Source organism: Euphorbia lathyris, chromosome 6 (genome assembly GCF_963576675.1).
Source record: "Euphorbia lathyris chromosome 6, ddEupLath1.1, whole genome shotgun sequence".
NCBI classification, from domain to species: Eukaryota; Viridiplantae; Streptophyta; class Magnoliopsida; order Malpighiales; family Euphorbiaceae; genus Euphorbia; species Euphorbia lathyris.
Genome location: NC_088915.1, coordinates 36,710,468 through 36,854,646, shown reverse-complemented (window position 1 = coordinate 36,854,646; position 144,179 = coordinate 36,710,468). Strand labels below are relative to the sequence as shown.

At 35.9% G+C, this 144,179-nt stretch overlaps 8 protein-coding genes and 1 non-coding gene across 12 annotated transcripts; 3 read left to right on the top strand and 6 right to left on the bottom strand.

Moving 5' to 3' along the window:
* Positions 1-1,404: 1,404 nt before the first annotated feature.
* On the bottom strand, positions 1,405-2,985 carry LOC136231859 (uncharacterized). Its single transcript, XM_066020832.1, has one exon. It carries the CDS (start codon positions 2,766-2,768, stop codon positions 1,686-1,688), a length of 1,083 nt encoding a protein of 360 aa, XP_065876904.1. The 5' UTR covers positions 2,769-2,985; the 3' UTR covers positions 1,405-1,685.
* Positions 2,986-47,943: 44,958 nt separating this feature from the next.
* LOC136234049 (uncharacterized) lies at positions 47,944-56,601 on the bottom strand. 2 transcript variants are annotated; one of them, XM_066023806.1, is made up of 4 exons: positions 56,205-56,601; positions 55,970-56,114; positions 53,086-53,186; positions 47,944-51,223 (listed from the first exon to the last, which is right to left on the bottom strand). In XM_066023806.1, exon 4 carries the CDS (start codon positions 50,771-50,773, stop codon positions 47,945-47,947), a length of 2,829 nt encoding a protein of 942 aa, XP_065879878.1. In that variant the 5' UTR covers positions 50,774-51,223; positions 53,086-53,186; positions 55,970-56,114; positions 56,205-56,601; the 3' UTR covers position 47,944. The 2 variants fall into 2 exon arrangements, 1 of the variants encoding a protein (XP_065879878.1); XR_010691027.1 differs by lacking the exon at positions 47,944-51,223 and adding an exon at positions 51,231-52,707 and having other exon boundaries at positions 56,205-56,600.
* Positions 50,586-50,692, top strand: LOC136234367 (small nucleolar RNA R71). Its single transcript, XR_010691253.1, has one exon. It is a non-coding gene; the product is annotated as a small nucleolar RNA R71 (small nucleolar RNA).
* Positions 56,602-70,112: 13,511 nt separating the features above from the next.
* LOC136233361 (sodium-dependent phosphate transport protein 1, chloroplastic) lies at positions 70,113-74,716 on the top strand. The gene is made up of 10 exons (XM_066022993.1): positions 70,113-70,582; positions 70,907-71,014; positions 71,184-71,339; positions 71,591-71,806; positions 71,936-72,145; positions 72,879-73,016; positions 73,184-73,285; positions 73,577-73,642; positions 73,887-73,971; positions 74,297-74,716. The coding sequence occupies exons 1-10, from the start codon at positions 70,175-70,177 to the stop codon at positions 74,392-74,394; spliced, it is 1,587 nt and encodes a 528-aa protein (XP_065879065.1). The 5' UTR covers positions 70,113-70,174; the 3' UTR covers positions 74,395-74,716.
* Positions 74,717-75,238: 522 nt separating this feature from the next.
* Positions 75,239-77,090, bottom strand: LOC136233362 (cytochrome P450 86A1). Its single transcript, XM_066022994.1, has one exon. The coding sequence runs from the start codon at positions 77,054-77,056 to the stop codon at positions 75,521-75,523; it is 1,536 nt and encodes a 511-aa protein (XP_065879066.1). The 5' UTR covers positions 77,057-77,090; the 3' UTR covers positions 75,239-75,520.
* A 16,058-nt stretch (positions 77,091-93,148) lies between these two features.
* On the bottom strand, positions 93,149-94,048 carry LOC136232176 (josephin-like protein). Its single transcript, XM_066021215.1, has 2 exons — positions 93,866-94,048; positions 93,149-93,772 (listed from the first exon to the last, which is right to left on the bottom strand). The coding sequence occupies exons 1-2, from the start codon at positions 93,953-93,955 to the stop codon at positions 93,290-93,292; spliced, it is 573 nt and encodes a 190-aa protein (XP_065877287.1). The 5' UTR covers positions 93,956-94,048; the 3' UTR covers positions 93,149-93,289.
* Positions 94,049-105,330: 11,282 nt separating this feature from the next.
* Positions 105,331-109,599, top strand: LOC136233326 (large ribosomal subunit protein uL4c). Its single transcript, XM_066022961.1, has 2 exons — positions 105,331-106,284; positions 109,361-109,599. The coding sequence occupies exons 1-2, from the start codon at positions 105,483-105,485 to the stop codon at positions 109,399-109,401; spliced, it is 843 nt and encodes a 280-aa protein (XP_065879033.1). The 5' UTR covers positions 105,331-105,482; the 3' UTR covers positions 109,402-109,599.
* Positions 109,600-116,861: 7,262 nt separating this feature from the next.
* LOC136232356 (phosphomethylpyrimidine synthase, chloroplastic) lies at positions 116,862-121,542 on the bottom strand. Of its 3 annotated transcripts, XR_010690471.1 has the most exons (6): positions 121,097-121,541; positions 120,880-121,007; positions 119,548-120,374; positions 118,079-118,755; positions 117,545-117,647; positions 116,862-117,376 (listed from the first exon to the last, which is right to left on the bottom strand). XR_010690471.1 is itself a non-coding variant. In XM_066021461.1 (5 exons), the coding sequence occupies exons 1-5, from the start codon at positions 121,408-121,410 to the stop codon at positions 117,638-117,640; spliced, it is 1,956 nt and encodes a 651-aa protein (XP_065877533.1). In that variant the 5' UTR covers positions 121,411-121,541; the 3' UTR covers positions 117,408-117,637. The 3 variants fall into 3 exon arrangements, 2 of the variants coding, with proteins under 2 accessions (XP_065877533.1, XP_065877534.1); XM_066021461.1 differs by lacking the exon at positions 116,862-117,376 and having other exon boundaries at positions 117,408-117,647; XM_066021462.1 differs by lacking the exons at positions 116,862-117,376; positions 117,545-117,647 and having other exon boundaries at positions 118,075-118,755; positions 121,097-121,542.
* Positions 121,543-127,532: 5,990 nt separating this feature from the next.
* Positions 127,533-134,335, bottom strand: LOC136232355 (ATP-dependent zinc metalloprotease FTSH 9, chloroplastic). The gene is made up of 13 exons (XM_066021460.1): positions 133,205-134,335; positions 132,460-132,525; positions 132,243-132,377; positions 132,062-132,127; positions 131,602-131,787; positions 131,418-131,504; positions 131,215-131,328; positions 130,988-131,112; positions 130,793-130,901; positions 129,985-130,110; positions 129,152-129,472; positions 128,951-129,074; positions 127,533-128,036 (listed from the first exon to the last, which is right to left on the bottom strand). The coding sequence occupies exons 1-13, from the start codon at positions 134,084-134,086 to the stop codon at positions 127,912-127,914; spliced, it is 2,466 nt and encodes an 821-aa protein (XP_065877532.1). The 5' UTR covers positions 134,087-134,335; the 3' UTR covers positions 127,533-127,911.
* Positions 134,336-144,179: the final 9,844 nt, after the last annotated feature.

The following is a 144,179-nucleotide window of genomic DNA, read 5'->3' as shown; positions in this document are numbered from 1 at the left end:
TTAATACTAAATCACTATCTTATCATTTTTTATTGGATTGATTATAAAAAATAGGGAAAAGTATAAATAAAACATCTAAGGCTTCATCGTTTTCAAATAAAGTAAAAAGAATGCATGTGTTTTAAAAAGTTAATAAAACGATAGAATTTGATTATCGATGGTAGTCTTTTGATGACGTGATAAGTTAACTTTGATAATTATGTAACAAGTTACTTTGGTGACTTTATTGATTGACACAATAAAATATTGGGTTAATTCCAAATCTTTGTCTATTTAAAAGCCCATTTACATATTATGACTAGTTGCCTCATTCACTTGATTTGGACCAAAATACTCTCACTTTCTTCATAACTATAACATCACCATCTCCAACCTTACACACTATGGCATTCGTCGTTAGGCCATTCCCAGGATCCGTGTTCGATTATGACCATCTTTGTGTTTTCCCCTTGAAAGCTCAAGCCGCCGGAACAATCAGACTGGTAGGTAACAACCACGCTCATCTCGAAACAGAATCTGACAATGCTTGTGAGATCTTGGTTACCGCCGGAAGCGGAGGCTAAGAGGGAATGGACCATGAATTGTGGAGTTGTGAGATTGTTAGAGAGGAGTAATGCGGATTTGATTATTTGAAGTGAAGTTGGATTTTGAGGGAGAAGATACACAGACATCTGGATTTTTGGGGGAGAAGATATACATGCATCTGTATTTTGGAGGATTTTGGGGCAGAAGATACACAAGCTAATTCGATTTGTGATTGTGAAAAAGGTTAATTACAAATCTAGGCCTATATGTCGAAATCTCTTCTTGTTTCTTTTTGTTTTTTTCTACTACCTTCTGATCATGCTGTATATTTTAGGGATGGCAATGGCTACTGTACCCACGGGTACCCAACACTACTGATTCTAACGGGACTATCCATACCTTATATAAAAGGGTATGAAGCGGATATAGGAATACTCCTAGGATATTCGGTACCCGTTATAACTCTTTTATCTATTAAAAAAATATTATCTTTTTAGATGTAAGATATAAGATTTGAACTCAACATTTTGTTCTTCAACCATTAAGTGATACCAATAAACTATTTTAATGGATGATTTATTAAATTTGTAATATTTTTTGTTTTATTTATTGATTTTTAATGGGTAATAGTATCCATGGATACCCATGAATTAAATGGGATGAGTATGTGATGTGAAAGGTATATTCGTTAGGATAATGAGACGGATACGGATAATTAAAAGTTAAACATGTAAGGGTTAGAGTTTAGAATTGACACTATCCGCGGGTACCCTAACCGTTGTCATCTCTACTTATTTTGTAAATTGATAGAAATTGAGTTGAAGTCGGCATTCCAGAATTGATGTGAAAAGGGAAAAATAAAAGGAGTGAGGAAACATAAGATGAAAATAGTTTATTTAATTACAAATTGGAACAAAAAGAAAAGCTAAAAAGCAGTAGTTATAACAAATTGATTGCAAATGGGATCCTTCCCACCCCCACCCCCACATTACATTAATTTAGTACCGGGCTGCGATTAATTTGGGGTCAGAGATCATGTGAAAAATTAAAAATAAAAACACAATCACTATCACTATCAATCACACTTGACAAAATCATCATCATAGAAAAATAAATATATAAATAAAAGATTCACATGATGAAGAAGAAGAAGATGAAGATCAGACATTATACACAATGACAAAGCAAGGAAGCACAGCCCTTGGATTAAACACAACAAGCTCTTCTTCATCCAATCTACTGTGGATCCCACTCCCTCCATTTCTCCCTACTAATGAATCATATCCTCCTCCTCCATCTTCCTTCATCATTTCGCATCCCACCCGACCCGCCACCACTCTGCACACTAGCATAGCTCTTTTCACGTTCATAAACTTGAACTCCTCCTCTATATCCGCCGGTATTGCCACGTGTGCTCTGTAACTACTCGACAGCGTACTAATCCCGTCCATCTTCCCGGAGAATCCCGACTTTATTATCCCGCATACACTGCAATATTGCTCATTACAAATGCCCGACTTCCCCTTTTCTCCCAAATCACACATGAATGTAGAGCAGTAGAATCTCAACAGTTCATTTCCGTCGGCAATGCATCTCTCGTCTCTTCTTCGAACGCCGCCGTTTCTTGCTGCTTTCCCTTTCACTATCTCTCTGTATTCTTCGAATCTTGATACTATTTTGGGGCTGTTGTGGATCTTTAAAATCCGATTGATTTCCGGATTCTTCTCTTTACATGACCAACCTGTTTTGAATATTATGTACACGATATTCTTCCCGGAATCGCCATCGGAAAGCTCCGATACGGCGTGTTTGATTGCTTGGTGCTGTTCTAGAAGCTGAGACTTCTGAAAGATTTCTCCACAGACAGTGCAGGGGAATATATCGTTGCGTAAAGGAAATAATTGATCATTTGCGGCAATATTTGATTGAGGAATTATATCGAACGATTGATCTTCATGCGGAACCATTGTTACAATCGATTGCTGAGATGTTCGTGCGGAGGTTAGAGTTGGAAGTGGAGAGTGTGAATCGGCGGAGAAGATGCGTTTGAGATATGAGAAAGAGGAAGAGAGAGCTTTACGAGTTTGTTTCAAGCGAGATTGCGAAGAAGATAAAGAAGAAATGGAAGAATTAGGAGATAGAGAGACTTTGCGCTTTTTGGAATTGAAAGTGAAGCAACCGAGATAGAGAAAGAGGATGAAGATAGAGAGGAACTTACTGAAGACTGAAGCTATTTCTGCCATTGATGTTCAGGAACAGAGATTCAGCTCTGAGGCATTACTAGAGAGAGAAGGAATGAAGAAACAAAGAAAAGAATGTAAAAGAAAGAGATAGAAGAATAAAGCTTAAGAGTAGGTGGAACGCAACTTCATACTCCAAACTTTAGCATATTTCTTTGTACTACTTATATAATAATATCATTTCAATATCGGTTACGTTTTAGAAAAATAAATATGGCTAAGGTTTAAATTATATTGAAATAATGTATTATGAAAAGACAAAATGTTAAAAAATTCATTTTATCCTTTCAAAAGAAGATTCATTTTTTTTTTTTAATATTTAATATAATATAAATTGTAATTATGATAAAGGAATAAAGTTTTAATACTAATGTTTATGTTTGTTTTGATGGTATTGGATGATAATATTACAATAAGATTACAAACTTACCATTTAATAGTTACATTTTAGAAAATAGGATTACAATTATTTATTATGAAAAGAAAACACATATGATAAACTTATGGTTTTGTAACCGCTGAAATTACCATTTAAAATCATTCCAAAAATACTTTGCATTTAAATATGAGTGTTATATCCTACATTTTTATAGAAAAACCATTAACCATAAATGCATAATTTTTTCTTTTTATGGACAGAATGCGTTACTCGGTAAGCAATATCTTTTGAAAGAAGAGTCATCATTTAAATGCATAGAAATTGGGAACATTAAAGTTATGAAAGTGTAGTACAGTAAAACCTCTATAAATGCATATCGTTGGGACCGGAAAAAAATATTCATTAAGCGAGATTATTTATTTATCAATAAATTAATAAATTATTTATTTATCGATAAATTAATAAATTATTCATTTATCGATAAATTAATAAATTATTCATTTATCGATAAATATTCATTAGATATGTAATTATCTTGTTTAGGAAATATATTATTTGATTGATTTGTAATTATCACATTAGTATAATTACAAATCAATCAACTAATTATAGGCATAATTATAGGTACAATTATAGGTCTTGTTTTTTTTGTAAACTTTTGGGTATTTATATTGATCAACATATATATTTTGTATGTAATTTAATAATTATTACTTTATATTTTCATTGGGCCCTTAAGGATTTCAATATTTTTTATTACTTAATGCATTTAGCGATGTTATTACTGTACCAGAAGAATTTATTATATAATCGAGGTTATTACTTTATTGAATATTCATTTATCGAGGTTTAACTGTAGAAAGAATACAATGATAATAAAATACTGTATCATTCCACTCAATCAATTTTAATTTCATCTCTCTCCAAAACATTTCATATCATCATAATATGAATGTTTTTTTTTCCGAGAAAATAATATCATAATATCAATATGTATTCATGTTACTTCAGTAAAAAAAATGTATTCATGTTACTTCTGAAATTTATTTATGGGTTCTTCACTTTTAACATTTCAATTAAATTATTATAAATATTAAGTTCCCAATATATTACTCAATATAATCAAGTATAAAAGAAATTATGGATATGTTTGATTCAATGTTTATCAGTGGTTGAATCCTGTAAGTCCACTTGTAAATCTACAACTAAACGAAAACAAGGTTAAATGAGATTGTTGTCCATCGAACTCCATCTGATCCCTAAGTCAGTTTTGAGGATGAACATAACAGTAAATTAAAGCTAAAATGTAAACTTAATAAATGAATGAAATAATATATCTTGAGCTGTGCTTACTCTATATTGTGATCGAGCTGTAGAAGACGGTTGTAAATTTAGGAGCGGGACGTGCTACATGTCACCTGTTGATAGATTAATATGCACTGGTATACCGGGATCTCACTAAGCCCACTAGGTCCATGATTTACAAGATTGGATGTGATTTGCTGTAACAGGTGGATCCTTGATGGAGTCTTTTGAGAGTTCCCGAGCCAAGGCCTTCATGACGGGGTTGTATTGATTAGCTTTGTTGTGGTGACACCACATGCTCTGTTTCCTAGGCAACTGTCCGAGTTTAGTAAATGCCATATCGAGAATTTATATTCGCCTAATATTAGATGCCCCTTCAGATCTAGTTTATAGTTTTTTAGGATAAAGTATAGGATTCGAGAAGCGTTGTGCTTGCTGGTTCCTAATAAGTTGAATAATGGGAATTGATTTTTGTATTTTTTGAGATTTTTGAGAAACGATGGACTGATAAGGAGGTTATGCAGAATCCTAACGGTTGATTTTCCCGTTGCTTGGTCTACTCTTAAATGGAGCTGTTAGAGCGCATTTTTCCTATGCTTTAGGCATCTTTCAAGTTGATGGTGGTTCGTCTCTGCTTGCCATATGTTGCAGTTTCACATTCTTTTATGGGGCGTGCTAGGAGCAGTTAATGCTCTTTGATCATTACTAGTTAATAATGACGATGCTCGTCATTCCGCTTGTTTCATGAACTTTATGAAAGGAGGAAGATGTTTGGTGAGTTTCTTTCACTCCTAGTTTATCTACTATGCTTTCTTGCTGCTTCTTGTCCTTCTTCTTTCTGGTGATTCCGTTTTAATCGTAAGTAATTTTGATCTTTCTTTGCCTTTTCAATTCTCATTTTCTGGTTATGGCTTCTAAGAAACAGAACCCTAAGAACCCCTCTAAGGTTGATAAATCTGCTGGAAAGAAGGTGGCTGATCAAGGGAAGAAAAATTATCCTCGAGCTGAGGAGCAACAACCTTCCACACTAACTGTAGAAAGATTGCAGTAATTTCTTGATGATCATCCTCATTTATGAAGGATGGATATGCATCTTCCATCCCTTTCTTATCGGGTGAACACCGACCGCTGTGGTTTATTTGGTATTTATACCCAACTTGTTAAGTTAGGGCTACAATTTCCTCTTATGAGCAATATTGTGGAGATTTTAAGGGAATTTTCACTTTGTCCTTCCTAGATTTCCCCTAATTCTTAGATGGAGCTTCTGGCCTTTGCAAAGATTGTCCATTATATGAGCATTGAATTGAATGGGGCCATCTTATGCCATCTCTAGAAGCCCAAACTTAGGACCACAAATGAACTTATAATCTAGGATATGTATAAAGAGCTGGCCACTTTCTTGTCCAAGAAGAAAGATATCTTTAAAGGCTTCGAGATGAGCTGGTTTTTGGTTCGTCCCAATAAGGTGTTGGGGTTTGGTGTCTTATAGACAATTGTTGTAGGATATAGACTATTTGTAAATGAATCGTTCGTTATCATTTGTTTGATAAGATATATTTTATCAGAAATAATTAAGTTAAATAAAATAAATCTCAAGTTTATTTAAGTAATCATAAAGTGTTCATAAAAGCATGATGTGAGATTATACTTTATAATAAATCAATAAACTTAAAACAACCCCAAGTCAAGTAATATATTCAAAGAATTAACATAATGTTGTTGAGACTTGCATGTAATAATGTCTCTGTTGTGAATAGAGAGTTGATCTCACAAGCTTTAGATATGGAGATATCTAGGCAATTATATGGATCTAGTGAATGAGTTCATTAGGATTGGGGAACCGAATTGAGATAACATGATGGATGAATTTATCTAAATGTCACATGAATCTAAAATGTGAAATCAGTTCATACCTATTGTAGGTCCCGTGTGATTAGTTCCAAGGGGGGGGGGGTTAGGAACTAATGTAACTTTTTCGCTAATTAATCTTGCTGACTTGATAATTTTGGTGAGTTTATTAACTCAGCTTTGGCCAGCTTGGCCGATCTTAGTGTAAGACAGTTTTAGTCAGATGTTGACTAAGACTGTTTCACTTGTGAGTTGGGAATTGACACGTTAGTGGTCAGCTTCCAACTCAGCACTCTAATTTACTCAGTGTCAGCTTTAAACAGTTTATATGATGAGTAAATATAACAAGCAACACATGCACATATATATATTTTAAGAGAGTTATAAATTACTCAGTATCACTTATCCTGGTTCGGCCTCTCCGCCTACGTCTAGTCCCCAGACTTCTCCGGGCTTTCAGAATCCAATACTGAGCTTTTTAAAGGTAGAGCACAAACTGGTTACAAGGCAGTTGAATATGCAAGAGTACCTTCCTCTATTCGTCTACTCAACTCCTACTAAGTGCTACAACCCAGCACCTAGATTTCTCTACCACTGAGTATTTACAACCAAACGCTCAGCACAACACTCTCAATTTACGATTGATACAATTTGCTCTTTTTCAGATAAAGAACACTTTAGATGATTACAAAACAATCAATCTAGCATTTACACAGGGATAGAAAGTTGGTGTAAGATTTCTTTCTTGTTTTTGAGTGCTTTGAACTTGTATTTTTCTCTCTAGTATATTCTCTTATTCGGCAATGATCCAAGAGGATTGCTTGTCCTTTTATAGTTGTATTTTGAGGATCAAATGATTTGAATTTGATTTTTCCGTTGAATCTAAAACGGCTCTTTTGGGGGACAACCTTCTGGTCAGCTTCAGATGTGCAGGCCAATCTTGTTTTCTTATTTCTTCAGATGCCAGGCTTGTCTTCTTCCTACATGCTTTATCTTCTTGCGGCAGCTTGTCTTATAGCAACGAACAGTTGACCCATGCATCTCGGAATTTGGCTTTTGCGTAATTCTAAGGCTTCAATTATTGGTGCAGACAGTTGTCGGATTTGTCTTTTAGCTAACGGAACATTCATGATGTCCTGAAGATCACTCAGCTTCACTTCGCTAGTCATTGTCTTTGATTGTCACCAATTCTCATACTGAGTTCTTTTTCACTCAGCTTCCATGGTCAGCTTTGTTCTGCAAGATCTAGTTCTGAATCAGACTTTTTTTATGCTGAGTTCCGTTCCACTCAGCTTCTTTAACCAGCTTCATTCTTAAGCTGTTGTTTTGAAGATGACTTATCTTCTCTCGTGCTGAGTTGCTCTTCACTCAGCTTGTGTTGTGTTCTCATGCTGACTTTGTCCTGTCTTAATCTTTATTTCCTTTTGCATTTATGTTTATACTCAATATTGAACAAACGGATTAGTACAATTAAATCAAAGCACTTAAATTTAATTGTCTCTTAATCATGGATTAAACTTAAATGATTTTGTCAAATCAAAATCTTGTGGAAAGGTGTTTCAAACAAACTCCCCCATTTTGATGTTGGCAAAATATTTAATTTATGGAACTCATTATTGAAATTCCCCATGATTGAATTGCATTTTTATTCTTCTGAAATTACTCCCCCGTAAAGGTTGCATATATTGTCTTATCTTAACTCTAAACCTTCTAAGATTTAATTAAGTAATAAGGGAAGACATGTTTATACTGACTTAGTTCAATCCTAGATTTTCTAAGAGCTAATTTAGATGAACCTAGGTCAATTTTCAGAAGAGTTCAATGTTTACTCAGTTTGATACATGAATAGTTTTGGTATCAGAGTTTATGTGTGGATGTATCAGATTTAATGTGTACTGAGTATATTTTGAATTTGTTTGTTCAATTTTAGACAGATCAGCATATAGTATAATAGTAAGCATCACTTATCAACAAAACAGTATGAATGAAAAGATGCTTAAGTTGATATAAATGGTCAGCACAAAGTACACAAGTCAACCTTAAAGCTAAAGGCTAATCTATTTTCTATTGACTTGAGCTACCCCTTTGCCTTTGTCTTTCCTCTTTTGCTGACTGCTTGAAGTTTCTCCTGCCTTTGGCTGAGTTCCATCAGCTTGTTCTTTCTCCCCCGTTTTGTCACCATCAGGCGGAGGAGGGATGAAGGTTTCATTGAGAGCAGCACGAGTCAACTTGACTGAATATGCCTTGAGACGTTTTGTGCTTTCAAATAACCATCAAGTATTGGGACTCCATCATCTAGAACTGAACCGGGGACTCGAACAGATGCACTGATCATGCTGAGGATGTATTCCTGTGATTTAGTTAGCCATGATATTGCGTCTGTTAGGTGGGCATAAGATTGATGATACATTCGAAGTACAGCCTTGTCGTAAATGTCATGCTGAGCATTTGTGTGACGCACATGACGAAATAAGCTTTGAGTAGTTTGTAGGATAGTATTGGTTTTGACCAGGTCAGTTTCCATTTCTCTTTACTCAGGTTTAGAAGACGGACAACTTCGCTAATTTCATCCATCGAACATTGGGAAGATGAGGAGAGAAGTTCACGAGTGCCAGTCAGCTCAGATGACAACTTGGTAAAATAATGACTTAACTCAGCAGAGGTAGTATAGCCCATGTTGACTGTAGGTAGAGCGTTGATTTGTCCTTGAAGTGAATTCATATGATTCACCATCATCAATATTAGTTCAGTCAGGTTGACAAAGGATTCTTGCTTGGGTTGCTGTGTTTGGACCGAGGTTATGACACTTACTAAATCTTTGAGATTCTTGATCTCATTGAGAAGCTGAGTGACATACGAAAATTCTTGTGATTCAGCATTTGCGGACCCGGCAGCATCGGCATGAGAAGTGTTTAAATCCCGGAGAAGATTTTGAGCTGAGTCAATGATGCGACGTCCAGACTCAGTTGCATAAAGATAGGCAAATTGTGCCTCAGGATTTAGATCAGTGGCCGGGATTCTAGCAGCACCTGATTGAGGAGGGGTTTGGTGCTGTCCTTGAGTGGAAGTGCCAGTATGGTCAGCAACTGGACTTTGATTTTGATTAGCAGCAGGAACTAACTGCTCAATGTTCTGCGAAATGTGATGGGAAGGAGATGGATCCACAGATATATTTACCTGCTCAACATGGACTTAAGTTGGTGCAGGAAGAGGCACCTCAGGTTGAGCAGGATTTTCCTTAGCTTGCTTGTCTCATTGAGCAGCTAGGACTTCGAGCTCTTGCTCGGCTTGGTTTGGATTTTCTGGAGTATTGGCGTGTTGCTCAGTATGAGTAACAGAGGCGTGTTTTTCCAGTGTAGAGGGCTCAGGATGCGTTGAGAAGAACTTAAATTGAGTATCCGTGAGGTCAGTGATTTGATCCCTCATAGGCGAATCATCCAGACGGTCAATGACTGGAGATTTGTAGGCTTTCTTCTTAAGCCTTTTCAAATTTTTGGTTTTTGGAGGAGAAGGGTCAGCAGGAATGGAATCAAGAGATGACTCTACCTCAAGGTCAGTATTGAGGCCTTCCATCACCATTTCTTGCTCTGTGAGCTCAGCATCAACTGTCTTACTCTGTACAACTGGACTTTCAAATTGTTCAATATTCCCTATTTGTTCTTCCTCAGCATGAGCTTTTTGATGTTGCTCAACATCCTCATCATTATCATGCTGGCCTTCATTGTTGCTTAGTTCTTCTGCTTATTGATCAGCAGGAATTTGCTCAAGGTCAATCTCTTGGCTTCTGATGAAGTGGGAATCATCAGGAACTGCAAAGCCAAGAGGGACAACATCAACTAGACTCAGATCAGAAGTTCTATTCTTCTTCTTCAGAGGGGTTTCCTCACTTTCCAGTTCATCAGGCTCATATTGCCTCTTTCTTTTCTCCGCTAACTTACCCTGCTCAGCATCAACTTTCTTTCCCTTAGAGACAACCCAGATTTTCTTCGGAACAACATCAACATCTTTTGAGCTGGTTTGGATTGCTTTGCGTTTCTTTTCTCGCTTGGTTTGGTCAGCAGACTCGGCTATAGCGATGTTCTCTTCCTGAGGTCGCTCATTATCAACTTCCTCCTGAGCTTCCTCGATGACCCCTTTTCCCTTCTTGGACTTGATAGGTTGGTCATATACTAACCCAAACAGCAAGGCAGCTGTGATTTCGGTTCCCACAGTTTCTGTTTCATTAATCAAGTCGATTTGATGATCTTCTAGGATTCTGGTTATAAGGGAACCCAGCCTGAGCTTGATAGTACTTCGTTGGAGTGATCCTAGCAGAAATACGGGCATATTGAGGGGGCTGTAGGTCAGCATGTGCCAAATGAAGCACTGCTCGAAATTTGAGGCTGATGATGTTGAGTTGATTTTTGGGAAGATGAAGTTCGTGAGGAGATAGTGAGCCATCTTTTGGTTTTGACCCATGCATGTACTGGGTATTTCTCCTTTGTGATTCGCTGGTTTACAGAACGTAGCAGTGTGGTCAAGCTTTTCTTTGGTAGTCCTGAATTCCGTTCCGGTGTTTGGCAAATTTAGTAAGGTTGCGAGATAGGATGGGGTAATTGTTAGCTTCTTACTTTTAACGTGGGTTACCAGATGGTCAGCATCATTTCCATCAACACAGAGGTTGGAGTAAAATTCCCGTACTAACCTAGGGTAGGTTCTACCAGCAAGGGAAAAGAGTCCAACCCACTCATTTTTCTCAATCCATTCATAAAACGGTTGCTCATCTGTTATGAAGCTCGGAGAGAACCATCGACATCTAAGAACCTCATGAATCTTTACGCTCGGGTACACTTTAACGAAGAATTTTTCATTTGACTGCTTGTCCTTCTTCTTCTCCTTTGAGGAGGTTGTGAGGTCATTTTTAGGGTTCTTGTTTGGAATTAGGTCATGCTGACCTTGTTGAGGAGGAGACTTAGGGTTTTCGTCGGTGTGGTCATCGTTGTAACCACACCCGGAAGGATTTTGGGATTTTATCATGATTACGAATTCTTTGAGAGGATTTTGGGATTCAGAGAGAGAGAGGGATTTGAATGCCAAGGATTTCGAATGTAAAGAGTGATAAGTGGGGATACTTCCACTTTTTATAGAGGTGCGAATTGATCTTATTCGTTGAACTAGCCGTTTTACCTCGAGATGATCAACCGACAGAGATTCTGGCATTTATGACACGTTCGGTGCATGGGGTTTCTGACTATTGCTTACGTTATCCTAGGTGGCTATTTAATACGTGTGCTAGCATTTAATGTTTTAAATGGGTTTTACTCAGCATTGAGAATATCAAACGTTTGAGATTCTGAGTAGTCAGTTTTACGTAGGATAGTTGTTTGTGAGCTTAGTAACTTAGCTTAGGATAATCACTCAGCATGTATGTCTACTCAGCAATGGGTGATTTCATGTCATTTTTAACTTAGCATACAACAGTTACTAATTTATCACAAATCACTCAGCATGGTAATCACTCAACATTCAATTTAGCACATAGAATTATTGAAGAGGATTAGACATACCGATAGCTTCCCTTAATATGTTAAATTGCTCACGAGCCAAGGGCTTCGTAAAGATATCCGCAAGCTGTTCATTTGTTGATACGTAGGTCAGCTTGATCTCACCCTTGAGTACATGATCTCTGATGAAGTGATGCCTTATGCTGACATGCTTCATCCTGCTATGTTGGATTGGATTCTTAGATAAGTCAATGGCACTCTTGTTGTCACATTTGACCTCTATTGTTTCTGTTTTGACACCATAATCCTCAAGCTATTGTTTAATCCATAGGACTTGGGTCACACAGCTTCTAGCAGCAATGTACTCAGCTTCAGTTGTAGACAAGGCCACTGATGACAGCTTCTTACTAAACCACGAAACCAGACAGCTTCCTAGGAAATGACATCCTCCTGAAGTGCTTTTTCGTTCTAGCTTATCTCGCCCATAGTCAGCATCAGTATATCCAATCAGTGTGAAGTCACTTGTATTTGGATACCATGAACCTGCATTAACTGAGCTCTGCAAATATCTGAAAATTCTTTTTACAGCTATTAAGTGAGATTCCCTGGGGTCAGCTTGATATCTTGGGCAATAACATACTGAGTACTGAATATCAGGTCTACTGGCAGTAAGATAAAGTAGAGAGCCTATCATACCTCGATATAATTTGCTATCAACAGACTTACCTTTTTCGTCAGCACAAAGGACAGTGTCAGTACCCATTGGGGTTGATATGGGTTTACATTCTTCCATATCAAACTTCTTTAGCATTTCTTTGGCGTACTTAGACTGACTAATGAAGATGCCATTCTTACCTTGCTTGATTTGAAGTCCAAGGAAGAAGTTGAGTTCGCCCATCATAGACATTTCGAACTCAGTTTGCATTTGTTTACTGAACTCTTTGCACATAGAATCGTCAGTAGCACCAAAAATTATGTCATCTACGTAAGTTTGTGCAAGTAGGGTATTTTTACCCTTTTTCTTAATGAACAAGGTTGTGTCAGCTTTGCCTCTGACATAATTCCTGGTCAGCAGGAAGTTGGTCAACCTCTCATACCAAGCTCTTGGGAGCTTGCTTTAGCCCATATAGGGCCTTTTTGAGTTTATAAACGTGGTTTGGAAATTTTGGATCTTCAAACCTTGGAGGCTGACTAACATATACCTCTTCGTTTATAAGGCCATTAAGAAATGCACTCTTAACATCCATTTGATATAGTTTGAAGTTCATAAAACTAGCATAGGCACACAGTATACGTATAGCTTCTAACCTAGCAACGGGTGCAAAGGTTTCACCATAGTCAATGTCCTCTTACTGACTATAGCCTTGGGTTACAAGTCGGGCTTTATTTCTAACAACGTTGCCTTGCTCATCTAGTTTATTTCTAAAGACCCACTTGCTTCCTATAGTCTTTTGATTCCTAGGTTTAGGTACTAAATCCCATACCTCATTTCTTGTGAATTGATCAAGCTCTTCTTGCATATCGTTGATCCAATATTCATCGTGCTCAGCATCAGCGAAATTCTTTGGCTCATGCATTGAGACGAAAGCAACATTGCTGAGATACTTCCTAAGCTGATCTCTTGTCATCAGCTTGTTGTCAACAACATCAAGAATGGACTTCTCCGAATGTCCTCTTGGAATTTTTATTTCTTTGGGCAATGTTGAGTTGTTTGGAACAGGTGTTTCTACAATCTCTGCAGGAATAGATTGGTCAGCAAAGGTTATTTCAATTTCTTGCTTACCTTTGGTCAGCCCTTGTATTGATGACTCAGAGGCTCCATTTTGATCAGCGGAAGCTGATCTTGGTTCATCTTTATTGAGCTGAGTTGACTTTCCTGTAGGGTCAGCTTCATCGAACTCAATATGGAAAGACTCTTCTACAACCTGAGTTAGTTTATTATATACCCTATATGCTTTGATGTTAGTTGAGTACCCTAAAAAGATCGCTTCGTCAGCTTTGGCATCAAATTTTGCAAGATTATCTTTTGTGTTGAGTATAAAACATTTACACCGAAAGGCACAAAAGTAGCCAATATTGGGCTTTCGTCCTTTCCAAAGTTCATATGGGGTTTTCTTAAGAATAGGTCTAACTAAAGCCCTATTGAGAATGTAGCATGCTGTGTGGACAACTTCACCCCAGAAATACTTTGGAAGCATATTTTCACTCAGCATTGTCCTAACTATTTTGACAATTGTTCTGTTCTTCCTTTCAACAACCCCATTCTGTTGAGGTGTTCTAGGAGCAGAGAAATTGTAGTCAATACCACTAGCTTCACAGAATTCATCAAACTGTTGGCTTTGAATTCTCCACCATTGTCACTTCTAATATGAGCTACTTTTAGGTCTTTGTCATTTTCAAGTTTCTTAATCAATGTTGTGAACATCTCAAATGTTTCATCCTTGCTACTCAGCAAGATGATCCAAGTGTACCGAGAGAAATCGTCTACAATGACTAAGGAAATTTTCTTACCTCCCAAGCTGAGTGGCTGGACAGGTCCGAAAAGATCCAAGTGTAGTAATTCCAATGGTCTCTTGGTTGAGACAATATTTTTACTTTGAAATGACTTCTTAGTTTGTTTGCCTTGCTGACAGGCATTACACAATTGATCTTTTTCAAATTTAAGTTTGGGCAATCCCTCAACTAGTTGCTTTCTAGCTAATTTGGCAAGAAGGTCCATGCTTACATGACCAAGTCTTCTATGCCATAGCTAGGAGTTATCCTCTTTAGACACTAAGCATATATTTTTGGAAAACTGTTTTTCTAAACTCAGCATGTATACATTGTCTACACGAGGGGCAGTTAAAATCAATTCGTTTGTTTTTCCCTCAAGTATTTGACACTGAGTATCATCAAATACAACCTTTCTGCCGCTCTTGCAAAGCTGAGCTACACTCAGCAGATTGTATTTGAGACCTTTAACTAAGGAGACTGACTCAATAGTAGGGTTACCTCTGATAGTACCTGAGCCGACTATCTTACCCTTCTTATTGTCTCCAAAGCTTACACTTCCACCTTATTTAAACTCCACTGTGATGAACTGAGTTTCATCACCAATAATGTGCCTCGAGCATGCGCTGTCTATATACCACAGTTTTGATTTCTCCACGCATCTCAGGCTCACCTGCATTTTAGACTATTCATCTTTAGGTACCCAATTCTTTTTGGGTCCTCGTTTGTTAGCATAAACAGGTGCAAAGTCATACTTTAATTTGTGACGACATACTTTTATAGTGTGGCCACTTTTACCACAGAAGTCACAGTGAATTTCCCTTTGAGGGTGATGTTGAGTGTGGTCAGCATTATTGTGCTGAGCATGCCAACATACCTTAGTGGTATGTCCTTTCTTTCCGCAGAAGTCACATTAGACAATCCGCTTATTGTACCAACATACTTCTCTCGTGTGCCCCTTTTTCCCGCAACAGTCACACTACGTGAACTGTTTATGCTGACTAGTACTTGAGTACTTAGCATGGGATTTATTTTTATTTGGACCTCTTATTTAGCTCTGTAGGGTAGTGACATCCTTTTTCAGTTTCTTTGAATCTGATTGGACCTCCGAGACAAACTTATGCATAAGTTCTATGTTACTGTGCAAAGTTGAGTTGTCTTGGAGAAGATATCGGAGGTCACTCAGCTTGACCTCTTCAATCTCATCACACCGCCTGCTGAGTGCCTTTACTTTCTTATTGCACTTTTTAGTTAGCGCATATAAATCACTCAAGGTGTTTATCATCTCATTTCTAAGTAAAATTAAGGATGTTACCTCATTATTGTGTTCCTCCTGGCCAGTTTCATCAGAGAGGTCAGCTTGCTCAGAATAAGTGCGGTCAGCATCATCGACCATGAAGCACATATTTGCTGTTTCATTTGCATCAGCTTCTGATGAGGTTGACTCATCACTATCACTCCATGTGGCCACCATAGCCTTTCTGCTGCCCTTCTTGTCTTTCTTCAGCATGGGACAGCTTGACTTGATGTGCCCAGTTTGGTGGCACTCGAAGCATGTGACAGGCTTTGAGCTGTCCTTCTTGTATTTGTTGTCGTTGGGCTCAACTTTGTATTTGTCATTTCTTTTGAATGACCTTTTGCTGTTCTTATCATTCTTCCTGAACAGCTTCTTCATTTTCCTGGTGAACATTGCCATTTCCTCATCATCAGATGAGTCAGCTTCGGTGGAGTCAGCTTTCATGACAAGTGATTTTTGTTTCTTGTCCTCTGACTTCTCTTTTTCTTCAAAGTTTTTCATTGATATCTCATGAGTCAGCAACAATCCGATCAGCTCATCGTACTTATACGTAGTCAGGTCTTGAGCTTCCTCCACTGCAGTCTTTTTGGCCTGTCAGCTTTTGGGAAGACTTCTCAAGATCTTCTTCACTTGTTCTTCCTCAGTGAAGTTCTTTCCAAGTCTTTTCAGCTCATTTATTATGTTGGTAAATCTAGCGTTCATTCCCGAGATGTCCTCATTATCATTCATCTCGAACAACTTGTATAATCTCATATGCTGATTTACTTTTGATTCCTTGACCTTGCTTGTGCCTTCGTAGGTTACTTCAAGCTTTTTCCAAATCTCCTGTGCTGACTCGCAACCTGAAATCTTATTGTATTCTGCAGCATCTAAAGCACAATGAAGCATATTGATAGCCGAAGCATTGTTTTGAAGTTTCCTAAGGTCATCTTCTGACCACTCAGTTTCACTCTTAACAACTTTCTCATTGTTAACAGTTTTATATGGCACGTAAGGGCCTTGAACAATTGCAAGCCATGCACTCATGTTTGTGGCTTGAATAAAGTTTTTCATCCTATTCTTCTAGAATGTATAATTTGAACCAAAGAATAGCGGAGGCCGACTAATTGATAATCCCTCAGGGAGTATCTGTGTTGTTTGGTTCCTGGGAAGGAAACGAGTGCTGTTCTCAGCCATTTATCGGGATCAGCTCAAGATAGTTATATCTTTGAGTAGTGAGCTTAGGCTCTGATACCACTTGTAGGTCCCGTGTGATTAGTTCCAAGGGGGGGGGGTTAGGAACTAATGTAATTTTTTCGCTAATTAATCTTGCTGACTTGATAATTTTGGTGAGTTTATTAACTCAGCTTTGGTCAGCTTGGCCGATCTTAGTGTAAGAAAGTTTTAGTCAGATGTTGACTAAGACTGTTTCACTTGTGTCACACCCGACCCTAAACGGCATCGGGTATGAAAAGAAAATAGGTTAACGATCTACGAATTCGGCTCCTCAATCTTTAACTCGTTCAAATCTTAATTTAATTTTCTAATAGATAAAAATTCATTTGGACTACCTAAAGTTTTATTTATTTATTTGGCTTGGACTCGATAATTCTATCAAGCTTCCTACGTATCCCGAACGTCTTTTAATCTTTAACTCGGGAATCAAAGCCACGTAGTTCTACCTATTTTAGGTAGTTCTCTTAATTTACTCAGACGTTTTAACTTATTCACACGTTGATTGACACGATAATAACTTAAATGTATATTTCACTTTGTTATAATCTTTATATATATAAATCATTTTATCAAAACGAATCAAATCGAATAACGTTTTATCAAAACGAATCAAATCGAACAACGTTTTATCAAAACGAATCAAATCGAACAACGTTTTATCAAAATGAATCAAATCGAACAACGTTTTATCAAAACGAATCAAATCGAACAACGTTTTATCAAACGAATCAAATTGAACAACGTTTTATCAAAACGAATCGTACTCAAATCAACTCGTAATCAAATAAACATTTTATCAAACAAACTCGTAATCAAATAAATTGCTTTAACAAACCAACTCGTAATCAACCAAACGTAAAACATTATAATTCAAATCATCAAGCATTTCCAAAACGTAATATAAAATTTATGTGTCCATCCTCGAATTCCACCCGTGTAGCTTATCATAACATCACTCATATCAATAATCGAGATATCTCATTCATATCTCGCCTTGCCTAACGTTAGGACTACCAGCCGTGCACTCTGGCCATACCGTCCTTAGGTATGGTCTTACAAATACAACTCCTACCTCCGGGCAATCCTAGATGGACAAAACCATTTTTCTATCTTTCGAAATATCGCAACATAAAAATCATATTTGATTTCAATCCAAATCTCATAAATAATAACAATAACTGTAATAGCCTTCTCAATCCAAAAGCAAATAGCATAAAATAGTCAAATTCATTTTCCAACCCAATATTCAAAATACCACGATAATAAATAATTATTCAAATAATCAAAATACAGAGTATTCAATTATTTCAAATAAACGAAATCCAAAGTATATAAACAATTTAATTAAAGTATTCAAAATAACTCAAATATTATATAAATAATTTTAAACTAAACACTTTTATCTAACTATTTACGTTTGTTACCGAAATTGTAACGTGTAACGCTAAGTATCGTTATTTTACACCGAATATACTGTTAGACTCATTATATCGTCATAAGTCTATTCGTACTAATTTTTATATTCAAATTTTGGTACAAATTTTATATTCGACTTTATACCGACTCTATTTGGTAAATATCAGTCTTAGTCCTTCTATTTTCAACGTATTTTAATTCAAACTATTAAAGTTGCTTAAAAGATTTTAATGATAGAATTTAAAATAATCAAAACATTTTTATCGGATTATTTTCGATTATCACCGAAATAGTATTGTGTAACTCAAACCAGTATAGTTATTTTAGACCGACGTAGTTAATTTGGACCGATTATACTTTCAAACTCGTCACACGGCTAAAAGTCTTGATACGGAATTTCACTTTGATAAATCTAAAGGATAACTAATCTAAAATTTATATTTTTATTAGTAATTGTTAGACGCTAATCATTAATCGTAAATCTATTAAAATTTGACGAAACTATCAAAACCAAACTTACTTAAAATCATACTTATAATATTTAAAAATAATTTAGGTTCAAAATACAGTTACCGAAATGTCGACGTCAGTCACTGAAAATTAATCGTGTGATCCGCTGACAGTTGATCCAAAACGTTATCGTCGATCACCAAAAAGTTAATCGGTGGGATCTGTTGACGGCTGATAGTTCATGTTGCTGTCAGAAGCTCGATAATAACAGTTTCGTATCCCATTTCTTTGTAATTTGGTTAAATTGAACATGTGAATTTCTAATATCCATAACCCAAAACAAAGTAATTTTACAATTAAACTATATATAAAAACACTCAAAATACATTTTTTTTTATTTTTATTCTAAAAAGAAACCATCTCTTTCTCTCCTTCATAACATATTTATATATATATCTAACCCTTTTATATAATATATATATATATGAAATCAATTTCATAAAATTCATTTTAATATTAAGAAAAGCATACCTTATAGAAATTCACTTTCTATTTAACATTTCAAAACTTCCTACACAAACTCCTTTTTCTTTTTATCCTTTTCTTTTCAAAATTCCCCCAACAATTCCCTTCACATATATATATATATATAGTTTACATGAATTAAGGAAGAATGGACATGTGTATTCCAATTTATTTTAAGGGATGATAAGTGTAATCTAATTCCTTAATATTAAGACATGTTATAGGACACTTGTCCTTACAATATATATGTTAAATTAATAATTATATGGCACATGCCATTTTAGTTTTTTAATAATAATAATAATAATAATAATAATAATAATAATACAAAGTTTAAACCGTATATATATAAAGTGTGATTGGAAAGTATAGATTTTGGTCCTTTGAGTTTATAATTTTTTATAAAACTTACTCAAAACTTTGAATTTACACTTAAGAACATTAAATTAAACCCAATAATATATTTATAATACCCAATTAATTAATATTCTATATATTATAATCTATATTGAAACTTTTGGACACGGACGTTACAACTTGTGAGTTGGGAATTGACACGTTAGTGGTCAGCTTCCAACTCAGCACTCTAATTTACTCAGTGTCAGCTTTAAACAGTTTATATGCTGAGTAAATATAACAAGCAACACATGCATATATATATATATATATATATATATATATATATATATATATATATATATATATTTTTAAGAGAGTTAGAAATTACTCAGTATCACTTATCCTGGTTCGGCCTCTCCGCCTACGTCTAGTCCCCAGACTTCTCCGGGCTTTCAGAATCCAATACTGAGCTCTTTAAAGGTAGAGCACCAACTAGTTACAAGGCAGTTGAATATGCAAGAGTACCTTCCTCTATTCGTCTACTCAACTCCTACTAAGTGCTACAACCCAGCACCTAGATTTCTCTACCACTGAGTATTTACAACCAAACACTCAACACAATACTATCAATTTACGATTGATAAAATTTGCTCTTTTTTAGATAAAGAACACTTTAGATGATTACAAAATAATCAATCTAGCATTTACACAGGGATAGAAAGTTGATGTAAGATTTCTTTCTTGTTTTTGAGTGCTTTGAACTTGTATTTTTCTCTCTAGTATATTCTCTTATTCGGCAATGATCCAAGAGGATTGCTTGTCCTTTTATAGTTGTATTTTGAGGATCAAATGATTTGAATTTGATTTGTCCGTTGAATCCAAAACGGCTCTTTTGGGGGACAACCTTCTGGTCAGCTTCAGATGTGCAGGCCAATCTTGTTTTCTGATTTCTTCAGATGTCAGGCTTGTCTTCTTCCTACAGGCTTTGTCTTCTTGCGGCAATTTGTCTTATAGCAACGAACAGTTGACCCATGCATCTCGGAATTTGGCTTTTGCGTAATTCCAAGGCTTCAATTATTGGTGCAGACAGTTGTCAGATTTGTCTTTTAGCTAACGGAACATTCATGCTGTCCTGAAGATCACTCAGCTTCACTTCGCTAGTCATTGTCTTTGATTGTCACCAATTCTCATACTGAGTTCTTTTTCACTCAGCTTCTATGGTCAGCTTCGTTCTGCAAGATCTAGTTCTGAAGCAGACTTCTTTTATGCTGAGTTCCGTTCCACTCAGCTTCTTTGATCAGCTCCATTCTTAAGCTGTTGTTTTGAAGATGACTTATCTTCTCTCGTGCTGAGTTTCTCTTCACTCAACTTGTGTTGTGTTCTCATGCTGACTTTGTCCTGTCTTAATCTTTATTTCCTTTTGCATTTGTGTTTATACTCAATATTGAACAAACGGATTAGTACAATTAAATTAAAGCACTTAAATTTAATTGTCTCTTAATCATGGATTAAACTTAAATGATTTTTTCAAATCAAAATCTTGTGGAAAGGTGTTTCAACACCTATGATAAAGACCCATCATTTTCATTAGTAAATTTGATGATTATTACAGTTATGGAAGAGTGAGATCCAACATTTTCATTAGTAAGTCAAATAATTAATACATCCTTATTCCAGCAGCTGCTACCGTAAGAGTAAATCTGATGATTATTACAGTTTCGATCAGGAAAAGCTAGATTAAGGAACACCAAAACCCTAATACATCGAGGAAGAGAACAAATAGAACTTACCATTTCTATGTTTAGAAACAGAGATTTGCATGGAAAAAGCTTCCATGGATTTAATCAAAGAGATGGATGGGAGACCTAAACCCTGAACCATTGAGCTGAAGAAACCTAATTTACCCTATAACATGTGGCTTATATATGAGCTGAAATGTTAATTAAAACGTTTGAGCGCGTTAAATTTGGAAGAGCTAAAGGTTAGCCGCGAAACTCATTTTCATTTATCTTTCTTTTAGACAACAAAGGCAGTTATATATAACTCGTGTCATCTGATGATTAAATACCTTTTCGCTCAAAATCGCGTTTTCTTTAAACGACAAACGCATGTTATCGTAACGTCACGTGTGATTTGTACTTAAGCTTTCACATAACATAAATTTAATATAATGTTACGAAAAACATTCAGACGACACGAAAATAAATATCTGTCATATAACTTGTGTCATGTGAAAGAGAAAATAACGTAGTGTTATGGGAAGTGCTGGCGGTAACGAGGATAAAATGGAGGAAAGCCCAAATATTTTGGGGGAAGAGATGGTGGTAACCTAAAATTTTTGGGAAAAATTATTTTAAGTGATTGATGAGCATAAAATGTTTTATTAATACTAAAATAAAATTATATAATGAGAATAATCAAGGATGAAATTAGTAAATTAATAAAAAATAGGTTTTAATGAGAACAAAATAAAACAAAATAAAATAAATAAATTGTTTTATTAGTATTAGGCCATCTCTAATGGGGTTAATGAAAAACTCAAATTAACCCCCAACCCAAAAATAATACCATTGAGAACCTCAACCGATTGGTCTCAACTAAGTTGTATAAAGAGTGCAAAGGCTGCAAAAGGTACCTTTCGTAATTTTAAATTTTTTTATTAAAAAGCAATAGAATATATTATTAAATTTAATTATAGGTCTTACATGATTGAGTGGTTGTAGTATAATCCATTGGAGGTGATAGTTTAATAGAATGCAAGTTTTTTTTTTGTTACAATGGAGGGGCTAACCTCGGGGAAACGCTAAAAACAAACCGACCCTTAAAGACGTCATTTTGGGAAGCCCGGAACCACAAAAATCATAAAAAAGAATGTCCTGGATGCATGCAGGAGGCGCATCACACTCGTGAAGACCTAAACTCAAACTCCCTTCATAGTTTACCATCCAATAAGCTGCCTTGTTCCCTTCCCGTAGGATATGAAGGGGCCGCACCTCCCAATTTCTGCCATATAGATCACGACACACCATAATAAGCCAAGAAAAACGATGACCTTGAACCACCTCGTGACTAACAAGCCGAATTACTACCAAATAGTTCATTTCGGATACTACCTTACGGTATTGCCTAGCCCATGCGTACTTGATGCCAAAATACAAACCTCATATTTCTGCAGTGCAAAAACCAAGATTCACTGCCACATCTCCTAAACCACTAACTGTGCTCATCACATAGGATCCTTCCGCATTCCCCTTGCTTGCACGATCACTATTAAATTTAATTCATCTTGCATTGGGGAAACCCACCTAAACCAATACCTCCTTATTAAAATATATAAATTAAAATTATTGAAATTATGTTTTTTATTGAAAATATTTTGTTACTTTTTGTCTGAGTAAAAGTTATTTTTCTTTGTACATGAAGGCCTTAAATTTGCGAATGATATTGGCGATTAGCATAAGGCAAACCTGATGGTAAAATTGGATGGGAAAGCAAGGCATAGCATAGTGGAATCAAGCAAAATCCAGAGACTATTTTCTAATGGACAGGACGGTGACAAGCCAAACCCTAAATCCATAATAATAATATGAACAACAACAGCCTTTAAGTTGAAGTGTAAAGCAATGTAAGCCACGTTCATGTGAAGCAAAGGGTCATTAATTTGTGAACGTAAGAGATTGTAACCAATCCAATCCATAGAGGGTTTCGTAGGTTGAAGAAGGCTGCGCACTGGTTATAGGGTTATTCATCAGAGGATCCAATTTTTAACATCATATTAATCCATCATTCTATGTACGTGCAATATTAATATTAATACTTCTCGCTACAAGAATCCGATGCTCTTTCTTCACCACACGTGACCATGACATGTTCCTTCTTTTTCTCTACTTATATTTAATATTTATACACATTGAATCAATTTCCAAATCTAACTAACTAATTCTACTATATTCTATAGTTAACGACAAAACTCATATATATGCATCCTACAAGGTCCATACTCAATCCTCATAAAAATTAAGACTTACTTACTGCTGTTGCCTGCCCACAATATATATATATATATATATATATATGTCTTGAAGCATGATTTTCTTCTTTTAATATATAACCAAACTTATGTGTATTCTTTTATCTTTTAATCTTCACCACTTACTCGTCTCACTTTCTTTCAAATTGACCACTATATCTACCTATACTAATTTTATGTTTATCAATGCCATCATCTTAAACATTCTTCTTACATGATCTAAACATCTAATCAATCCATGTTAAGGATTGCTATGGTATCAAATAAGGAAATGGGTTAAGGAAGTAAGCTCAACACCATTATTTCATATATCCGCTCAGCCCACTGAGGTTCAAAGGGATTTTCCAGAAATAACAAAGAGAAAAACAACTCAAACTCTAAAACACACACTAAAATCACTTATTGCGGGAATGTATCTTCCGAACCAATCAAAAGCTGACATGTGTGTCCAAGCACAAATTTAAACGTCTATAAATAGCGCTAAGATCAACAAGGCATGTATACAATTCTAAATACTAGAACACTATTACATTCCTACTAAATCACGTATTCTTCATACTAATTTAGGCATCGGAGAGGGTTCACCGGTCACCGTCCCCCTGTCTGACTGTTTTCTCTCTTTCAGGTCACTTGAAGTATCAACTAAGTACATTAAAGGATATTCAAAAATCATTTGGTGCGGTGATCGTGGATCGAAATTTGTTACAGAACTATGTTCACTTGTTTATTGTTCATCCCACGATGGAACCTGTTCTTCAACATGTGACTCCATACGTTATTCAACCTATTGTTCATTCACCAGTTCCGATCAGTAAGAGGAAGGAAGATATTCTAAGTTCTTCAGCTGCACCTCTGATAGGGGTCAAAAAACCCTATCGTTAGGTACAGTTTTAGGACGGTTTAGTTTAGTTTTCCTTCAGTAAGCGAGCAATTCTCGCATTTATATGCATGTGTGTGTGTTAATTAGATTTTGTATATGTTTTATTTACCATTGTAGTTTAAGTTCGTTTTCTAATCATTTTTTGGACAAATATTGTCAAACTAGCACGTATGTTAGCTTTCAATTATTTATTATTGCCAAAAACTTGTTGAGCGATTTCCGCATGCACGGTATACGCTTGTAGTAATAAAAGATATCGATCCCACATGGAACGTTTTTTAACAAAAACTTATTTTGAATTGGTTAAATATACTTTTAAGATTTATAATATGGAAAATCGTTAAATCGGATTTGGTTTTGAAATTGCTCGAATGAGAATTAGAATAGAGAATAACAAATGTTAGAAAATACTTCTGATTTAGGAATGAATTTACAAAACAGGATTGTTTAGTTTTTAGAAAAGTAAACAAATGTATTCGTTTGCATTAAGCAAAGAAAATAACTTTAAACTTTGTATAAATTATAACGATGAAATAAATGACGGAACCTCTAATTTTTAGGCTTTGAACTGTAGTCAATCCTCCTACGGTCGGGTTAGATCGCTACCTTAACCAAATTAAAACTCTTTCGAGATAATAATTTGTCTAAGTGTTCAACAAAGTTTCCTTGTAAAGATTTTGAATTAAACTACATTTTAATGAAAACACCGGCAATCCACTTCGGATCCTTTGCCAAAGTGTTGCATGAAAATCTATCGAATAGAACAGACTTTATTAGATGAAATATAAATTGATACAAGTTTACAGAGAACAAGGAGCATGAAAACATTCGACGGCGTGCAAGTGAACGGGTTGTCAATCCTTTCCTTGGGTTTCGTTAGAGTTTGTCAGACTCAGGGGCGGATTCTCTACTCAATCTTCTCGCTGAATCTTCGGAATAGAGACTGGTCTATCTACTACCAAAATGTAAACTAATATGAACAAATCTAAACGCTACTGTGTTTGTTATTATTGAATAAACAATGTGTGTACATCATATTGCTTTTCACAGAAATGAAATCTAAATTCTGAATCACTTGACTCAGAATTTCTGCATAAATTCTATACTAATCTCTTTCTTCTATATCTTTCCAACTCTTCATCAACTCTTTATTTATAGATGTTGAAGAGTCGTGGTTGAAGTGTCGTGTCCGTTGTGACGGATCATATCCGTTGTGAAGGGACGTCTTTATCCACCCGAACGAACGCGTTTCTTTGAATTAAACATGTGTTCATTGTACTTGGAGGAATTTCTACACTTTCCGAGAATATTTAATTCTCGGCCGAGAATGGGGGAGCATTTATTTGGTCTTCGAACGAAGGGAATGAGCTCTTGAAAAACGCGTGTCGCGACCGAGAATTTGAGATTCTCGGTCGCGGCTTTTGTAAATTCTCTACCGAGAATCTTGTTTCCTCAACCGAGAATGTGACATTTTCTTCTGTTTCTGACTTCGTCTTTGTCCTTGTTTAGGTGTAATTGATCTTCGTTATTTTTGACTCTTTTTGTAGGGTTTTTATTCTGTTTTTAAGCTCTTTTCGTTCCTATTTGGATTTTACCAAATATTTAGGTACCTTGCAAGAAAGAAACATATTCGAACGTAAAAGTATTCTAAACAGGTACAAATAGCACAAATTCGTAGCAATATTGATGTAATTATTGATGATATATTAGGTATATTTTGGGCTTAACAAATCTCCACACTTAATCTTTTGCTAGTCCCGAGCAAAATTTCACTGAATTTATTCTTTAACTAATCTCGTTATGAAATAAAACATATATCTTTGTATTACCTTTTAAATTAGTTAAGTGATAGGGGTAAAAAACCCTTATCCTTGGGTACGGTTTTAGGACGGGTTTTAGTGTTATTTAGTTAATAAGCGAGCAATTCTCGCATTTAAATGCTTTTGTGTGAGTTAGTTAGAAATTGGAAATGTTTTATTTACTTTTCGCTGTTTAGGCTCGTTTTGTGATCAATTTAGGCAAATACGGCCAAAATGGCATGCATATAATAATTCTGTTATCTTTTGAAGCTAATTGATCCGTCAAAAGTCGCACCAAACGAAGCGTTTGCTCAAAATGAGCGATTGGCGGGTCAAATTAGCCTTTGGACTAATGTTATCTGGAGTTTTTTGTGCATGCGCAGGGATAAATTCAGGCGAAAAGCGCATTGTTGGCGTTTGGCAACCGAGCGGAGGCGTTTTGGGCAAGACGGCTCGACGAACTGGCCTATTTTAGGCCAGCTCGCCGAGCTGGCTATGTCAGCTCGTCGAACAGGCCCTCAGGGGCCTGCTCTTCGTAGGCCAGCTCACCGAGCAGCGCCTGCTCGCCGAGCAGCTCGCCCTGCTCGGCGAGCAGACCTGCGGGAATTGGTCAAAAAGTCCAATTCCGCCCCCACGATGCCACGATGGACCCCACGACTTCCTACATCAATAAGGACCTGAAATAGGTCAAGAAAAGGGCCCGAGCCGCGTCTATAACTAGGATTTTTCCAATGTAAAATAGGCATCTTTCATTATTTGTAAATTACTTTAGCTTTCCCCTTGAATTTCCTCTCCATCTCCTCCATCTTCTTCGACATCCATTGAAGCTCCTTCAAAGATGTTCTCGAGGAATATTCAAGGTCCGTCCTTAAGACCTAGGAAGCCGATTGCAGAGTAGACAGGTTCCTTGAAAGGGATTTTCGTATCTCCTTTTACTTTTCCTTGTTTTTACTCTTTGATACAGTCTATGAATCCTAGGCTAATTGTATCCTGTGACATTGTTCTTCATCTTTAATAATATTTTAGCTCTTGTTTTGTTCTATGATTGTTTGTTTAATCTTTGTCTTACGCTTTATTCAATTGGTTTAACTCATTCAAAAGCCCCAAAATCGAGTAGGCACATATTGTGAGCTGAATCTGACCTAGTCAGAGCCTAGGAGATTGACGACCTCTTAGTTGATTAAGCCCAAATTGCTGAGCCTTAGACCTAGTTCCGGCCTTACAAGGGAATCACGCACTAGGAACTTCAGGAGGGTAAGTAGTTTTAATCGCCTTGAATACAAGTGACTTAGATTAGGTTTTTAATCAATAGACCTAATAACCTAACCTTATTATTATCGTTCATACCATGTTCCTTCGGGTAATTGCATTAGTGAAAGATCAATTAGGAGTAGTTTAACTTAATTAGGCGTAGAATAACTTAGTTAGAACTAGATAACTTAGCTAGGAGTAGCGTAATTCAACCTAGGAGTAGATTAACTTAATCAAAACCAATTCAAACCCCACAAAGCCTAGATAACACCTGAAACCAAGTAACTCGATACTTGCAGAAATAAATCCTATGGACGATAACCTGGACTAACCAGAAATTTATTACTTGATAACGACGGGGTACACTTATCCCTTAGTGAGTCTTCTTCACCGAAGGCGTATCAATTTTTTGGCGCCGTTGCCGGGGATTTATTTCTTCTGCAATATCGAACCAAAGGTTGATTTGTTAGTTTAGGCTTTCATTGTGAATATCTTTGTTTATATCATTCATACTTGCCTATAGCTTATACTTGTATTTATACTTGTCAATAATAACTATACTTGTTTATACTTATACTTGTTCATATCATTGTCTATATATATACTTGTTTATAATCATGATACTTGTTTATACGTATCTATATCGTTTATACTTGTTTATATATACTTGTTTATAATAGTCATGCTTGTTTATACTTACGCTTGTTTATATTCGTTTATACGAACGTGTATTTATACTTGTCAACTTCATCTATACGTGTCTATATGTGCTTGTTTATACCGTTTTTATACTTGTATACTCTTTTACCTATATTTGTCTATATTCTGATACATACTTATTTATCGTTACTAGTTTGTACCATGTACGTCAATCTATATTTGTCAATATAAACCAATACTTGTACAAAACCATGTAACCTTGTATGATGTGTATAATTTTCTTTCCGCTTTCATTTATTTCTTGTATTTATTCCTTCTCATCGTATGCCTACAAGATCAGCAAGAATACCGTGTGTCCCTCTTAACCCTGAACTTGAACGTACTCTTCGCAGGAGCAAACAGATCGGAAAGCTGAAGCAAGACGAGATCATCGAGCCTATCAAGATGACTGACAATGAACGGAACAATGAGTGGAACACTGAGAACACCGGGCCAGAAACTGACACTCGTCTGATGAGTGAGATCCTGGCACCGCACCGACACTAGCATTTGTCCGGCATTGCCGCTCCGAATATTTCGGCCAATACATACGAAATCAAGTCCGGTATAATTCACTTGATTCAACAGACCGGACTGTTTGGAGGGGAAGCACACGAGAGCCTGAATGATCATCTGGATCGCTTCCTAATGTGCGTAGACACTGCAAGGACAAATGGGGTTCCTCAAGATGCTGCTAGGCTGAAGTTGTTCCCATTTTCTCTGACTGGGCAAGCTTTGGAATGGCTGAGAACACTGGAGCCCAGATCAATCACGACTTGGGCAGGATTGGAGAAGGAATTCTTGTCCTACTACTTTCCTCCCTCGAAGACAGCAATGCTCAGGGGTGAGATCACATCCTTCCACCAACCCGAGCACGAAGCGCTCCACACATCTTGGACCCGATTCAGGAAAATGCTGCGCATGTGCCCTCATCATGACATACCCAAGCATCAATTGGTGAGCGTCTTCTATCACAGATTGACACCCACCAACAGGGCTATTGTAGACTCCGCAGCGGGTGGAGATTTGTTTAGGAAGACAGCAACAGAGACATATGACATGATTAATGAGCTGGCCAGAAAGAGTGTGCAGTGGCAAGAACAGAAGCTCGCTGGCCCCACAAGGCAGCGGGTATTTGCTGTGGAAGAACAAGAACAAAATCCGAGTGTTGCGGATATAAGTAGGAAGATGGACGTCCTGTTGGCTAAATTCAGCCAACCTCCCACCTGTGTGCACTGTGGCGGCAACCACCATGGAAAGGAATGTCAGGCAGGTAGCCCTTTCGCTGGAGACGGGGTGGAGATGGTCAATTATGTTGGGGGACAGTCGAGGTACAACCAGAACTATAACAACTACAACCCCAACTCCTACAACAACAACAACAACTATAGGAGGCCTCAACACCCGAACCTATCTTACGGGAATTCAAATCAGAATGTGCTTCGACCCCCTAGCGGTTTTTTTCAGGAGGATAGAGATCAGGGGCTTGGCATGCCCCCATATCAACAGCAGAATCAAGGGCCAATGCAACCTCCTAAGGAATCTGACGAGGTGGTTACTCTTTTGAAGGAGATCTCGACTAGGCTTGCCAACAATGAAGCTTTCTGCAAGGATTTGAGCAATCAGGTAGCTCAGATCAATAGGGACAGACAAGAAAGGCCACAGGGTTCTCTCCCAAGCACAACGGAGAAGAATCCAAAGATCCTGAGAAAGGATTGAGTAAGGGGGAGAAATTGAGTTCTCCTCGGTTTAATTTCAAGCTTGAACAATTGTTTCTGCATTTTTTTCCCTTCTTTTTGTTTTGATTAAGTTTGATTGTTAATCTTTGATTTCATATTTTATATATATTGTCAAGCTTTGCACCCCATACTCTCTCTAAAAAAAATGTAAGATGTAAAATAAGAAATAAAAAGATAAAGATAGGGGGATGACTCATCATCCCATTCCTTATCTTCTTCTTTCTTTCCTTTTTTCTTTTTATTCACTTCTTCTTTCTTTCTTTTCTTCTCTTTTTCCTTTTCACAAAACCTAAACCCCAAATCCTCCATACTAACCCAAATTCAACAACTAAGGTATGTATTCTTACCTATTTTTGATTTCCAACATGTTTCTAGGTTTAGATTTTAGTTTAGGGTGTTAATTTTTAGGATTTGGGACAAAACCTAAGTTTTGGGTTTTTATCTTTTTTCTTAAATAACCTTTTACTTGCTTTTAATTCTTGATATTCTTGCAATTTATAGTTACATTATGATCAATATGTGATTTGGGTATGATTTTTGTTCTTAATTTGTGAAAATTTGGAGAAATTGCTCAATTTGGGGAAAAATCTCCATTTTAGCTCAAAGTTCAACTATTTAGTTTATAGTTGACAACTTACCAATAGAGTTCTATATCACATTCTTAACACATTTTAGTCATTGGGCATCTCTAATTTTGCACAAATTTAAGAATTATGGGTGAAATTACTTAGGGACTGAAAGCTTACGATTTTGGTCCCTAAGTTTCTAAACTATGGTTTTACCTATTCATTGGTGATTTGGAGGTTTATGTTTATGTTTGTGAAAAGATTCTAACTAGTCCGTTTGGTCTATCTCTCAGGCACCATGGGAAGGAAAGGCAAGGCCAAGATCACGGTTGACAATGAAGCCGACTCTAACATCGAATTTAGTGACGCTCTGCAAGCTAAGTATAACCCACCTTTTGGGCTAGTCGATGAAAGATAGGGGTTATATCGTTGGTTTTCTAGGCAAGAACTTGCTACTCTAATCATTATTGACCAGAAATATCTAGCATCTATAGGTCTGGAAAAGGATTTCAATGAAATCCTAAAATTCCACGGTTGGCATAGACTAACCACAAAAAGGACCCTAGTGTATTACAATTTCACTGTAGAATTTCTGACCACCTTGAAAAAGGAGTTGCCTGCGGGATGTGGTAAGCATTCTTTCAGACTGAACGGTGTACCCTATCGTCTTAGTGACACTACGTTAGCAGCCTTGATTGGAGTCTATAACCATCCAGAGGAAGTCTCGGGTTTTGAGGAACCCATGACAAAAGATAAAGCCTGGAAGCAATTAACAGGCTTATCAGAATTTGAATCCCGCACTGCTAGCCCAATCTCCCTTAGAGACCCAGTGCTAAACCTTGTACACAAGTTTGTGGCTCACAACTTGTTAGGGAAAAATGAGAGCAATAAAATCTCACAGACGGAATTGCTCATACCGTGGTGTGTGGCCAACAAAAAACCCGTTGATAGTATCAAAGCCATCTTTGAAGGCTTTTCAAGCCAGACAAGTAAAAAACGCGGGTCCGTTGGCCTTGGACATTTGGTTACCAACTTCCTTGATAGCCAATTCAAAGATTTGGACATTCGGGAAGATGGTTTTCACCCCACCTTGCTTAACGCCACATTTCTAAGAAAATCTACTTTCCATTCAGTTTTGAACAGGAACCCATCTGGAGGAGCAAGCTCAAGTGGAAGGGCAAGGAAACGGGCAAGAAACCCACCACAACAAGGAGAAGGAGAGCACAACGAACATGAGGAAGAAGAGGCTGCAGCAGCAGATGACCAAACGGAACACCAAGCGCCGGGGACGGAGGCCCAGTTCCAAGCCATCAACACCATGATGGCAGAAATGCGAGATCTTAACCTACGGACCTTTAACATTGTTCAACAGATGGACCAACGGTTCACTAACTTTGAGCAGAATATGGACCGAAGGCTTTCGGGTCTTGAATACGTAGCGGCAGACTACTGCGAACGCTACAACATGCCTTGGCCATACCCCCCGGCCGATCAGTAAGTTGTCTTCTCCACCCTAACTCTTTACACTTGCTCTTTATGATTTGTGATGCAATGTTGGAACTTATTGCATATTTTTAGTGTGAGGAGGAGGGGTAGACAAACTTACAAAAATTGTATAATTTTTAAAATTTTTGTTGCGTCGTGTCTAGTTTAGTTTTGCGTTTTTTGGGTTTTATTTATGTTTTTCATGTTTAGGACCTAAAACCGTGAACCTCCTTCGAATCTAAACTTCGTTATTTATCTTTGAGGGCAGAGAACCGAATCTAAGATTGCATGACAACTAGTTTAGGTGTAGGACACAATCCTTGTATCTGTAAAAGCATGAGCTAAAGTTTGCATTTAGACCCTACTTTTGAAGAAATATCAAAATCATTACTTAGGTAGATAACTTAAGAATTGAAGGCATGTGATGTTAAACTTGAGTTTGGGGAGAACTGGTAAACACAAAATTAAAACCCAAAGAATTGTGAGTTGAATTTGAGCCTAAGAGCGAACATCAAAAAGCTCTTTTTCTTGACATTTTTGTGTGAATGCTTTGACTTATGGAAGATTACAGATTTTGCACCTAATACTGTGTTGAACCTACATGCAATGATTTGAGATGATAAACGATGAAATCAGCCTCATTAGAATTAACCCTTTTTCTTTACCTTATTTTCTCTTTTTCATCCACTCTAGGAAGCCCCTTTGAGCCTATATTTTTGTAGTTTATAGATTTTTCTTTCGTTCTAACCTATTTTTGCAAGCCACCACTTGGTTTGCTACTTAACCCAAAGTTTTTGCAAAGCTCAAATTGAGCCTTTGTTTTCTTCTAGTGCTTTTTCTTTGTTTATGGCATTATAGTAGCAAGCCAAATGGCTAAGAAGTGAATGAGCATCACTATCCAAAGAAAAAAAAAAGAGAAAAATAGAAAAACAGAAAAAAGAAAAGAAAAGAAAAGAGACGAACTAAAAGGGGAGAACTTCATTCCCCAGTTCTTTAAATCAAAACGTCTCAAGAAAACATCCCAAAAAGAGAATAATGGATGAATAAAAAGCTCAATCACTTCATATTTGCTAAAGCCATTTGAACTTTGTTTTTCTAGCGCTAGAACTATTAACCCTTGTTGTACCTTTAACCCTCTAACCACATTACAACCCCAATTCGAGGCTGTTTTTGATATCATCGGAGTCATATAGCATAGTAGAGGAACTCGGATGAACGTGCAAAATCAACGTAATCCTAAGCAAGAACATAAGCCGAGAGTAAACACTTTAGCCACCAAAATTGTGTGAAATGAGTGAACTACCTATGGTGAGGTGTTTTACTTGGCGATCCCCTCAAGCTCGTTTAATTGAACATGTGTCCTTTTGCTTAAAACATATGACCTATGATAATTGAAATGCGGCTTTTGGATATCGTGTTTCTACTTTGTATTTTCGAATGCATGTGATTACAGATGCTCGAAATTATGTCAAACACCTAGTCAAACCGGGAGGTCTTCTAGCTTGTTTGTGATTACGGGTTTAGTTTTTTAGTTTACTTGGGGACAAGTAAAGTTTTAAGTGCGAGAAGGTTTGATAGGGGTCAAAAACCCCTATCTTTGGGTACGGTTTTAGGACGGGTTTTAGTGTTATTTAGTTAATAAGCGAGCAATTCTCGCATTTAAATTCTTTTGTGTGACTTAGTTAGAAATTGGAAATGTTTTATTTACTTTTCGCTGTTTAGGCTCGTTTTGTGATCAATTTAGGCAAATACGACCAAAATGGCATGCATATAATAATTCCGTTATCTTTTGAAGCTAATTGATCCGTCAAAAGTCACACCAAACGAAGCGTTTGCTCAAAATAAGCGATTGGCGGGTCAAATTAGCCTTTGGACTAATGTTATCTGGAGTTTTTTGTGCATGCGCAGGGATAAATTCGGGCGAAAAGTGCATTGTTAGCGTTTGGCAACCAAGCAGAGGCGTTTCGGGCAAGACGGCTCGACGAACTGGCCTATTTTAGGCCAGCTCGCCGAGCTGGCTATGTCAGCTCGCCGAACAGCCCCTCAGGGGCCTGCTCGGGCGAGCTGGCCTTCGTAGGCCAGCTCGTCGAGCAGGCCATGCCTGCTCGTCGAGCAGGCCCCTGGAAGCCTGCTCGCCGAGCAGGCTGCGCCTGCTCGCGACGAGCAGCTCGCCCTGCTCGGCGAGCAGACCTGCGGGAATTGGTCAAAAAGACCAATTCCGCCCCCACGATGCCACGATGGACCCCACGACTTCCTACATCAATAAGGACACGAAATAGGTCAAGAAAAGGGCCCGAGCCGCGTCTATAAATAGGATTTTTCCAATGTAAATTAGGCATCTTTCATTATTTGTAAATTACTTTAGCTTTCCCCTTGAATTTCCTCTCCATCTCCTCCATCTTCTTCGACATCCATTGAAGCTCCTTCAAAGCTGTTCTCGAGGAATATTCAAGGTCCGTCCTTAAGACCTAGGAAGCCGATTGCAGAGTAGACAGGTTCCTTGAAAGGGATTTTCGTATCTCCTTTTACTTTTCCTTGTTTTTACTCTTTGATACAGTCTATGAATCCTAGGCTAATTGTATCCTGTGACATTGTTCTTCATCTTTAATAATATTTTAGCTCTTGTTTTGTTCTATGATTGTTTGTTTAATCTTTGTCTTACACTTTATTCAATTGGTTTAACTCATTCAAAAGCCCCAAAATCGAGTAGGCACATATTGTGAGCTGAATCTGACCTAGTCAGAGCCTAGGAGATTGACGACCTCTTAGTTGATTAAGCCCAAATTGCTGAGCCTTAGACCTAGTTCCGGCCTTACAAGGGAATCACGCACTAGGAACTTCAGGAGGGTAAGTAGTGTTAATCGCCTTGAATACAAGTGACTTAGATTAGGTTTTTAATCAATAGACCTAATAACCTAACCTCATTATTATCGTTCATACCATGTTCCTTCGGGTAATTGCATTAGTGAAAGATCAATTAGGAGTAGTTTAACTTAATTAGGAGTAGTTTAACTTAATTAGGCGTAGAATAACTTAGTTAGAACTAGATAACTTAGCTAGGAGTATCGTAATTCAACCTAGGAGTAGATTAACTTAATCAAAACCAATTCAAACCCCACAAAGCCTAGATAACACCTGAAACCAAGTAACTCGATACTTGCAGAAATAAATCCTGTGGACGATAACCTGGACTTAACCAGAAATTTATTACTTGATAACGACGGGGTACACTTATCCCTTAGTGAGTCTTCTTCACCGAAGGCGCATCATTAAGCCGAAAAAAAGACTAGCTTCGCATGGCAAAGTTATACGCAAAATAACAAACTAACTTAGTATAAATACGATATATCATTTGTCTTGTATTTTCAATTTTGAATTGAAGTATTCGGGACGATATAAGCACGCATGTTATTGAGTCTTTCGTCTCAAGACATTTCAAAGCACAAAATTTCCTTTCCCAAACCTAAACTAATATATGAAATATATTAAATGAATAAGTACTTAGGTTAATCTTATTTGCTTAGTTACGCCCGAGATAAGGGTGGTCTTGATCATAACCTTATACGTATTTTTACTTTGTGTTCGCTTAAGAGGTACCGACCATGCCATGGGTGGACGCAATCGTTACTTTAAACTTAAACACGCTTAATTTTTGTCTTTTTTTTAACGTTCCTTCCATACCTCGATTGTGATAAGGGTGGTCGCAACCGTGGCCAAAAGTAAATGGTACTTAATTTTCTTCCCTTTCATACCTCGATTGTGATAAGGTTAGTCTCAATCGTGGCCAAAAGTTAAGAATTCAACTAATTGATTAATTAATATAAAATTTTGAATTGTAAATTGGGAAAAAGAAAGATAGCACATTCATCCTATATTGACTTAAAATTCAACATGTATTATGGCTAAAGTTTCCTTAAAAACTTCAATTGGTGTTAATGTAAGACGAAATCAAACCGAGCTAAAATTGTTAGTTCAATTTAATGTCTATAAACCTAATTGAAAATTTAAAATAAGATTTATTGTATCATGAATTTCATGATATAAAATAGAGATTGAAATAAAGAATTTTTTACTTTAATACATTTACTCGAGACAATTTTTATACTTAAAATCGTGTCGAAGGTTTGTGAAAAATTTGTGAAAAATAATGTTGCCCGTATAGAAATATTATTTCTAACGATAATGATCACCTAAAAATAATCATAAGTTAAGATATTTTTAATCATATGAAATGTAAAGTTATGAAAAATAATGTGAAATAAAATGTGTTGCAATATATGTTGCATTTAGTATAAAAATTATTCGTTGCATTTAGTATTTCTGCTAAAAACTAAAATGATATATGTATATCTCCTCACACACTTAAATTGGACCATGTCCTCATTGGTGCAAAAATCGATATATCATAAAAAAAATAAGCACGTAATAAAACATACGAAATAAAGATAGAATTTTAGCAAATAAAAAGCATTCAACATAAAATTAAAAATTGTACGAAACATAATAAATAAAATTGAAGCTCCTCCACCCATAGTGCCACGAAGATGGGCAATACGGGAAGCATATGATATAAAAACAGGAGGAACCAAAGTAAGCAATAAGTGAGCCCGCTCAAGTGCCGAAATGTCCAAAATTGGAACATACCCATGGTAGGTGGACATGTCATAATCGGCCAATTCACCCCGTGCTCCCAAAAAAATAGCCGTGATAAAATTACCGAGAGGGACTTGAATTGTGGAAGCCCTCGAAGCACGAAATAAATTGTCAAATAGCATTCTGATGCTATCAACCCTCAAACCCTTAAACAGACTATCCAAAACAAACAAATCCCGAACTTGAATCTTAGAGAGGAAAAACTCAAATATTTGTGAAAGAAGAACACACAATTGTCCTTAATCAACTTGCTTGAAGTGGTTTTGGAGTTAAAATAGTCTTGATCCGAAAGAGTTTGCCAAATAGAGTCATTATCAAAATCCTTAGGCTTGTCATAAAAATCAGCAGTAGGGAAACCAAACATATTTCTCATAGCCTCATAATCAATTAATGGTGTAAGTCACACCATTATTCCTAAAAAAATTGATGTCTTCTTCTTGTTCATGGTCAAAGTGACCAAAAACTCCACCACGTATTCATGAATACGGGGAAAATGCATAGAAACGAACTCTTGCCAACCCAAAGCCTCAATAAAAGCATCAATTCTAGTAGAGAAGTTCAATGCTCTTACCGAATCGAAGTCAAGGAAGTGCATATCCATAAACTCTCGCTTAGAATTGGAAAAGCGAAGAAATCGAGCGGCTTCCTCCTCCGTTTCGATATCGAAATAGGCTCCGCAACGAATACGAAGGTGATTAGCTTCCGTAACCGGAGGCTTTTGACCAACAGTCTTTCGTCTAGGCATGGTAATGGTGTTGGCTAGGGTTGTGTAAAGAAGAAGAAGAAGAAGTGAAGAAAAGAGAGAAAAGCAAAGGATGAAGATGAAGTGAGAGATGCAAAATGAGGTAATGAATTGAGAGGAGAGAAGAGATGGTAAAGAATAATTGGGGAAGAGGGAAAGTGATTTATGGGGAAGAGGTTAGGGTAGGTGATTGGGTAAATTTTGAGGTGATGTGAGGTTTATGTAAGGAGTATGTTTATATAGGGTGAAATAGGGAGATGTAGAGGTAGAATAGGAATAGGAATAGGCTTGAAATAGGTCAAAAATCTGGAATATTGCTGCCTACAGGTCGCGTGTCGCGACCGAGAATGCGGATCCGCGATCGCGGCACGCGAATTTCAGAGAACAAATCGCTCTGAATTCGACCTGTTTTCGCTAGACTTACCGAGAATTTTAAATTCTCGGTAGAGAATTGGTCAAAAGTGGCTGTTTAGGTGCCTTTTGACTTGGTTTGTGCAATTTAATTGGTTAATTGTGTCCTGAACTTAATATAAACTGTACCTGTACTTAAAACTAGAATAAATAACATTAATTGCTAGGAAAACCAAAGGTTTATCCTTATAAATTGGAATTAGGGGGAAATAAATGGTATATGAAGAATTAATGAAACATTAATGCACATTTATGCATACAAGTTAAAAGAATCATATTAAGTGCATATTAAGTTCATATTAATACATATTAAATGCATGAATTGAATCAATTGAATAAAAGCTTAATGTATTGAACACAATGAATTAAGTTTATGAAGTGGGATTATGTGTTGATTAAGAAACCATACTAGTTTATTCTAAGCATTTTTTGTATCGTCATTTAACCAAGAATAACTAGAATTTGTCAACATTTAATGGATTTAGTATAGATTTATCCATGAGAAAATGGAACAAATATATGTAACTATTAGAAAAGCAATAAATGAACTAAGATGAATAGAAAATTTGGTTTATTAATTTAACACATATATACAAAACATAAAGATAAACAATTGAATTACAACAAAATAAGAAAATATGTACAAAAAAAAATTGAAAAACCTAAACTATTCTATATATTCATCCCTATCAAGCGGGATTTCTGTGGCCCTATAGTGGTCAATTTTCAACTGCACGAAAGCTTGACGTTCCGGTGCAAAAAGAAAATGTGGGCCTACACGAAAGACACGTTTCACGAGTCCTTCAAACTCTAAAAACTCATAGTCTATCGTCGGGAAGAATTCATCATCACTCTAAGGAACATCAATGGTACCCTTGGTACTGAGAATTATTCCACAGATTATATTTCCGAACCCAATCTTTTTATCCTTGGATCGAGAAGCGGCGACAAGACCCTCCATCAGAATTTTTGAAGAATCAACTGTATTTCCTTGGAATATATCTCCAAGAACATATAAATCAGTGTCATGGACCACACTACTAAATGTGCAACCGAACAAACTGTGACACAAAAATTTGTGTAAATACAGCATGGAGTTGGATTGAAAGGAATGATTGTAGGCGAATCTAGGATTGAAACGCCAAAAACCAGTAAGCATTCTCCATATGTCTGTGGATGTCATGTCTTTGCCAGGATGACGTTTGATTGTATCCCTCGGGGGAAAACCAAACCAGGCCTGCAACTCTGGATAGCCAAAAGTAAAGATTTCGCCATCTCGACGAAAACTAAGACGGACCCGTCGTTTATTAACAAAACGAACAGTACAGAAAAATTCCAAAATCCAATCGCCAATGATTGGAAATCGCATGTTGGTGAATTTTGTCCACCCTAAGCGTTCCAAATAGCGACTCATGTCATCGCTTATTATTGAGCGATTTCTGCAAGTGCACGGTATACGCTTGTAGTAATAAAAGATATCGATCCCACAGGGAATGTTTTTTTAACAAAACTTATTTACAATCGGTTAATTTACTTTAAGGTTTATAATATGGGAAAATCGTTTAATCGGTTTTGGTTTTGAAATTGCTAGAATGAGAATTAGATTAGAATGTGAAGACGTTAGAAAGTTTCTGATTAAAAATGAATTTGCAAAACAGGAACGTTTTAGTACTTTAGAAAAGTAAACAAGTATATTTGTTTGCATTAAGCAAAGAAAACAACTTTAAACTTTGTACGAATTATAAAGATGAAATAAATGACGGAACCTCTAATTAATTGGCTTTGAACGCGACAAAACCCTTATCCGGGATAATTGCCCTTAACCAAATTAAAACTCTACCGAGATAATAATTTGCCTAAGTGTTCAACAAAGTTTTCTTGTAAAGATTTTGGATTAAATTCGTTTTAATGAAAACACCAGCAATCACTTTAGTGGATTGGTTACCATAAGTGCTGCATAAAGATCTATCGAATAGAACGGACTTTATTAGATGAAATATAAATTGATACAAGTTTACATAGAACATGGAGCATTGAATTCTTCGACAGCGTGCAAGTGAACGGGTTGTCAATCCTTTCCTTGGGTTTCGTTAGAGTTTGTCAGGCTCAGGGGCGAATCCTCTACTCAATCTTCTCGCTGAATCTTCGTAATAGAGACTGGGTCGGTCCACTACCAAAATGTAAACTAAACTGGAACAATGTCTAAACGCTACTGAATTTGTTATTGTTTTGTAAACAATGTGTGTACATCATATTGCTTTTGAACAGAATCGAAATCTAACTTCTGAATCACTTGATTCGGAATTTCTGCATAAATTCTACACTAATCTCTTTCTTCTACGCATATATCATTCTATATCATTATTATCTTCAACTCTCCATCAACTCTTTATTTATAGATATTGAAGTGTCGTGACCATTGTGAAGGATCGTGTCCGCTGCGAAAGGACGTCTTTATCCACCCGAACGATCGCGTTTCGTCGAAAACGAAAGTGTGTAATTAGGCTTCTAAAATCTCCTGCTCGTACCGAGAATTATTAAATTCTCTACCGAGAATGGGGGAGCATCAATTGTACTTCGGACGAAGGGAAAAATGGCTGAAGGACGCGTGTCGCGACCGTGAATAGGGGGAGCCGCGGTCGCGACACGAAGCTTTTTCGGTTTTTCAGCTTTCGTTCGTATCCTCGATTTAGCGTTATTAATTCCTGTCGTCTTCGACTCCTTTTGTAGGGCTTTTCTTCTGTTTTTGAGCTCTTTTTACTCCTATTTGGATTTTACCAAATATTTATGTACCTTGCACGAAAGAAACATATTCGAGAGTAAAAGCTTTCTAAACAGTTATAAACAGCATTAATTCGTAGCAATATTGATGTAACTATCGATGATATTTTAGGTATATTTTGGGCTTAACAAATCTCCACACTTAATCTTTTGCTAGTCCCGAGCAAAATTTCACTGAATTTATTCTCTAACTAATCTCGTTATGAAAATAAAACGTATATCTCTGTATTACCTTTTAATTTAGTTAAGCCGAAAAGACTAACTTCGCATGGTAAATTTATACGCAAAATATCAAACTAACTTAGTATAAATACGATATATCATTCGTCTTTTATTTCCAATTTTGAATTGAAGTATTCGGGACAATATAAGCACTCATGTTATTGAGTTTTTCATCTCAAGGCATTTCAAAGCACAAAATTTTCTTTCCCAAACCTAAACTAATATATAAGATATATTAAAATGAATAAGTACTTGATTTTAATTTGCTTGGTTACGCCCGAAATAAGGGTGGTTTCAACCGTAACCTTATACGTATTTTATTGCTTTGTGTTTGCTTAAGAGGTACTGACCATGCCATGGGTGGACGCAATCGTTACTTTAAACTTATACACGCTTAATTTTTATTTTTTTAAACGTTCCTTCCATACCTCGATTGTGATAAGGGTGGTCGCAACCGTGGCCAAAAGTAAACGGTACTTAATTTTCTTCCCTTTCATACCTCGATTGTGATAAGGGTGGTCTCAATCGTGGCCAAAAGTTAAGAATTCAACTAATTGATTAATTAACATGAATTATAAAATTATAACTTGGGAAAAAGAAAAATAGCACATTCATCCTATATTGATTTAAAATTCAACATGTATTATGGCTAAAGTTTCCTTAAAAACTTCAATTAGTTTTAATGTAAGACGAAATCAAACCGAGCTAAAATTGTTAGTTCAATTTAAATGCCTATAAACCTAATTGAAAACTTAAAATAAGATTTATTCTATCATGAATTACATGATATAAAATAGAGATTGAATAAAGAATTTTTTACTTAAATACATTCACTCGAGACAATTTTACTTAAAAATCGTATCGGAGATTTGTGAAAAGTTTGAAAAATATTACCCGTATACGTATAGAAATATTCTTTCTAACGATAATAATAATAACCTAAACAAATAATAACCTAGTGTTGTAAAATAAAATGTGTTGCATTTGTATAAAATTATTCGTTGCATTTATTTGTTTTGTAAAATAATATTTTCGTAGCATTTATTCGTATATATGGAAATGATATATGTATATCTCCTCCCATACTTAAATTGGACCATGTCCTCATTGGTGCAAAAATGGAGAAAAAATTAAAAATAAATACGAAATAAGGCATACGAAACAAAGATTGAAATTGTAGGAAATGAAACATTCAACATAAAATTAAAAATAGAAAATGTACCAAACATATGAAAATTAAAATTGTACCAAATATAACAAGATAAAAATAAAATAAAGGAAAACAACTTAAGCATGAGGTGGTGAATCGGGAGGTGTAGGTGACGTCTCCACATTGCGGCGTCGGAAAAAGGAAAGCATCCGATGCCGAGTCGAACGATGTTCACGCCTCAAAAGGTTGAGGTTGTCATTCATCACCATATTGTTTTCAACCAAATCATCAATTCTCAAATTCATTTGACGATTGTTGGAATTGATTTGGTCCAAAATCCTCCGCAAATCTACCGGATCATCCTCCGCTTGAGGTGCTTGGGGTTGTGGTTGAGCCGGTGGTTCATCCTCCTCGCCTTCCGCCTCTCCGCCGCCTTCGGTACCTACAAATTGAGAACTTGAAGCGCCACCACCCATAGTGCCACGAAGATGGGCAATTCGGGTAGCATATGAAATAAAGACGGGAGGTCCTTGGGGAAGCAACAAATGAGCTCGCTCAAGAGCCGAGATGTCCAAAAGCGGTACATACCCACGGTAGGTGGACATGTCATAGTCGGCCAATTCACCCCGAGCTCCCAACACATTACCGGTGATAAAATTACAAAGAGGGATCTGAATTGTACTAGCCCTCGAAGCACGGAACAAATTATCAAACATTATGCCAATGCTATCAATCCTCAAACCTTTAAGCAAACTATCCAAAACATACAAATCCCGAACCTGAACCTTAGAACTCTCAACACGACCAAACAAGGAGAAACTCAAATACTTATGAAAGAAGAACACACAATTGTCCTTAATCAACTTGCTTGAAGTGTTTTTGGAATTAAAATAATCTTGGTCCGAAAGAGTTTGCCAAACCGCATCATTATCAAAATCTTTAGGCTTATCATAAAAATCAGAAGTAGGGAAACCAAACATATTTCCCATTGCTTCATAGTTAATGGTGTAAGGTATACCATTATTCCTAAAAGAAATTGAAGTTTTCTTCTTGTTCATGGACAAAGTGACCAAAAATTTCACCACATATTCATTAATACGCGGGAACCGCATATTAACGAATTCTTGCCAACCCAAAGCTTCAATAAAGGCATCAATTCGAGTAGAGAAATTTAATGCTCTTACCGAATGGAAGTCTAAGAAGTGCATATCCACAAATTGGCGGTCGGCTTGAGAAAAATGTTTGAAACGAGCGGCTTCTTCCTCCGAATAGATGTCAAAATAAGCTCCACATTGAACCTGAAGGCGATTAGCTTCCATAACGGCGGGCTTGTTACCAACACGCTTAGTCCTAACCATGGTGATGGTGTTTAGTGTTTTTAGGGTTTGAGAAGAAGAAGAAGAAGTAAAAGAAATTGAGAGAGAAAGTAAAGCTTGAAGATGAGTTTGGGGGTTTGAATTGGAAGTGATTGAAATAGAAAAGAGGATAGAAATTGGAGTGAATAAATTGGGAAGAGTAAAAGTAGGTTTTTGGGGAAGAGTTTAGAGTAAGAAGGGATTGGGTAAAAATAGAGGTGATGTGAGGTTTGTGTAAGAGGTAGGTTTATATAGTGTTGTATAGGTAGGTGAATAGGTAGAATAGGAATAGGAATAGGCAAAATTTAGAGTTAAAATCGGATTGAAAAGGGCAAAAGATATGCGTGTCGCGACCGCGAATGGCAAAGCCGCGGCCGCGACACGCGAATTTCAGGCAATATTCGCCCTGAAATCTTGCCAAAGTTGCTGCTCATACCGAGAATTAATAAATTCTCGGTAGAGAATTGGTAAAAATGGCCTATTTTGGTGCCTTTTGACATGGTTTGTGCAATTTTGTTGAGGAAATGGTTCCTGAACTTAATATGAAGGGTTCCTGCACTTAAAACTCAAATAAATGTCATTAATTCCAAGGAAAACCAAAGGTTTTACCTTAATAAATTGAATTAAAGTATAATAAATTGATTTATGAGTAATTAATGAAACTTAAATGTTCATTTATGCATATAAGTTAAGAGAGCCATATTAAATGCATAATAAGTGCATGGTAATACATATTTAATACATGAATTGATTTAATTAAATGATAACTTAATTCATTAAAAATAAATTGAGTTATAAACAAAATTAAATGTGAATATACGTGTGGAAAAATAGAAAACCATATTTGTTCAAGTGAAACCTTTTTATCTTAATTTGAATATGAAAAATTAGAAAGTACCCATATGAAATATGCTAAGTATAGATAATGGATCAAATGGATAAAAATTAAGAATTGAACTAAATAAGATTTTTATTATTGTAACATATGTACAAATAATGAAAACAAACCAATAATTAAAACAAAACAAAACATATACAAAAATAAAAATGAAAAACAAAAACTATTCTACATATTCATCTCTATCTAACGGGATATTTCTGGCCTTAATACGATCAATTTGAAACTGCACGAAAGTTTCACGTTCTGGTGCAGACAAAAATTGAGGCCCTGCTCGAAAGACACGTTTCACAAGTCCTTCGTGCTCGAGAAATTCATAGTCAATTGTCGGGAAGAATTCATCATCACCCCAGGGAACATCAATAGTACCCTTTGAACCGAGAATTATTCCACAGATTATATTGCCGAACCCAATCTTCTTATCTTTGGATCGAGAAGCGGCGACAAGACCTTCCATCAGAATTTTGGAAGAATCCACTGCATTGCCCTGGAATATATCTCCAAGAACATACAAATCTGTGTCACGGACCACACTACTGAATGTGCGCCCGAACAAACTGTGACACAGAAATTTGTGTAAATACAGCATGGAGTTGGAGCGAAAAGAGTGATTATAGGCGAGTTTTGAATTGAATCGCCAGAATCCAGTGAGCATTCTCCAAATGTCCGAGGATGTCATGTCTCGTCCAGGATGACGTTTGATTGTATCCCTCGGGGGAAAACCAAACCAAGCATGCAACTCAGGATAGCCGAAAGTGAAGATTTCGCCTTCTCGACGAAAACTGAGACGTACTCGTCGTTTATTAGTGAAACGCACGGTACAGAAGAATTCGAGTATCCAGTCGCCTATTATTGGAAATCGCATTTGGGCGAATTTTGTCCACCCTAGGCGCTCCATATAGCGGCTCATGTCATCAATAATTCCAAGTTGGTTGTTAAGGAATTCATCCATATACAACATTCCGGTGAAGAATTTGTAACGAAGATTCCAATAACGCCTACCTTCATCGTGATTGAAGATAGGAAAAGGCGCCCCATATCGCTTGGATAAGTCTGGGCGTTTGTTGATTGAGGCAGCATTGTGCCTAGGTGATTTGTATTTGGTAGGCATGGTGCAAAGTTAGTGTTACTTTAGCAAAGAACGGTGTTTGCGAAGAAAATCAGAGTTCTGACAAAGATGAAAAGAATTGTAACAGAACCTGAATCCTCTAAGATTAATTTATAAGAGTTTAAGATGAAAAGAGGTATCGTTTTAATTATGAAAAGGTATAAATTGCACCTTTCGGGAATGAAGAAACTTAATGTTTCAATTGCCAAGAGGTTCGTCGAAAGGGTGAGAGTGTTTCAGACCTGATAGTGCAGGAAACACGCGTGTCGCGACCGCGAATGGCAAAGCCACGGTCGCGACATGCTGATTTCCTTGCGGAAATCAGGCATCAAAGCTACCTTCTGATTCACGGTAGAGAATTTAAAAATTCTCGGTATGAACAGAGAAATCCGAACCTGTTTGTGACATTCTTAAATAAAGGGATTCTCGGCAGGGAATTCTAAATTCACGGCAGAGAATTGCCTGAAACTTCAAATTCATCTTAATTTCCTAAAAATTAAATCTAAAATCATGAAATAAAAATATTTTATGCATTTAAATCATAACATAAAGTCATCTAATCATAAAATGGCATTTTGGAAGAAAAAAAAAATAAAATAAAATAAAATAAACAAAATCATAAAAACAATAAAATAAAATAAACTGTGTAAAATAAACTGAATAATTCATACGTCAGATAATCTTGTTACGAATTCAATTCCTAGTTGGGAAATATTTTCGTAATAGATTTTACATCGATTACCATTAACTTTGAATCGAACTCCGGTAGGACCTTCCAGTTCTAAAGAACCGTAATCGAATGTTTTGACGACTAAATATGGTCCTAACCATCTGGACTTAAGTTTTCCTGGAAATAAATGAAGTCGTGAATTAAATAACAGCACTTTATCCCCAACATTAAAGTGTTTGACTTTAATTTTGGAATCATGCCATTTTTTCACTTTTTCTTTATAAATCTTTGCATTTTCGTAAGATAGATGACGTAACTCATCTAACTCATTCAAATGGAGCAAACGTTTCTTACCTGCTTGTCGTAAATCAAAATTTAGTTCTCTAATAGCCCAATAGGCTTTATGTTCTAATTCGACTGGCAAATGACATGCCTTACCATACACTAAACGGTACGGAGTCATTCCTATTGGCGTTTTAAATGCAGTACGGTATGCCCATAGCGCATTATTGAGTTTGGAAGACCAATCTTTTCTAGAAGATGAAACCGTTTTCTCGAGAATCCATTTGAGTTCTCTGTTTGATATCTCCGCCTGACCATTTGACTGAGGATGGTACGGTGTTGATACGCGGTGGCGTACTCCATATTTTTTCATAAGTGTTTCAAAACTCTTGTTTATAAAATGAGTACCGCCATCACTAACGATAACTCTTGGACAACCAAATCTACAAAATATATCGTCAAGAAAATTAACGACAACTTTAGAATCATTCGTCGGGGTTGCAATTGCCTCAACCCACTTTGAAACATAATCAACGGCGACTAATATGTAAGTTTTACCACTAGAATGGGGAAAAGGTCCCATGAAATCTATTCCCCACATATCGAAGATTTCAACTTCTAATATGGTTGTGAGGGGCATCTCATCTTTCCTTCTTAGATTTCCTGTTCTTTGGCACTTATCACAACGAGTAATAAATGAACGAACGTCCTTAAACATCGTAGGTCAAAAGAAACCGCTTTCAAATATTCTAGCAGCTGTCTTGTTAACCCCATTATGTCCTCCATAAGAGCTAGAATGGCATTCCGACATTATGGATTCGTATTCATTTTCACCAACGCATCTCCTAATTATCCCGTCACCACAAGTCTTGAACAAAAAGGGATCTTCCCAAAAATATTGTTTAATATCGAAGAAAAATTTCTTCTTTTGTTGGAAATCTAATCCTTCCGGAACAATATTGGCTGCAAGATAATTAGCAATATCTGCATACCAAGGTGACATGGCACTTTTTATTTGATAGAGGTTTTCATCAGGGAAATCATCCCGTATACCGGTAGTTTCACCTATAGGACCGTTTTCATCTTCAAGTCTCGATAGATGATCGGCGACAAGGTTTTCAACTCCCTTTTTGTCTTTAATTTCTATATCAAATTCTTGCAACAATAAAACCCATCTAATTAGACGTGGTTTTGCATCCTTTTTAGCAAATAAATATCTTAATACTGCATGATCAGTATAAATAATAACTTTTGAACCTAATAAATATGACCTAAACTTATCACATGCAAAAACTACGGCTAACATTTCTTTTTCTGTTGTGATGTAGTTTAATTGTGCACCAGACAGTGTGTGACTTGCATAATAAATGACATGAAGTTTCTTATCTTTCCTTTGACCTAAAGCACATCCGACAGCTAAGTCACTTGCATCACACATAATTTCAAATGGTAGATCCCAATCGGGTTTAGCAATAATAGGTGCACTGACTAAAGCTGTTTTCAATGTTTCGAACGCTTTAACGCATTCTTCATTAAAATCAAAGGTTGAATCTTTCATGAGTAAATTAGTAAGTGGTTTGGAAATTACAGAAAAATTCTTAATAAATCTTCTGTAAAAACCAGCATGTCCTAAGAATGATCTTACTCCCTTAACAGTAGTTGGAGGGGGTAATTTCTCTATTACTGAGGTTTTTGCTCTATCTACTTCTAATCATTTTTCAGATATTTTGTGACCTAAAACAATTCCTTCGTCAACCATGAAATGACATTTTTCCCAATTTAATACCAAATTTGTTTCTTCACACCTAGACAAAACTTTATCCAAGTTTTCTAGGCACGAATCAAAAGAATCTCCATAAACTGAAAAATCGTCCATAAAAACTTCCATGATATCTTTAATGAAATCATTAAAAATTGCAGTCATACAACGTTGAAATGTTGCAGGTGCGTTACACAGACCAAAGGGCATTCTTCTATATGCAAATGTTCCGTAAGGACATGTGAAGGTTGTTTTATCTTGGTCATCCGGGTAAATGTATATTTGAAAGAATCCGGAGTAACCATCTAGAAAATAATAGAAAGCATGACCAACTATCCTTTCGATCATTTGATCAATGAAAGGAAGAAGAAAATGATCTTTCCTAGTTGCTTTATTTAGATTTCTATAATCTATACAAACTCTCCAACCAGTGGTGGTTCGCGTAGGTATTAATTCACCTTCTTCATTCCTTACAACTGTTATGCCTCCCTTTTTAGCTACACAATGGATTGGACTAACCCATTCACTATCCGAAATAGGATAAATGATTCCATTGTCAAGAAGTTTAGTAATCTCATTTTTTACTACTTCTTTCATGTTCGGATTTAGGCGTCTTTGCCTATCCGCTTTAGGTGGCTTATCTTCTTCTAAGTGAATTCTGTGCATTACGATGCTCGGATTAATACCTTTTAAGTCTGAAATTTGCCAACCCATACTTCCTATCCTATTTCTAACAACTTCTTTCAATTTCTCTTCTTGGACTTGTGTTAATTTGTTAGAGATAATAATAGGTAGAGAATCGCCTTCGCCTAAGAAAGCGTACCTCAAATGACTTGGTAATTCTTTAAGTTCTAATTTAGGTGGAACTACAATTGAAGGCGGAACTGGTCCATCTTCTCGAATCAAACGTTCTGGGTCCTTATCTTCTAGTTCCTCACTCATTATAGGTTCTATTATTTCTTCTTTTTTAACAATGTCATTTACACATTCTTCAATTAAATCAAGTTTCATACAAGCGAAATCCTCCATAGGATATTTCATCACTTGATTCATATCAAACTCAATCTTATCATCACCTATTCGTAAAACTACTTTCCCTTCCGACACATCAACTAGAGCACGTCCCGTGTTCATGAACGGTCTACCAAAGATTAGCGGACAGTTTACGTCATAAGCAAAATCTAAAATAACGAAATCGGTAGGAAAAATAAATTTGTCAACTTTAACTAAAATATCTTCAATTATACCGTATGGTCTTTTAGTGGTTTGATCCGCTAATTGCAAAACCATATTGGTACGTTTGATGTCTTCTTCTAAGCCTAACTTATTAAAAATAGATAATGGCATCAAGTTAATGCTTGCTCCTAAATCACAAAGACAACTTGGGAATTCTATATCTCCCAATTTACACGGAATGGTAAAACATCCGGGATCCTTGAGTTTTGTGGGCAAATTACTTGACACAATTGAACTACAATCTTCAGTTAGTGAAATGGATGAAATTCCTTCCCAACTGATTTTCTTTGAAATTAAATCTTTGAGGAATTTTCCATAATTGGGAATTTGCGTAATTGCATCCATAAATGTTAAATTAATATGCAAATTCTTAAGTTTGTCTAAAAATGTTAAAAGTTGTTTGTCATAGTCCTTGTTGCGGACTTTGTGTGGAAAAGGTGGTTTGGGTACAAAAGTTTTTGTACTAGAGTCAATCGGTGCATCTTTTTTTTTTAATATATCTTCTTTGGGCTTCGGTAAATCAGTTCCAGGTAAGGTCGAATTTTCGGGCATTTCCGGGCCTAAGTAGTTTTTCCCTGAACGAAGAGTGATAGCCTTAACATGCTCTTTCGGATTTTCTTCCGTATGGCTTGGAAGACTTCCCTCTTTGCGGGATGGAATTGATTTAGCGAGTTGTCCAATTTGAATCTCCAAATTATGGATGCTGGATGATTGGTTTTTAATAAGCTGATCGAATTTATTCTCGATCCGTATAAAACCATCGTCGTGATTACTTATTTTTCCGCTCATCGCATCAATGAATTTGTCGATTTTAGAAGATAAAGTGCTAATCGAATCTCTTGATTGATTTTGATAATTAGTAGTGCGATTTTGATTAGCATTAACATTATTATTGTCTCTCCAGTTAAAGTTAGGATGATTTCTCCATCCAGGATTATATGTATTGGAATACGGGTTATTAGTTTGGTTTTGTCCTTGGACAAAATTTACCTGTTCAATCTCACTCATACCTTCGTAATCCACATCCGTTTGGATTGGTTGACCATTAGGATCACACAGTGCCATAAACCTATCAATTTTGTGCGACAAGGCAGAAAATTGGGCTTGCAACATCGCTACTGGATCAAGATTCACTATACCTTTAACTGATGATGTAGTTGAGGATGATGGTTTCGCTGATGGTATGTGTCCACGTTCTGCGGGCCACATACTGCTGTTGATTGCCATTTCCTCTAAAAGTTCTCTTGCTTGGGCAGATGTTTTCTTCATGAATAACCCTCCAGACATAGCGTCCAATGAACCTCTAGTTATAGGATTTAGTCCATTATAAAATGTTTGCATTAAAAGTCCAACGGGCAATTGGTGGTGTGGGCATAAACGTTGAAGTTCTTTAAAATGTTCCCAAGCCTCATAAAGAGTTTCATTATCATTTTGAGAAAAAGATGTTAACTCTTTAATGACTCTTGCGGTTTTTGCTAAAGGAAAATTTTTTGATAAAAATGCTTGGGCTAATTGCTCCCAAGTCTCAATTGATGCGGCTGGCATAGAAGTTAACCACTCTTTGGCTCGATCCTTCAAAGTAAAAGGAAAAAGGCGAAGTTTGATTGCTTCTGCAGTTACATCAGTAATTTTAAAAGTGTCACAAATTTCTTTGTCAAATGGGTATTAGGATTTTCGTTAGGTAACCCGTAAAACGTTACATTATTTTGCAACATATTAAGCAACGCAGGCTTAATTTCAAAATGATGTGCATTAATTTGGGGTCTAACTATACTGTTTGTTACACCGGCCACTCCTGGCCTAGCGTAATCCATAAGTGTGGCCATAACTTCTGGCTCGGTAATTTTAGTTTTTATTGGGGTTTGGTTTTTCTTTTTCTTTTCTTTCTTGTTCTTTTTAAGAGTTCTTTCAATTTCTGGGTCAATAGGATCTGGTGACGTGCCCGAACTTCGAGAACTGCGCATGAACTTGAAATTTCGCACGAACCGAAACTACCTAAAAAACAGAATTTGAAAAATAAATATGTTAGTAATTAAAAATAAATAAAATGTAAAAGTTTGAATAAGTATGAATAAACCTAGATTCGTAATAAAACACGAAAAATTTAAAATTTTGTCAAAAATTTTGGCACTCCCCGGCAACGGCGCCAAAAACTTGTTGAGCGATTTCCGCAAGTGCACGGTATACGCTTGTAGTAATAAAAGATATCGATCCCACAGGGAATGTTTTTTTAACAAAACTTATTTACAATCGGTTAATTTACTTTAAGGTTTATAATATGGGAAAATCGTTTAATCGGTTTTGGTTTTGAAATTGCTAGAATGAGAATTAGATTAGAATGTGAAGACGTTAGAAAGTTTCTGATTAAAAATGAATTTGCAAAACAGGAACGTTTTAGTACTTTAGAAAAGTAAACAAGTATATTTGTTTGCATTAAGCAAAGAAAACAACTTTAAACTTTGTACGAATTATAAAGATGAAATAAATGACGGAACCTCTAATTAATTGGCTTTGAACGCGACAAAACCCTTATCCGAGATAATTGCCCTTAACCAAATTAAAACTCTACCGAGATAATAATTTGCCTAAGTGTTCAACAAAGTTTTCTTGTAAAGATTTTGGATTAAATTCGTTTTAATGAAAACACCAGCAATCACTTTAGTGGATTGGTTACCATAAGTGCTGCATAAAGATCTATCGAATAGAACGGACTTTATTAGATGAAATATAAATTGATACAAGTTTACATAGAACATGGAGCATTGAATTCTTCGACAGCGTGCAAGTGAACGGGTTGTCAATCCTTTCCTTGGGTTTCGTTAGAGTTTGTCAGGCTCAGGGGCGAATCCTCTACTCAATCTTCTCGCTGAATCTTCGTAATAGAGACTGGGTCGGTCCACTACCAAAATGTAAACTAAACTGGAACAATGTCTAAACGCTACTGAATTTGTTATTGTTTTGTAAACAATGTGTGTACATCATATTGCTTTTGAACAGAATCGAAATCTAACTTCTGAATCACTTGATTCGGAATTTCTGCATAAATTCTACACTAATCTCTTTCTTCTACGCATATATCATTCTATATCATTATTATCTTCAACTCTCCATCAACTCTTTATTTATAGATGTTGAAGAGTCTTGATTGAAGTGTCGTGTCCGTTGTGAAGGATCGTGTCCGCTACGAAAGGACGTCTTTATCCACCCGAACGATCGCGTTTCGTCGAAAACGAAAGTGTGTAATTAGGCTTCTAAAATCTCCTGCTCATACCGAGAATGGGGGAGCATCAATTGTACTTCGGACGAAGGGAAAAATGGCTGAAGGACGCGTGTCGCGACCGTGAATAGGGGGAGCCGCGGTCGCGGCACGAAGCTTTTTCGGTTTTTCAGCTTTCGTTCGTATCCTCAGCGTTATGAATTCCTGTCGTCTTCGACTCCTTTTGTAGGGCTTTTCTTCTGTTTTTGAGATCTTTTTACTCCTATTTGGATTTTACCAAATATTTATGTACTTTGCACGAAAGAAACATATTCGAGAGTAAACGCTTTCTAAACAGTTATAAACAGCATAAATTCGTAGCAATATTGATGTAATTATCGATGATATTTTAGGTATATTTTGGGCTTAACACTTATACCAAGTTGATCATTCAAGAAGTCATCCATATATAACATTCCGACGAAGAATGTATAACGAAGCCTCCAGTAGTGCCTTCCTTCATCATGATTGAAGATAGGAAATGGCGCCCCGTATCGTTTGGATAAGTCTGGACGTTTGTTGCTTGAAGCAGCATTTTTCTTTGAGGTTTTGTGTCTAGTAGGCATGGTAAAGAACTAAAGAAACAAGGTAAGTAACTTACTCTGAGTAGTGCAATCGGTTAGATATGTGCTGTTCGTTAACTGTCTTCGAAGCAGCACTCTTTCCTACTGCTTTTTCTATATCCCCACTGATACGAATATCCTGCAACCAAACCCATGATAAACCAACTCATTCAGAATAATACTATTAAAAATGAAGGGAGAAAAATAAACAGACAACACCAGTTTCAACCTCAGTATCTGTGTCGAAATCCAGCTCTGCATTTCCATCATTACTAAGCTATAAATTATAGATAATAACTTTTGTGCCATGCGATCCAACATCATTAAACTTAAATCAAATTATGTTTTAAGAACATTAGGTGATTAACAAAACAAGAAAAACATACTAAATGCAAATAATAGAAGATTTCTCATCTATGGACACACATGATGTCCCATTTTTATTTTCCTTTTTTTTCCCCTTATTTTTGTGCATGAATTGAACTAAAAAAGGTCTCCATATGGTTTTCCTATGAATGTCTGTGGAAAAGCCTAGAGATTATATACCAACTTTGTTTAGCATAAGGATTAGAATGGACACAATGACTAGGATTAGGACATTGTGATCTCCAAGGCACCTTAAGGTTTCAAGGCAATCAAGATCCACAAATTTTGTCCGTTCACAAAACTAAACCAAATAGGATTATAGACATACCCTATATCACATCAACTTAAGCATATGAAAAGTTCCTTTTTATTAAACCACCACTTAAGATAAATTACAGGGGATAAGTAAATGTAAATGAAGAGTAGAATTCAAAAGAAAGAAAGCTGAAAACAATTATATAACAAAGGTTAATTAACTAGTATTAAACTCGTGTTGTTAATTAGCCAATAGTAACTTAACTACAAACTAAAGCACCAAAAATTTCAGCAAAATATTAATTTGGAACTTGAATGGAATACAACAAACTCTCAAATTATTCAAAAGGTTTAGTAATTCTGACAAACTTGAACCTAGAAAGAGATTAGGATGAGACTGCCACACCTTTTTGTTTTATATAGCTTTAAGCTACCATAGTATTTGGTAGTAAATTCAAGTTAACTCTGGCATTTCAAAAAGAAGAAAGCTAACTCTAGGCTGGAGCCTTACAAAGACCTTTCCAATGGCCTTAAAAGGAAGCAGGAACTCAGGGGGGAATGTAACTGATGTTTGACTTACTAATACAAGAACAATACAAGCACAATAACTAGGAGAAATATATTATATTATGGATTTACTTACCCCAGGAGAGGAGTACCTGATTGCCCCATCTCTTATTAATCTATGATATTTCCTCTTTACCATTAGTTTTGGTTTTATAGGTAACTACACTAGACCTTGGTGTAAGCCTAGCTAGGGTATAGTGATGGTTCCGGAGCTAGACGTTAGGGTCTAAGCCCTATAGTCACCCTCTGGTTCTTCTTCTGGTGTAAGAGGTTACATTAGTGATGGTTTTGGTCTAAGCCAAATAGTCTAGTTCTAGTGTAAGACGTTAGTTTTGGTTACAGAGCATTACATTAGTGTAAGGCCTATAAGTACATGTCTGGACTAGGGTATAGTTCTTCTCGTAAAATCAATCCTTAGTCTAAGATGATTTTTAAGGGCACGCTTACACTCTTACCCTGCTCGTTGGCTTCTATTGCTCTCGGGATATTCATCTCTTCCAAAGCCACATCCTTTCGGCTACCAATAGATTCCTTCATCTATTGCTTAATGCTTCATGTTAGAGTTCAAGCCTTAACATTAAAACTTTAAGAACTATTCTGCATGAAAGCCTATTACCATTTAGTTAGTGTAACTAGTAGCATGTTAGAGAAATTCTTTCCCTATGCCTAATTAGCAACCAAAGCTTCGTTTCAACAAAGTAAAGTCAACTAAGATATCTGAATAACACTACAAAAAAAACAGGGGAATCATGAGACATAACTAAACCATCTAGTTGTCCTATGTTTTGTGTCCAATGTATCATACAAGCCTTTAGTTTTCTCTAAGTGTATATTTGTAATAATAACTATCGGGTCACTTGATAATTATCTTGGACAACAGTTACAATGTATGGTCACTTAATAACTGCTCTGCACAGCACTTACAAGTAGCAGTTCTAGGCCCTTATCTACTATATATTCTGAATTAAATAAAGAAAAAAGAAAAGCAATTATTTCCAGAAAAGTAGTCTAAAGAGATTATAAGGTTCTCTTTAAATGAGCCCTCAACTTCAACATATTGAACTCTCTCTAACGAACACTTAATTCAAGAGACATGTTCTCTCCAAACAAGCCCTTAAAATAACCAGAAAATCATTCCCTTACCATAACTAGATCCTAAGACAATAACAACCAGGGTTCAAATCCTAACACTTCATTTATTAATGGAAATTCAACACATTGTAAGATAGACATGTATTGAACATGCTTCAAGCACATGGGGTATTCGTGTGTGAGGGATGTCAGATGTAATAATTAATAGCTAATTTTGACCCTTACCTAACAATAAGCGTAACATAAGACCAAAGTTCCAAAGAGTTTTAGGAAGAGACCAATGATGCAGCGCTGCATAATCAGGACAGAACGTACAGCATGCAGTTACATGTTCTCTATTCTTCTTTTTTTAATAATATCATATCAACAAAATATGTCTTCACAAAGAAAAGTTGTAAATTAATCAATTATTGGTGTCACAGAATCTAATAACTACATGGTGAACAAGTAACTCCCCTCCAATTAACATAAATGATGCAGAGATCCTCCTAGTTGTAAAACTTGCGTCCAAGAGTATATTTCAATTACAGGATAAAATTGCCAATTTTTTCAATGTGAAGTTGAGACCACACACACCATCAGAAACAAAACAAGATTCAGAAAATTAAGACTTGAAAAAGCAATATTGTCAGGGGTAATTACCTCAAATCATAAGTCAACCTATGACAGATTATGCTCTACAACAAAGAGCTTCTGTTAGAGACATATTATGCTTTACAATAAGGTCATCTCCATGGATGAACCACATTCTCTCCCCATCTCTGCCTTCTTCCTCTGCTACTTCCACCTATAGAGCGTTATAAGTTAATTTGTCGTTATTTATGCACCACAAAACATCACTGGTGAAAACAGAAAATGAAAGAATCTATTTCCTTACCCCCAAAAGGACTCCCACCAAAGAAGGATTCAAAAATAACAAATGGGTTATGGTCGCCGCTCCCTCCGCCCATTCCTTCTTGAAGTGAATCTTCTCCGTATTGATCATAAATCTTACGTTTCTCAGGATCGGTCAACACCTCATAAGCCTGGGATAGCTCTTTGAACTGCTATCTACTACAAGGCCAAAACCTAATGAGAGAGAAGCAATTGGATGAATTTCTGTGACCGAGTTTGAAAAGTCCAATGAAGACGTCGATTGGCATTCAGAAGAAGAAAGTGAAGATAACCTAGAATCGGGAAAGTGAAGATAACGTCGATTGGATCAATTTTAGGTTTTGCGAAAATTTGGGGGAATGGATGGCGCCTCTACAAAATATTTTAGTCTAAAATTTGGGGGGAACCCATGGCGCCTTCCCGAAATATTTTAGTAAAAAAATTGGATTCTAAATTTTTGGGGAATAATATAATATAATATAATATGTTTATATTTTATTTTAATATTTATGATATTATTTATCCTTACTATAACTATTGATAATATGTTTCAATGAAAATATTCCACATTCTCATTAGATTTTTCTTATTTAGTGAGGATATTTCTAAAAAAATATCTAAAAACTGAAATTATTGATTATTAACACTTAATGATATTATTTCTTCTCATTATATTCATTTTTCAATGAGAATTTTCTTATTATCATTATTTTCTACTCATTATTATTTGTTTTTCTTGTAGTGTAAGTAGCTTCGACAGAAGGACACCTATGAGCTGCTGACATCTCAATGGAAGCCTGTCCATTATATACAATAAAACCTACCTAATCACCTTTGGAAAAAACATTATGATCAATAACAATGTAAAAACCCCACAAACAGATTACTCAAATAAAAATCCATTTCAATAACAAATGAGATAGCTAACCATGTAGAAACTAATTGAGCAAGCTATGTACTATAATAATATTTTTTCCATATGAATTAGTCTATTGGGTACTCGTTTACCATAATAGTACTCAAAATTGAGAATTAGTTTGAGAGACGGGCAAACAGCAGACTACAGCTATCCGAGACAAACAGTCAAATGTAACCAAGTAATCACATCTCAGCCACCAGTATTTTCTGAATCATTCTTATCCATGTCTTCATAAAATTTCCAATGTATCCATCAGAACCATGTACCCTGCATCGTGGACCTGTTCATTTTTAATTAACCAATGAATCTCTCATTCGATATCCATTCACATAAAAATGAAAATGAATATACACAATAAATAAAGTACCTTCTAGCTATAAGATTCACAAATAATCCATTTTAAACGGATGAGGACTCCTTGTGAATAAATGAAACACCGGCACTCCCCAGGATCCCACAAACTGACCGATCTAAAACTAATATTTTATTGATTCGACTAAATTTGCAAGTAAACCAAAGTAGCAAAAACTAAACTCACGTCTTCTTCCTGAAATCAACTTTTTGTAAGTGCCTTATTAAGAATTGCACTCTACTCACCTTCTTCCTTTCAATGCAACCTTGCTGTTTGAGATCACATAGTTGAAAGGCAGCTGCGGTATCATTTCAAATCTCAATTCAACCATTCTAGAGCTTTGATAAAATGTAGCATATCTAAAATCATCGACGAATAAACTGTGTGAAGTGAGAAATCTTACCAGAGAAAGTAGATCGGAGTTAGAGTGAATTTCTATTTTCTACTAAATATATTGTACCCTAGCGAAAGTAGGAGGGAAAAGAATGGAAATCTTCATTAACGGGAAACTTGAGCAAAGCCTGCTATCAGAAGACTGTTGAAGCTTGTGTTACAAAGACAAACTCAATTACCTGTGTTACAAGCCCAATCCAAAAGCAATGATTAGAGACATACCCAATTTTCTTTCATTGTTGGGGATGAGAAATTTGAAAAACAAAATTGGAGGAAATTACAAATGAAAGAGTTTCTCATGCTGTCAACACTAAATGAATTGAATTAAAAAAAAAAATTGTCGATGGTGGAAAAAGACAATGTAGGTTGAGTGGAGAGGGAAGTTGGCATAGTGAGGGTGGAGTGGAGAGACGATGAGCATGAGCAGTTATGCAAACGGTTTATAAAGAAGTAAAAAAAAAAGTTAAAAACTGCAGTTTTAACTCAAGATATCCGTGTTTGCGTTCATTTGACACATCAGCAAATAAACACTCTAGAAGTGACAAGTTTCAAATTTGACTATTGATTTAGTATATAGAATAGATAGGGGAGAGAGATATGTATGAGAGAAAGATGGGATGATGTGGTGTCAGTTGGAAATTGGATAAGACGTAAGATTTTAAAAATGAAATATAAAATGAATGAATGGATCGATGAAAATTTAGACTGTCTTGCTAACAGAAGCAACCCTAAGGTACCTGTTTATTAACTTTTAAACCACGTGGATTATCTTAACAAATCAACTAAGCAACAAGGTTTATTTTAGACTTTTCTCCTTTTTTATTTAATTTTTTTTGTATCGTAGAATATATATTGTTTATATTTTTTTCCTTTTTATTTTAATTCCGGTTTTGATTATCATTATCAATAGACTGTCAAATATATTTGATGTTCATCTTTTCTCCTTTTTATTTTAATTCCAGTATAGCTCAATTGGTACATCTTTAAAATTAGAGGTGAAAAGTTGTGGATTCTAAACTTATCCTTGATAAAAAAAAATAGTTTTTTTTTAATAAACAAAACTTATATTACATATCCAATATATAGTAATTTATAACAAGTAGTATAACCATCTTATAAAAAAAAATATAACCATAAAAAAGTATATATGTATATATATATTATTATTATTACTACTAGTGGTGAGCTAATAATTTAGTGATATAAATGGCAGACCAGCAATATTATTGTAAACAAAAATTAAGTTTAACATATATAGCGTAGGTTTTTTTTTTTTTTTTGAAAAGAATATAGCGCAGGTTTTTTTTTTTTTTTTTGAAAAGAATATAATGTAGGTTTTTTTTTTTTTTGAAAAGAATATAATGTAGGTTTTATGACAATATTATTTTGTGATAGTGGTTACATTATCTTATAAATTAAATCCTCGTAAAAATGTTTATTAAGCATGAATTGGTAAAAAATGATAGAGAAATTAAACATAAACAGAGAATGGATGAAAAAATAATGAAAGAAGTGATAAATCTTAAAAAATGGCATCCTCTAAGGGGCTTGGATTAATCGAAGCATATTGAAGAAGTTGATCATCTTTCTCCACAACTTGCGCAATAATTATTAAATGTTATGTCTTCAGAATCAATTATGGAGCATTGAGCTATCCAAATGGGTTTACCCCATCCAAAATCTGAATTCTCATACAGACCAAGATTACACCAACTGGTAAATGACATATATTCCTGGGCTTTAGATAGTTCAGTTTCAATCACTTTGACCTCTCTAAACAGCTTCAAAGCCCCTATTTTCTTCACAAATTCACTGTCTACTTTCCTTATTGCACTCCTTATCTTGTACACTAAGCTACTTAAATGCCTTTCCTTTTCACTCAATGCTGCACCCACAATCCATATGAAGTTCCCCACCGATGATTCTGGGAAAGCCGGTGTAGCTTTCCGCCTCATATTAATCGTATGAATTATTGAAATCGGAGCATTGTAAGCGCTCATTACACTTTTACTTATAAGGGCCGAAACAACCTCCACTCGTGAAGGCTTTTCCACACTACTCGATGCAGAATTTGCCTTAAGTTTATCGATGTCCGACCCCTTGAACATGAGCCTTCGTGCAGCGACCTTTCCTTTCTTAAAAAAGGGACTCCACAAAACCGAAAACATTGCCTCTTTCGGGAAGGAATCGTGCTGTGGAAACACAGACGGGGACTCAAGATTGGGGCTGCTGGGGATCTCTTTATCCTCGGCCCACGCTTTGATGAAGGAAGCTAATGCAGTTGCATCAAGGACCATGTGGGAAACAGAAAGGCCGAGGGCTATGCCTCCGCAAGCAAATGTTGTTTCTTGAATCATTACCACAAATGCTCCGGTAGTAGTATTTTCTTGGATGTCCGGGACCGGGACTAGTTTACCCAGAAGTTTGAGATCGGGTTGGGTGAGATATTGAGAAAGAGGAATGTTGGATTTGGCCTCAGTGTAATGTGCACCTTCGTCATTACAATCAATGGAAAGACAGTCTTTGATCTTTCCTGCAAGAGGGTAGAAATTGGATAGTGTTTTGGATAAGGAATGTTTTAGAAGATGTGATCTTTGGGAGATGAGATGATTGTTGGGATAGAAAAGAGCACTGGAGGCATGAATTGATCCAATAGAGATATTTTGAATTTTTTAAGATGGGAAGGTGTTGATGAACAAGGTTTAATGCATTCTTTTGATATTATTTTGACCTCCATCTTCTCTCTTTTTTATGTTTGCTTCATTCAACATTTCATCAATATATATAGATAGATCAATGCTAATGACGGCTTAACCAAATTTTCTACTATAAATGTGTAAATTTATTTTTAAGGTATTCAATTTTATCCCCGACTAACATAACATAAAATTAGAAGAGAGTGATTAGATAATTACTCGACTGCCACATCGGATCTTCTAAATAAGTTTTTCTAAATTGAAACAATTTTAACAATTTATTTATAACTGTTTTAATAATAACACAGTAAACATTTTAGTTTGTGTTTTTGTGTATCTAGAAAGTTAAATAAATACATTTTAGTATGCTATTTATAAATATGTTAATAATAAAATAAATATTCTAAATGTAATTGATTTTTGAAATATATGATTTGACAATTATTTAATGAATCAAATAACATTAAATCATCTTATTTAAATTTTCTATTAACAAAAGGAAAATTTGATTTTGTTTCAAAAAGTTTGGGGTGAAATTTTATGATTAAGTAACTTAGGATAGGGAAGTCAATTCCAACAAAAAAAATGTCAACAAAGGAGGGTTATTTGGATATATAGTTATCAAATACGAAAAGCTTGTAAAATTAAATTATAATAATGCAAATGAAGAGAGGATCTATAAAATAAAATACACAAATTATGACTACCTCACCACAGGTATCAAATTCAAGTTTTGCTACAAAATCTATAATGTATATTGCTAAGTCTGCCCATAATTTTACTGAAACCAATTTTTATTTCTACAACAGAATCTTCTGTTTACATGGTAAACAAAACAAACAAAAAAAAAAATTCAAAAACTGAATTTTTTTTAGGCTTAATAGATACTCAATCCTCTAAACTTGTAACTTTTTTTCACCTGCCCCCCTCAATTTAGGGGACAACCTCTCAACCCCCTCAACTTTCCAAAAACATCACATACAATCTCTTACACCCTTATGTTCGGTCAAAATATTGACCTGTATAGAAAACGCGCTTGACTGTTGACCACACCAATGTCACGTGTCATTTTTTTTATTAAATTTTTTCAAGTGTTTATTGTATGCGAGGTGTTGTCGCTGTTTGTCGTCGCATCCTTATTGAGGTGCTGAGGTTGGCGGTAGTGGTCGTCGAGGTGAAATCACTTAGAAAAATTTAATAAAAAAGTGACACATGGCATTGGCTACATGGGTCAATATTTTGACCGATTATAGGGGTATAAGGGGCTGTATGTGATGTTTTTTGAGAGTTGAGAGGGTTGAGAGGTTGTCCCCTAAGTTGAAGGGGCAGATGAAAAAAAGTTAAAAGTTTAAGGGGCTGGGTGCCTATGCCTTTTTTTTTCATGAGTATGCTGCGTTTTTTTTTAAATCTTATCTATTAACTTAATTTTTCACATTAATTGCTTAATAAAGTAAAATTAAGGGATAATGTACCAAAATAGGCTTAAGGTTTTTGGGGAAGTATCAATTTAGGCTCAACGTCCAAAATAGCACTAATATAGGCTTAACGTTTACAACATAATATCGATTAAGGCTTAACGTTTACAATATAGCATCAGTTTAGGCCTCACGTACAAAATAACACCAATATAAGGTTAACGTTTACAAAATAATACGAATTTAAGCTTAACGTTTACAAAATATATACAATTTAAGCTAAATGTCATAATTAAATTAATCATATTATATTCTTTTTCTATTATCTTTATATGTTATTTTTTTATTTAGTTCTATATTCTTATTTATTGTAATACAATTAATTAGTATTCTTACTCATTAAGATCTTATATTTGTTTTTCATCAATGATTCAATGACTACTAAATTTCACTGCTCATGTAATCAGGGGCGGAGCCAGGATTCAATAGTCGGAGGGGCTAAATTGTATGCAAGAAAAAAAAACAAATACATTAAAAAAAATCGAAATAACAAATTCTTCATAAATTGCTAATAAATAGTTCTCGTTACCTATAGTTAAAAAAAATTAACGTTTCTTGACCTTCAACTGACTCGAAGAAGATAAGTAATGCTAAGAAGATGGCAATTTATTCCTTCGAAATTTCATAGCTTGAAAATTGCGCACAATCGTTTCATTCTCAATACCAACAAAAATCCTTTTTTCAACATAACACATCATACAATCTTTGAGAAAGTCATCACCCATTTTGTTGCGCAAATCCGTCTTAATAAGTTTCATTGCAGAGAAAGATCTTTCAACAGAAGCTATTGCAACTGGTAAGATCAAAATCAACTCAATAAGCCGGTATGTGAAGGGAAAAAGAGAGTGATACTTTAGCTCAACCATCTTCTTTGCAAGTACTCCAACATCGTTCATACCAGAGAATATTTCATTCGATCCCATTTCATAAATGAACAGTTTAAGTTCATCTTTGAGCTGAGATAGATCACAATAGGAAAAATCTGCTGAATATAACTCAGCAAGCCGAAGCACTCATTGAAGATCAAAATTCTCAAATGAATTCGTAGGATCAAGACAGGACATGCACACAAGTAGTTCTGTATTCGATTCAGAAAAGCGACTATCGAATTCAATAATAAGTCGAGCAATAACCTTGCATTGAGTAAAAATAGAAAAGTCAACAAAATATTTAATAATAGCTATAAGTTATAACGTTATATGTAAAAAGAACAAGAAAAACATAGTACCTCGACAGAAATCTCCTTGTTAAAATGATGAAAATAAGTCCTTGGTCCACCATCAAGTATCCTTCTAGCCCGGTCATTCATAATATCATCCATATTTGGCACTTCAATGTCGTTGGCTACACAAAAATCACTGACTTCTTTGCATAACTGATCCCACCCATTCATCAAGTAGTCTTTCAAATTGTCCTTTGTCATTTGGATCATTCGTAAAGCATTAGCAATATTTTGGTTCTTCATTTGTAGACATTTTGACAAAATATTTGTCATTCCGAGTATGTCTTTCATCATATGAGCAATGAAGGCAATATCATAACTATACATTCTGTTAAGCAAACCACACACACTGTTTCTAATCTTACGATCAGTGGAATCAACATTTAAAACCTCAAGCACTTGTTTAACTGAACTCCACATAGTAATGAAACGTGAAACAGTAGTATAGTGAGAACCCCATCGTGTATCACCTGGTCGAGCTAAACTCGTTTCTTGATTTTTGCCTTTTCCTGAAAGTAAGTTCTCCACTTTCCAAGGACTGCACTACTTTCTCATGTTGAAGTTGACTGAGAATTTCTCTTCTTTTACATGAAGAACCAACAGCATTCACAATGAAAGATAGATAGCTAAAAAAATCACCCACCATTCGGTTAACATCTGCAATAGCAACTACCACTAATTGTAGCTGGTGAGCAAAACAATGAGTATAGTGTGCGTGTTTATTTTCACTTAAAATGAGTGTTTTTAGCCCACTAAGCTCGCCTCTCATATTCGAAGCTCCATCATAACCTTGACCTCTAAGACTAGAGAGAGATAATCCGTTCAGTGCAAAGAAATTATCAACTTCTTTTTTCAAAGATTGTGCACAAGTGTCTTCAACATGTACTAGCCCAAGAAATCGTTCAAGAACTTCTCCACTTTCATTCACAAATCTTGCAACCAAAGACATTTGCTCTTTCACAGAACAATCACGAGACTCATCAACCAACAAAGAAAACAACTTTCCATTAAGCTCTTTTAAAATAACTTTGCGTGTTTCATCTGCACAAGCTTTAATAACTTGTTTCTGAATTTGGTGGCAAGTCATTTGATTATTTCTCGGAGCATTCAAGTTCATAACCTTATTCGCTTCTTCATTTTCATTGCAAAGAAATGTCAAAAGTCCAAGAAAGTGGCCCCGTTCTAATGACTCTTCTGATTCATCATGTCCGCGAAAAGGTAAGCCTTCCATTAAAAGCCATCGGACACATTTCACAACTGTTGTTACTCGAGTGTGATAAGCAACCTCATTTGTGTCCTTTGATTTCGATAACAAGTAGTCAACATTTAGCCTTTCCTTTTGAAATCCAAAAACTCGGTCTGTAGCATAATGATGTGGACTATTAATACCTCCTACATGATCCTTAAAGTTTTCTAAAGCCTTTTTCCAATTTCTAAACCCAATTTCTGTAAAAGCTTTATCACCAGACCTATTTCCTCTAGCAAACAGATAACAATAGAAACAAAATGCCGCATCTTTAGATACATTATACTCTAACCATGGATAGGAATCAAACCACTTAACTTGAAAACTTCTGTGAATTCCAGAAATAAGGGTTCGAGGAAATACATGACCATTTGGCTGTCAAGGACCTTTTAACAAATAACGCCTCCGTAATTCATCTTGAATTGCATTATCACACATAACAATCAGCTTTCTTTCCCCCGGATCACCGACTATATCATCGGATTCCACACATTGTCTCTTTTCACTAGGATTAGGGTCATTTGATGAAGATTCAACATTTTGAACCTTATCAACCGATTTATAAAATTTGTGCATTATATCCCTAATATATATCAACAAAATCATCAAAGCAAAATCACAAAATCAATAAAATGACAAAATCATCAAAGCATTATATCCCTAAATTTGTGCATTATATCCCTAATATACATAATCAGTAAAATTATCAACGCAAAATAACTTAATTAAACATAAAATCATTTAATTAAACACAACATCACTTAATTAAACACAAAATCACTAATTTAGATAATTTAAATTAAAAAACCCTAATTATGAAAAAGGGATTTAAATTGCAAAACTAACCTTAGATAATCTTTGTTTGAATCTTTGTAATTGTATCCGTAATTTCCAATGATCTTTGTTCTATTTTGTTGCTCAATCAAAGAAAAAGAGAAAGGAAAGAAAGAAAAGAAAAGAAAAGAAAAGGGGAGAAAAGAAAGAAAGGAAAGAAAGAAAGAAAGAAAGAAGCAGAGTCGTGCGAAGTGGAGTGAGCAGCGGCTGCTGTCTCCTTTTCTAATTTTTTTTGTTTCACTTAAGTCCAAAACGACGTCGTTTTGGACTTAAATGAAACGACGTCGTTTCATTTAAGTCCAAAACGACGTCGTTTTGGACTTAAGTGAAACAAAAAAAAAATAGAATTGCAAAGAAGAAGAGGGACGCAGTCCCTCTTCTTCCTCGTCTGCCATGGCCGGAGAGTCAGCGGCCATGGCAGTTTCACTAATTACCAGGGGTGCAAACCACCCCTGGTGGCGGTTTCCGGGGGTCGGAGGGTCGGGAGACCCTCCCTTACTCCCCTGGATCCGCCCCTGCATGTAATATATGCAAACTAAAAGTAATTGAATATCGATATTCAATTACTTTTAGTTTGCATATATTACATGAGCCATGGAATTTAAGAGTCATGGAATAGTTGATGAAAAACAAATATAAGGCTTTAATGGGCAAGAATACTAATTAATTTATTATAATAAATAAGAAAATAGAACTAAATAAAAAGATACATACATGAAAAGAATATAATATGGTTAATTTAATTGTAACGTTTAACTTAAATTGGATATATTTTGTAAACGTTAAACTTAAATTCGTATTATTTTGTAAACGTTAAGTCTAAATTGATACTTTTCCAAAAACGTTAAACCTATTTTGGCACTTTATCTCTAAAATTAATGATTAATGGAATTAGTTGACCCCGTAGAATAAAATAGCTCCGCCACCGGATGTTTATTGGACTTTCCTTTTTAATTTTTTGACTTTGACTTGCTTTTGGTTTCATTTTTTAATATATAAACTAATCGCGTTCCGTGGATTATATAGAATTTCAATTGTTTAATCAATTAGCCTTTATAAAAAAAAATCTTAAAAGCTTTAATATTTGTAAAACACTTAATGATTTAAAATTAAAATATTAAACACTTATTTAATTTAAGTGGTGTTTGATAACAATTATTTCTCCACTACTTAAATTAATAAATTAAATTAAAAAACACTTATTTTGGTAAGTCAAAATATTTAATTTAACATTTTAAGTTAAAAATTATCAACTAATATTTTTTATAATAATTATATCACTCAATATTTTCAGCACTTGTAATATTCAACACTTAAAATTCCGTACTTATTTTTTCAGCACTTAATTTTCAGTTTTATCAAACAGCACCTTAATTTTATGCTAAAAAGCTATCTTACGACACGTGGTCAGTAGCGAATACAAAATTATTCGATTGGAGGAGCCGATTTTACATGTGTGTTCGCAAAAAAAAAAATTGCTAAATCGAACTTGCTCATTTTTTTCTATATATACGTATTATAATTTGAATGGTCAAGAACCAATTTTTAATTATTAATGTGCAATTTCTCAAAATTAAGCTAGATTTCATTAAGAATCGTAACATGTAAAAAAAATTGAATTTAGGGAGGCTGATCAGGTAAAAAAAATCGATTTTAGATGGCCTACCAGGCCAAAAAAATTAATAATTTGGATTTAAGGCAAAAAAATTTGAAATTTGGATTTGGAGAGGCCTAATAGGCAAAAAAAAGAAATTTGGATTTATAGAGGCCTAACAGGCCAAAAAGAATTAGAAATTTGGATTTATAGAGGCCTAACAGGCCAAAAAGAATTAGAAATTTGGATTTAGAGAGGCCTAACACTACCCGGGGTTAGGTGGTTCCGGCGGCCGGAGGGGCCTGGTCCCCCTGTCTATGTCCCTGGACGTGGTCATAACAAATCCCAATCCGAGGACTCTCAGGCCTAACTGTAGAAATTATCCACCACGTCCTTTGCATTTGTCTCGATGCACACATTGCACAAGCTCGATGCCTTGATCCAAATTATAGCTTCCTTGAAGCACAATGCTTCAATGGAATAATGTCGTCTAGTTTCCTTCGAAAATAAGAGTCTAACATGCAAGCACACTCAGCCACTTTCATCTTTGGATACCCCACCATATCCAACCCTCATGTTTATAGTGTTAATGGAGGCACGTTAATGTTTACCTTTAACTATCCCACTTCCAGCCACTGCCACACTACAGTTCTGCGTAAGTTATTATTGTTTGTGCAAGAAGGTGTTGTATTGGTAGTCTGTTATCATCCAGCAACCCGAACCCGCGATAAACTACCTGCGCTAGCGTAAGGAGCTTCTTGTTCCAGTAGCAATTATCACGATGATTCCATATTAGCCATACTAGCATGTAAAGTCATCCATATGTATATTCAATAACTCCATTCCCGCCTCCTTTCAGCATCTGACAACTAAGTTGCAATCAACAAATAAGTGCATATTGTGTTCTCCAACGAAATTACAATTCACGCATCTATTATCGACATCAATGCCATTACCAAAGAGATTTCACACGTCGAGATGCAATTTATATGAGCTTTCTAGATGGAGTTTCTGACGTTTAGATGGATATTCATCTGCCACATACCCGCCCACAAGTGCATCCGATAGCTCTTATGCCCTATTGTGCCATTGATCAAATGTCAGTCTATACTCCGAACCGACTAAATAAATACCCATTTTGTCATAATGCCACATAATCTCATCTTCAATTGATGAGTTTACAATCATAATTGTCATGATAAAATAAATATTTGTTGGTTGGAATATATTTATCAGTGTTAACATCAACCAACTTATTCCTTCTACGTCCGGTAAGTCCCCAACACTTAGTTCTTTGAGCCCCATATGGATTCTCGTCACTAGTTTAAACCCTCTAGTCTTCGGTATCCACGGATCACGCCACACATTGACTGACATTCCATTTCCAATTCTCCATCTACTCCCTTTTACAAAAATGGACCTTGCATATAATAGGCTTCACCAAACTAGGCTCGGGTCGGACTGCAAATTAGTCGATAAAAAACTGAAAATATTTTGCTTTGAGTATACGACATGCTAAAGCATTTGGATTAGATACCATATTCCACGCTTGTTTTTCTAGAAGTGCAAAATGCAAAATCGGGCCCACTATAGTCCATTTGGGATTTCAGAAAGCAAAATCAAACCTATTCAAAACCATCTCAAAGCCAATGTGCACATTAAGCCCACTAGGGTCAAACATCATTTTGACCTCCAAATCCAGATCAGTTAAAAGTGGGACCCATAAGTCTCAATGAAAAACATGGATTACGCAAAGAGAGTATTGACAATTAAAATAAGGGTTTTTGGCTGCATATAAGCATTAAATATATAGAATATTCTCACCAATTTTTAATGTCTATCTACTTTTAACTCTATTTAATATACATTGAAACACCAAATATGCATTAAAACATCAAACATAATAGTAATATTTATATTTTAGGCTTATTATTACGTGTACCAAGAAAGAATTAATATTTGTTGGTAGAAAAATTGGTGAAAATATTCTATATATTTAATGCTTCTATGCAGCCCTTAGGGTGTATATATCAAAACTGTTAAAATAATCTGAGTTTTACTATAAGAGAAGCTCACTTTTATCAGTAAACAAATGGACTCAACCCAATAAAGCATGTATACACAAAAAAAAAAATTAAAAAAGGAGGAGCATAAGTAGCTAGAAACTGAACTTAGAGTTAATCTCTTGTTTGAGGGGGTTTTTTTCGAAATAATTCCCCCCTTCATAAGGTTGGAAAATATTTTTCCGGAAGGGGCTATTTACCAACCCTGGTTGGGAATTGCACCATTACGGCACTAGGTGCGCCGTAATGGTGCAGTACCATTACGACGTCTAGTACGTTGTAATGTCATAGTTCCATTACGGTACACTAGACGTTGTAATAGTTTTTTACCTAAGTTTTACAAAGTGAATGTAACGTGTTGAAACTTGATCAAACCTGTTGTGGTAATATTTCATAATAGTTTCCATTAATTTCACATGAGTTTCATGTGGTTTCTTAAAAGGTGAAACCATAATTAAAATCATGTGAAATGAAACTCAAGTAAAACATGTTGAAACTCAAATAAAACTTAACGTTTTTGGCGTTAATATTACAAAATAGTTACAATCATGTTTCACATATGAAACTATAGTTAAACTCATTGAAACGTGATATAGCTAAGATTTAGGGTTTTTTACATAAACATCACGAATGATAATAATATTTTAGTTTTAATCAAACTGATAATTTTTATTTGTATTATATCAAATAGGTTTATTTTTATTTTAGAAATATCATAAGCTAAAAGTAACCATCATCTTTTAACTTCCATAAAAAATAATTAGTTATTAATAACTTTCTTAATGATAAAATTCAAAATAAAATTTGATGTAACCATAAATTTTTCATGGCATATATTTTTCGATGTAATTACCTTTAACATTTATTGATATCATGAGCTGAAAGCCAAGTTGAATAGGTGGGCTGGGATCATCCATAAAGAAATGGGCCTAAGCCCATAAAAATACTACAGAAAGTGATGCACCGTTAGTTTCTGTTAGTCACCCCGCCAGTTTCTCTCTCTTTCAATTCCAAAACCCAATCCAATGCAATCACGCAACTCCACGTGTCAAAACTGTTACCAATCCCAGTAAATATCCCTCCACTTTCCTCCAAAACTTTCAAAAGCTCTCTCTCTCTCTCACACTCTACTGTGAAAAGTGATGTGGTGAATAGAATTCTTCCACTTCCTTTCGCAACCATGAATGCTAGAGCTCTCCTCTCCTCTTACTCTCCTCATTTTCGCCCGCCAAATTACTCCTCTGATATTTCCCTTTCCAAGAAAGCTTTCGGCTTTCCGGAATTCAAACATAGAGTTCACTATCGGCTTCGGCTTCACACTGAACAAGTCTGCTGTGTTTTCGGCGTTTTTGTGAGAACTTCTGCTCGCACCGAATTTGGGAAAGTGTATGCAGACGTTAAGTCAGAGCCATACGACATATCTGAATCGGTGCCGGAATCGGTGAACTTCAAAGATGCTGTGAACGATGCCGTTTTGAGTAGAGGGGATGATGCGGCAAGTTCGCTTCCCTGGTGGGAAGAGTTCCCTAAACGATGGGTTATAGTGATCTTGTGCTTCTCGGCTTTTCTTCTCTGCAATATGGATAGAGTATGTTTTTCATTTCTCGCTTAAATATCAACTTTGATTATCTGTCTTTAGCTGCAAAATGATTATGAAGCATTTGCAGGAATTCTGTTACTAGTCGGTGGAATAAGAGAATGTTTGATTGTTTTGTCAGTAAAGATACTTATGAATTGTACTAATTAAACGTTGAATTTCAGATTTTATTTTATCTCTGTGTACCTATTGGAGCACAATGCTAATACTTGACTCTTTGAAATTATCAATCGCAACCTTGTGAAACCTGGCTTTTGACAATTTTTGAAGCCTACTTCATATAGCAGCTACATTGACCAGATTGTCTTTTGGCAGGTTAATATGAGCATTGCCATACTTCCCATGTCTGCGGAGTACAATTGGAACCCTGCCACAGTTGGTTTAATTCAATCTTCTTTTTTCTGGGGATACCTGCTCACTCAGGTAATAGAGCTTTTCTCTTATTATATCATTTATACATTATCATCTAGTCACATTTAAGGGGTTTATGTTAACAATAATCGGCTTCTCTTATGAGATAATGTAGAAAGATGTTTCTGACTGATGAACATTGACCTTTCATTTTCTTAATTTTATTAATACTTGGTGACAGATTGCTGGTGGCATCTGGGCAGACAAAGTAGGAGGAAAGCTGGTTTTGGGTTTTGGTGTTGTTTGGTGGTCCATTGCCACAGCCCTGACCCCTGTAGCAGCGAAACTTGGGTTGCCTTTCCTGCTTGTTGTTCGTGCTTTTATGGGGATAGGCGAGGTAAGTACTTCAGCAAGTTTCTTATGGTTACATTCTGAGGGGTGAGGCATATGATTTTGTGTTATTATTCTTTTGCTTCTCATAGCTAATAAAATGTCTGTCCATGTAAGCATTATTTGTTAGACAATGTATTACATCGCAATGAAATCAATTCTTTGTTCTTTATTTTTTATTTTTCAATATGTGCAGTTGCATTCTGGCAGACATGCCTCATGTTAACTCATTTTACAGTATACTGGATTATGTTTCAGGGTGTTGCTATGCCTGCCATGAATAACATTCTGTCAAAATGGGTTCCTGTCTCTGAGAGGAGTAGGTCATTAGCGCTGGTGTATAGTGGCATGTACCTTGGATCCGTCACTGGCTTGGCTTTTTCACCATTCTTAATACATCAATTTGGATGGCCATCAGTCTTTTACTCCTTTGGCTCTCTGGGGACAGTTTGGTTTTCTTTATGGCTAAATAAGGTAACGTTTTGCAAGTTCTAGAATCTTTTGATTTGAAAGACGACCTTAATGTTAGTTAAATGTTTAAATTGCCTTCCCATGATATATAATAACGAGATTCATGTTATATTGTGCTTTTTCTTTCACTAGGCATACAGTTCACCTCTTGATGATCCTCAGCTTCGGCCAGATGAAAAGAAGCTTATTCTTGCAAGTAGTGTTTCCAATGAACCTGTTAAAACCATACCATGGGGATTAATCTTGTCAAAACCACCTGTATGGGCACTAATAGTGTGTCACTTCTGTCACAATTGGGGCACATTTATTCTTCTAACTTGGATGCCAACATACTATAATCAAGTAAGTCGTCCCTTTCAATTACTGTATATCCCTCAATATTCTAAAGGATGGATAACAAGCATCCACTCTATCAATTATCCCCTGCATTTTGTTAATTCTAGATTAATTATTCATCTGACAAGCAACTTATCTCAGTCACTGATGTCTGCTATTGATAATCTGGTCTTCCGGATGAACTCTTGGCTGTATTCTGATACCTTGATGGTCTAGCTAATCATATTAGTATCAAAGCATTTGCCTTGTTTTTTTGTCCTGAAAATATTCAAACATTTTGTATATAGAATAACATCTACCTCTCAAGAGGGAACTCTTGCATCAGATGGATTCTAGCTTATATTGTGGACGATCATATTCTTCCATGTGATAATGTGCAATGTATAGGAAGAGAATAATGAATGCTTGCCAGGTAGTAGTAATTGCTTTTCTTTTCAATTAAATTATGTTGTAGCATTTACCCTAAAGCTTTCGTTTCTTTAGACAACTCTTTTAGGTGCTGATGGCTTTTGCTTATTTTTTCCTATTAAATTATATTTTATCATGAACCCTAAAAGTTCTGTATCTATAACCTATGCCTTGTTGGTAGTTCAAATTTTTAAGCGTGCATCAACTTATTGTTTTATTAATAACTTGTAAACTAGAAGCGACAGTTGCAAAAACATTACTTGGTTAAGTTTTTGTGTAAAATCGTAGATTCAACTTTTTATCAAAATTCTTTTCATTTTCGGCCATATAGGTGCTGAAGTTCAATCTTACAGAATCTGGACTCTTTTGTGTTTTGCCCTGGCTTACAATGGCATTTTCTGCAAATCTCGGAGGGTGGATTGCTGATACACTTGTAAGCAGAGGGTCATCTGTTACTACTGTTCGCAAGGTATATCTGTCTACTAATGTTAGTGCAATGTGCATTGATTCTTCATCTCTTTCTCTCTTACCCTACTATCCGTTTACTTCGGTTCTTATAAGAACAGGTTCATCTATTGAGTTTTTCTGATCAATACTGTTCATCTAACAGAGGAATGGCTGTACTTCTCTTTGCAGATAATGCAAACGATTGGATTTCTTGGCCCTGCCTTTTTCCTAACACAGTTGACCCATATTGATTCTCCTGCATTGGCTGTATTATGCATGGCATGTAGTCAGGTATACTACTTACAATTAATACGGAAAATCAAAGAAATAAAATGAATCCAGTGGTAGTTATTGCTTGGATACCAATGATATGTTTCAAAATTAACTTGAAAATTAGTTGTCAAGTCTTTCACATTACTTTTTTTTGTTAGCATTCTCTTGTAAATTCTGCATTCACAAACTTAACTAGATGCAGATTTACTTTATTCCAACTTCAGTCATAAACTTTATCTTTAAATTCATTTTTCTTTTGAATTATCACCAATTTATTTATTTTTTAACATTTTTTCTTTTGATTAATAGGGAACTGATGCATTCTCGCAATCCGGTCTATATTCAAATCATCAAGATATTGCTCCTAGATACGCCGTGAGTACTTATATCTTGTAGTACTACTGATGAATATTTGTTGAATGTCCTTTCTTTTGTTTCACTTTGCTATATGAGAGAAGGAAGTATTAGTTCTTATTAGTTTTTGAATTATTGATCAGTCATCAAGAACTGGAGGCTTTAAATGATATTTAACTTTGACTCTGTCTAAACACATATAGTATCTCCTCTTTGGTAGACTAAAATCTAACAATTCTATTGTTTCTGGTAATTTTAATTTCAGGGAGTGATGCTTGGTCTATCCAATACTGCTGGAGTATTAGCCGGAGTTCTTGGAACAGCAGCTACTGGTTACATCTTGCAACATGGTATAGTGAACCCTTACTTTTGGTATGGTTAAGAGTGGAGAAAGAGTCATTTTGGATTAGTGAACTTTGGTTAAACATGGCAGTTGTCACCAAATTAGTTAAAAAATAACACATGTTAATGGTAATTTAGATTGAATTTTGAAGTAGGAAACACGCTTACATTTATTATTTCAACAATATGGATAAGAAAAAGACTTCATCTGACTTTATATGAAGCAGCTTCATCTTCAAGCTTTGGTTTTGAAGTTTTGAGAAAAGAAAGTTGGTTCATCCACTGATAAGAAGTTGTTGAACTCTTATATTGTTAGTGTTTACAACCTGGCAGGTTCTTGGGACGATGTTTTCAAAGTTTCAGTTGGGCTCTACTTAGTTGGGACTGTTGTCTGGAACCTCTTTTCAACTGGTGAGAAAATTATTGATTAAAATTCTTAGGATGGTTCATCTTTCCCTCAAATCGCAGCTCAAGCCCAGTCTTCAAAACCCATTACAGAAGAGTTCTTCTAATGCTTGATTGATTTCAAACCAAAACAAGATAATGTTCAAGTTACTGGGCTTGAGGAATTGGCAAATTTTCTTAATGCCATGGGTTAGGGTTTGTGAGCTCGAATCCGAGCTCCACAGCTGCCACTGTGTAGATTGCAAAGGAATTGGTTGCACATATACTGTATATTTGTAAAACATCTCCTTAGGGCTGTAAAATTTGTCAACAATACTAAAAAGTATGTATTTACTTTAGATTTATGCTTCTTCCTTGATAATACTAAAAAGTTATGTTGCAAAGGAAGCGAAAACGGACGCCAGAAAACATTATTTCTAGAAAAATATAGTTATTTCTAGGAAATGGAAAAGAAATAGAAACAAAAACGAAAACGAAAACGAAACGCGAAAACACTACTGATGAAGAGTTTCAGCTCCTTTGTATTTGTTGTTTTCACTAGGACTTTTTTGGCTATTAGGTCTAATTAATCGGTTCAAGGACCATTTAGGTAACCTCTCTTCCAATTAAAGCTTATTGTGTATACTAATACTCAAACTCAATATGTCTAACTTAAGCAATTTGAGGCTCTTTTCAATCAAGCTAATTGATGTTTTTACTAGGATTAATTAACAATTAATTAGCTTGAATTTAGGATAAAATTGAAGGGTTAGACTATATTAACTTTGTTTCATAAAAGCTCAAAATTGTTTAATCTACAAATTTAAATCTAAATAATAAAATATTGTTGAAAGTCTAAAAATAGAATTAAATTATGCTGAAAAGTGACAGTTTCTTTGTTAAGTAATAAGAGTATAAAGTTTGATATTATTGAAATAATCATATGAAAACCCATATCTGTTGATATGGAATAATACAACATTACAAAGACATTAATCACTCCCAGAAAATAAGAAATACAGACATGGAAATTACAAAACAATTCATCATATGACTTATATACCTTTCAACACCAACAAATTGGAAGAAGAATAAGAAGAAGAAGATGTATGATTTGATGACTCTTTTACCCCTGTCTCCTTTGGGGCACACAAACTATAGTCTCTTTTCCTCCTACACAAGTGTACGAGGATGCAAGAACACCCGAAGCCCATTTTTCATAAACAATGTAAGAGACATCTTCTGCTCCACACGGTGACCGGGAACCAGAGATAACCGGTAACGTAACAGAATAGCAGAAGCCACAGACTTCATTTGTAGATAAGCCAAATCCTTCCCTAAACAAGTTCTCGGTCCAGCATTAAACGAAATAAACTTATACCCATCTTTAGGCGGTTCAAACCGGTTTCCATCGCCGGAAAGCCACCTCTCCGGCTTAAATTCAAGGCAATCTTCTCCCCATATACTCTTCATCCTCCCAACAGAATATATAGAATATGTCACCGTTGAACCCGCGGGTACAAATGTGCCGTCAGGCAAAACATCATCAGCTACAACATATTTGAAATCTTGAGGCACTGAAGGGTATAAACGCAACGTTTCAGCCAATGTTGCTTTCAGATAGATGAGTTTATCCGCTTCATCGAATTCTAAAGGATCTTCAAGCCATTTTTTATGATCATCACCGCGAGTTTGTGCAAGAACAGTTGAGATTTCATTAACAATCTTTGCTTCAACTTGAGGATTGTTCATTACTAGCCAGAAAAACCAGCTGAGGGCCACCGAGGAGGTGTCACGTCCAGCCAGGACAAAGTTGAGAGCGATTCTTTGAAGGACAGAGATAGGGAAAAGATTCCCGTCCACATCTCTTTTCTTCATGAATCGAGATAGTAAATCATCTGATGGATTTTCCTTGCGTGCTGCAATGGCTTCATCCATGTAGTTTTGAACAATTTTGAGACAATTTTTGAGTTTCTTCTCAGCTCCGATTCCGAACATTTTCTCAATCCTCCATAAGAAACCGGGATAAAGAAGGCGTTGTAGTGTTGCTTCGGTGGCAGTATCAAAGGCAAGAGCAAAAGGATTTTCAGGCAAATCAGGAGACAAAGTTTGAGGATCTTTACCAAAAGTAAGACCGCATATGTTATCAAAAGTTAACCTAAGAAGCAAGTCCTGCAAATCAACTGAAATATTGTCCTTAGCTCTTTGATCCAAAATGCCCCAAAGGCGATTCTTGATTGTCCGGTTGACCCATCTGGACATGGCTTGTCTCAAAGTTCGAGTAGTGAATTCAAGAGCAGCAGTTTTCCTTTGTATAAGCCAAGTATCTCCATCACTATTGAAAATGCCTTGGCCTAAAAGATCATGAAATGCAACTTGCCAATGAGGGCCTTTAGGATAGTTATCGAAGCGAGTTCGAAGAATATGTTCCAAATTCTTAGGATGACAAGTGACAGTATAAAAACCTTGACGGCGAGCGAAGAAAGGAAGAGCGATAGTACATGTTTGATAAGTACATGCACCGCCGGTTGCTCGGAGATTAGTAGCAATCCAGTCATGGATTTGTCTTCTGTTTTTGTATAGTAGAGGTAGACTTCCTACTATAGGCCATACTTTGGGACCGGTAAGTTTTCGAGCAACCAGATAGAACCAAAGGAGATAAAGAAATGTAGCAGATGCTAAGGTTGTAAAGATTGGAAATGTATCCATTTGATTTGAATTTGATAGTGAAAGATATGATGATATAGAGGTATATTATAGAAGAAGAAGAGAGTTTGATCTTAAAAGAAAAAGGTTTTTATTAGGAGAAGTAGGTGTGAATTTAATTTAAGTGTATACAAGAAAACTGTAATAATGGTTTTAGTTTCTTAAGTCGTATGAGTAGTTGCATGCAATATTATTCTTGTAGATATTAACTATACATGCTTAATTAATTGGATCATCTCTTAATTAATCTCACTTTAATTGTCTCATTGCCAATTGTGGAAAGCTATATTATTATTATTATTTCTTCTTCTTTTTCATAATAAAAATAAGAGAAAATTACAAAATTGACTAAAATGGGACATATTTAGCTCATTTAACAATATGCTAATTCAAATCATAACAATCGATCTTCCGGTTGAACTTCCAAAATATTCCAAAATATACTTCCACCTTCCTCTGTCGCCTCTCTCACACTCCCAACTTTAGTTAACTCTTTCATATGTGTGAGAGGAAGTTTGGTTGAGATATTTGGATTTTAATTTTTTGCACACAATGCGCTTACATTAAAAAAGAAAGAAAAATTTCTACTAGACCCGGATGTGATTCGAACCATGACCTCCCTATAGGTAAGCTCTCAACCACTAGGCTAAAAGCTTCACCACGATATTTGGATTTTAATTGAAAACCTCTAAATTGGTAATATTGCATACATTAATTTAGAAAATTATATGATTAATATTTAATAAATTCATTCAAAAAAAAGTTAATATTTAATAAATAAATAAAAAGAAAGAAAGAACAACGGTTGATATTAAAAAAAAATCTTAGATGCAAAAGGAGAAAGTTCTATTATAATCCCTCTGTTCCTAAATAATTATCATATATTCTATATTTTGATTATATGCCATTTAAAGGAATGATAGCCGTTCAAAGGAGGAGGAAAATTTTTGAATTATAAGTCGTTTTCATTCGTTGTCTCAATTTTGCCTTGCTAAAAAATTTCTTTTTGATAACATATCTTTCCAAAAATATAAAAAGTTTATATAAAAATGTTAAGTAAATAGAGAGAAAAATGCAAACGAAATTTATATATTTTAATTATTTTGTAATCAATAAAAAGATAGTGAATATTATATGAGAATATGTCATTAAAGAGGAGATTATAGGAGATTATTGTCTTTTTAAGTTATATTTAGTGACTACTTAAAAAAAAAATTGTCTTAAATGACATATTTCAGAATAGATGGAATATAGAAAAAGATTGATTTAGATTAAATTTAAGAATAGTTTGATCTTAACTTTTTTAGAAGCGCAAATTTAGCTGTAACGTGCGAAATTGTACAAATTTAAATTTAGGATCTTGCTTAGAAACGTTCGAGTAAAATTTATACAATTTCTTACGTCACATCTAACTCGGTATTTCTTCAAAAATATTATGGTTAAATTTGATCATCATCCCTTAAATTTATAAAAAAAAAAAAAGAGAAAAATGGCATTTCATCTTTTCATGTTACTGAATGATTATTTTTATTATGTAAAAAAAATGAATATTTTTATAACATTCATTAAAATTGAAGCACTCTCAATCTCTCCATATATAATAACATAATTTAAATGAGTTGAACATTTGAAAGTTTAACCCTTAGCATATATAACTTGGGGAAAGACTCTGCTTTGTCTTGGAAAATGATTCTTGCAAGACAGAGAGATAGTAGTTAGAGTGGGTTTAACCACAAATGACAAATCTAGGAGAGGACTATGAGTAAATTAGTTTGACTACCTTTCTTTAGGATCCACCAAACCCTTTGAATTTTACCTTCTTTTAACCATTATATGTTTTGGTCCAATTAATACCTCCAACCTGCCCAATCCTCAATAAAATTAAAATATATTCCGCTGCATTACTAAAAACTAATCTTCTTCAATAAATTGGAGGCCTAATACATCCTATCGCACAATTTATCCACGAAAGAATATTGACTTTCTGAATTTTATTAGTCTCATCAGTTCCCAAACTTACTCATTTCATATCACCAACTTTCTAAATTTACCTATAAAAATGAATTAGCTCCATAAACTTGCATATGTACTCAATTATTATTAGTTTTCAAAATAATCTACGTATACATAATATAAAACAATAACGATGGAGCCATTTGTTACTTCCTCATTTTTTTACTAATTAAAAATACAATATAATATATTAATTTTAATTATATTATTAAATATTTATCTATATAAAGATTATTTTATTCGTATTATGGGCTCATTTAGTTTACTTATTGTTTGTTGTTAAAAAAAAAATGTTTTTTCAAAAAGCAAAGATTCTCTGGTTTTGTAAAAAGTTAATTTTCAGCTATAAAAGACAAAACAGAAAGTGTCTAATCAAACACCTAAAACTCTCCATTAAAAACTGAAAAGGCAAACATGAGGCGACGTTTATAAACAAAAAAGAGTGCAATATCACTTATTAATTGATATAACTTAATTTTGCCAAAAAAAAAATTTATGTGACCATCTACGCTACTTTTATATTGTCAGAGTTGATTAGATATAAATCTTTAAGCAATCTATCTAATCTAACATATGAAAATACGTTGAGCATAACATATTGATTATTTTTTTTAATAATAGACTCTCCATTATCCTTGGCAACTCTTATACATAAATAAATTTAAAATATTTCATATCAATTTCTCTTAAATCAACTAATGAATTGAAGAATATATATAGATAATAGATAAAAATAAATTTACAATAATAAATAAATAGAAAATTATTATATTATATATCACGTGCATTGCACAAGAATTCAAGCTAATTAACAACTATTCTTCTAACGGAGGAAATTTTATGTTTTTAGTTGTGGATGCGCCATCTTCGGGACTATTTATTTCACGATCATTAAGCCCGATGTTGTGGGTGTCGATGTCACCGGACAAAAGGCCATCATCAAAATATGAACCCTTTCCCCTAAGCATTCCTAGAAAGATAAAACTGTTTTGCATGATGTCCCTAAGCCTGATAGAGTTCGCAAAAATTGGCGAATTGGAAAGTAAAATCACCATAGAGTTTAATGACTCATTGAACTCCAGGGTTTCCATTGATCTAAACCTCAAGAAATACATAATTGCTCCATGGGAAGACGCTCTGATTATTAAGCTCTCAGATAAGGACCTTGGTTGTATTGCTTTACAAAAACATGTCTTTGAGCTCTAGAAGCCGATAGCTGATTTTGACATGATGTACTTGAGTAATGGGTTTCACTTGGTTTAAGTTTGATAATGAACTAGATAGAGAACACATCATTATGGTCAGTGTGTGGCTTGTACAAGGGCATTACCTAAATGTACGATCTTAGTTTCCCTCTTTTAACCTCTTTGATGCCTTTGTGGAGTCTACTATGGTTTGGGTGAGGTTCCCTAAGTGGCGATTATTTTATTATGATAAGGATCGTCTGTTTCGCATTATAACAAGTGAAAAAATGAGGGCGAGCCTTGGCGCAATGGTAAACGTTGTTGTCGTGTGACCAAGAGGTCACGGGTTCGAGTCTTAGGAGCGGCCTCTTGCTAAATAAATTGGCAGGGAAAGGCTTGCCCCCAGTACACCCTTGTGGTGGGACCCCTCCCCGGACCCTCGCTCAGCGGGGACGCGTAGTGCGACGGAGCCGTCCTTTTTTTTAAGGATCGTCTGTTTCTCATTATAGCAAGTGTTGGTAAACATATGAGGGTGGACAGGAACACTTCAAGTGCAATGAGGGAAGTTTACGAGGGTATGCATAGAGATTGATTTGTGCAAACCCCATGTGGCTAAGTTTGAGATTGATGGAGAGGAGCAATGTGTTGAGTATGAAGGATTGCATGTTGCATGCACGGATTGTGGACGTTTTGAGCACTAAAAATTAGCTTGCGATTTACCTAGTGTTTTGAAACACACTAAACCTTTGGATGATCTGGTTACAGAAGATCAAGGCGAGGTCCAAAACGAAAATAGAGAAACCTTAAAGGGCAATAATGAGAGGACTGTGGATGTTTAACCTATTCTAGACCTTGATTATGGCTCGTGGATGATTGTGCCTCATTGTAAGGCATCGAATCGAGGATGGGGGCAGCAAGACAACATGTTGATATAGGAACTACTCCTAACCCCTTTACTAGGATTGGTGACCAAGCTAATATACTAGATTCTAATGCTAGGACCTTCAATTTTTCTTCAAAGCAGAACACATGTATGTCTAGGTGGACTTCTTATGGTGCAAAATATGGTTGGGGTGGATATCTGACTAAACGAGTCCCTATGGTCACTGCCTCTTTTATGCAGACTGATATCTTAAAGCATAATATATTTGTAAATTTAACCTCTAATGATCACAAGGGTCATATGGAGGTCATACTGAGCTTTATAGGTACATCTAATGTAATGGTTGATAAAAAATGGTCAGAGTAAACACACCCGAGTTGATCCGATAGAGAATGTTGATAAGAACCTTAGAGATGGAGAGGGTATGACATCCGATGTTCTTGGAACTCATCCATTCCAAGCCACTAGTGGCATTGATATGTTCAGGGTTAAATAAGAGAACAAGTGTGTGGAGAGAACCTCTCTAAGATAAGGGTTATATAGGGTCCTTTGTTCGTCTTTTTTTTTATGAAGACCGTTTCTTGGAATTGTTTTGGTGTCATTGGTACCGATTTTTAGAGAGCTCTTCAATATATGATTTGTTTCGTTTGTCCTAAAATTCTTGTTTTACTTGAGAATGCGCTTTCGAGGTCTTGTGCTTTCGATATTAAGAAGATGGTTAAGTTTTCGAATGTGGAAATGGTTGAGATGGATGGGCTTAGCGAATATGGAAATGCTTTAGAGGAGATTAGTTGCTTACAGAAGCTAGATTTTCTTGTGTCAATTCTATATATGTCTCTTTCCCCTTCCTTCGTATCCAATTTTGTATACAGATCCCAAATCACCTTTGCTCTAACATCTCGTATGACCTTCTTTGCTTCCCTTTCAGCCTCTTTGTACTTTTCATAGTTCTCATCATTCCTGCATCTCCCTAATATTTTATTGGATTCTCGCTTACTCTTTACTGCTTGTCGTACTTCTTCTGTCCACCAAGATGTGTCCTTACCTGGTGGCATGCTACCTTTAGATTCCCCTAGAACTTCCTTCGCTACTTCCCTTATACTATGCTCCATCTTAGTCCATATAGAATCTATATTTAAATCCATATTATAAGTCCAAATATCTTTTGTGGCCATCTCATCCACAAATTTTTGTTGATTCTCCTTTTGCAGTTTCCACCACTTAATCTTAGTCTCCACTTGTGGTGTTCGTTTTCTTATACATCTCTTACTTCGAAAATCAAGCACCACTACTCTATGTTGGGTTGTCTTACTCTCACCAGGTATCACTCTTTCTCCAATCACTCCTTACTAGGAAGAAGTCAATTTGGCTTGCATTACCGCCATTCCGATAAGTCACTAAGTGGGAGGTTCTTTTCATAAACCATATGTTCATGCTACTCAAGTCATAGGCTGATGCGAATTCTAGAGTATCATTCCCGCTTCATTTCTATCTCCAAAACCATACCCTCCATGAACACTCTCAAACCCATCTCGCCTAGAACCCACGTGTCCATTGAGGTCACCATCCAGTTCCATCTTTTCATCCATAGGAACCTGTTGCACCACTTCCTCCAAATCCTCCCAAAAAGCTTGTCTTATAGAGACATTTAATCCTATTTGTGGCGCATATGCACTTATGACATTCACAACCTCATCCCCTATCATAAGGTTAACACTCATAATTCTATCGCTCTTTCTAGACACCGCTACTACATCATCAATATACTCCCGATCAATAAGAATACCTACTCCATTTCTACCCTTATCCTTTCCTGAGTACCAAAGCTTATAACCTTAAGGAGCTATCTCTCTAGCCTTGGCTCCAACCCACTTGGTTTCTTGTAGGCACATTATATTTATTCTCCTCCTCTTCATAACATCTATAATTTCAACTAATCTTCCTATCAAAGAGCATATGTTCCATGTCCCAAAGAGTAACCTACTACCCCTACCCCTACCCCTAACATTACCGTTATCGTTACCGTGAACTAGCTTATTTACCTGCAACACTTGCATATTTGACACCACCCTGGGCTCCGGGGTGGCGCGCTGCTTCGGGGTGATGACCTAGCAACCCTTGCACATTTTTCACTACACTCGAGTCTAGGAAGTGCAGCGTGTCGCTGAGTAGGGAACGCCCTCACGATATTCATATTTTGGTTCATGTCATAAGATGTGGTTAAGTTTTACGCTGGCCGCCATAAATTTACCGCAACCCTCCTCCTTTGTCCGGGCTTGGGACCGGTTGTAAATGCCACCAAGTGACCCTCACAGGCGGAGTTAATTCCAAAAGACATTGAGACCAAAAGAACAAAATTCCAAAAGACATATAAAATTAATTCTAACCCTACCAAAATTCAACTTTTCGATATCAAATTCAATTTTCTCAAGTTTGACCTAAACTTCCCTGTACCATAACTTTCTCATTAGACCTATGATTTAGGCGTTTTAAATGGCATTGGAAAGTTCATGAGGACTAATATGAGTAGTGGCAAGGTTATGATTTATAATTCGGAGGGGGGGGGGGGGTAAATAAGAAGTTGTACATAAACGTGATAAGGTCCAAACTTGCTCCAATCTTTTTTTTTTTTTTGAAATGCGGTTTACCTCTATGGTTTAAAATGGTAAAATTTTATTCTTAATGTTGCTGAAAAAGTCAACTTCAATCTTACCCAAGAAAAAATTAGAACGGGTTGGTTTGACCATTATTTGATTATTATATCAAACCTTCCAAATTAACAAGTTTGTTGATAAACTCAAGCTTTTTCGTGCATTTTGGTAGGTTATTTGTAATGTGTCAAACATTTTATATGATTATTTTGTGATTGACTTATATGTGGCAGACTTTAGTTGTTGGCATTTTGGCAGATTGTTCACCGTAAATATTTCAGGCGTAATTAAGTTTGAAAGATTTGAAGTGACAGTTAAATAATGTGTCAAATAACAATAAATTAACATGTTTAATTTGTGTGTTAGATAGAGATAAAATTAATTTGTTTGGAAACATTAAAAGGTAAAATTTTAACATTTTATACTTTAAGATAAATATAAACTTCTCCTAGAATGATAAGGCCAAATTTGAATCTTCTCCCTGCACAAAATAAATTTATATAGTAATAAAATGGGCAAATTCCAAAAAATAAAGAATGCAATATAGACTAATTAAATTAATTAATAAGAATTATATGAAATAAATTGATCTTTTAAAAACAATTAAGGAGGTGTTGGGGGTAATTTTTATTTTTTATTTTATATAAATAAACAGTATATGTTATAATTATATGATATAGTTGATAAAATAAAGAATAAGAAAACGGAAAAAATAAAAAATACAAAAGAGTAACATAAAAGAAAATACAAAAGTGGAAAAAAACTATTTTTTAGGAAAATCAAGTAGCCAACTTTGATGATTTTTTTGGGTGCAAATGATGAAAATTTGGTACACGGACAAGGTATTCTGAAACTAGAGATGCCGGTGAATTCAAAAACTATTTACGGAGCTAAAACAGATGAGTATTAAAGGAGATATGAATTTTGAAGTTGGTTAAAACACTGCTATTTTCATGGCTAGTTTTGTGTCATTTTCTTCAACAAAGGTCCATGTTTTTCATCCCTAATATGCCAAAGAAAGTCAATTGAGATAATGAGACTGAGGATGAGTGAAAATAGGAGACAAATGGCTAATGAGTGTCCAATTTGGCTATAAATAGAGTTTTTTTCTTCCTTTTCAAATCCTCATCAACCCCGTCAACCAAATCAGTAATCAAACAAATCAAACGATCAAATAACCAATCTATCAATAAATAAAATCAGAAAAATCATTGCTTATCCCATCCATTTCATACCTACAACCTTCAATTCCATGTTCAAATTCATATTCTTCAATTTCCAGTTCTCAATTTCAGCTCAAAAGTTCAGTTAAGTTCATATCTTCCAATAATTATTTCTCCAATTCCAGTGTAAGCCTAATATATGTTTCTTAATAATCCATTTAAATTAACTCTTCTCATTCAAGAATCTGACATTGTTGCCTTCTTCCTTAGTTTCAAGCTCCAACTCACAAACTGAAACACTCAAAACCCCATTTTTGTGACGTTTTCCATCCATAAACCTTTTCTAAATCCACTTTGCAATCTATTCATTCGTTCCAATTAATCAAAACACCCAGCATAAAGCTTTTGGCAATTATTGATCTTAAAATCATAATTTCCATCAAACAACTATTCTGACCAGTCCTTTCCAAAATTTATTATGGCTGCCACGAGCCGTCATTCCTCACGAAATCAATCTCAATCTCTTCGTTGATATCCAAACTATAAGTCTCGACCTTTTCTCGTCCAAAACCATCTCATATAGTCTTCATTTTGTCACTCGAAATCACCCCTTTATCATTCAATTTTTCCTGCATCAAAGAGCTGTAGTTTCTTTTTCAATTAATTGGAAAAAATTCACTTCAGCCCTTTAATTCTTAAAATGATACCAGCAAGTCCAATTTCTATATCTAATTCGATAACATCCAATTTGATTATTCCAAGAGTCTTATTTAGCTTAGATACACATTACTCAATCCTCAATTCAAGTCAATTTAGTCCAATTTCTATATCAAATTCGATAACATCCAATTCGCTTCAAGCTTTTTTCGTTAACCCGAGATCCTCCAAACTCCAATTTCGAGTCATTTTCTGATTATAAACCATTCAAATACCATTTTTATAAGCTATCCGTTGATTCTAAATAATCAATTCTCTCAGTACCAATTTTTTGGTATTTATTCGATTTCAATCGAATTGAATTCCATCAAACAAATGTCCTAAACAACTCTTTTCACAAATTTGTTCCGACTTCCTCGATCAACCATTTTCCTCAAACTTAATTTTGATATCTTCTTTGCCATATAATCCTGAGATCCCAGCTTTCATTTCACTCAAAACGGCCCTCTATAGCTTCTAAACTCGACACCAAAAGTCTATACCCATCACACATATTCTTCAACAAGAGGTGCTGATTTTTTTCTTTAATTGTATCTACCTTAGTCCCCAATTGTCTGCTTTGCTCCAATCACATCTAGGATCACTAGAAAGTCCAACGACCTTCAAGCCTTCATTCTTGAGCAATCCAGGGACACCAACGACTGATTCCCGACCACGACATCAAGTTTGTTAATATTTATTTATTTTTGCACATTTGCCACAATTAATTTCATCGTACATATTGCTTTATCTTTACACGTTGATCGTTTAATTACATTTCCAAGTTCTAATTTTCCTGCTTTATTTCCCACATTTGTAACCTAAAAACAATAAAAATAAAGAAAAAATTAAAAAACGTCTTTGTGTTTATTGATTTTATTTTGTTAGCCTTAAGTAAGTAAAACGTTTGACCTGTCAAGCGAAACCCGAAATCTAAGAGAGATTTTTTCGGTCCTTGAGTCCTTCCTTCACTACTCGTTTTATTTTTAGAAGTTAAGTTTTTAGGCGCAACTATTTTCTTAAAAATACAAAAAATCACTTGGGAATTATTTTCTTTGGCACACCCACACCACATCCACACGCGTCAATGTTGAAAATTAGTATATTTCAAAAATATCGCTAACAATTTTTGGCACACCTAGTGGGACCCACAAATTTGCACAAGTTCATTTTCTAATTTTTAACACCCAATATGCCTAATATTTTTTTCTTCTCTCATCTTAATTTCACTATCACCAGACTTTGCTAGTCTATCGCTAATAATTTTTGGCATGTTTGGTGAGACCATTTCAATATGAATATATGTAAAGCAATAAAATCATGACGGGGACATCACTAAGATGCAAGGGATCCTACAATACTAGTGTATTTTGGTGGTTTCAATCAAGATCACTATTCTACAGTAACTACAACTATAGCGTGGGTCCGTTGGTACACTGTTTTTATATGCTACACTGATGGCTATATTCAATTTATTCATAGTGAAGAATAGGATATCGACTGTGAGTGTTGTGCTTATGTTCATCCTATGTCATTTTATGATGATGAATATGGTTGCTATGTGGAGTGAGTCTAGGAGTCACATGAAAATCCATATGATCCTGATTATGTTGAAATACGGAAGCATATATGGATGAGTAATTCTTATTGCTCGAATAGTTATTTTTATAACAATAAAGACCAAACCCGCTATTTTCATCGTCCTTGCCGGCAATCTTGTTTTCAAAGAAGTATGGTCATGGCTCTAGTGGAGTATGAGGCCTATGAAAATTTTGTCTACTCTAATATGAGTTATGACAAAGCTTCTTTCGAGGATTTCACTCCTGATGTAGATAAAGAAGCAGTTCAAGTTGTTGAAGACGATGGAGAAGTCGAGTCATCACTTGTAAAAGAGAAGCAATAAAAAAACAACGATTTTTTAGGAAACCCGAGCAAATTACATTTGACGATTTTTTTGGAGTATCAAATGACGAAATTTTGGCATGAAGACAAGGTATTCTAAAACTAGAAAGATGGACGAATCCATGAACTACTCATGGAGCTAAAACAGACGAGTATCAAAAGAGATATGGATTTTGAAGTTGGACCAGAAAACAAAGTCCAATTCGTGGCAACTATTTTCATGGCAATATTTATGTCATTTTCTTCAACGAATCTCACATTTTTTTCATCCCAAATTTATCAAAGAAATTCAATTGAAGTAATGAGATTAAGGATGAGTGAAAATATGAGACAAATAAGGCTAATAGGTGTCCAATTTGGCTATAAAGAGAGCTTGTGTTCTTCCTTTTCAACTCCTCATCAAACAAATCAAATAAATCAATCTATCAATAGAAATTCAATAAAATCATTGCGTATCTTGTCAAATTTGTGCCTACAGCCTTCAATTCCAGGTTCAAGTTCATATTCTTCAATTTCCAATTCTCAAATTCAACTCAAAAGTTATGATACTCGGACTCTTCATTTTAGCTACCATACCAGTGTCGACACAATATGACACTGACACGGGTATGAATTGAACAACATAGGATATAGTTATTTTTTTAGACAACAATTATTCTTTTTGGAGAGCAGTTATCCTCTTTAAAGAATTTGAAGCCTCCTGTAACTTTGATGAATTTAAAGTGTCTTGTACCTGGGCAATAAAAAACAATAAGTCTCTTTAAATTTTTAATTATTTCTCTTCCCTCCTAAACCCTAATTGCTCCTACAGTATAAAATATTCACCAAGAATCAAAAATCTGCCATTGTTGTCTTCTTCTTTAGCTTCAAGTTCTAACTCACAAACACTCAAAACCCTATTTTTGTGACGTTTTCTGTTTGTAAATCTTTTCTAGATCATATTCGAAATCTATTAGTTAATTCCAATTAAATAAAACACCGAGAACCAAGCTTTTGGGAATTATCGGTCTCAAAATCATAATTTACATCAAACAACTATTCTGACCAACCTTTTTCCAAAATGTATTCCGGCCGCCACGAGCCACTATTCCTTGCAAAACCAATCTCAATCTCTTCGTCCAAACTATAAGTGTCGGTTTTTATTTCGTCCAAAAATGTCTATTAAAACCTTCATTTTGTCAAAGTCACCCCTATTTATTCAATTTTCCTGCAAAAGAGTTGTTGATGTTTCATTCAAATTTTGGCAAAATTCTACTGTGGTCCTTCTATTGTCAAACGATTCTAACAAATCCAATTTCTACATCCAATTCGACAACTTCCAATCCAAATATTCCAAAAGTTCTATTTAGTTTAGATAAACAATGTATAATCCTGAATTCAAGCCAATTATGTCCAAATTAATTTGCTGACATTGGCGTCTTCTTCCTCAAGCTTCAAACTTTTTTCATTAAACCAATATCCTTTAAACTCCGATTTCAGCTATTCTCTTATTATAAACCATTTCCATATCATTTTTAGAAGCTATCCATGAATTCCAATTGATCAATACACTCAAATCGGGCTTTTGGTATTTATTCGATTTCAAATCAAACAACTATTTTGAACAACCATCTTCTCAAATTTATTCCAACTTCCATGATCAACCATTTTTCTTAAACTCAATTTTAATCTCTCCCTTGTCATATAATCTTTAGATTCCAACTTTCATTTCACTCAAAACAACCATTTGTTGCCTCTAAAATCAACGTTGAAAGTGCCTACCCATAACCCGATTTTTAAAAGTACAACTGCTCATTTTCTGCTCTAAAATTCGAGATTCAACCAGTCAACTTCAACAATTTCTTTTATCGACTTCCCAACCTCCCACCTAATTTTGATTTCTAAATATTTTCCAGCAACCCAACTTCGAGCTCAAATTTTTTATTTCCAAAATCCAACCTCGAATACAAGATATTTATTGCTCCAAAGTTCACCAAATTCTTGCTGATTTTCTACTCTAAAAAAGCAGATTCGACCATCCATTTTCCAACATTTTTTCCAGCCCCTTCGAGTGCGTTAAATCTGAAATTTTTTACACCATTTCAATTCCTGACATACCAACTTCAATCCCAAGCCTTTGTTTCGCCCAAAAGCTTACCCGAAATCTGATGATGTTTTAGCCATTTTCGACATCCGAAACACCATTTTTTAGAGTTGGTGCTGAAATTTCTTTACATTTTTTTAGCTTAATCAATTCAAGTTCAATTTTAATCTTCTTGCTTGGTATATATTTTGTCATTATTTCCTGTTTTTCTTCCCGATTGTAATTAAAATGTTATAAAAATCAATAAAAAATAGAAACATTAAAAGAATTTGTGTTGATTTTTTATGTTTCTTGTCTTTTTCTTGGTAGACCATTGTGAGCTAGTTAAACTTTTTTTATAAGTGGAGCTAGGAATCCAAGAGAGACTTTTAATGTACCTTTAATGGCTTCTTTTGCTTTTAATAGTCATTTTCTTGCTTTTAATAGTCATTTTCTTGCCCACGTGGACTTTGTATTAGGCTTAGCCTATATGTATGTAAGGTTTTATTCCTTACTGGTCTCTTATGTACTTCCAATGTTATGATTTAATGAAATATTAGTATTACTATCAAAAAAAAAAAAAAGGAATCCAAGAGAGACTGTTACCATCCTTGAGTCCTTCAACAATCATTTTGTTTCTAGAAGTTAAGTTTTGGATGCAACTATTTTCTTAAAAATACCAAAAATCATTTGGGAATTATTTTTCCTGAGCGTGTCATAGAGAGCAATTGTCCCTCACTCTTTATACATGGCATCGCCAAAAAGTATGAGTCTCATGAATACTCCCATATCTAATTTGACTCCAATTAAAAGGTTGGGTTTTTGTTTTTATCTTGGAATGGGTTGACTTTTAAAAGACGTTCCTAATTTTTATCCAGTGCAAATCCTAAAGCATCTTTAGATCATCTATTCGGTTGAATATCATTATAGGGTTGGAATCCAGTAATGAGTTTTTAGGTAAAATATGATGTATTATTAGGTGTTATAATTCCAGAAATAGAATATGAATGAAAGATAGAAGAGAGGTTGATGGATGGGTAGTGGGTGTGGTGATATAAAATTATTGTGAATGAAATATAACCTGTTTGATAGATGTCGCAAATGTAACCTCAAATGAGGACTTTAAACAACTAGATGAGTAAAATATAGATATCACCTCCATACTTGAATTTTAGAGTTACAAAGTTTGAGATTACAAACTAAGAATTAGAAAGGGAGTTAGACGTAGCAGCTGAGTTGATGAACTCAATGCAATCTTGTATTGCTGAACTTGTGTGAGTATCAGTTGGAACAAGAGAAGCTCTTGGTCTTCCTGATGATGAAACTTGAGGTGAACCCCTCCTCCTCCTCCTCCTCCACAAACTCGGACCAACTTTTCCCATCCTTTTCAGTAATTTCAAAGGTGAAAGTTCCAATCTTTTCAATAATCTCAATCCAAAGCAACCACCCACTTTCTTACTCATACAATTTCTCTTTTGGGAAATACCTTTCTTCTTCATTCCTGCTTGATGTCTGTCGAATGCAAGGACAACCAGCTGCTTCAAACTATAAAAGGAAATGTGAACTAACATCCTTCTAATACCAACTTCAAATAATTGAAATTTGATTTTGATTTCACAAACCAACAACCACTAGAAAACCAAAAAGATGGAAGCAATAAGGAATTTTTTTTTTTTTTTAAAAAAAGCATAAAAATGGTAAAATCAGTAGGTTTCCTTTATATATAGAAACAAAAATGTTCAGTTTTTCCTTGTTCATTTCTTCCTGGTTGCGACATTTCACATTCTAAATGACATTGTGAAGATTTTATTTTAGGTACAGATAACAGAAACAGCAAGATGCTCCTGCAAGATTACAAATAGAAAGCAGCATATATACCCACACGAGGATTATTAATCATCAATCAGATCACATGGTCACATCTTCCAAGAAAAGTCTGACTCCCTCCTCAACAAGAATAACAGTCAAAATGAGAATATTAATATTTTTTCCCTTCTCCTATCAGTTTTTCTAGCTTTTTCAGGTTCTTATCATTACACGATGCATAGCAAGCAGAAAGTCTGGCTGCGGTGTGGTGACTATTTGAGGGAAACTATCTGTTCGCTTTTCAAAAAGGAGTTATAGATGAGGCAACTTCTGGTAAAATTTTATTATGAAATACCAAAATATGTGTCAAAAGACAGGCAGAAAGTAAAAAATATGTACAACAACGGTAAAAGATACGACGTACCAGAGCTTGAAGGGGGCCTATATTTCCTGAACTGAACCTTCAAAGCAAGAGAATACCACACATTGATGCAAACAAGGATAGTGTAAGAAAACAATTAAAAAAAGGAGGAAAGCATTGCATTTGCTTCATCGAGATAAACAAGTGCATTATGATTGTATAAATGCTTCCAGAATTGGATAATTCAGCATTGACAGTGCCCTGTCTCAGGCAAAAACTTCCCAACCCCCTCCAAAATGACTGGGTCATCCTTCCTTCACAACCATGGCCAGCAAAACTACTTGTGAACAAATCAGTGTCAATAATTGCTGTACCAATTAAGTTGGCTTAAGTAGTTAAGAGTCTCCGGCTGCTAAAGGTAAAAATCTCGAGTTCAAATTCCAGCATACGCTACAAAGTTTGATTGGTAGAAATCCACTTAAAAAGTGTCTACATATCTGATGAGGATGTGACAAGTCTCAAACCGATTAACCGGATTACTTACCAAACTAGTGTCAATCAGTGCTGTAATTCTGGTAGGCCCCAATTTATGCTGCATTCTTTTCTCCATTGACTAACTATAAAGATGTACCACTAGCTATGTTTCTCCAAATAATAAGGCCATATCACTACTATCTGTGGTTTCTGGTAGAGCGTCACATCATAGCTTATGCTTGCTATGACTGGAAAGTACTAGGATTTCTTAGCAGAGTGAACAAGAGGAACAACTCAATTACAAAATAGCTGTTTATGGGGAAAATTTAAACTAAAGGGAATTGCAGCAAGTTATAGACTTCGAGACAAACAAAAAGAAAATGATTCACCAATCAATAGCTAGATTGTTAAAGGAACACAAGAAACATGTCGGACTGACACTGACCAAAGTATGTGTGTGCACTATGCAGTCATCTTCTCCAAAACCCAACCAAATCCTCTTCTGATAATCAGAAGTTATGAGGAGCTATGCAACATAAAATCAGATAGAACTTAGTTCCTCAAATGCAATTGAATCATTTTAATATAGTACAAGTCCATCATTAGAAAGCAAGAATCAGAAATGAATCCAGTATTCCAATAAGCAACATATCCATTTAACTAATGACATTATTGTTCTGGGAATGCACAAATATCCAAGAACTGTACAAGGGAATTACAGCCTAATTTCTCCGCTGCTCCACCAGTGAAGCTATGAAAAACACCAACGAGGCAAAGCCTATAGTTGTATTGTTATTACTTATGGGATCATAACGTTACAAAAACTTCTCAGCAACAATTTTACCATAGTAGATAGTGCCTTATTCATTACAAACACCTCTAAGTAAATAAATCAAAATGTAAGATAAGAAGAAATGATTGCTTAAGGAGAAGTCTCCATTTCTTTTCAGTTTAGAACAAGTACAGAAATCGTGATATATACAAACTACAAAGTCAATTCGTATCAACTGTGAAAACCTAGAAACCTAAAGTAAAAACAGTTCAATCTTTCTTATTCATTACAAGCAAAACTTCCCCACTCTGACCAATAATATAATCTAAGAATCTTTTAACCTCATCTACATTCTCAAAAGCGATTGGCTTTCTAAGATCACTATCCAAATTATACCAAACCCCACCGATCTTTCTCAAAGCCAGCCAATGCCTACTCTTCCAAAACCCAGCATACCGTCTTACTTGTACATTAAGCACTATACCAAACAATTTATCATCTTCAGAGCCATTATCATTACTATGTTCAAGATCAATTGAGGAAGCCCCATTTCGCCTGTCATGCCAAATTACAGTCTTACCTTTGCTTTCAAGGGAAGCGATTAAGACATTGATGTCATAGTTTCCAGTGAGGGAATTGTGATGAGGCTTGAAGACAATGGACAAGGGTGTCCAATTCTGCTGGTCCGGATCATCCAAAACAAGCTTCTCAGCAATTGCATCCAAGCTCAATCGAGTAAATGCTTCCTTATGCTGAATCAAAATTAATGTGGTAATTTATAAAATCGACTAGGAAACTTTAATCGATAATTAATAATTGAATAGGGAAGTATCGAAGAGGATCACCTGAAACAGATTGTTGAGAGCATGCATGAGGCAGAACTGCAATCTTTGCCTCTCGTGATATACCTGAGGCTTGTCGCTTTGAATTTCCATCAATTTTGACTGAATCTCTGTCTTGTTGGAGAAAACACACAAAAATTAGGGGATTTTGGTTTCTTTTTTCTTTCCAGTTTCTGAACTATCGAAGCTTCTGGTTGCAGACAGGGTCAATGATAACAGAAAGATGCCAATCCAAGTCCGAACGACGCCGTTTCACTGACTCCTTTTGTTTTTATCCGTTAATTTTTAGGGTCAATACACATATTTGCCCTCGTGTTTTCTCGGAAAAACACATTTGCCCCTGTATCAAATAAACCCACTAAAATATCCTTGTACTTGTCACGACCCTACAAATATACCCCACACTAACGGAATGCTGATTTGGCGCAAACGCCGTTCCACGTGTAACGACACGTCATGCCACGTGGCTTTTTAAAAAATTTAAATAATTAAAAAAAATATCCTACATGGCATGTTCAAAATATAAAAGGCAGAAATTAGAAAATCTTCTCAGAACCCAGATCGAACCTTTCGTCTTCTTCGTTCTCTCCAACGAAGTGCGATATTCTCCTCCTCCCACGAATTACGTTTCGACCTTTATTTGCTCTGTATTTTCGAAAATCGAAGGGGTAAACCCTATTATCACTTACTCTCGGACGAGTGGAGATCGCAGGTGGAGATCGTAGGAGGAGAGCGCACACTCGATACTGGGGGAGATGAAGAATCGCGATTGAAATTTCGCATACAGGTAAGCCTTCAGCTTCTTTTGTCAGTTGCATAATTTCTGGGTATGTGTATGTGTATGTGTATGGTATCTGTATGCGAAATTTCAATCGCGATTCTTCATCTCCCCCAGTATCGAGTGTGCGCTCTCCTCCTACGATCTCCACCTGCGATCTCCACTCGTCCGAGAGTAAGTGATAATAGGGTTTACCCCTTCGATTTTCGAAAATACAGAGCAAATAAAGGTCGAAACGTAATTCGTGGGAGGAGGAGAATATCGCACTTCGTTGGAGAGAACGAAGAAGACGAAAGGTTCGGTCTGGGTTCTGAGAAGATTTTCTAATTTCTGCCTTTTATATTTTGAACATGCCATGTAGGATATTTTTTTTAATTATTTAAATTTTTTAAAAAGCCACGTGGCATGACGTGTCGTTACACGTGGAACGGCGTTTGCGCCAAATCAGCATTCCGTTAGTGTGGGGTATATTTGTAGGGTCGTGACAAGTACAAGGATATTTTAGTGGGTTTATTTGATACAGGGGCAAATGTGTTTTTTCGAGAAAACACGAGGGCAAATATGTGTATTAACCCATTTTTTTAGCCTACAGCATACAGGTAAAGCAACTAAAGTTTACTCTTACCAATGTTACACTCACGAAAACTTATAAAAACATGGAAAAATTACAAAACTATAAAATGGGATATCTATTTGTATATTTAGATCAATTACCCAATCCATTATATGTTTAGACTATTTATTTGTGACTTTTTAAAAATACCTCAAACATTTCATTTTTCCTCTTCTTTCTATTAGTTTCATCTCTATTTATTGTCTATCTTTTCATCTTCCTCTTCCTTTAAATTATGAATAACTGAGAAATTATTCATCATCATGCATTTTCTTGATCTTATTGTCTCTCTACTTTTATGAAGGTATGCATCTTCATCTTCTTGTTTCACCTTCATCTTCATATTCTTCGTCTCTTGGTTTTTTTACTTCTTGTGCGAATTGAAGGCTTCGTTAATCGACATTCTTTTGCATTTATCATATATTTATTGTCGATTTTAATGACAAAAAACGGAAATAAAGTAAATATCTACCGTTTCATCTTCATATTTTTCCAAAAATTACTTCGCAAAATAAGTTTACGTCACATTTTGCAAAGTCTGCGAATAGAAAATCACCTCGAAAATGGTGATTTTGCTTCGCAGAAAGCGAATCTGCGAAATAAAATCATCATTTTCCAGCTTGTTTTTCTCTTCGCAAGCTTCGCAGAATCGCTTTCTGCGGAAAAAAAAACCATCCTTTTCCAGGTTATTTTCTATTCGCAGACTTCGCAAAATGTGACGAAAACTCAGTTTGCGAAGTAAAATTCATCATTTTTCAAGTGTCTTTTTCTTCACAAATTCTCTCTTTACGAAGCATTTCTTTCATTATTTTCCTAAAATGACTTAATTTTTGTGAAGGTTGAATACAAAAGCATCAATTTATTATGAATACAAAGACATCAATCACAGTGAGGGTGATTGGGATGTGATGAAGATGGTGAGCCTGCCGATTTTTCTTGCTTCTGAAAAGAAAAGACAAATCACCATTATCATCCCAAAGGCCATTAATTTTGTGTGACGCCGCCGATTTTTCTTGCTCCTATAAAGCCTGTAAGCACTCCAATGTTCTAGTTCCTTCTGCTTCTGAACTTTCTTTTGCTTCTGGGCTTCTTAGAAAATGTTCTGGAAGCACACCATCTCCCAAATATCCTGGAAGCACACTAGGGAGAAGGTATGCTTCCAGAATATTTTGCTAATCATTCTGTTCTGGAAGCAAATTCCTGGGATTTAGGGTTTAGGGATTGAATTTTTGTTGCAAACTTGTTGTAAATTTTGATAATGTTATGATTTTAATGTTATAATTATTGTTGCAATCTTGTCGTAAATTTTGATAATGTTATGATTTTAATGTTAGAATTATTGTTGCACTCTTGTTGTTATAATTTTAAGGGAAAATTACAAAACTGGGTCAAATGGGAGGCCTATTACATATTTAGACCAATTACCCAACCCATTATATATCTCGACTATTTATTTGTGACTTTTCCAAAATACCCTATATATATATATATATATATATATATATATATATATATATATAAGACTTAGAAATTTATTACTCTTTCTTCTTTCTCTCATCCGTTTTACTTTGCATTTTTCGCAAATTACGAAGCATGCGAAGATAATACTACTTAAGAACATGAAATTTACTTCGCATTTTTCACAAAGTGCGAAGCCTACGAAGGTCTACTTCGCAGAATGACTTTTTCTTCGGAGTTTGTGAAAAATGCGAAATAAATTTCATGTTCTTAAGTAGATTATCTTCGCAGGTTTCGCAATTTGCGAAAAATACAAAGTGGTATATAACTTTAAAATTAGGGAAAATTACAAACATATTTAGACCAATTACCCAACCCATTATATATCTCGACTATTTATTTGTGACTTTTCCAAAATACCCTATATATATATATATATATATAAGACTTAGAAATTTATTACTCTTTCTTCTTTCTCTCATCCGTTTTACTTTGCATTTTTCGCAAATTACGAAGCATGCGAAGATAATACTACTTAAGAACATGAAATTTACTTCGCATTTTTCACAAAGTGCGAAGCCTACGAAGGTAATACTACTTCGCAGAATGACTTTTTCTTCGGAGTTTGTGAAAAATGCGAAATAAATTTCATGTTCTTAAGTAGATTATCTTCGCAGGTTTCGCAATTTGCGAAAAATACAAAGTGGTATATAACTTTAAAATTAGGGAAAATTATAAAATTGGGTGAAATGAGAGGTCCATTTACATATTTAGACCACTTACTCAACTCATTACCTATCTAGACTATATTTTTGTGACTTTCCCAAAATACCATTCACATATATATCACTTAGAAAATTTTTAGTCTTTCTTCTTTCTCCCTTCCATCTGACTTCGCATATTTCGCAATATGCGAAGCATGCAAAGGTAATACTAATTCGCATAATGACTTTTACTTCGCAGATTTCGCAATATGAGAAGTAAAAGTTATGTTCTAAAGCAGTATTATCTTCGCAGCCTTCGCAAATTGTGAAATATGCGAAATGGTATATAACATTCAAATCATAACAACAAGATTGCAACAATAATTCTAACATTGAAATCATAATATTATCAAAATTTACAACAAGATTGCAACATAACAACATTAAAATCATAACATTATCAAAATTTACAACAAGATTGTAACAATAATTCAAAACCTAAACCCTTAATTCCAGAAGCAGAAGGAACTAGAAGCAAGAAAAATCGGCGGAATAAGCGTCCTTTTGGGATGAGAAATGGAACCAAAAAATTGGCGGCGTCATACAGAATCGATGGGCTTTGAGATGATAATGGTGATTTTTCTTTTCTTTTCAAGAAAAAATCCAAGAAAAAATGGTAGGTTCACCATCCCAATCACCTCTCACTGTGATTGTTGCTCTTGTATTCAAGCTAAATGGGTACTTGAATTTGCTGTTTTGTATTCAACCACCTTCACAAAAATTAAGTCGTGTTAGCAAGCTTAGAAAGAGAAATTTAACAAAAGAAGGAGCTTCACAAAAAATGATTATGTGAAGTCTGCGAAGAAAAAATTAACCCAAACGGACGAATTTACTTCGCAGAAAACGATTATGTGAAAGTATGCAAAGAGAAAATCATGATACGTTTGATGATTTTCTCTTCACAGACTTCGCATAATTGTTTTCTATGAAATCAAAACGTCGTTTTCAGCTTATTTTTTCCTCGCATACTTCGCAAAACTCATTTCGCGAAGCGATTTTCTGGAAAAAGATGAAGATTAAACAGTAGATACTTACCATTAAAATCGATAATAACCATATGATAAACGCAGAATAACGTCGAATAATAATGTCTTCGATTCGCACAAGAAGAAAGAAACCAAGAGACGAAAAGAAACAAGAAGATGAAGAACCATGGTTTAGTTTTCTAGAAACATGAAGATGAAGAATCAAGAGATAAAGAGAGGAAGAAGAGACTGACATGGTGTTGAAGAAATGTTTGGTGATGAGTTCAATATAAAGGACGGGAGGAAGATGAAAGGTCCAGGGAAGGGGAAGATGAAAGGTCTGGGGTATTTTGGGAAAGTCACAATAATATAGTCTAGATATATAGTAGGTTGGGTAAGTAGTCTAAATATGTAAATGGGTCTCCCATTTCACCCAATTTTATAATTCCCCCCCCCCCAAAAAAAATAAAGTTATAGAATATTATTTACATTTTTTTATAATGAAAGATTACTTGTTATTAGAATAAAAGGTTTATAGAGATTAAAATATCCTTATATATACACTGATGTTCACTAAAGTAATTTTTGATCCAATAAAGTTATTAAAGTAGTAAATTTATGTCAATAAACAATTCGTTTGGTTTAACTAATTTTTTCTAGTTTGTTGTTGGAAAAGCAGAGATTATCTATTTTGGAAAAAGTTGTTTTCATGTATAAAAGGCAAATAATAGTTTCATAACCGAACATCTAAAGGTCTCATTTTTAATATTGAAAATGCAAACAAGAAGAAGAAATGGAGTAAACAAACACTCATTAAGTCACTATAAATGGATCCGACGATCTGAACCACATGAAAACTAACATGGTTGTCATGTCAATAACAACTCACAATATATATGACATGTGTCGCCATGTGACCACATGTGACATGTGGCAATTAAAATAAATAAATTTCTAAATATCCTAATCCATATCCCAAATTGACCGAATTCAATTTTTATTTTTAATTTATACGTGGTGACATATGTCAAATATATCATGAAATGTTGTTAACATGACATAGAGGATGACTTTTCAAAGACAGTTAGAGAGATCGTTCAGGAGCACTATAGGCCTAACCTTTGTTAAATAGGTCACCCATAATTTTATAAAATGTATCCTACTGCAGTAGATCTAGGAACCTTTACCCACATGGATCTACTTGGGAGCTCAATCGAGATTCCTATGGTTCAGTGTGTTGGTCCCTATAAGGCGGATTTCGTTCTGAAGGAGTGATGAATAAAACTAATGAGTAATTTCAACCTTTAAAACTTTTCTCACTCAAGTCAATATAACATAGAGAATAATTTTTCAGAATCAGAGGCAACTTCAGTATACTGAGTTTTTCAGCACTTCAGTGTATTGAGATTGATTTTGCTTCTGATTGTTGCACTCCGAGGACAACTATTTAATAGAGGCTCTAAAGAACTTTAAGGCAGATGATAGTTAAGTTGTGTACATAATATTTAGAGTGTTACTATGAGATAAATGTTAGAGCATGCACTATTCAGTATAAGTAAAAGGGCAATAAAAGGGAAAGAAGTTACTCGGCAAATTTATACTGGTTCAATCTTCTGCCTACGTCCAGTCCTCAAAATACTTTCTTCTGAGTTTTAATCCACTATTGAACTCTTCCGGAGGTAGAGTACAAACATTTTACAAACTACTCTAAGCTTGAGTAAAGTACCTCCATTTACTACAAAACTCAACAAAATCATTATTTGTTGCTTATAACCGAAGCAGTAGAGCTACTGAATTTACAATTGAAAGATTCCAGATTCAGATGTAAAATGTGTTTAAACTAATCTCTCTCAAAATGATTACACAAATATGAATCTATTTTGTGTTTTGGCTCTTTGCTCTTGTTTTTCACTTTTGCAATGTATCTCTTTTTAAGCCTGATGATCAGTTGTGAATTTGGAGCTTGGATTTGGCTTTTATAGGTCGATCATTCAAACTAATAAATGATTATTAAGAATAAATAAGTTCTGGTCTTATCTAGAGCTTGTGACTTCTGCGCCTATTTTCCCATTTAAGGAAACTAGTCGTTTCTTTCTTCAGAGGACAGTTGACCGTTGAGAACTTCGGCTGTAGACACCGAGTCAGAGGACCTGTGACGAAAACCCATAACAGACGGTTAAAGCGGTTGATTTCAATCGTTTAAAAAATAAAAATCACGAAAAGACCCTAAAGGATTGCGTGTCGGTGAGTAGGCAACTAGCGGTGCCCCCTGGCAGGTGGGCGTCCCCCGAACGCTAGACACGGCGCTCAGCACGCCAAACGCTTATCCAACGAACGTTTGATGCACGCCCAACGCTCGTGGGACGGCCACCCGACTCCCATTGGGCAGGCGCCCAACGAACGTGGGGCGTCGTCCAACGGGCGTCGGGCGTGCGCCCAACGAGCGCTGGGCGCACGCCGATAGCATTGGGTGCGCGCCTAATAATCGTTGGGCGAGCGCCCAACGGCGTGGGGGGGGCGTCCAATAGCGTGGGGCGAGCGTCCAGCTGCATCGGGCGCACGCCCGACGGCAGTGGAGCGCGTGCCCAACAGCACTGGGCGCACGCCCAACGACAGTTGGGCGCGCGCCCAACCTGCGTTGGGCGTCGCCCAACCTGCGTTGGGCGTCGCCCAACCTGGTGTTGGGCGTCCGCCCAACCTGATGTTGGGCGCACGTCCAACTTTGGGATCCGTGCCTATAAAAGGCACGGATCCCCATACAAAAAGGGGGGGAGAAAAATTTTGGGAGCTTCTCTTTCTAGAATATATTTTTTAGAGAGAGAAAGTAAATTTTTGGGAAAAACATTTTTTTCCTAAAAATTGAAAATTTCCAAAAAGTTAAATATTTTACAAAAAACACCGAAAACACTAAAAATCTCAACTCGTGGAATCAACCGACTTCGACTGTCAATACCGATCTTGAGGTATTATCCGAGGACTAGACCCATTTAATTAATTTATTTTATTTTATTTATAGTTTCGTTTATTCATTTGTTTAGTTAGTTATTTATTTATCACGTTTATTTACTTTCCCGTATTTATTTAATTCCCGTCTCGTATTAAATAAGCATTTTGGTTTTGTTTTAGATAAAAACCTCGTTTTAAGGTCCCAATACGAACCGTGACCCGATTTAAGGGTAGTTCGGGATTAAAACGTTGTAAATATAGAATTTTAAAAGTTTTTTAAATTAACGTTTTAAAAATAAAACATCGTTTTGGGAGGCTCCGCTATAGACTATGACCCAATTTGGGTAGTTCGGGGACCAAAACGATCGAATAGAAGTAGATCTAAAGCCTTTTAATGAATCTGAAAAGTTGGAGGACTGTTTCTGATATTCTGTCTTTTCTGTCACTAAAAGAATTTAGCGACGGATATTCCGTCGGTAAAGCTGCTGGAACTTAAAAAACCATTTTTTTTACATTTTTCTCATCTTTTTGGCATTTATTCTTGACTATATATATGTATAATTATGTAGCTAATTTATTAAAATCATTTTGGGGTATATGACTAATAACTACTCATTTTTGTATATTCGAGCATGTTTATATTAATTTGGATTCGTAAAAACTATATGTATATATATATGCTTTCTTTAAATGTATTTGAACCATATTAATTTATTGTTTTGGGTGGGTTATTCTCTATATATCTATTATGTAAAGAAAAGCTATTTTGGTTTAAATGTAGTTTTCTTATTCATGAATTTTATTCATTATTTTTACATTGCTTTTTTCTTAAATTAAAATCAAAGTGTATTATAACTAGTATTATCTTTATTTTCACTTGTATATATATTATTATTATTTTCCTTATCTTATTTTTTTTATCTATAAGTATTATTATTATTTTTACCGTAATGTATATTTATATAAATATGTATATTTATTCTCCTTTTTTAATTTCCTATATGTGTATATTTTAAATGTATTTGGGTTGGGCGGATTTAGACTTAATTTGTTAATTGTTATAATTATGTTCAAGTGAAGGTTAATTGAGTGAAAAGGGGAAAATAAACCACAAAAAGAGAGTTCAATTTGCTTATTTAAACTAAAGATTTCTAGAGGTTCCTAATGTAAATAAAATGTTTTGGTTCGTTATCCTCTTTAAACGACTTCCTAAAATATCACGTTTTGAAACCTTAATCCGTTCCAACGACGGATTAAGCGAACCTTGTAATTAAAATCGTTTTCCTTGTAAATAATGGAGTTTTGAATCGTTTTCCTATCCAAACGGTTTTGTACAAAAATAAATCGACTTGTATGCTTAATCATGTTTTTTTGAGTTAAAACTTCTTGTTTCACGTTTTCAAACGCTCGAGTCGTTCCAACGGCGATTCGAGTGAAAAGCGTGTAAATTAACGGGGTTTTGAAACGTATCTAAATCGTTCCAACGGCGATTAAGGTACGAACCATGTAAATAAACATTCTTTTCGGGGAGTGAGATTAGTTTAGATTGAATGTATAGCTTAAAGCATAATTCATGTTGTAAATAAACCAATTCTTCCTTCTATCCTCCTCTTTCTTCTATATATCTTAATTCATGTAAATGGGTGATTCTTTACTAAAGTGACTTTCAATAACATGCTCAAAACGGCTTTCAAAACGAGAAATAAAAGGTTTCAAATGAATTTTAAACTTAAAGAAATATGCGATTAGTCCGTTAGCGCCTAACATGCTAAGTAGGAGGCCGGTGGTTCAGAACCGGGCGATGTCGGGGTGCCTAGTAGCCTTTCTCCGGAAAGGAGCTAGCCTTCTCGGCTCGTACCCAAATTTCCTGAACCCTCACTGGTCTCCCGCAAGGGATCGGTGTTCATTTCCCATTCGTGGGTGGCGACTCTTCCATACTCCGAGCTCCGGCCCTGCCGAGCAGTTTGATTCCGCAATTGGTTGCTTTCGACGTCAATCACAGCATCTGTCGTCAACGGTGTCCACCCCCCGGGTCTTCCGGGCGAGGCCGCGGCACCTACATCGGCCAATGATCATTTTCTGAGTTCTGCTTTCGCATGCTACAAACCGGGTGTTTCCAAATTGATGATTACAAAGAGAGATATGATTCTGACGGAGTCTTCTGTCTTCTGAATTTTTACCAGATCAGAAAAGTCTTCTGTCTGACTTTCAACATTGGCTTCTAGTTCTGATTTTGGGCTTTTTGGCTGGGTCTTTAATTCTTTTTAAGGCCTTTTAGCTAACTTTTGTATTTAGCCCTTAATGTCTTATTCAATAAAAATCACTTAGATAAAATTGTTAGTACATAAGGACATTAAATTGATTCTGAATTTCAATACCATGAGAGATCTAAATCCTTAATTTTAATTTTTGTCATAATCAAAACTTCATCAAAATTGGATTTCAACACGATGATGATTCTCTGCTCTGATCCTCGTTTCTGTTTTAGGTTTCCCATCTTTATTCTCATCTTCGAATATTTCAGGATTCTTCACCTCTGTCGGTTGAGATACTTGCATGTTTCGAAAATCTCATGTCTTATTATCGTCCCTTGGTTTTTTTATTCTCTTGATTTTAGCTCTTTTGCATTTTGATAATAATAAATGTCTACTTTGTAAACTCAGTAATGTTTACCCGATTAGTGATTGAATGGAGGTTAGTCAGTTGCAATTAGATTAGAATCGTAGAATGTATAAATTAACTAACTAAATAAGCTATATTTTTTAACATCTTTGATTCCAATCTAATAATAACCGACTAAATTGACCAGTCATTGATGAAATTAATGTTATCACTTGTAAACTAATATGAAAAATATTTTTGAAAATTCAAAATCCTCTATTTTTAAATTTTTGTTAAGCTTAATGATTTTTTTAGGACTAAAACATAACATGTACTTGTAAAAGGATTAGGATTAAAGTTTTATTTAGTTTTGTGTATCTAAAATATTGTATTTGACACTTTGATATGATTTGGTAACATTTTGCCGTCTTAATTTGTGACATTTAATCTTTGCAGTATGATTTAGTAATATTTGCTCTCTTTTAGTATTCTAATTTGTAACATTTGACTCTTGTGTTCATTTCAGATTCGTTATCTTTTTATCTATGTGATGGCAAAATACCCCAAATTAGGATACTATGAAGGTGTTTGGTTGCTCATTTCTCACCTCTTGTTTGTCTTTTCACTTTAAAAATGAAAGTTTTAAGTATTTGGTTAAACACATCATATTTGTCTTTTGTAGCTGAAAATTGGCTTTTATAAAAGTACTGCTTTTTAGAAAAGCAACATTTTCAAACAACAAACAACAGGTAAAATAAAACGGGACATATGGAGTCAAATATTACCAAATTATACTACAATGATCAAATGCTACAAATTAGGAGACAGGTGTTAGATTCCTTGGTCCGTGTTTCAAGATAGGCTGAATGGGGAGCCTGTTGGCCGATGCCAGGAGTGCTCATCTGTTGAAGCACACCGGGTTTACTCGCCCGTTGACTCGCACACATGTCAGACGCTTTGGTCCGTGTTTCAAGACGGGATGAATGGGGAGCTCGCTGGTCGACGCTAGGATCGCGTAGGTGCCAAAACACACCGTGACGACACGAGGGAAAAGGTTCCTTGTGAACGGCACTTGCACATGAGTTAGTCGATCCTAAGAGATGGTGGAAGCCCGTCTAAGTCCGCGCAATCTTCAAATGGCATAGAGAAAAAATGAGGATGATATAATCATCAACTGATTTCAACCCTTTTAACGAAATGACAAAACGTCAAGGAGAATACAGCAGACCCGATGCCAGCGTAAATAGAGGGGCAATTTTCTATAAACTAAATGTTACCAAATCATACTAATACCAACATTTTGATACTATGTAGCCAAATTAGGCTTTCCAAAAGAATTATGATAAACTATTAAACGACGGCGTATAGCCTGCGCTCAGCAATGGATAGGAAAATCGTGAGTGGATAATACATCATCATCATCATCATCATCGTTTCTCTTGCCTTCTGTTCTCCTTCCTCTTCAGTCTAAGCTTTTACAAGGCCTGAAAGAAAAATGGCAGCTTCAACAGTAAGAACGCCACCGCCGGCCTCTCTTTCCTTCTTCTCTTCCTCTCTCTTCCATATTCCTAAACCTCTCTCTCTCTCAAAGCCTAATTCCCTCAATTCCCAATTTAAGCATCTTTCAATCTCTTGTCAAGTAGCCACACTTCCAATCCTCTCCTTCACCGGTGAAAAAATTGGGGAAACCTACTTAGACCTAAAATCTGCTCCTCCGGAAACAGCACGCGCCGTCGTTCACCGTGCTATCATCACTGACCAACAGAACAAGCGCCGGGGCACTGCTTCAACCCTCACGCGAGCGGAGGTCAGAGGTGGTGGTAAAAAACCCTACCAACAAAAGGCAACCGGGCGTGCCCGTCGTGGGTCAACTCGGACTCCTCTCCGACCCGGCGGAGGAGTTATTTTTGGTCCAAAGCCTAGAGATTGGACAATTAAGATTAACAGGAAGGAGAAAAGACTGGCAATTTCGACAGCATTGTCGAGCGCGGTGGAGAATATGATTTGTGTGGAGGAATTTGGGGAAAAAATAGAGAAGCCGAAGACGAAAGAGTTCATTGAGGCAATGAGAAGGTGGGGATTGGAACCGAAAGAGAAAGTAATGTTTTTGATGATGGATGTGGGTGAGAATGTTGGGTTATCAAGCAGGAATATTGGGACTTTGAGGATGTTGACGCCCAGGACTCTGAATATGTTTGATATTTTGAACTCAGATAAGTTAGTTCTCACACCTGATGCTGTTGATTTCTTGAATGGAAGGTATGGAGTTGATTCTGAGGAACAAGATGGTGATGGGGGTAAGTTTTTTTTTATGTTGAACAGCATTAACTATTTTTCATCTTGACATTGCTGTAAATAGGTCAGGATCCCTCTGAACTTAGTAAACGAACTAGGACTCTCTGAACTTGAACATACAAGCTAACAAGCAATTAAAGGGGAATATGTCACTTTAAGCTAATAAGATTTTTAATAAACTTGATGTATTAAGTCTAGATTATATGAGAATTGAATTGAGGAACATAGCCTTTGGATTGGTTACCTGTTTTCTTATTCATGTATGGTTATTGGAAAGGTATAACCACTGAATTTAGCAGAATATGTAGACATATCAGTAGGAGGTTGCTATGAAGAAATTGTTGCATGATGAACTACCTACCTGAATTACGTTTGTGCTCATTTTATATATGGAGGAAAGGAGCAAATGTACACCTTTACCTTTCAATTTTTTTTTGCATGTTGTGGTCTTTGGCAAATGTGGAGTGCAATCCAACAACAACAACAACATCAAAGCCTTAGTCCCGAAATGATTCGGGGTCGGCTAACATGAACAATCATATAAAACCGTGCAATCAAATCGTGTCAGCGACACAAATTCGCTCCCTCCACTCCGTCCTATCCACTACCATATTTTCCTCAATTTCCAGTAAACTCATATCACTCTCGATCATCCTCCTCCAAGTTTGCTTAGGTCTTCCCCTACCCCTCACCACTACATCCCTTTGCCACTCTTCGGTCCTCCTAGCCGGCGCATCAAGCGCTCTACGTCTCACATGGCCAAACCACCTTAGTCGGTTTTCTCTCATTTTATTCTCAATAGATGTAACCCTTACTTTTGTCCTAATTATTTCATTACTCACCCGATCCTTTCTCGTATGACCACACATCCATCTCAACATACGCATCTCTGCCCCCGACAGTGTTTCACTGCCCAACACTCGGTACCATATAACAATGCTGGTCTGATTGTCGTGCGGTAGAATTTTTCCTTCAATCTATTGGGCATGCCGGGGTCACAAAGGAAACCTGTAGCACTCTTCCACTTCGACCAACCAGATTTAATCCTATGAGCAACATCTCCATCTACTTCTCCATCCGTTTGGATAATAGATCCTAAATACCGGAAGCAATCCGAGGCCTGAACAACTCTCCCATCTAGGGTGATTGTCCCTACCTCCCTACTCCTATGGCCGCTAAACTTACACTCCAAATATTCTGTCTTACTTCGGCTCAACTTAAAGCCTCTAGATTCTAGAGTTTGTCTCCATAGTTCCAACTTCCTCTCCACTCCTTCTTTCGTCTCATCAAAACACAATATCATCTGCAAACAACATGCACCATGGTATACCATCTTGAAGTGAACTTGTTAGTTCATCCATAACGATGGCAAAAAGAAATGGGCTTAGTGTGGAACCTTGATGCACTCCAATCGTAATAGGGAACTCTTCAGTTTTCCCAACACTAGTACGTACACTCGTGCTTGCTCCGTCATACATGTCCTTTATGATGTCAATATATTTCCGCGAAATGCTTTTCTTTATCAAGGCCCACCAAAGTACTTCCCTTGGTACCTTATCATACGCTTTCTCCAAGTCAATGAAAACCATATGCAAGTCTTTCTTCTTATTTCGATAGTGCTCCATTAATTGTCTCATTAGATGGATGGCTTCCATAGTTGATCTTCCCGGTATAAAGCCAAACTGGTTTTCCGAGATCTTCACCGTCCTCCTTAGCCTTTGTTCGATCACTCGCTCCCAAAGTTTCATAGTGTGACTCATTAATTTGATTCCTCGATAGTTGGCACAATCTTGGACATCGCCTTTGTTCTTATACAAAGGGATTAAGATACTTTTCCTCCATTCTGATGGCATCTTATTGTTTCTCCAAATTTTGTTGAAGAACGTCGTCAACCATTCTTCCTCTTTCTCCCAAACATCTCCAAATCTCAATAGGGATGCCATCAGGTCCTACTGCTTTCTTCAACCTCATCTTATTTAATGCCATTTTGACTTCACAATTTTGAATTCTCCGCAGGCATTCATGATTTATCATATCGTGAAGGATACTTATATATCCAACATCTTGTCTGCGATCTCCATTAAATAAGTCATCAAAATAGGACCTCCATCGTTCCTTGATATCCTTATCTCCAACTGGGACTTTCTGGTCCACATCCTTCACACATTTAACTTTTCCGAGATCTCGCGTCTTCCTATCTCTCATCCGAGCAATTCTATATATGTCTCTTTCCCCTTCTTTCGTATCCAATCTTGTATACACATCCCGATTCACCTTTGCTCTAGCATCTCGTATGACCTTCTTTACTTCCCTTTTAGCCTCTTTGTATTTTTCGTAGTTCTCATCACTCCTACATTTCCCCAATATTTTATAGGATTCTCGCTTACTCTTTACTGCTTGTCGTACTTCTTCTGTCCACCAAGATGTGTCCTTACCCGGTGGCATGCTACCTTTAGATTCCCCTAGAACTTCCTTCGCTACTTCCCTTATACTATGCTCCATCTTAGTCCAAATCGAATCTATATCTAAATCCATATTACAAGTCCAAATATCTTTTTTGGTCATCTCATCCACAAATTTTTGTTGATTCTCCCCTTGCAATTTCCACCACTTAATCTTAGTCTCCACTTGTTGTGTTCGTTTTCTTATACATTTCCTACTTCGAAAGTCAAGCACCACTACTCTATGTTGGGTTGTCGTACTCTCACCAGGAATCACCTTACAGTCAATATAACTCGTTTTCCAAGCACTCCTTACTAAGAAGAAGGCAATTTGGCTCGCATTACCGCCACTCCTATAAGTCACTAAGTGAGATGTTCTCTTCATAAACCATGTGTTCATGATACTCAAGTCATAGACTGATGCGAATGCATATTTGTAGGAACACACCATTTAAATAGGCTACATCTGAAACAGATGTCTTTATGTAAAAGATAATGTCTCTTGATTTACAACCACATGTAGTTTATGCGTCTAATTGTTCTTGCTGCTGTATTTGCAAAATGTTCTTGAGACATTAGTTTGTTCATTTCTAAATGCCAAGTTCATCTATTTATCTGACTTGTAATTTTATTGCAGAAAGCGAAGGTGATGAGGAGGTTGCAACAGAGAGTGAGTGATGATAGGTACATAGGAGAGAGGATTTCTGCAGTGGATGGAGAGAAATTGCATTTGTTGATAGATTTAGGTATGTTTTCCATGTATCCCTAGTTAGATCAATCTACTGTCTTCTACTTTTAATTTTTCAATAGAATGCTTTCTAAGCAAACACTTTCTTTTTTTTAATTAATACAATTTAATCGGTTAACTGAGGCTGATGTTTGGAATAGTCCCGGATATAAAAGAGACGTCTCGGAGGGGAGAATATATGTTTGTCGTCATTTTCTTGTCCCTTTATTAAGTTAAAGGATTAAAGTAGGATAATTACAATACGTGTTAGAAATTGAATGATAGACAATAAAGGAGACAATGGATTTTCTTCCGGAGTAATACATTCAACCAATAAAAAAAAAGGAATGCATACAATATTGGAAGATGATTGGTTTTAAGAATAAAATGCATAAATGACACTAATTGATTAGTAGGTGATAAAATGTAAACAAATTAGCATGCCACGTGGACTAATGACTATGTCCCGACTAATAGCAATAACGATGCACAATCACCATGAACACATGGCTAATAAAGAAGGCATGCTAACTCTAAAAGTTATCAATCCCGATATTTACTACTTGCAGTTATCACACGCTGGATCTGGTTGGATCCACCAAATGATATACTTCCATTGTTATTCCTACACGTGTCTTTAGTAACGATTAGGGTGCAAATTGCTGGAAATGCCTTCAACACCTTATAAATAAAAAGAATGATTGTGCAAATAAGTTACATCATCTCCATCCTCTTAGGTCGCGGGATCACGACACCTTCTTTGACCCCTTTGACCCCTTTATTGCTTTATTGTAGACTATGACCACTGTGAAGCATGCCTAGGAGGTCATCCTCAAAATTTCTAACATCAATAGGTGATTAATGTTAAGAATAAAAGTGTATAAATCATAGTTATTAAAGGCGCGCCTCGGCTAAGGCTCCAGCCTTAGCGCCTTGGTCAGTAAGGCGCGCGCCTTGGCTACCTTAGGGTAATTTGGGGTATTTTAGGGTTTTGAGGGTGTTTTAGGGTTAGGGTATTTTAGGGTTTTTTAAGTTCAAAGAAAAACAGAGACTGACAAAGATCAAAAGTTTTTACTACACATATCGCAGCAGACATTATGCCTTGGTAGTTAATTAGAACTTAATTCATGCATTTTATGGTTTTATTGTTGGTATTTGACTATTTGTGACTAGTATTATGAATTTCTGAATATTTTTTTGGTGCGCCTCGAGTCGCTCGGGCGCGCGCCTTAAGTTGCGCCTTGCGGCAAGGCTCCAGGACCTCCTTGTGCCTTAGTGCGCCTTGCGCCTTTAATAACTATGGTATAAATAACATTAATTAATTGATAGGGTGTATTACTTACGGTGGCCTTTACAGCCGGTCCCAAGCCCGGACAAAGGAGGAGGGTTGCGGTAGGTTTGTGGCGGCCAGCGTAAAACTTAGCCACATCTTATGACATGAACCATAATATAAATACCGTTGGGGCGTTCCCTACTCAGCGACGCGCTGCACTTCCTAGACCCGGGTGTAGTGATAAATGTGCAAGGGTTGCTAGGTCGTCGCCCCGAAGCGGCGCGCCACCCCTGGACCCGGGGGTGGTGTCAAATATGCAAGGGTTGCGGGTAAATAAGCTAGTCCACGGTAATGGTAGGGGTAGGGGTAAGGGTAGTAGGTTACGCTTTGGGACATGGAACATAGGTTCTTTGACAGGAAGATTAGCTGAAATTGTAGATGTTATGAAGAGGAGGAGAATAAATATATTATGCCTACAAGAAACCAAGTGGGTTGGAGCCAAGGCTAGAGAGATAGCTCCTTGGGGTTATAAGCTTTGGTACTCAGGAAAGGATAAGGGTAGAAATGGAGTAGGTATTCTTATTGATAGGGAGTATATTGATGAGGTAGTAGCGGTGTCTAGGAAGAGCGATAGAATTATGAGTGTTAAGCTAGTGATAGGGGATGAGGTTGTGAATGTCATTAGTGCATATGCGCCACAAATAGGATTAGATGTGTCTATAAGACAAGCTTTTTGGGATGACTTAGAGGAAGTGGTGCAACAGGTTCCTAGGGATGAAAAAATGGTACTAGGGGGTGATCTCAATGGACACGTGGGTTCTAGGCGAGATGGGTTTGAGAGTGTTCATGGAGGGTATGGCTTTGGAGATAAGAATGAAGCAGGAAATGATATTTTGGAATTCGCATCAGCCTATGACTTGAGTATCATGAACACATGGTTTATGAAGAGAACATCCCACTTAGTGACTTATCGGAGTGGCGGTAATGCGAGCCAAATTGACTTCTTCTTAGTAAGGAGTGCTTGGAGAAAGAGTTATATTGATTGTAAGGTGATCCCTGGTGAGAGTACGACAACCCAACATAGAGTAGTGGTGCTAGATTTTCGAAGTAGGAAATGTATAAGAAAACAAACACCTCAAGTAGAGACTAAGATTAAGTGGTGGAAATTGCAAGGGGAGAATCAACAAAAATTTGTGGATGAGATGACCAAAAAAGATATTTGGACTTGCAATATGGATTCAGATATAGATTCGATATGGAATAAGATGGAGCATAGTATAAGGGAAGTAGCGAAGGAAGTTCTAGGGGAATCTAAAGGTAGCATGCCACCGGGTAAGGACACATCTTGGTGGACAGAAGAAGTACGACAAGCAGTAAAGAGTAAGAGAGAATCCTATAAACTATTGGGGAAATGTAGGAGTGACGAGAACTACGAAAAATACAAAGAGGCTAAAAGGGAAGTAAAGAAGGTCATACGAGATGCTAGAGCAAAGGTGAATCGGGATCTGTATACAAGATTGGATACGAAAGAAGGGGAAAGAGACATATATAGAATTGCTCGGATGAGAGATAGGAAGACGCGAGATCTCGGAAAAGTTAAATGTGTGAAGGATGTGGACCAGAAAGTCCTAGTTGGAGATAAGGATATCAAGGAACGATGGAGGTCCTATTTTGATGACTTATTTAATGGAGATCGCCAACAAGATGTTGGAGATATAAGTATCCATCACGATATGATAAATCATGAATGCCTGCGGAGAATTCAAAAGGGTGAAGTCAAAATGACATTAAGTAAGATGAAGTTGAAGAAAGCAGTAGGACCTGATGGCATCCCTATTGAGATTTGGAGATGTTTGGGAGAAAGAGGAATCGAATGGTTGACGACGTTCTTCAACAAAATTTGGAGAAACAATAAGATGCCATCAGAATGGAGGAAAAGTACCTTAATCCCTTTGTATAAGAACAAAGGCGATGTCCAAGATTGTGCCAACTATCGGGGAATCAAATTAATGAGTCACACTATGAAACTTTGGGAGCGAGTGATTGAACAAAGGCTAAGGAGGACGGTGAAGATCTCGGAAAACCAGTTTGGCTTTATGCCGGGAAGATCAACTATGGAAGCCATCCATCTAATGAGACAATTAATGGAGCACTATCGAAATAAGAAGAAAGACTTGCATATGGTTTTCATTGACTTGGAGAAAGCATATGATAAGGTACCAAGGGAAGTACTTTGGTGGGCCTTGACAAGGAAAGGCATTTCGCGGAAATATATTGACATCATAAAGGACATGTATGAGGGAGTATGCACGAGTGTACGTACTAGTGTTGGGAAGACTGAAGAGTTTCCTATTACGATTGGAGTGCATCAAGGTTCCGCACTAAGCCCATTTCTTTTTGCCATCGTTATGGATGAACTAACAAGTTCACTTCAAGATGGTATACCATGGTGCATGCTGTTTGCAGATGATATTGTGTTGGTTGATGAGACGAAAGAAGGAGTGGAGATGAAGTTGGAACTATGGAGGCAAACTCTAGAATCTAGAGGCTTTAAGTTGAGTCGAAGTAAGACAGAATATTTGGAGTGTAAGTTTAGCGGCCGTAGGAGTAGGGAGGTAGGGACAATCACCCTAGATGGGAGAGTTGTTCAGGCCTCGGATTGCTTCCGGTATTTAGGATCTATTATCCAAACGGATGGAGAAGTAGATGGAGATGTTGCTCATAGGATTAAAGCTGGTTGGTCGAAGTGGAAGAGTGCTACGGGTTTCCTTTGTGATCCCGGCATGCCTAATAGATTGAAGGGAAAATTCTACCGGACGGCAATTAGACCAGCATTGTTATATGGTACGGAGTGTTGGGCAGTGAAACACTGCCACATCCATAAGATGTCGGTGGCGGAGATGCGTATGTTGAGATGGATGTGTGGTCACACGAGAAAGGACCGGGTGCGTAATGAAATAATTAGGACAAAAGTAGGGGTCACATCTATTGAGAATAAAATGAGAGAAAACCGACTAAGGTGGTTTGGCCATGTGAGACGTAGAGCGCTTGATGCGCCGGTTAGGAGAACCGAAGAGTGGCAAAGGGATGTAGTGGTGAGGGGTAGGGGAAGACCTAAGCAAACTTGGAGGAGGGTGATCGAGAGTGATATGAGTTTATTGGGAATTGAGGAAAATATGGTAGTGGATAGGACGGAGTGGAGGGAGCGAATCTGTGTCGCTGACACGACTTGATTTTCACGGTTTTATATGATGGTTCATGTTAGCCGACCCCGAATCATTTCGGGACTAAGGCTTTGTTGTTGTTGTTGTTGTTGTTGTTGTTGTTGTGTATTACTTACGGTAATTAATACATGTTGGAATTGATACAAGCTGAGCCAGAATGAAAATTGTTGCACCTTTCAAATCATGACATTTTATGATACGGGGTATATATATTGTTATAGTTTTTTTTTCCCCCTAGGAATCCGTTAGGTGAAATGTGAATCCATTGATATGGTGGATTCAGTCTTTGGACTTTGGAAAAGGTTCCACTGACTGAAGTCTAAAACGTAAAACATGAGCAGCTGGATTCAGAGATCGATTTACAAAACTGGTGAAATAGACTTGTAAATCTTTGAGCAGAATTCACAGTCTAAGTCAACTTAAGTGCCTAATGGAAAGAAGCAGAAATTGTGAATCAGACTATAAAGACATCTTTGAAGCCGTTAACTCTCAACCAGCTAAGAGCTTTCTGTATGACGGCCATTAATGATACCGTTTTTAACAATAACTAGATAGCCTGCATAGTTGCACAGCACAAAACCAATGAGATTAGTTACATGAGAAGATGACCGATCTATTTAGTTGGGGTGTAACTTGATCTTGTCAAAGACAACATACATACATACATACATACATAGATGCAGTTTGAACATCCCCACCGTTGACTTGACTTGGTTGGGTGTAGGACAATCCACCAAGATATGATAACTGGTTTATGTTGCAACTAATGGCAACTTTTATTTGGGTCAAAGTTGGAAGGCAAAGAGCAAGACCACAATCAAGTTTTTAAGACACATATAAGTTCCAAACTCTAAGCATCAGTAGAAACAACAACAACCTTTATTAGCTTTCTACCAAAATTTATTTGTGTATTTTCTTTCTAAACAATAACCTCCTACAAAATCATTTGAATTAAAAGTGATGCCAATGTCAACACTAAATTTCGTTATGCAAACTTTGTCTTATAAGTAGAAGAAATTATAATGAGACTAGTTAACAAGTCGTTACTAGTCAAAAAAATTATCTTTGGTGAAATTTAAGTGCAACGAGACTAGTATATATTTGACAGCTCTAATTTTCAGTACATGTTTGAAGTAGTGATACTAAAATTACTCAATAAATTTGGAGCAATATTAGATGAGCCAAAATTCACTAGGACGGGAATAACATATCTCAAACGTTATATCATCTTCTTTTTCTCTCTCATTAAAAAGTGGTTCCTACTTATTTAAAATAATGCTAAGGAATACCTGTTAGAGATAATATCTATATTTATCTCTACTGATAATTATGCATACTGATAATTATGCACACCCTAAATAGAGTTGTATTCATTATACAAGTCTATTTAGGTGCAGAGATAATATTCCTATTATCCCTAGGATTAGAGTTGTATCTAAACTATACGTCTAATTAGGTCAGAGAAACCTAATTAGCATACACTTATGTACCTATTATATATATAGGTGTAATCAATACAAACCCTAATTAAGAAAATTATTATTCATTCAATATATCTCTCTCTCACTACAATCCGGCCTCTCTCTCTCTCGCTCTCTCTCTAATACCGAATTATCTCAACACAGCATTCATATTGGAATTATTGGAACAATCATGCGCCTAGCTCCATCTAATTTTTTTATTCAAATTGAAAACATGAATTATTTTGCACTGATATTGATTATTATTATAAAAATTAATTAAAATTTCTTATCAAAGTTAGATTGTAATAAAATTTCATATCAAAACTATGTTGAAACAACTATCATTTGAAAGCATTATTTTACACTTACTGATTGTAGCAACTAGGTAGTCTTAAACTTGTATTAATCGAATATAGTAATTCATATATCATATAGTATACTATGTTTAATGTTGAGATCTCAAGAAAATTAGTTTTTGAATCACAATAAAATTAACTAAGTGAGAAATTAAAATAGAAAATAGAAAATACTATTAATTATCCCGTTATAAATCTAATTAAATTTTATTTCAATTACAGAAAGTCTAATTGACAATTTCATAACACTACAGGAAGAGTCTAATTGACAATTTCATAACACTTTGTAAAAAGAATGAGCAAAAACATTACCTCCTTTCAGAAAATTTTTAATCGTCACTGATTAGTTAGGTCAAAAAAGAAAAGAGACCCACAATACAACTTTTTTTTGTGAATTAAAATAATATTTTATAATAAAATTATTTTCAAAATTAAAAAGAGAAAAATATATAGATATGTAAATTGAAAATCAATCCAATTGAGAACCAATCTATGAATTTGGGTTGGTACTAGGAATTAATTAATTGTACAACCTACTTACCTTGTTATTTTTCACTTAATTTCAGTTAATATTCAGTTCAGTAATTTATCATTATAATTATAATTATTTATATATAATTTATTATAATTATAACTATTTATATATAAAATGAGTTCATTACATTAAAAAAAATAACATGATCTTACTTGCTCATCCCTCCTTGTCTGGGATGGATGTGTACAAATCCGGATTCTTAAGCTAAAAACGCCAACAAATCCAATTTGCGTTAAAATATATGCTGAGCTGGGTTCTGCCCCAATTATGCATATTTTATACAATAGAAAGTAGAATTTATTAGTCACAACATAAACTTGTGGTGCCTTCTATGGTTATTTTGTTTTTGACAAAGTAACATTTACTTTGTATTTTTCACAATTCAATGATGGAGTGTAAAACTCATCTAATAGTGAAAACACACAAAGTAAGAGTTACTTTGTTAAAAACAAAGTAACCTTGTCTAACCCCAAACTTGTATAACACAGTATACCAGCAGCACTGGACTATTACAAAATAGCTTCAAAGTAATACATACATAATCAATCAAGGCATTAGGATTTGGATTTGGATTTGGTTTTCACTATTGATTACCTTTTTCTGATCAATAAAATAAAGTATTTCAGTTTAAAAAAAGGTTGCCTGAAGATGAAGGGGGTAGCTTTAGAATTGTTATCAAAGAAATTATATACCTGCTTTTTATCAACGTTATTCCATATTATATGGGACGGATGTTTTAATTTACTTTGGATGATCTCACCATAGCCTCACCAACATCGGTTAAATGGCTGACCAAGTACATTTTCTTCTTTACCTTTTCATTGGTTGAAGAAATAGCTATGGTTAATTCACGCCAGTGCAGTGATAAGCCACATTATGATGGCGAATCTGCACACATGGATCAGCTAGCCCGAGCCATAGGAACCGAACCTACCTCCCTGTCCAAACAAAAAAGGGAAAAGAAAATGCACACTCCCTACGCAGGCATTATCCTGTTCAGGTTCAAAGGGACTTTCTCAGCCTCATCTGCTCTACCCTCTGCCAAAATGGCTACTATAGGCAGATTCAGGCACCCCTGGTGCGTTTCTTTCGTCAACACACTAATACACATAAAACTAGAGAGATATTGCATAAACGGATACTACGTAGCAATTGGATTATTGATAGTTTATTTACCAGAGCACCAAAACAGCGAATAAAGATGAAGGTCTCCAAGTCCTAACACACTATAACATTACCTTACCTAAATCTTTAAAATTGCATCCCTCTTTTTTTCACATCCAACATGCTACCCAGTTTTCGAGTTTCCAAGGATTTTCAAACTCAATCCCTCAACTTATATGCTCCTGCAACAAAATTTAACAAACATTTCAAGATAAGTTTCTCCAGTCCTCGATAAACAGGAACACTAATTTGATGCAAAGAACTAATGATGACATGAACTAGCAAGCTACTTCAGTGGAATAAGTATCAGCCCCGACAAAAAAAAAGGACTGGTTATACACACTATGATTCAAAGCATCTAATTTTCAGTTTTCATGATCTTTTACTACACATTGGATATCGTAGGATATTTGGATAACAAAGATACCGTATGATCGGCATTCTTTGACATAGACTAGATAAGAAGAATCATATTTCCACTGATTGGACAAGTCTGTAGCAGTTGTGATTGGAAATTATTGTCTAAACTACTTTAGTTCATGTTCAGAAATTTTAATCGAGGTTTTCTACCAGGAATTCAAAGCCTCATTAGGCTCTTGTGGATGAAATTTACCTCTCGGGGGATTTAATGTAACTTGCTGGAAGGTAGATTTCTCCACCAGCTTCACCATGCTGTTCTCCACTAACAGTTTTCCTAGCAGCGAGGAACTCAGCACTCATGGCATCCATTCCTTGCTGCACGGCTTCTTCTGCAGTACCATAACCATGCTCTTCAGCGTACTTCCGCACATCCTCAGTTATCTTCATAGAGCAGAACTTTGGACCGCACATAGAACAAAAATGTGCTACTTTTGCACCCTCTGCTGGCAGGGTTTCATCATGGAAGGACATTGCAGTCATGGGGTCCAAGGATAAAGCAAATTGGTCCATCCATCTGAACTCGAATCTGGCCTTGCTTAATGCATCATCCCAGTCTTGAGCATGAGGGTGACCCTTGGCCAAATCAGCAGCATGTGCAGATATCTTATATGCTATAACCCCAGCCTTCACATCATCTCTATTTGGCAACCCAAGATGCTCCTTTGGTGTCACATAACAAAGAAGTGCAGTTCCAAGAGCTCCAATGTTGGCAGCACCAATGGCAGAGGTAATATGATCATATCCAGGGGCAATATCAGTGGTCAAGGGTCCAAGAGTGTAGAAAGGTGCTTCATTGCACCACTCCAGCTGTTTCTGCATATTCTCAGGGATTTTATGCATTGGAACGTGACCAGGCCCTTCATTCATTACCTGAAATAGCACATTATATTGCGCCATAAGTATTCCATAACATGAATATATGAAATACTTCTAGTTGTTACATAGCAGAGGAAACGGGTCTTGCTAGCAATCTGTTGATTCAGCTGGGTGCTAGAAAACTAGAGTTTTATAAACCTGTTATTCTACAAATACCACGAATATAGGAAGAAAAGAGTGAATTTTTAATTGAATTGTTATCAATCTCAAAATACGGCAAAAATCCCATACAAAAGATGTTTCAATACTCTTTACAGCTAAGGCAACAAAAGAAATAAATAAAAGACATTATTAACCTTACTAATAGCAAAACGGTAATTAAACTGAATTGAACATAAAAAGAACACAGTAGACAAAACTCAGAGAGAAGATTCTCTTCCTCAAGACATGTCCATGCCTTATTTCTCAGTCCTGGCAAAGACAGACTTTCACAAGGCATGCCCATGTCTTATAACTTCAACTCCCAGTTGTTTATAAAATTATCAGCCATTTCCTCCACTCTCACTGCATAAAGTTGTATTTTTGTCTTACAGCAATACAGCATCTAAGGATCCTTTGGTTGAGAAAATTATTTTACTAATACCACCTAATGGAATGAGTTATGAAAATTGTTGCTAGCTTCATGACATTATATGATTCAAACTTAACCAAAGATATGAAGGAATGATGTAAAACGCTAAGAACAGGTAATAATGAAATTATACTTATCCTCAGCATGCTTTCCCACTTATTGTAGAGTCAAGACAAGAAAATTGCGAGAAATTACTACATTGGAAAAGTTGTTACCTGTACGTCCTTTTCCCATGCTCTGCGGGTCAGTTCCCCTTGAGTCAAGAGCTCTGCAAACTGAGCAGTGTCATTAGCATCATATATGGACCCAGGTCTCAACCCATCACCAATTGACAGGGCGACATCATATTGATTACATATGTCAAGGATGTCATCCCAGTGCTCATAGGCGAAATTCTCTTTGTGATAGGCTAAGCACCACTTTGCATGAATTGATCCTCCACGAGAAACAATTCCTGTCATACGTTTTGCAGTTAAAGGAATGTATCTTAGCAGAACCCCAGCATGAATAGTGAAATAATCGACTCCCTGCTCAGCTTGTTCAATCAATGTCTCTCTGAAAACTTCCCAGGTAAGGTTTTCAGCAATTCCATCTACTTTTTCAAGTGCTTGATAAATGGGCACAGTCCCTACTGGTACAGCGGAGTTCCGTAAGATCCATTCACGAGTCTCATGAATGTGGCGACCTGTAGAAAGGTCCATAACAGTGTCAGCACCCCACATGGTTGCCCATTGGACCTTGTAAACTTCTTCCTCAATAGAGCTTACAACAGCAGAATTTCCAATATTAGCATTGACTTTGACCAAAAACTTTCTTCCAACTATCATTGGCTCCAACTCAAGGTGCTTCTTGTTGGAAGGAATGATTGCCCGTCCACGAGCAACCTCTGACCTCACAAACTCAGGGTCAAGCTTCTCCCTAGTGGCACAATACAACATTTCCTCGGTTATTATGCCTTGTTTTGCATAGTACATTTGGGTGTATCTTGGTGTGCCTAGCTTCTCCCGCCTGTCAACCCAGTCTTTTCGCAGCTTAGGAAGTCCTGTTTCACCCCATTCATAAAATTGAGAAAGAAAATTCAGCACAGAATCCATTCTTAGCCCAAATTCTAACCAAACACACACAAAAATTTGTTCATGATGAGAAGAAAACGAGGAAAGCTAGACGTTGGGTCAAATCAAATTTTGTTTTGAGTGTTTTTCCTTCACAAGCAAACAAGAGGAAAGAAAAGGGTATCATTTCCCAATAACCATACATACAGGCCACGCTAGATTTTTGTCCATTTGGTTAATTATAAATTTAATGGCTTTGTGTAAGCGTGTTTATAATTATAAAAATCACAATGGGAAAAATCAGATGAATTAAGAGATCGACCTAACTAAACATAAATAGGATATGACAGCCAGCCACAACTATCAAAGGAAGATAACTCCGCAAAAGTATATCATCACGGAGTTGGACATCAATTCATTATTTTATTTTTTTAAAAAAAATTGGAAGAAACTCAACAGGAATGTGGATGATGTAAAGAAGAGAGAATCGCATACCTATACGTGGACTAATGTTTTGAGGACCACTGGTATCATAGTTATCAAAGTTAGGTTCATCTCCAGACAAATGTACCCGTCTGAAAGGAACTTTCAACAAATGCCCGGATTCTTCATGAACAACTTCCCTGTAAATGAAAATCAGTATAAAAAAAATAAAACATCAAACCAATCAAGCATGTCATATTACAATAATACTTGAAATTAGAAAGAAAACCTGTATTCCTTGGTGCTCTTGGGAAAACACTGTTGGAAAGAGGGAAGGGGGAGAAAATCAGGAGAAGAAGGATCAAGAGTGTGTTTGGTCCTCTGTTTAATTGTATCAGAATCAGTTGTTGGAGGATCAAAGGTTAAAGTAGCTCGAGGTCCTGAAGCGAAAGAACGAGACGAGAAGAATTCCTTCCTATTAAAGCCAAGGCCAGCCAGCATATCAAAACTAGGCAAGAAGGAAGAGCTATGGAACTTCTTAGAAGAAGAAGAAGAAGAAGAAGAGAGAGATGAGGAGAAAGTAGTAGGTTGCAGAGACGCCATTGAAGACAATGCGATAGAAGGAAGAGGTGAAATGAGAGGGTTTGATTTGGTTCACGGGGTGTTTGGCTTTATACAGAACAAGAAATAAGGGCTACTGCAGTGTGTGATTGGAAATGGAAGAAGAAAAAGTTATTCAAAAACTGGAGATTTGGCTTGCATCGATATTTATCTCACAAAATATCTAGATGAGTGTTTCTCCTTTCACGTGCAAATCACGAGACACTCAATTCAGATTTACCCTTCTTTTCAAATAACCTACAAAATTACGGATAAAGATCGGCTAAATTACATCTATGACCATTGAACTTTATCCATTTTAACATTACAGTAAAAAAAAACGGTATAATCACTGAATCTCTCAACTTTAACTAATTCCTCAAACTGATAATTAACGATCTCAAAATGAAAATATTTAAGAATTAAAGTTGTTCAAAACGACATTTTTTATTTTTCAAAATCACTTTTTTTAATATATTTCAATCTCTAAAAATTCACACACTCTCTCCTAACCAAACAGCACTTAAATGATTTCAAAACAAAAAATTTCAAGAATTAAAATTTCTTAGAATATCACTGACTCTTCGAATTTTTTATTTTGAGACAGTCAATAATCATTTTCAGTGACCACCGATGTTAAAAAATGTAAAGTTCAATAGTGTGATCGTTAAAAAATAAAGTTTAATGACCAAAAAGATAAAAGGGATAAAGTTCAGTGGCAATAGGTGTAATTTACCCGATAAAGATCACCGAATGCAAATTTATCTCCAATGTATGTGTTATAGTAATGTACAGCTGTATATACTATACTAGCTATATTATAGGCTATATTGCTGGCAGTAATATATAGCAATATAAATCTGCTTTTTTTTATGAGAAAACTGGTAATTTTTTTTGGGTAAGGAGCAGTTTTATCCCTAACGTTGATAAATTTGGTCAATTTGAGAAATAATTCATCAAACTGTCTTCTCGGTCATTAATCTTGTCATCTACATTTCACATCATGCGTTATTTTATCAGTAACAAATCACAAACATATGTTGGGATGTAAAAAAAATATTAAAAATATATTGTCTTTTATACGAATTAAACAAAAAAAATCAAAAAATTCACCAAATTTATAAATATTAATCTCCAATTTTATTAATAAATTACAAAAAAACATTATATCCTTTTTTAGAATTGCTCTTAGCTACAAACATTATGAGTAAAATTGCATCATTTTAGATGTTAGAGGTAAAATTGCTCCTGACCCAAAATGTTAGAGATATTTGATGCGTAACAATCCGAGAATCCCGGAAATGGATGATTACGAGTCGGAAACTTTAAAATTTATGTTTTTTATCAGAAAAAATAATGAAAATAATACATGATAATTGAACGATTTTGCATTTTTCGTCACTAAAAATTGAACAATTTTATATTTTTTGTCATAAAAATTTGAATAATTTTATATTTTTTATCTAAATTTTTTTTATATAGAGTTTTGCCTTCTCCCTCTAATCCTGGATCCGCCACTGCATGTAATAAGAACTTAGGATAGAGTAGCAATATAAATCTGTTAGTAGCATATATTTGCTGGTAGTAATATATATAATATGTTGTAATTTATCCCTAAGCATTTTAAAGAGAAATAATAAAAAAGAATATTTTTTCTGTTTTCATGATATCAAAACTTAGGCTTTCCTTTGGGGCTCGTCTGCGAATCATCATCATCGACATATCAATCTAGTACGGTGGAACAAGGTGTGTAGGTAGGGATGTAAATGGGACGGGGCGGGACGGTGATTGGAGTTCCCATCCCCGTTCCCCGACTAAATAGCTTCATATTTGCTCCGCGAAACAAACAGGGACAAAATTCATTTCCGTCCCTATTTCGTGGGAATCTCCGACCCCGCACCCCCGTTTATCCATTTAAAGTTTAAAAAAATATATGAAAAAAGAAAAAAAGTGAAAAGTATAGAGAGAAAAAAAAAAGAAAATAAGAGAATATGATGAACAAATAGATATAGAAGCATTTGGATCGGATCAATCATAGGTTCACGTTTTTCTATGCGTATTTTTTATTCTATGATTAATAATATGTTATCGGTGATAAACGGGTAATCCGTTGGGATTCCCGCGGGCACAATACGAAACGGGTTCGGGGATTCCCACGGGACGGGATACCCTTTTCCATCCTCGCCCCGTCCCCGCTATCGGGGGACATATTAGTCCCTTTTCGTGTCCCATAATAAAACGGGGCGGGGATTACCCGTCTCCGACGGGTAATCCCCGCTCCATTTACATCCCTACTTGCAGAAGGCGTCCTTTAGTTTGGACTTAGCTGATGGACGCGTGGATGAGTGGTTTTGGCTGCATTCGAATACCGGTAACTATACTGTAGCGGCGGGGGCTGCTAGAATGGACCTAGTGTTAGCTACGATGGAAATTTTAACATTACCAAAAAAAATTCTTTTTCCGTTTCACCCAAATTATTTTTTTTTTAGTATTTAACATTACCAGCGAAATTCCATCGGTGAAGGATCAATTCCATTGGTGACTTCTCCAGCCGAAATAAATGTCAACGCTTTGGCTGGAAAGATTAATTTTTGGGGCGAATTTACTATTTTGCTACTATTATGCTGATGATTAGTAGCGGCTATTGTTCCGCTGCTAATCCATCAGTGAATTACATCTCGTGTCATTTTATCACCCATTTGTAACAAATAGAAACATATATACATGAAAATAAAAATAAAACATATCTTGTGAACACTTATTGAAGTTTAAAAAAAAATAGAATAAATATTTCATAGTGTTTAAAAGATGGGTATTTTACATTAAAATTATATTTAACTATAAAATTACAATTAAAAATTATACTACTAAAGTAATTCTAAATATGTTATTATTTTCTATATTTTATAATTAAAGTATGATTTGATACACTAATTTTAAAAATTTATATTTCAATTTATAAAACATAAATCCTAAAAAATAAATCATGGTAATTTATAAACTATGATGTTTAAAATAAATGAAAAATGATGATACAAAGAGTAGTTGGAATTTGAGCAGGGAAATACAAAAGTCCTTGGCTTACTGCCTACCCTACCAATGCAGTGCAGCTAGAAATTCCTTCCCCCTTTGGAAAGCAATCTTAAAGAGTAGAGATGCACTTGTACTCGGTACATATAACTGCCTTCAACAGGCCCTATTGATCAAGAAATGCTTCAAATAAAAATAAAATCTACGAGTACATCTGTGGCATTAATTTTGCAGACCGTGCTACTGGATAGGTACTAGTAATGGAGATGTTTTTCCGTTAAATCATCATACAATTTGTTGGATAGATATTGGGACCCAATAATTCATTGCTTGGCGTGGAAAGAAATAGGAGACACTTAGATCGATGATACAAACACCTACACATTCTGCTCTCTCCACGTGGAATTTGTTATTCATGTACGGATGCAATGCAAATATTAACTCAGGATGATTTCCTTATTTGTTATTCACTAGCAATACCAATCAGTTAATAGGTAAAGCTTCCAAGAATCCAGTTAGCGAAGCGAGGAAGTAGTGTTCATTGGTTATAGAAGATGGCACAGTCCAAGGAAGTTTTACATAGAATTATTACTTACTTTGAACCTTAGTACTATTGGAAATCCTTGTGTCCAGCAGAGACTGAGAGGTCTCTATTAGCCACATGTCAACCAGAACCTATCTGGAGTGTCCATGCCTTGTTTTTGCTTTACGTGCTACACTTTCTGTAAAAAGAAACAAGACTATATGGATATGGAAATGGGGGATGTTTCAACTTTTAAATACTTGACAAATAAATGCAGCACCAAAGAATAAAACAATATTCTTCATGGCACAAGAAAATATGTGGTATAAATATCCTACTTAGACGAATTAATAGGATTAAAATATTCTTCATAAGCACCATAATGAGCTAGTGAACATTAATGAATTCCTGTCCACAAATGGGACTGTAATTAATTATTATTTAATAAAAATAAAATTTATAAAACAATTATAAAGAAAAAAATTAATTTATCATTTTATAAAAATAAAATTATATATTATAATAATGTTATTGACTTTTTTATTTTATAAAAGTTTAATTAAAATTAAAATTTAATTTTGCTTGGAAACGTTAGAATTAAATTTACACAATTTCATACATTAGGATTAAATATGTACTTCACTTGAAACGTTACGGTTAAATATTTAGTGCATTATTAATAAAAAAAAAATATTTAGTATATTAATAACAGAGTAAAATATTTTAGACATTTTCAAAGAAATTGTGATCAATTTATATGTAACAGGTTTAGTTTTTTTGAAACTGTCTAAACTATTTTACTATATTATTAATATAGTTACGGAAAAAATGTATGAAACTGATTTAATTTATCGACAAACTGGTTTAGAAGGTCTGGCGTGGCTAAATAACAATCAAACAAATTTTGTTTAAAATTTCGATAGCGTGTGGTTAAAATTGATATTCCTTGAAAACGCTAATGCTAAATTTGCACAATTTCATACATTAGGACTAAATTTGCACTTCGCTCGAAACGTTACGGTTAAATATTTAGGACCTGTTTGGTTCAGTTGTTAGCTAATAGCTGTTGCGGTTGATGTTAGCTATTTGCAGTTGCAATAAACTGTTAGATGTTAGCTGTTTGTTATTAGTTGTTTAGTTACTAGTATTTGGTAAAGTTATATTGAACTGTGTCGGATTTAAAATGTCTAAAATATTTTACTCTGTTATTAATATACTAAATATTTTTTTTATTAGTAATGCACTAAATATTTAACCGTAAAGTACAGATTTAACCCTAACATATGAAATTGTGCAAATTTAATTCTAACGTTTTCAAGCAAAATTAAATTTTAATTTTAATTAAACTTTTATAAAGTAAAAATTCAATAACATCTTATAATATATAATTTTATTTTTATAAAATGATAAATTAATTTCTTTCTTTATAATTGTTTAATAAATTTTATTTTTAATTTTATTAAATAATAATTAATTTTTTAAATATTTGTTGACGCCACTGCCCCATTTGTGGACAGAAATCCATACATGTCCACTAGCTCATTACGGCGTCATAGGCGCCGTAATGAATAAAAAAATTCTAAAAAAATACAATATTTAACTATGGTTGCAAAACAGCCCCTTTAATGAAAATTAATTTCAACTATGACCAATTCATACGTTTCGTGAAGGTAATCAGGCTGCTGACTGGATGACGAATTTCACAGGGTCATTTTCTTTGGGTCTTCACGAGTGTGATGTGCCTCCTGTAGGCCTCCAGACTATTCTTTGTGAGAATCGGCTTGGCTGACACTCACATAAGATAGATCGTTAATTAGTTTCTTTTCCTTGTTTTGTTTGGGTTTTCACCCTCCTCCGATTATAAAAAAAAAAAAAAATCTTTACTTTTTGCCCCAAACAGAGGTTTAATCCTTCCAAGTGAGCAAAATGCAGTCACTTACTTTATTATTAGTAAGGAAATTTTTCACTTGTAGGTTTGTGGGTCGATATTTTGTGTACTGTAAATTTTTTTAAAACAAAATGATTTTTCTAATTTGTTATATTAGCAAAAGAATTTTCTGATATCACTATTTAGACATTCTTTTTTGTTCAAAGGGTGCCTACGGCCTCGAACCAATATCGGACAAACTATAGAAAGAAAAAAGAAAACATTTAGACTTTAAGCGTTAAAAAGAAAATACATTGAAAACCATTTTATCATGAAAAACAGATTTGAAACCAAAAAAAAAAAAAAGTCCCTTATTAGTGAGTGTAATAGTATGAAAGAAGATCCATATCTGTATAAGCAATTATTTGTGAAAGGAAAATGATTAAATGAGACAAATCAAATTGAAGCTGACCATATAATATGCTTCTTTAGATGTGGTCCTCAAAATGGATACACACATACAGACAATAAAGATAATAATTGTGTCTCAGATTGCGACCCTCATCTTTTAAAATATCATCACCTAATTTTTTTCCTTTTTTATATGTATTCTATTCCTGTTACATAATTAAGTAAAATGTTGTTCCCATCTCTACCTCATTGCTTTAACATTCTTTTCCTTGAGAAGATCTCACTCGACCACGAAACAAGAAAAAAAAGAGGGTAATATTCCTGAGACAATTCGTTTTGACAGCATAGAACAGAGTATCTAAGATACTCTCGTATATTCAAATAAATTATCATTTATACAGCTGAATTAACAGTGGACAGCAATCACCATCTCACCTCATTTCTATAACCCAATACCACAACAATTTATCCCACCCACCAAACGTCTCCTTACTCTTCTTTCTCTACTTTTTACTTTTAGCCACTTTCTCTTTAAAATCCACCCTCAATTTATCTCCATAATAATATACAATGTTGTCTGGCTGGGGTGCAATGCAATCTCATTACATGCTTGGGTTGGGCTGGGTTGCCTTTTCCTCGAAATAATGACCAGCTGCATATAGAAACACCGGGATCACAAGCCAGCCTTTACTGGGAGAAGAGACTCTTGCTTCCCTTTAACAAAAACCGAAAGTTCCTCCGGAGCAACCACCAATTTCAACCATTCTTGCAGCTCCTCACCCTCTACTTTTTCTTTCTCTGAACCACCAAATATAAATACATGTTAATAATTGGAGCTAGGAACCAACTTTATAGAGGCCAACTAAATTTCTACACCTCTATACTGCATTTAAACTCAAGCATAGATAATATTCCTTGTCTTTTCCACTGCCAGATATTGAAGAGAAAGGGAAACAGAAAAACTATAAGACAAGGATTAACAACCATAGTTGTCAAATCAAGATTCAACTCCTGATTCGAAATCCAATGAGATTCGGTTGATATTCATAGGTTATAAAAAATGCAAAATACATATCATATTCAAGAGCAATTTCTTCTCAGTTTATTTCTTCACCTATTCATTTTTCGAATATCTCATCCTAAATGGAGTATTAAACTTTTTTTTTTTTTAATATCTCATCTTGAATGGGGTATTTATTCCTTTTTTTGAATCTTTCATCTTAAATACGGTATTAGTTGTCTTACTAACATTAACTCTTCCTCTTCCTATAGTTAAACCTATTTTTCTTTTCCTTCCTAAATCTACCGAGACTCTACGAAGGAATTTCAATGAATATACAAACATTTTCCTCCTATTTTTCCTCATCTGACAATCTTTGAACTTCCTTGCCCTGGTGAACTGCTTGTGGAAGAGCACCATAGCAACTATGGGGAGCCCTAGGCTGTTGGGTGTGTTATTTTTAAATTCCAAGCTGAATCTGTCCATTTGTTACCAGGTTATGCTTATTAAATTCATTTATTTTTTTCACCTTTTCCAAAGGAGTCAGGGTCGATTCAAACCATTCGGCACCAAGTCTTGATCAAGTTCGATTCTACGTGTAGAGATGGCTCGAAACCTAGCCAACTTGACTCGTACGACTTCGATAACAGTGTTAATAACATTACATACAAATTTCAAACTACTACTACAATGCCATCAAGCGAACATGTACCTTCTAGATGGGCACCAAGACCCTCCAAGACAGTAGGATTGGCACGAACAACAGAAAGTGCCACTTCTAGTGCAGATTGCAACAATGCTTTCACTTCTCGTTGAACAAGATCTACTAGATGGCCCTGTTGCGTTCAATTTAAGGTCAGCGTTAAAGCAAAGCCACATAAAAATGGAAGAAAAAACTCAGAAAACATGGTACCTGATCTCTTCCCCATGGACTACCACCAGACTCATCCATTCCACCTCCAGCAAGTGTTGCGACAGATACAGGTCCAATAGTCTCATTAAGACCGTATTCTGCCACTGCCTTATATGCCATGTCGGTAGCTCGCCGTATATCATCCAGAGCACCTGTTGACACACGGCCTGAATATACGACTTCTTCTGCTGCACGTCCTCCAAGAAGAGTAACCAAGCGACCACGTAACTCATCAATGAATAGCAAATATCTATCCTCATTTGTTGGTGGTGTATAGGTAAATCCCAGTGCCCCTCCTGACCTCGGCAATATGCTCAACTTCTGATAAAATGAATAAGAGATGCAATTATTTTTACTCTATATCCACATCATGCATATGATCATAAATGGTGCATGAAGTTCCCCTACTCTGATGCTACTAACTAATTTGTATTAGTAATGTGATCAGACCAGTGCTCTGAAAGTCCCTGTATCGTTCTTTTGTGAAAAGCAGGTTAAAAAGTAAGTTGAGACCATTGGAATCCAACATATCTGTTAGACTTTGACAAGCTAATCCCCCGTTGCATTGTAAAGCATTCACATTCTGCATATATGAAAAATCTAGATGACAAGCAATTCATGCTTTCACCAAGGCAGTATGATATTGATCAGATCATCATAATCTTTTTCAGCTCAACTGATCCTCTAATGCCACATATCACACAAGCAAGGACATGCTATTTGGCATTGTGCATGGTCAATGTATGCAGCTTCACAATTCTTGGATTGGATTCCCGGGAACTAGCACAGCATGCATTTGAGAAAAGAAAAGTAAAATTTGTCTGTGATTTTACCTCAACACGAGGTTGTCCAGGAAGGAGGTGGGCGACTGCAGTACCAACAACTGCATGACCAGCTTCATGACGTGCTACCACAGCTCTCTCACTTCCTTGTAACTTGGCAGTCTTTTTCTCAATACCCTATGATAGAAAGGAAAAAAAAAAAAAAAAAAAAACAATTTGTTTCTTTATACTATTTTACTTGCATTTTCAATGGCTCTGAAAGCTAAAAGACACCAATGAGAATCAAGTCCAAATATTGAGAGATAATGAAACAAAAATGATATTTTCAGTACCAATAGGTAAATCCTATGCAAGATGACAATTTAGGAAGCCATCACAGCCTCTGTATCAATAAAGAGGATTGAACACCAATATCTGAATTAAGATAAGCAATTGTCTCCCACAAAACTCCTATGAGAAAAGCACAAAATTGCAGGCGTTCACATATGGGACAACTTATATATATAGACTCTATAACAAATAACATAATGTGCAACAAATATTAGGAAGTAATAGACAGATAACTTATGAGCTTTATAAATAAAATTTAAATCAAACAACAACAAATAAAGGTAGGGAATTAATCTTGAAAATTAAATTAAAAGCTAACACCATCATTGAACTGTGAATACAAGGAGTTGCACAAGAACAAATGTCAAGACGTTCCTAAAACTTAAGCTTAAAACTCAATAGAGATTCATGGGTCACTTGGAAGTAAATGACCAGTTCACTGCCCATCAGCCACATATTTATGGTACTTAGGAGAAAACCAATTCCCATTTCTCATGCCAAGCAATGAGACAGAGAAAGAGAGACTTACAGCTATTGACCGTTCTACTGCCTGAATGAAATCAGCTTTTTCGACTACTACTTTATTTTTTCTTCCCGCCAATAAAGCAGCTTCATTTACAATATTTGCAAGATCAGCCCTACATCATGAAAAATTGCAAGGTCACACTTAATATGTTTGCTTAAAATACAAGATATGAAATACCTTAATCAGGATGCAAGTTACCCAGTGAAACCAGTGGTCATAGATGCAACGTCACTAAGATCAACATCCTTTCCAAGAGGAAGTTCTTTCTTGGAAACATGCACTTTTAAAATGGCTTCCCTCCCAAGCCTATCAGGTGTTTCCACCTGAAAACAGAACATAAATAACGATTCTGAGAAATCTTACAAGTGGTAGTAACAGCTGTATATACTTAACGATTCAAATAGTGAATAAGCTAGATCACAAACCATAACGACACGATCAAATCTTCCTGGTCGGCGAAGTGCAGGATCTAAGACATCTGATCTATTTGTTGCACCAAGAACAATCACAGCAGAGCTGCTATCAAACCCATCCATTTCCTGAAATGCAGTTTCAAATACTTTACTTCCACATTGCCAGAGCTACAATGTTCAATAACTTGAAAGACTACAAGAACAAGGTTCCTTACAGTAAGCAATTGATTCAAAGTTTGCTCACGTTCATCATTGCTGACAATGCGAAATTTCCCATCACGACTTTTTGCCACAGCATCTATCTGCGGTAATAATAATAAAAAGATGTGATAAGAACTACGAAGTTCATTTGGAATGAGCATTGTAACCAATCTTATCTAGAACTCCTATAATCTTCACCTCATCAATAAATATTATTGATGGTGCCTCCTTCTTGGCCCTTGCAAAGAGATCTCTCACACGAGAGGCACCCATTCCAACATATAGTTCTACAAATTCACTTGCAGAACAACTAATAAATGGAACTTCAGCTTCACCAGCAACCGCCTTTGCTAGAAGAGTCTTGCCAGTCCCAGGAAGACCCACCTGAAAGATAGATAAAATTGATGCTCATACAATATTGTTCTTCTAACACTACTACTGAATCTAGCAAATAATCATGCCAATTGGAATACGTGCAATTGATTGGCATCAAATATACAAGCAAGTATACTCTAGTAGCATACCGTTTGAAATGTTAACCATACTTCTGGAGGCAAATATAAGGAACTATTAAGGATAAAAGTTAAAAAATTTATTGAATGCTTACCAAACAGGATTTTAAGCCTATGTAATTGAAGCAAAAATTTTGTAAACTTACCAAGAGAACGCCCCGAGGAGGGCGGGCACCAAGTCTTACATACCTATCTGGGTTCCTGAGAAATTCCTGGGCAGTAAATATGAACGTATTAAAAGCAAATCCTTAAAATTACCAAAAGAATATGAAACTGGGCAAGGCCAAGAAGGGAGAAAATTAAACCAAATGAATAAGACTACTATACCACAATCTCTTCCAGCTCTTCTTTAGCCTCATCAACACCGGCAACATCAGCAAAAGTGATTGCTTCCCCTTGCTCAGACACTTTTGCACCCCCTGAACCCCCAGACTTGCGGTTCCTAATTTGACCAGCAGTGTGCTGTACAATAGCATTTGATGGCTCAAAACCTCACTGAATTGCATTAACTCCAAGGTAAAGCAAAAGGAAGAATTGATCGTACCTGAGAAAAGCTAACAGGGAAACGGTGAAGCAGCCCTGCAAGCACAGCCACATAAAACAAAGCTATCTGCATGAAAACGGAACAGATCAAGTTGGCGATATACAACTACATATGAGGTAAAAAAAACTGGACTAGCGCAAGATAACTATTGCACTTCCTCAATCTGTTTAAATTACAAGCTTTTTTCACCCTGAAACAGGGTTATGAGAAGGAATAGCTGCACATATAATATAAGTTATATGAGCAGCAGATAAAAAATGTCAGCAGAGCAAGAGTCTTGAAAAAGAAACACTGGCAGATCATGCCAAGAATAAAAACTAACAACAGCAGATTTGGCCATAGGGATGTCCGCTCCCTAAGCAGCCAATAGGATAATTCAGTTATAATTGACTGTTATGATCATAACCCAACGTTTACCAATTAGTAATTACTTGACATCCCTTGTACTAGGCAAGATAGTAGGATGTGTTGAAACTCAATATCTTCAAAATGCCGTATTGTTCTTGATCACCTAGGTAGTCCTAATTATGCAATTGAAATGCTAAAACTACTAGCTTAAACCATGAGAATCCAGTAAAACATTTAGCACAGGCTGAATTACTTCCAAAGCAAATCCAATAACATTATGTTCTCATAGTTATAACTAAACAACTTTAAAAATAAATAAAGATGCTAAATTTACACTAACTATTGGCAGTTCCACAACTAGGAATCACAAAATTCAGACAAAGAAAACAAAACTCACCAAAGCCGAGTTCAAGAATCCGCCAGACCTCTTATCCGGGGAGCCAAATTCGACCTGATTCTCAAGCATTTTCTCGTAGGGAGCCTTGATATCAGTTGGTCTAGTAGTTGTATAGACAATCTTCTTAGTAGTGGGCGCCACACTCCTTAACAAAGACTCCGACTCCTGAAATCTACTATGAACCACATCGCTGCTCTCCTGAACACTAGTAACTTCATTTTTCAATTTGAACAGAATATGCACCCCATCAACCTCCACTTTCTGCACTTGATTGCTATTAATCTTGCTCAAGAAATCACTGTACGGAACACTAACAAAAGTTGTCGGTTGTCTGGGCTCCGACCCAGGCAAAGGAATCCCTGGCCGAAGCAACCGCATAACGAACATAACAATCCCTAATTGCAAAAGCAGAACACCAATTTCTTGCGCCTGAATCAATGGTTGCCATTTCCAACTCTGTTTCTTTGACCACCACCATTGACTCTTCCCTTGCTTTTCTCTCTTCTGTTTCGGCCCGGTATTCGGCGGATTATTACTAACCTTTTGCCCTTCGCTTTCATTCCTTTTCTCATTCGAACTTGCAGTCGAATCACTATCTTGACAATTTGCCAAAATTCTATACTCCCTTATCTTCTGGTTCCAAAAAAGCCCTCCTCCCCAAACACTCAACCCTCCCCCTCCATGCTTGGGTATGTTTGAAGAAACTACAGGAGGAAACGACGACGAATTAGACACGAACCGATGGGAATTATGATGGGGAAAAACCCTAGAGTGGTAACGGATGATGCATAAACCATGAGAGTAATGAAGATTACAGCCCCCCGAATCAAGGTTAAATTTAGAGTGCGTAATGGGCCTTAGAGCTTCAATCATCGATGCCATGATCTCCTTCCTCTGCTACAAACAGTATACATAACCAGTAACAGCAATCACCGGGCGGAATCAGAAAAATATAAAAACGAGAATTCTTTCATTTTATATGTTATTCTTTATCCATAAAAGGAGATTATTGAGGAAGAAGAAGAAACTGGGGGTTGACGTTGAATATCAGCCGCTTGATTAAAATCGAAGACGTCCCTGTCCTATTTTGGGATATGTATTGGATAGTTTCTCTTTCGTTCTTCAATGTCTTATCGCATTGTGTCGTTCGTCTTAGGCATGGACGTACAGGCATCTGAGGGGGGATTAGGTGCACATGTGCGTATAATTTGAGATTATGCTCAGGGTATTGGTAACTGACACGTGTCAAAGAAATGGTGAGCATCTGGAGAGATTTTTGATCTGATGTTTGGCGCGAGAATCGCCACAGGGTAGCTGATAGAGGACCACAGAAACATATTTGGATTTTAGTTAGCCCAAAATCTGTGGCTTTCAGCAAATTCAATTACAACCCCTTTCTTTTTCTTTTCTTCATATTCGGCCACTTCCTTCCATATAAATCATGAGGTTTACTAATTATTTATAGGCTTAGTTTCAAAAAGAATAAACATCTGATTTCATAAATTTACAGATAGATATTCGTATTAATTTTTTTTTGGTAGGGAGAAAAAGGACGGCCCGGTCGCATTACGCGTCCTTTTTTTTTTTAGGGAGGAAAAGAAAAACAAACAAAACAAAAGAACCGCTCAACTCGGGATCAGCCTAAGAAAACTGACTCCCACCACATCCTCCAAGATGAAAGAGGAGATGAAGATCGGAGGTGAAGAAAATGTAGAAAGACTCAGCAAACTAGAGTGCCCTTCCATTGCCAGACGGTCCGCAACGCGGTTCTGCTCCCTATAAATATGAGCAAACCTAATCGAATCAAAGGAGGAACTAATCCTTTTAATGCCTTTAATAATAGTCAGACTATTTCTGCAAACAGCACTGCCCTCAGTAATCATTTTAACCGCTTCCTGGTTATCGGATTCCACCAGAAGCTTCCTCACCCCAAGATTCTTAGCAAGCTTCAGGCCCGAGAGAATCCCCCAAAGCTCTGCAGAAAAGGAAGAGCCAATCCCCAAGTTCTGAGAGAAGCCAGAGATCCACCTACCATCATTGTCTCGAAGGACCCCTCCTGCGGCAATTCTTCCGTCTCTAAGACAAGAACCATCAGTGTTGAGCTTAACCACACCTTCACTTGGCCTACTCCAGCCTAAAAGACTGACCTCCTTCCTCAGAACATCCCTAGCTAAGGGGTCTTCAGAAAAACTCTCAATCATGGTACTAATCTTCTTTGAAAAGAAATCAAGGACATTTGACTGATAGACCGCTCCTCCTCCAAAGATATCCTCGTTCCGCCATCTCCAAATCTGATGGCAAGCCACCACAAACAGAAGAACACCTTTATCCCCAGGCAGAAGACTCCCTTTAATTCCATCAACAAACCAATCCTCTTCAGGATGGGCTAAAAAGGAAGGTAACATATCCCTAGGGAGAATTCCCCTCCAAACCTCCTTACTTTTCTCACAATCCCTGAGAGCATGGCACAAAGTCTCCTCACACCCTCTGCATCTACTACAGGCTCCAGAATCCACCAGGTGCCTCCTTTTCCTGTCCGAATTAGTAAGCAACCTATTCCTAGCCCCAAGCCATAGGAAGCTCCTAATGCGGAACGACACTTTCAAGGCACAAATCGTTTTCCACACCCCAGGGGAGGAAGGATCCAAATCTTGAAAGAACGCCTGATAATCAGATTTACACGAATAGATCTCATTGTTAGTCAGTGCCCAATAGTAACTGTCCTTATCATCATTAAGATTACTAATGTGAACACCTCTAATAGTAAGGAGCGTTTCAAGGCTAAGGTAAGAATCAAATTTATCCCAAATCCACTCCCCCTCGGAGTCCACCACATCAGCGATCTTCCAGTCCTGACTGTCCACTAGAGGCAAGGAAGTACAAACCTCCAATAAAGGCTTCTCACCTATCCAAGTATCCTTCCAGAAACTGATGGACCTGCCATTACCCACATTCCACCCAATCCCAGCACAAAATTCAGCAAAAATTGCACTAATGCCTTTCCAAAGAAAGGAACAATTAACCACCCTATCCTTAGGCCCCCCAAACACCTTATTCTTCCGATACTTCACGCATAAGAGCTTGACCCAAAGCGCAGAAGGAGACTGCCACATCCGCCACAAGAGTTTCATAAGTAAGACTTTGTTATTATCTTTGGCCTTCCTAATGCCCAGACCTCCAGAATCCTTAGGCTGATGTAGACACCGAGTCGGAGGACCTGTGACGAAAACCCACGACAAACGGCTAAAGCGGTTGATTTCATTGGTTAGGAAATTTTAAAAAAAATAAAAAAAAAAAGGAAAAGGGGGCGCGACGCGTCGAATGCCCGCCCGATGGGCCGGGTGTGAAACATCGCCCGTCGGACGACGGGCGTCGCTTGTCGAGCGTTGGACGTGGCCCGAGGGGTGTCGGCATCGTCCGACGTTCGATGGGCGGACGCCCCACAACGTCGGACGAAAGCCCAACGACGTCGGGCGAACGCCCAACATTCGTGGGGCGAGCGCCCGACGAGGTTGGGCGAACGCCCAATGGCCGTTGGGCGCGCGCGCCCAACGGTAGTTGGGCATGCGCCCAACTTAAGTTGGGCGTAGCCCGACGCCCGTCGGGCCACGCCCAAAATATTTTGGGATTCGTGCCTATAAAAGGCACGGATCCCCATGCATTTGAAGGGGGAGGATTTTTGGGACTCTCTCACTCTAAAACATTTTTTAGAGAGAGAAAGTAATTTTTTGGGAAAAATATTTTTTTTTCCTAAAAAAATCCGAATTTCCTAAAAGTTAAAATTTTATTAAAAACACCGAAAAACACAAAAATCGTAACTCGTGGAATCAACCGACTTCAGCTGTCAATACCGATCTTGAGGTATTATCCGAGGACTAGACTCATTTTAATTATTTTATCTTGTTTATTTTTATTTATTCGTGTAATTAGTTAGTTATTTATTTAAACACGTTTATTTATTTTCCCGAATTTATTTAAGTTTCGTCTTGTATTAAATAAACGGTTGGTTTTGTTTTGAATTAAAAAAACCTCGTTTTGAGTCCCAACACGAACCGTGACCCGTGTTAAGGGTAGTTCGGGACTAAAACGTTGTAATTATAAATTTCAAACATTTTGTAAATAACGTTTCGAATAAAACATCGTTTTAGGAGTCTCCGTTATAGACTATGATCCAATTTTAGTAGTTCGGAGATCCAAAATGATAGAATAGATTAAGTTTAAAGTGTTTGAACAAATCTGGAATGTTAGGTACTGTTTCTGTAATTTTCCATTTTCTGTCACAAAAGCCAGTTTACTGACGGAATTTCCGTCGGTAAAACTGCTGAAATGTAAAAAATGCTGTTTTGGTCCTTCTTTCTCAACTTTTAGACTTTTGGTCATTTATATATATATATGTATAATTTTGTAATATATGCATTCAAATTATTTTTAATTATTTTGTATATATTTATTCAACATGTTTAGATATTATTTTTCATTAATTTGATTTGATAAAATTATATGTATATATATAGATTTTCCTTTAAATTCATTTAAACTATACATACTTGTCATTTTGGGGTTATTAGGGGTTATTTTCTATATATACTTATCATAATAGTTTTAGGGTTAAAAGTTAATTTCTTATCATTTGTGAATATTATTGTCATTTTTATCTATTAATCATAGTCTTTATTATTTACCTTTTCTTTTAAATGTATATGTATAATTATCATTTCTATCAAAAATATATATATATGTACATCTTTCTTCTTTTCCTTTTAAATTTCCTATATGTATATATGATTTGGAAAATGTTTTGGTTGGGTGAATTTGGATTTAATTTGTTAATTGTTGTCATTATGTTCAAATGAAGGATAATTGAGTGAAAAAGGGAAAATAAAAGATAAAAAGAGATTTCAAGTTGTTTGTTTAAATTAAAGCTTTTCTAGATATTCTTCAAGTGTAAATAAAAGATTTTTGTCATTTTAATGGATTTCCAAAATATCACGTTTTAAAACCTTAATTCGTCCCAACGGCGGATTAAGCGAACCTCGTAATTAAAACCGTCTTTTAATTGTAAATAATAGAGTTTTTGAATCGTTTTCCTATCCAAAAATGATTTTGGTACAAAAATAAATGGACTTGTATGCTTAATCACATTTTTTGGGTTAAAACTTTTTGCTCAACGTTTTCAAACGCTCGAGTCGTTCCAACGGCGATTCGAGTCGATGTCATGAAAATTAACGGGGTTTGAAACGTACCTAAATCGTTCCAACGGCGATTAAGGTACGAACCATGTAAATAAACTCGTTTTTGGGGAATGAGATTAGCTTAGAGTTAGTGTATAGTTTGAAGCATAAATCACAATGTGAATAAATTAATTCTTTCTTCTCCCCCCTCTCTCCTATATACTTTAAATTTATGCAAAATGGGTGATTCTTTACTAAAATGGCTTTCAAATAACATGCTCAAAACGGTTTTCAAAGCGAGAAAGAAAAGGTTTCAAATGAATTTTAAACTTAAAGAAATATGCGATTAGTCCGTTATCGCCTAACACGCTAAGTAGGAGGCCGGTGGTTCATAACCGGGCGATGTCGGGGTGCCTAGTAGCCTTTCTCCGGAAAGGAGCTAGCCTTCTCGGCTCGTACCTAAGTTTCCCGAACCCTCACCGGTCTCCCGCAAGGGATCGGTGTTCATTTTCCCATTCGTGGGTGGCGACTCTTCCATACTCCAGGCTTCGGTCCTGCCGAGCAGCTTGATTCCGCGATTGGTTGCTTTCGGCGCCAATCACAGCATCTGTCGTCAACGGTGTCCACCCCCCGGTCCGCCCGGACGAGGCCGCGACACCTACAAGTGGCGACTCTGCTGGGGAAGCGAGAAATTTGATTCCGGAAGGCGTGTATTAAGCCCTTAACGGGGACGGATCGTATTATTTCTTTTCGTATGCATTCATACGCATTATTACAAACCTTTTGGGTAATTTCCGTGAAACCTCTAGCGAGAGTCCATTCGTCGCTCGAAAGAGGCTAGTGTAAGTTCCCCCTTACAGTAAGGTGCCAAAGGGTCCCCATCCATTCGTTAGGGGCGAATTTGTGTGGTCCTGTGAGGTCCCACGATCAGCCGTGTCAGCATATAGTAGCCTTAGAAGTTGCCATAGGATTACCCGTTACTATTTTTGATGTGATAAATGAATCAGTTCGTGTTTTCAAATTGTCATGATACATGTCTAATCCTAAAATATGTAAAGAAAATGAAATGTTACGTTAATATATACTCTTAAACCGATATATAAACTACCCCAAAGCATCGACTTAGTCATCTCGTATGAATGAACTTGTCGACCCGCCTGGTCCCTTTCCGTGTCCCAAAGAAGGCACATGTTCAGGAAATGCGTTATGACGTAAGCACGTTGTTAGACAAGGTGCCGAACGTCCTCGCCCGGGCGGATCGGGGGGTGGACACCTCATGGCGACGTAAGCGGTGATTGGCACCGAAAGCAACCAATCGTGGAATCAAGCTGCTCGGCGGGACCGGAGCTCGGAGTATGGAAGAGTCGCCACCCACGAATGGGAAAATGAACACCGATCCCTTGCGGAAGACAGGTGAGGGTTCGGGAAACTTAGGTACGAGCCGAGAAGGCTAGCTCCTTTCCGGAGAAAGGCTACTAGGCACCCCGACATCGCCCGCTTATGAACCACCGGCCTCCTACTCAGCGTGTTAGGCGATAACGGACTAATCGCATATTTCTTTAAGTTTAAAATTCATTTGAAACATTTTCTTTCTCGCTTTGAAAACCGTTTTGAGCATGTTATTGAAAGCCATTTTAGTAAAGAATCACCCATTTTGCATAAATTTAAAGTATACAGGAGAGAGAGGGGGGGAAGAGAGAATTGATTTATTCACAGTGTGATTTCATGCTTTAGACTATACACTAACTCTAAGCTAATCTCACTCCCCGAAAAACGAGTTTATTTACATGGTTCGTACCTTAATCGCCGTTGGAACGATTTAGGTACGTTTCAAAACCCCGTTAATTTACATGACATCGACTCGAATCGCCGTTGGAACGACTCGAGCGTTTGAAAACGTTTGAACAAGAAGTTTTAACCAAAAACGTGATTAAGCATACAAGTTCCTTCATTTTGTATAAAACTGTTTAGTTAGGAAAACGATTCAAAACTTCATTATTTACAATGAAAACGATTTTAATTACAAGGTTCGCTTAATCCGTCATTGGAACGAATTAAGGTTTTAAAACGTGATATTTTTAGAAAGCGATTTAAAACGACGAAAAACCTTTTTATTTACATTAAGAATCTCTAAAAAACTCTTTAGTTTAAATAATCAAATTGAAGTCTCTTTTTTGTGGTTTATTTCCCTTTTTTTCACTCAATTGAACCTTTACTTATCATAATCACAACAAATTAAATCACAATTACCAAACAAAACCCATTTAAAATATACATATAAATGTCTAAAGAATAAAAAAGGAATATATACATATATATACCTTTTTAGTAAAAAGATGGTGATTACACCTATAGATTAAAAATAAGGTAAAAACATAATATGTACTATAGTTATTGATATATGCTAATAAAAAGGAAAATAACACTAAGTATAGTATACTTTTTATCCTAATTCAAAACATGTAAAAATAATGAATAAAGTTCATGAATGAGAAAATAACATTTAACCTCAAATTAGTTTTTACACAATAGCTATATGGAAATTAACCCACCTAAAAGTACATCCCAATATCAATACCCAAAATAATATCTAATAACCCAAAAACATTTATAAATCATCCCAAATGGGCCAAGCAAATGATCCACAAAAATAATAATTAGATATAGCTTAAATGGACTTAAAGAAAACCTATATATACATATATATATTTTTACAAAGTTAGATTAATATAAATAATACCCAAACACAAAATGAGTAAATATATAATAGATAATTATTAGTTATATACCCCAAAATGATTTTAATAAAATAATTACATAATTATATATACATATATTAGGGACCAAATATAAAAAAGTTAAGAAAAAATGGTTAAAAAGGCATTTTTTCCGAATTCCAGCAGCTTTACCGACGGAAAATCTGTCGGTAAACCGCCTTTACCGACAGAAAAAGTGAAATTACAGAAACAACTCTTAACAGTTTCCAGATTTATTCAAAAGCTTTAGATCTAATCTATTCTATCATTTTTGGCCTCCGAACTACCCGAATCGGGTCATAGTCTATAACGGAAACTCCCAAAACGATGTTTTATTTTAAAACGTTAATTAAAACATTTTCTAAATCTAGATCTACAACGTTTTAGTCCCGAACTACCCCTAAATGGGGTCACGGTTCGTATTGGGACATAAAACGAGGTTTTTATTTTAGATCCAAACTCAATTGTTTGTAGAATGAAAGAAGAAAATTAATTTGACAAGTTTAAGCAATAAAAGTGCAAATAAAAGAGTAAAGGAGTAGATCTAAACAATAAAAACGTAATAAAGAATGAAATGAAAGAGTAAACGGGTCTAGTTCCTCGGATTATTACCTCTCAATCGGTAATGGAGATGCCAAATCAAGTCGATTGATAGTGTTTTGAGTCGGTTTTTTGGGTTTTTGGGCGAATTCGGATCTCGTCGAATTTCTCCAGGGGTTCGGGTTTTTTCTTCCTCCCCTCTAATGCCTTGGGACTCCATCCTATTTATAGGCATATAGAGCCCCAAACATAATTTATTTTTGGCTCCAAGCCAACTTGGAGCCAAAGGTAAGCTAGATGGCTTTATTGTTATGATTATTATTATTATCATTATCACTATTATTTGTTATTTCATTTTTTATTTTTTTATTTTTTTATTTTTTATTTTTAAATAAAAGCTAACAAATGCACTTGGCATTCGGCCAAGTGCATTTGCTGCACTTGGCCGAATGCCAAGTGCAGGGATGGCTGGGCCTGGGCGGCCCAGCCCTCGTCACGGGCCGTCCAACGGCCTGTGACGTAAATACCGGCCCCGACGGGGCCGCGTTTATATATACTAAAAAAAAAGTTTAACTAAATAAAATACATCTAAAAACAACCAAAATCAATAACGATTGATTTTCGTCAAAACCGATTTTATTAGCTTTTATAAAATTGATCCTTTTACAAAACCATATATATATATATATATATATATATATATATATATATATATATATATATATATATATATATATATATATATATATATATTCTTTGGATTGCTCGAATACCAAAATAAAACCCTCTATCATCCCGAGATTTTATTAATAATAAAATTAGTAAGAAAAGGGTGTGAAATACTCCGAACTCGGCGAGATGATTTAAGATTTCACTCGCGGAACCGATTCGCCCGTCATCTCGATTCGATTTCCGAATTCGATCAAACCGGTCTCCACGGTTCCTTCGAACAACGTTTTTTTCATTATTATTTTTATTGACTCATCATTTATTTCAATCGACTGATTTGGATCCTTTTTATAATTTTTCTTCATCGGTCCTCCGACCCCGGTGTCTACAGTTGTCCCTACTTTTCTATTTTTGACAGTGACGTGTGTGCTTTTTCGAAAACCATTTTTATAAATTCAACACATGCAATGCGAAATATATTAAAGTAAAAGACACCTATCGAGTGGGAGGAGAAATACCTGATCTCCAAGTCGCAAGTTCCTATCTTGTCTTCAATCTTCACTTTAGCTGTCCCGTCCTTGCCTCCAAATCGAACATCCGACCCTAATCTATACATCGATCGCAGGCGTCCTTTCGTTTGCATATCTCCAAATCCATCGTTCGACCCTAATCTCTACATCGATCGCAGGCGTTTCCATGTATTGCAGATCTCCAAATCGAACATCTGACCCTAATCTATACATCGATCGCAGGCGTTTGCTTGTTTCGCATATCTCCAAATCAACCGTTCGACCTTAATCTCTACATTGATCGCAGGCGTTTTCTTCGTTGATGATAGCTGGGCTTTATCACTCGTTCGAGAGTTGGAATTGAGACCTCGTCCAAGAGGTTTTGACCGCAGTCGCTTTGATATTTGGGCTTTATCACCCGTCCGAGAGTTTGTGACTGCAGTAGCTTTGATATTTGGGCTTTATCACTCGTCCGAGAGTTTTTGACCGTAGTCGCTTCATGCCGTAGACTGGAGTTCGTAGCGGGGCCTGTGCCCATTGATAATGCCATAGACCGCAGTCTATAGCGGGGCCTGTGCCCATTGATAATGCCATAGACCGCAGTCCGTAGCGGGGCCTGTGCCCATAGATCGAATCCTAATTTGCCTATCGAAGCCTGCCTAGACTTGCACAAATTTTTGTGGAGCTATCCAAGTATTTCTGCGCGCGGCTTGACTTAAGTCACGCCCATCATCTGGTGAGTATCGTATAACCTAGTGTAGTGATATGTATGCACATGATTATGAATGAATGTATGTATATTTTCTCCTTTTTTTCTTCTTTCTCCTTTTTTTAACATTGCTTCCCTCCTATGTTTCTTTATAGGGAGGCCTCCATTCTATGGACCGAAGAGTACAGGAGGGCGTGGCGGCCGGGCGAGGAGAGTCACTACGGAATGATGACGCTCAGATCATACATCGTTATCGAGAGATGGAGGATGAGTGCTCCGACTGGGAGGAGCGAGGCCGGGCAACCGAGGAGAGGAGCCGTGTGGATATAGAGGTCCAGCGAGCTACTGAGGAGAGTTTGCGGATCGTGGTAAAGGGTCATCGGGTTACCGAGGAGGCCTTAGCCGAGGAGGCCTTAGCCGAGGAGTGGGCACCTTACTTCAGAGGCTTTGATTCGCTTGAGGGCTTTTGGGACTTTGGGGTTCCTCCTCCTTGATAGTCCCGTCATTGTTTTGGTTTACGACTTTATTAGTACTACCGTGATGTATAGTGGGTATATGTGAAAAAGATGTTTGTGTAGGCTTTTTATTTGGTGGTGGGGAAAAGAAATGTATAACTCATGA

Coding starts and splice junctions, on each gene's coding strand:
- LOC136231859 (XM_066020832.1), bottom strand. CDS start 2,768: ATGGCAGAAATAGCTTCAGTCTTCAGTAAGTTCCTCTCTATCTTCATC.
- LOC136234049 (XM_066023806.1), bottom strand. CDS start 50,773: ATGCCAGCCGCATCAATTGAGACTTGGGAGCAATTAGCCCAAGCATTT.
- LOC136233361 (XM_066022993.1), top strand. CDS start 70,175: ATGAATGCTAGAGCTCTCCTCTCCTCTTACTCTCCTCATTTTCGCCCG. Junction 71,340..71,590: donor CTTTTATGGGGATAGGCGAG/GTAAGTACTTCA, acceptor ATTATGTTTCAG/GGTGTTGCTATGCCTGCCAT. Junction 73,286..73,576: donor TATGCATGGCATGTAGTCAG/GTATACTACTTA, acceptor TTTGATTAATAG/GGAACTGATGCATTCTCGCA.
- LOC136233362 (XM_066022994.1), bottom strand. CDS start 77,056: ATGGATACATTTCCAATCTTTACAACCTTAGCATCTGCTACATTTCTT.
- LOC136232176 (XM_066021215.1), bottom strand. CDS start 93,955: ATGGAAATTCAAAGCGACAAGCCTCAGGTATATCACGAGAGGCAAAGA. Junction 93,773..93,865: donor CTCTCAACAATCTGTTTCAG/GTGATCCTCTTC, acceptor ATTTTGATTCAG/CATAAGGAAGCATTTACTCG.
- LOC136233326 (XM_066022961.1), top strand. CDS start 105,483: ATGGCAGCTTCAACAGTAAGAACGCCACCGCCGGCCTCTCTTTCCTTC. Junction 106,285..109,360: donor GGAACAAGATGGTGATGGGG/GTAAGTTTTTTT, acceptor ATTTTATTGCAG/AAAGCGAAGGTGATGAGGAG.
- LOC136232356 (XM_066021461.1), bottom strand. CDS start 121,410: ATGGCGTCTCTGCAACCTACTACTTTCTCCTCATCTCTCTCTTCTTCT. Junction 120,375..120,879: donor AAACATTAGTCCACGTATAG/GTATGCGATTCT, acceptor GGGGTGAAACAG/GACTTCCTAAGCTGCGAAAA. Junction 118,756..119,547: donor CATGGGAAAAGGACGTACAG/GTAACAACTTTT, acceptor GTGCTATTTCAG/GTAATGAATGAAGGGCCTGG.
- LOC136232355 (XM_066021460.1), bottom strand. CDS start 134,086: ATGGCATCGATGATTGAAGCTCTAAGGCCCATTACGCACTCTAAATTT. Junction 129,473..129,984: donor CTGGACAACCTCGTGTTGAG/GTAAAATCACAG, acceptor TCATTTTATCAG/AAGTTGAGCATATTGCCGAG. Junction 129,075..129,151: donor GTCCATGGGGAAGAGATCAG/GTACCATGTTTT, acceptor TGAACGCAACAG/GGCCATCTAGTAGATCTTGT.